General features: G+C 44.1%; 1 protein-coding gene across 1 annotated transcript; it reads left to right on the top strand.

Annotated features, from left to right (window-relative positions):
- Positions 1-2,962: 2,962 nt before the first annotated feature.
- On the top strand, positions 2,963-117,574 carry LOC128331674 (collagen alpha-6(VI) chain-like). The gene is given in 36 exon segments (XM_053265380.1): positions 2,963-3,598; positions 6,205-6,747; positions 8,824-9,489; positions 13,400-13,960; positions 18,114-18,671; positions 22,061-22,636; positions 27,963-28,529; positions 29,099-29,442; positions 29,541-29,619; positions 34,298-34,443; positions 34,791-34,883; positions 37,360-37,413; positions 38,316-38,387; positions 38,508-38,534; positions 41,121-41,165; positions 41,283-41,336; positions 43,023-43,085; positions 44,189-44,254; positions 45,840-45,893; positions 56,601-56,636; positions 57,071-57,154; positions 61,325-61,387; positions 62,238-62,300; positions 63,106-63,168; positions 64,269-64,319; positions 68,641-68,676; positions 72,221-72,283; positions 75,198-75,260; positions 77,546-77,581; positions 78,086-78,122; positions 92,368-92,379; positions 93,505-93,998; positions 100,080-100,176; positions 106,030-106,707; positions 114,112-114,208; positions 116,052-117,574. Coding segments are annotated over 36 exon segments (6,612 nt in total). The 5' UTR covers positions 2,963-3,531; the 3' UTR covers positions 116,056-117,574.
- Positions 117,575-121,896: the final 4,322 nt, after the last annotated feature.

The following is a 121,896-nucleotide window of genomic DNA, read 5'->3' as shown; positions in this document are numbered from 1 at the left end:
TCGAACCAGGTTCGAACCAAGAGGGGGTGGTTCGGTTTTGGTTTTGCTCGAACCTCCAACTGGTTTGGTTCGAATTCAAACTGGTTTGAACTGGTACAGACATCCAAAAATTGGTAGGATGGTATCTGACACCCAGGGGTACCTGCCACCCAAACCCCAAAGCAATCGGACACTCGTACGATTTTTTTTATGAATTTTTGAAAATTATTTATATATTTTTCTCATAGGGTATAATGGGACTCGAACCATCCCATTATTACTTATTGTGTAACACCCATGGGTGCCAACAACCATGCAAACCCAGAAGCAATTGGACATTCCTATGATTTTTTATGAATATTTGAAATATTTTTAATTATTTTTCTCATAGGGTATAATGGGACCTGAACCAGCCCATATCCACTATTGTGGAGCACCTAGGGGCACAAAAGTGGGGTGGGTGGTAGACAACCAGGGGTTCCTACTATCCACAAAGTTCCAAGGCAATCAGACACTCCTCTGATTATTGGTGAATTTTAAAATTATTTTGGAATTCCTCATAGAGAATAATGAGGATTGCAGCAAATGTATAGCTTCACGTTGGGGAGAAAGGGGTGTCCTAGAGTGGAGTGTGGTGGGTGGTAGCTCCCAAGGTGGGCAAGGAAGCTATCAGAATTATTTGAGAGGAATTGGGCAAAAGGCTGATTTTTAAGTGATTTTTGAAGTTTATGCAACTTTAAGGTTTTTCTCCATAAAGAAGCATGGAGGTGTCAGCAAATGTATAGCTTCTCGTCGGGGGCAAAGGGGTGTCCAAGAGCAGAGTGTGGTGGGTGGTAGTGCCCAAGGGGGGGGGGCAGGTAGCTATCAGAATTATTTGAAAGGAATTGGGCAAAGGGCTGGTTTTTAAGTGATTTTTGAAGTTTATGTGTCTTTAAGGTTAGCAGATGAGAGTGGATTCATGGTTTGTCATTGAAAATCTTATATTCTACCAAAGAATCTACACTCAGAACACTTCAGAACAACAAAACCCAGTACCCCATGGGTTAGCAACCCATGGAGGTGGTTGGCACCCTCGCTCTGGGCCACCCCAGTACCCCCCAAGTGCAGTTATGGGGCTGCTGAAACCTCCATTCTTCCCTATGGAGAAAAAACTTAAAGCCACTTGTGGGGTGCTGGGGTGGCCCAGAGTGAGTGGTGGTCTAGTGCAAAGAGGGTGCCAACCACCTCTTATTTCAATGGTGCACTGTCATGCTGCCTGCTGATTTCAGTTCAGCTGCAACATGGAATCAGGACAGAATCATTCTGAGAGCATGTACAGAGGGACAATTCAGATTAACATGCCAGTCCCATGATTAAGGGATGCCCCTAAAGCACATCAGGACTTTCTCCAGTGATGTCAGAGCAGGTGTGCTCTCAGTGCAACCGTGTCCTGATTGTGTGTTGCGGTTGGTGTCTCATCCAAACCGGCTCAATGCTTGCTGAGCAAAAGTAAGTGTGTTGTCAAGTTGATTTTGACTCCTGGCAACCACAGAGCCCTGTGGTTTTCTTTTGTAGAATACAGGAGGGGTGTACCATTGCCTCCTCCTGTGCAGTGTGAGATGATGCCTTCCAACATCTTCCTATATCGCTGCTGCCCAATGGGAAACATACCAGCGGGGATTCGAACCGGAAACCTTCTGCTTGTTAGTCAAGCATTTCCCTGCTGTGCCACTTAAGGTGGTATTGAGAAAAAGTACTTAGAGGCATCTTGCACACCTGCTTTGTACCTCTGTATGTTCATTGCAGCATGGCAAGATGTTTAAGATCCTAGGGGGGAGAATCTCCCTCCCTTCCACACATGATGTGTACAAATACACACTTTATATTTCAAATAACAATTTAAAATTGCTTTCTTATTCTGCTTGGCTGAAGATGCCCAGATTTTCTTCAATTAGAGCAACGAAGAAGAATGTTAAGTATTAATGAGACTGAACCATTTGTGTATCCTATGGTGCAGGCAGAAGTTAGCTTTCAGAGTGAATTGAAAACATACATCTAGACCTGAGGAGAAGGTATGTTAACCTGATGTTTTCTACAATACCAGTATTTATACAGAAATGCATTTGGATTGTCTTATTTAGTATTAGATAGACAGACAGATAGATAACACTCTGATGGTAGCATACATTTTAAATATTTTGTTCTTTGAAATGGAGGGTCCTGATGCCAGTTCACCATGAAAAACATCATCTCAACAGAAAAAGTGACCGATCTATGTCCAATGAACACAACCCAGTCAGTCTGGGTTCAAGGCAAGTTCAGCAGTTGCTTAGCGCACAGTACAACCACTTTGGCATCATAGGGTGAATAAAAACAAACTTCTGGATTAAGCCCTGCACATGCAAAAGGACACCGCTGGTTGAAGTAGGGGAGGAGCCTACATCTAGCACTTGGAGCTACGTATGCAGGAGCTACGAATGCACTTTCTCTTCCCCACAACAGATTATTAGTGATGTCGAAGCTGATGGCTCCAAGCCTCCAACAATCTGTCGAGTGCTATTGAAATTACTTGCCCACTACCTGCATGCAAGAATCCTTGGATCCAAGTGAAGGCCTTTGTTCAGCAGATACCAATAAACTGATTTTTAGAAATAAGATGACTTTCCAATATTTGGCAAATAATATCATCTCTATTTTTGATACGTCTCCCGACATGTAGTGCCTGGTTCATGCTAGTCCGGTTCTATGCAGTTGTATACCCATGTACAGAATTGTACTGGGTAATTTGGCTGTGTGAACCAACTGTAAACTAGCTGTATCCATTCAGGTGTGAAGCTTTACCAACTGACAGCAGAGCACTGCTTTGAGGGATATAGCTTTTGAGACTCTTTTCTCAAGTGTTCCATATTCCGTCTGTAACAGGTCATCTATTCTTTCAAACATTCTGAGAAAGAATTGTGAAATTCCGCAGAGGCGCTCTTACCCCTGGACTTTGGGGCCAAAGTCCAGGGCCTCCACACCCCCTGGGGCCCCTAAATCCTCTTTAGTCTGTCGTGGGTGGTGTGGTTTGTGCCCTCAAGAACCTATATATTTAAAAAAATGATGCTTAACTCAAGCAGGGGGGCCCACCAAAGGCCTTTAGGTCCGGGCTCCAAAATTACCTAGGTGCACCTCTGATTTCATGGAACTGTGAATTTCCATGCCTCACCCCGACCTTCTTTATTGGCTGTTCTTTGAGGAGATGTTCTTTGAGTAACAATGCAAAAATGTTACTTTGTGAGATTTGTTTTACTACATTTTACTGGGAGAGGAGATGCAGCTCTCATAATATCTAATTCCAGCCTTATAGAAGCCATATCCTGTACTGAAGACATAGAGAGGGCCCTACATGAAAGGGAGAGGAAATGGTTGCTTCAGGCAGCCGATTCAATGGAGGCAGCTTTCATATTTCCACACTCCATCTTTGTGTAGTACTGAAATACAACATGAACTGCAATAGTCATGTGCAATCTACTAAATTAAAATTTCCATTTTTTTGTCCACAGCGGAAGCTTCAAAAGAATTGTTCAGAATATGAAGATGTTGTTGACCTTTATCTTCATAATGATTGATACTCAAATTTCTATGGCCCAGAAACCAGGTATAGCAGCGCTCTTTTATTTTGTTGATGTTTAAATGAAAAAGTTTACCCATATGAAAAAGTAGAATGTCATGGGCACTAAACCTAGAGGAAGTTGTATCTAAGCAATAGAGTGAAATACTCTGCAACATCACCATATATGATCATCATAAGACTAAGCAGAACCCTAAGCTTATGTTCCTTGATTGAGCAGAGGGGGAAGGGCTGGATGGGAGGTATACAGAAGAATATGAGCTATGCGATGGTGTTGGAAAACAGGGCTCTGTTATGCCCTGTGAAGATCCCTTTATATGCAGGCAGAGTATCCCATGAAAAAATGGCTGGCCCATCCATGAGGTGGATGGAGAAAGTCACCTTGGCCATGGATTAGTGTATTGGAACAAGGGCTACTGTCATCTGCCTCTGTTGTCTGTTGCTCTCATTTCTCCTTTTTTCTAAAAAGAAAGATGGAAAAAGAAAGATGGAGCAGAAGAGAGAGGGGTGGGTAGGTGGGAGATCCTGGGAGATGTTCTATGCCTCTCCTCTCTTCCACACTTCCACTCCCCTCCCCTCTTTCTTTTTAAATGGAGAAGGAGTGGTGGTGGTAGTGGTGATGATGATGATGGCTCTCTGCATGTTGGCGCATCTCTGGGCAAGGAGGATATTTAGTGTGTCAAGATGCCACATGCTGCTGCATAAGTGGGCACCTTGCCTCACACATGGACAGTGTTAGAATTTTCTGCATAAGCATTGTCTCTGCTCTTGTCTAGGGGCATGCTTGTCTGTATATGTTTGTGTCTATGTTTGGGTTTGGGGGTGGAGACTAAGCACCTCCCTCCTGCTAGCTTCTTACTTGCTATCCTGAATTCAAATTGAGAGGTTCTCCCTCTCTCTACATAAGAGACTGCTAGTCTGTTTATTGTTTTATTAGCCTATGTTTTAGTTAGTAATAGATATCAAACTCTTGTTTCTCGGTTAAAGTTGGTTCCTGTACAACTACTTATAGAGGATAAGAAATTTCTCTGCAACAGGTATATCCTGGGCCAGTTTGCGTGGAAAAAGACCAACATTCATGAGTATCGAGAACAATATACATCAGTATGGAAGGAGAATGACCAAAGCTCTTTGCAGACATCCCAACAGGGTACAGAGGAATATGTGAAGGGGTGGGTTGGGAGAAAATGGTCACAGGAGTGCTGGCCTTACTCCTGACCTCCATGGATTCATCAGATTTTGTTCACAGGGTTCTATGCATGAATGTGTAGACTCTGAATTGTAACCTGCAAAAATGAAGCGTACAGATGACATGTTGAGAGCCTATACATGCTGGGGTGTACAGATGTAGACCCTTATACTCAAGTTTTAATCCATTTATGGAGGCTGAGGGCTGGACCAGCTGGCACAATCTTGTTCCATAAGAAACATAGGAAGCTGCCTTATTTAGAGAGATCATTAGTCTAGCTCAGTATTGTCTACACTGACCAGCAGTGGTTCTCCAAGCTTTCAGGCAGGAATTTCCCCCAGCTCTACTTGGAGATGCTTCCAGGGATTTAATCTGGGACCTTCTGCATGCAAAGCAGATGCTCCACCACTGAGCTATACCCCATCACATTCTCTTCCATACATTCAGTTCTATCCTGTTTGAATGTCTGCCCATTGCTGAAGACAACTAAAAACATAGAAGTGAGGAGGATGTACAGTAAATGCTGAAAGAAACTGAGGCTATTCTCACAATCATTGACAACCGGGCTAAGGGAGCCCAGCCCGGTTTCCAGCAATCCTCAGAACAACTGGGCTCACAGGTGAGCCCAGTGGCTAGCCCGCCTAATTCCCACTCCCCTTAAACAAGGTTAGCGGAGTGAGCGCTCCGCTAATGGCAACTCATGAGGAGACCCCCGAAAAGGAGGCTAAAACAAGCCTCCCAGTGCTGGGAGGATCCCCAGAATGCCCCACACACCTGCACAAGGCATTCTGGGTCTTCTGGGAGCCAGGCAGCCCCCAATCCCTGCCACCCCAACCGGCTCCATGACGGAGCCGGTAATTGTTTGGGTGGCTGATCTGGCCGCCCAAGGCGGGCTCCGTGCTCGTCTGCGGGGAGAGCAGGTCAAGCTCTCCACACTAGTCAGCTCTCCACACTACTCATGTGGAGAGCCTTAAGGTATGTTTACACCAGCTAGCATGGTGTAGTGGTTAGAGTGCTGGACTAGGACTGGAGAGACCCGAGTTCAAATCCCCATTCAGCCATGATACTTGCTGGGTGACTCTGGGCCAGTCACTTCTCTCTCAGTCTCACCTACTTCACAGGGTTGTTGTGAGGAAAAACTTAACTAAGTACACAGTTCTGGGCTCCTTGGAGGAAGAGCGGAATATAAATGTGATGATGATGATGATGTTTTGTTTTCCAGATGGCCTAGATACTTGTTATACATTTATACATTTTCTGCCCCCCCGCCATATACACAGACTACTTATATAAAGCAATTCTGTTCGTCGCTTGGATTGTCATGTTTAGTTCTATTTTGTTCTTATGTCCTGAGATAGCTGACATTACTGTTCAAATATCTGATGACTTTTTAGTAGGAGCAATGCTTCAGAATTGCTTAATTGTATCTTTTCTTTTCTTTTAGCTTCTGAGTCTGCTGATATTGTCTTCTTGGTGGCTGGCAGTAATACATCTTCCCGCCATGTCAAAACATTCATTAGCAAAGCAATAAATAGTTTACCACTAGAGTCTAATGAGTATCGTGTTGCACTTGCCCAGTACAATGATCAGGTATACAATGAATTTCACTTGGATACCTATAAAGGAAAGAATCCCATGCTGAACCATATCAAAACCAAAATCGTGTTCAGAGGTGGACCCTTGAAAACCGGCAATGCTCTCCGCAAGATTCATGAGACCTTTTACTGGAAACATACTGCTGGAAAAGGCAGATCCAAGATTTTGGTTGTGATAACATCACAACCATCTGAGGATGATGTAGAAGAACCTGCTAAAATGTTGCAGAAGGATGGAGTGAAGGTCATTGCATTGGGGATGGAGGCTGCTTCTTATGAGGAACTAATTCTGATGGCCACACAACCATTTTATTTCTTTTTTCCTAGAATAGGAGAACTCAGTCTATTTTCTCAGAACATCTCCAAGGTCATTGTTGATGCTGTCCATGCGGGTAATAATAATACCACAGCTCTAACAAATACTGCAAATGTGAATAATGTAAAAGTATTAGAAGGTAATAAACTATATACTGTATTTTATTGTATCATAAAGTACATATTTATAAGGATGATGTTAGAAACAAAAATATACAACAGAGCTATCACAAAGATTGCTGGAGCCTCAGCATGCACTCTTGCAAAGCCTTTGAATCTGAATTAGCTTTTGGCTATGGTCTGCTATATAGGCCCAACATGGAAAAACTTGATTATACATTGAGTACTTCTACTGGGTCCCCACGAGGCTGCAAGCATGCCAGTAGCCAGCCACATGTGCTTCTGCAGATGATTATATGAAAAATGCTGTTGATCTGAATCAGGCCAGTTTCTTGGGCCCTATCCAGCACCAGCACAGCATCCCTCCAGTGGCTGTTGCTGGTGTCTACCTTATATTCCCTTTTAGACTGGGAGCCCTTTTGTAGCATTAGCTAAGTAAAAGCTGGGTGCAAGAGAGCAACAAAACATCAATCACTTTTATTTTATTTTATTTATTTACATTTTATATGTAAATGTAAGGTTGCAGGTAAACATTTTTTATATAAATGTAAAATAATAAATTCTGGCATCCCAGGTCCTTGGGAAGGACTCGATGTCTGGATAAAACAAACCAGTCAATAACACCTGTCTGACTGTGTAAACAAGAAATAATAATAATAGATATCGTCGCAGAATATAGGCTGTTCCCAGTAAAGCTGCTTTTTGTAATTGGCTGATGGTGATTTCTGTGGCCCCTATGGTGTTGAAGTGCTCTTCAAGGTCTTTTGGAACTGCACCCAGGGCGCCAATTACCACTAACAACAGCAACAACATTGACAATAAAATTCTGGCATCCCAGGTCCTTGGGAAGGACTCGATGTCTGGATAAAACAAACCAGTCAATAACACCTGTCTGACTCTGTAAAATAATAATAAATAATAATATATCCCGCTCTTCCTCCAAGGAGCCCAGAGCGGTGTACTACATGCTTAAGTTTCTCCTCACAACAACCCTGTGAAGTAGGTTAGGCTGAGAGAGAAGTGACTGGCCCAGTCTCACCCAGCAAATCTCATGGCTGAATGGGGATTTGAACTCGGGTCTCCCCAGTCCTAGTCCAGCACTCTAACCACTACATCCGCTAGCTCCTGTGACTCTTCAGAGTAGAGAGGTGTGATCCATGCTTCCCATTCCTCCGTTTGTGCAAACGTGGGGTTTTCTATTTACTCTGAAAAATAAGATAACATACCTAGCTTCATTTGTTACAGTAGATGTTCAACTCTTAAATATATATTTTGTACTCCCCCATCCTACCCCCCCCGCCGCCATTTTCTGCTGTAATAGAATGGCTTTCAGCTAATCTATGCCTCAAGAAGTGTGAAGCACAAGATAGTGGCACTAGCTTGACACTACCTCCGCAGCATTGCAGATTCCAAGTTTACGGTTGCTTATTCAGTTCATTTTATTATACATAGCAGTGCTGCCTTACAATATAAAAACCACCTTGAAAAATGAACCTTGCATGCAGAAGGTTCCAAGTTCCCTCCCTGGCATCTCCAAGATAGGGCTGAATGCCATGCCTGCAACCCTGGAGAAGCTGCTGCTCGTCTGTGTAGACAATATTGAACTAGATCAGGCCTGCTCAACTTCGGCCCTCCTGCAGATGTTGGCCTACAACTCCCATAATCCCTGGCTATTGGCCCCTGTGGCTGGGGCTTATGGGAGTTGTAGTCCAAAAACAGCTGGGGGGCCTAAGTTAAGCAGGCCTGAACTAGATAGACCAATTGCCTGATGCTCTGACTTGGTATAAGGCAACTTCCTATATGTTCCGATATGAAGCCATAGATAATTAAAATCAATTCAACACCTCTGCAAATCAATTTCTTATCAGGGTTGCCCAAAGAAACAATCCTAGCCTGCAAGATGGATGCTCCCTTCTCTGGTCTAGATCAAAGGTGCAGTGGAGAACAGATCTCTTGGGATGTGTGTGTGTGTGTGTGTGTGTGTGTGTGTGTATGGCTGTGCACCTCTGGCTCATCAAATGCAGCTGGGTTAGCCGAGTCATAGCCACATTTTAATTTCATGTTCTCTTTCCTCTCCATTATAGCTTGTGATGATGATGCAGTTGCTGACGTGGTGTTCATAGTGGATGAGGGTGCTTCACAAACACAGTTTGAGAAGATTCAAGCCTTTTTAGAAAACCTGGTGTCTTCTCTTGATGTGAGGGAGAAATGCATCAGGGTTGGCTTAGTGACATACAGCTCTGAGCCCCAGACGATATATTTACTGAGAACGGAAACCAACAAGACTCATATTCTGCAGAACATACAAAGCCTTTCTCCCAAAGCAGGAAAGGCCAATGCTGGTTCAGCCATTAATTTAACAAGGAAGAAACTCTTCACGGAAAGTGCAGGAAGCAGGAAAGCTCAAGGGGTGGAACAAATAGCCATTCTTGTCACCCACCAGTCATCAGAAGACAGTGTGAGTCTTCCAGCTACTGGTCTCAGGAGGGCTGGTGTGACTGTGTTTGCCACTGGCATAGAAGGGGCTAATGCCACCCAGCTGATCCAGATTGCTTCCTACCCACCACATCAATATGTTACTACCCTGAAAACATTCTCCCATTTACCACATAAAGCTCTGGTTTTCCATAAGAAGATTGTGAATCAAATACAGCACAAGCTCTATGGGGAAACAAAAAGAACAGAACTTCTCAAGAGAGGTAATATCTCCGCAAATGTTGTTTTGTACTTCTCCCTGGATGATCTGTGGAGGTTCAGTTCCTTAGCAAAACCAAGAAGAAAATCTCCAAAGGAACCCTAGGAGACCAATTTTATCCTTAAAAAATGACCCAACAATAGAGGAGAAACAGGAAATGAGTGAACAAAGAAAATGTATTATTCCTTGAAAGATCTGGGAAAGGAAAATACTCCTGGGGGGAAAGGCATGAGGGGAAAAAATTTTGGGAGCACTTTGCCCCACGTTAGATTTCTGAAACAAAAATTATGGAATATTTCACATTAATGTTCCCATCCTAAACAAAAATGGAATGAGCCCATGGGGAACTGCTGTTTACATATATTGCTGCATAGATAGATAGATAGATAGATAGACAGACAGATAGTATAAGGGCACTGAGATACACACTTCCACACTTCAAAGCTGAGACCCCAAGGCTGGGAGACTTGTTGGAGCCTTCTGGTGGGAGTTTCCTTTAGAGTCATCAATCATGGCGTGAAGCTGTGCAAAAATGTGATTAATGGAACGAGTGCTCCATTAACCTCATTTAAGGGGAGGGGTTCCTAGGTGGGCTAGCCGCCATGGAACCACTGGGCTTGATCACTAGAAATGGGGTTGGACTCCCTTAGCCCGGTTTTTAGTGATCGTCAGAATAGCCTCACTGTGTCTTTTATAAGCTTGTAATGGACTAACATACCCCAACTTCTTGAAAGTAGCTTCACAAATTGCTAAAATGAACCTTAGACATTTTTCCATCCTCCAACTCGAAAAGTACATCTCTTATATACACTTTCTTTAAAATAAGGCTTTGCAAATCAGATCACCGCAAAGTACTTGTAAAAGCTCTCTTGGCCTTGAAATGCTTATCTGAAAAAACTAAGGGTAAATCTATGCATTTCATTCTGTTGTCCTGTTTGAAATCAGATTGATGGATATATAAACCTAAATTAATAGCAAACTGAGGCTTTTTCTTCTGCTTGAGATATACTTTAGTCACATATTTTCTGCTTAAATGTAGTTCACAGAAAGAATCAAACTGGGCTGCTTGCTGCTGTGTTAGGTGTAAAAAAAAAACAACTAGTTGAATTTGCTTCTGAGTTTTCACGCTTATGATTAGAGTGCATGTGCCTAAAAGTCAACATAAATATGTATATGTTTTAAACACATATCGGGGCTATTCTCACAATCTCAGAAAATCGGGCTAGCCTCCGCTAGCCTGATTTTCTGCGATCGTGAGAACCACCGGGCTCGGCTATGAGCCTGGTGGTTCTAGAGTGGGTAACCCGCTCAAGAACCTCTGCCCTAAAATCAGGTTTGCGAAGCGAGTGCTCCGCAAACCTGTTTTTGAAGATCGTGAGTAACCTCGGCATGGCTCTGCACCGTGCCTACTCATGAGGAGACCCCTGTAGGGGAGGCAAAAAGCTGCCTCCTGGATCCGGGGGGCTGCCCATGATAACCGCTGGGATCCCGTGGATCCCGGTAGGGATGTGCAAAACATTTCGGGCACAGATCGATCTGTGCCTGAAATGAGCAATTTCGGGTGATTCGGGGCCGAACCGAATCACCCCCGATGCCCCCCAATATTTTTCGGGGCCGAGCCGAATCACCCGAATTTCGGGGCTGAAAAGTTTGAGTGATTCGGCTCATGACCGATTTTTTGGGAATTTTTTGAAGTTTTAGTGACTTTGGGGCAGTTCAGGGGCATAGCATGGGATCTGGGCAAAAAGAGTGGGGTGGGGTGGTAGTGCCTAATGGGTGCAGGCTACCACCCCAATTTCAGGGGGATTGGGCAAAGGGCTGATTTTTGTGGAATTTCTGAAGGTTTCGTGTCTTTGGGGCAGATTGGGGCAGAAAGTGGGGCCCGGGGCAGAAGAGTGGGGTTGGGTGGTATTTCCCAATGGGTGTAGGCTACCACCCCAATTTCAGGGGGATTGGACAAAGGGCTGATTTTTTGGGGAATTTTTGAAGTTTTAGTGACTTTGGGGCAGTTTGGGGGCAGAAAGTGGATCTGCCCCCAAAAACTGGGGTGGGGTGGTAGTGCCTAATGGGTGGAGGCTACCACCCCAATTTCAGGGGGATTGGGCAGAGGGATGATTTTTTGGGAATTTTTGAAGTTTTGGTGTCTGGGGCAGATTGGGGGCAGAAAGTGGATCTGCCCCAAAAGAGTGGGGTGGGCTGGTAGATAGTGCCTAATGGGTGGAGGCTACTACCCATCCCCAATTTCAGAGTGATTGGGCAGAGGGCTGAATTTTGGTGAATTTCTGAGGTTTTTCTTCATAAGGTGCAGTGTGCTAAATTGATCCATTCATCATATTCTCAGTAAATGAGAGTGTGAAAAAGTGCAAGTGGGGTCATGAGAGTTGTTTAATTGAAAAAAATCTCATTTGCTATCGTAGAATGAGAATTCACACCTCAGAAAATAAGGGAATAACATCCCTTCAGAAAAACTTCTGAGGGGACAGGTGAAATTGGGGACGGGTGGTAGCCTCCACCCATTAGGCACTATCTACCAGCCCACCCCACTCTTCTGGGGCAGATCCACTTTCTGCCCCCAATCTGCCCCAAAGACACCAAAACTTCAAAAATTCCCAAAAAATCATCCCTCTGCCCAATCCCCCTGAAATTGGGGTGGTAGCCTCCACCCAATAGGCGCTATCACCCCACCCTACTCTTTTGGGGCAGATCCACTTTCTGCCCCCAAACTGCCCCAAAAACTTCAAAAATTCCCAAAAAATCAGCCCTTTGTCCAATCCCCCTGAAATTGGGGTGGTAGCCTCCACCCATTAGGCACTACCATCCCACCCCACTATTCTGCCCCAGGCCCCACTTTATGCCCCAATCTGCCCCAAAGACATGAAAACTTCAGAAATTCCCCCAAAATCAGCCCTTTGCCCAATCCCCCTGAAATTGGGGTGGTAGCCTGCACCCATTATGCACTACCACCCCACCCTACTCTTTTTGCCCAGATCCCATGCTATGCCCCCTAACTGCCCCAAAGTCACTAAAACTTCAAAAATTCCCCAAAAATTAGCCCTTTGCCCAATCCCCCTGAAATTGGGGTGGTAGCTTCTACCCATTGGGCGCTACCACCCCACCCCAATATTTTGCCCCTGGGCCCCTTCCCCCCCTAATCGATTCAGATTCAGATTCGGATTAAATCCGAATCCGAACCTAATCAAGGGTGATTCGGGTGGCCCATATTCAGGCACAAAACAGAACAGGGGTGATTTGGTTCGGGTCCCAAACCAAATCACCAGAAATCTGAATTGCACACCCCTAGATCCCGGCGGTGCCGCAGCACCAAACCCAATGCCAAGGCTGGCTCTTAGCCAAGGGTCCCAGGATAGTGTGTCAATGCAAGTTGCTTGCAGCTTGTGCTGACACAGAGATGGGTGCCTAGAACACTTGGAGGAATCCCCCAGTGCACTGTGCTTGGCACATGGTGCACTGTGGGATACTGGAGGCCGGGATAACAAGTCCCAGACCAATATGTGCTGCTGCATGCTGCATGGAGCAGTGCTGATCGCATGGGAGTGCTCCGCACTCTCACCAGTCTAAGAGCGCTCATCTGGGGGAAAGGTAAGGTTTGCAAAGACTTCCCCCTGCCTACCCACCTGAGAACATGTTTTCTTTATGAGAACAGCATCTATGTATCTGTCTAATTTCTTTTGGATGTGAAAATACAACTCTTCCAACCACAACCAATGCATAATATGTCTTTCTTCCTTTAACTGCTTATAGAGTTGCAGCCTACTTGCCTCAAAGCTTTGTGGTGCTTATATCAGGATCTACTATGCTTAAAAAAAGATGATGATGATGATTGATGATTGACTGATGAATAAGTGCATTATTTGAATAAAGTATCATCCTATGTAAAATTCTGTTCCTCACAGGATGTGTAGATACAGAAGAAGCAGATATTTATTTCCTCATTGATGGTTCATCAAGCCTTGATTATTTTGATTTTGTGGACCTGAAATTGTTTTTGAAAGAAGTGGTTAAATTTTTTACAATAGGACCAAATAAAGTTCGCTTTGGAGTTGTGCAGTACTCACAGATCAGTGAGCTGGAATTTGGGCTTGGGGAATATGCTAAAACAAGTGATATACTGAAAGCCATTGATAATATTCGGCAAATTGGTGGGAGCCCTTACACAGGAGCAGCTTTGACATTCATCCAGCCTTTGTTAAGAAGGCCACAGGATCGGCATTCCAGAAGGGTGCCCTGCCACCTGCTAGTGCTAACAGACAGAGAGTCAGAAGACCGCGTGATGGAACCTGCCAAGAAGCTGAGGAATGAGATGGTCAACATTTATGCTATTGGTTTAAGACATGCTAATGAGTCACAAATGTATGAGATTGCAGAGTCAAAGAACAGAGTTTACTTGGTGAATGATTTTGCCTCTCTGAAACAAATCAAGAATGAAGTTGTTCGAGAGATCTGTGCTGTGGAAGGTAAGAGGAATATCAGAATAATAATGGGAACCATTTGAACTCTATAAATGTTATTACCACTGAAACAACTTGTGTAAAACCATGATGGCAGTGATGTTTTGCCTAAATCAATGAGAGGAAAGAACAATGCCTGGTGTTTACAAAGTAAACCAGTTATTCCGAAAACAGTTTTGATAGTCATTGAGGCTATTCACACACACACACGTGCAAAACGGGGCTAAGGGAGCCCAATCCCAGCGGCTACACGGCAGCAACCCAGCTAAGTAGCCTCCCTCTAAAATGAGGTTTATTTTATTTTATTTTATTTTATTTTATTTGTTTAGTTTTAGTTTAGTTTAGTTTAGTTTAGTTTAGTTATATACTTCCCTTCCAAGGGCTCAGGGCAGTTTACATCAGAACATAAACAGTTATAATCAATTAACAATTAAAATCAAAACTAAATTAAACAATTAAAATCATTTAAACATTAAAATCATTAATGTTAAAATCATTTAAAACCAACATTAAAAATTTAAAACCATAAATCTAATTAAAAGCCTGGGTGAATAAATGTGTTAATGGAGCGAGCGCTCCCTTAACCTCATTTTTTGATTGTATGTCAGCCACGGCTGCTTGCAGCTGTGCCTGTCACACTCGGGGAGAGGGGGGTCCCAATAATGCACTGTGCACTCACACACTCGTGGAGCTCTGGGGGCAGGGCAATGCGTGGCGTCATGTCCCGGCAGCACCCCAACCCCCAGAGCTGCTGAGGGATCAGCTGCTCATCTGAAAGGAAGGAAATGAGATCATCTGTGGGGGAGGTAGGTTGAACGTGTCTTCCCTGCAGACCACCCCAGAGCTCTTCTCACTGATTGTGAGAAGAGCTCCATTGCTGAGCACTGCTCCTTACCTTCACTTGCTTAAAAAGGAATATAGGCGCTCAATGCAGATATCTCACCACAACCTAAACAAAAAACAAAAAAAAACTTTACAGACAGAAGTATTTGATATGGAGGTTTCCTGTTGATTTGGAGTGCTAAAAATGAAAAGCAAAAATGTTTAGTTGCAGCATTCAACTTCATGTATGTTTAGCAGGGTTGAGTTTGGGTCACTGACCATAATAAAGATTCATTCATTCATTTAGCAGGGTTCTGTTAGATCAGGATTAAACTGACCTAATTTCCCCCCTTGAACATTTTCAAGACAAAAGTGGTGCTTTGGGGAGAAGCCCCTCTGAAAAAGCCTTACTTCTACCACTTTTTGTGGGTCTGTGTTTGTAACTCTTTGTGGCCACTATTTCTTCTTTTTACTGCGGCTTTGATGCCATTTTTAAAACATCATCCCTCATCAAGTGATCCCCAAAATAATAGATCATGATGATGTCACAGTACCACATAGCCAATCAGATGTGGTTATATGCAGGGGTGTAGGATGCACGCTGGTGGCTTAGGTATTAGCTCTTGCTGGCAGCTCCCTTCCCTTTGTAGATTTTCACACATTTGCAAGCATGTACAGCCATGCCCCCATGTGTGGTATCATAGAAGGGGATGTGGCTGCCAGTCTCAAGAGGGTGTGCTGCCCTTTCACTGCTCTTTCTCGGGATTTTCTCTGGATTGTGGTCAGTGTCTGTAATATTAATAGGTCCACTGGCTCATTGGGTGAGAACCATTGGTTATGGTTCATTGGGCAAGAATTAAGGAAGTGATCTCTATAAAAAACATTTGTTGTTTGCTAGGATGGACACTCAGACTAAGTGGTGGGCACCCAAGGTGGGCAGCAGGGGTGTATCTAGGGTGGGGCAGGCAGGGCACATGCCCCGGGAGCCACTTGAAGGGGGCGCTATTTTCTAAAATTAAATTTTATTTTTAAAATGGCCACCGAAAACAAAATGGCAAGCAAGCATGTTCAAATGGCCTCTATGAGGCCCTAGGCCATGCCAGGCCTCGCAGAAGCTATTTGAGCAGGTGCGGTGGCCATTTTGTTGTCAGTGGCCTTTTAAAAATTGTTTTTAAAAAATGGCCACCACACATGCTCAAATGGTCCCTGCGAGGCCCTAGAGGCTGGGGGGAGGGGGAACCTTTGCAAACCCCCCATGGCCTTTAGGAAGCCCCCCAAAGGGGCTACAGATATAAAATAATTTTAAAATTTAATATAATATAATTCACTGTACACATATTCAGTTTGGCACTATGTACAGAGAATCAGGGCTTGTGACTACTGAGCTGAAGCTTATGAGCTAGGATTATATTCATTTGCTCTTACTTTGCTTCTTGTGATAAGTGAGTTAAATGTGATGTCTTGCTAATATGGCTATTAATGGTGAATTTGTCTTTGAATCAGTGTGAAATACTTAGTATTAAGGCCCACTGGGAGTTCCTTTCTTTCTTTCTTTCTTTCTCTCATTTTAACTGTCTTTCTGAAAGACTAGAATATATTCCAAGCAGTGACACAGGTTACTCTGCATATCCTTTAATTATTTTCAGAGTATCTGGGAAAAGTCAAATTCTCCATTTATTTTTAAAACCTATGTAATAGTGATGCTGCAATGCATAGTAGAGAATTAAATAGGCACTTCTGTTTCGTTTTCCAAGTATTCCTCCACAGAGTATTTAGGTATTTCATGAGCCCCAGCATACTGAGATTTGTAGTTTTCCAGCATTTTTTGGTCTGGCTACGTCCTCTGCTATATATTTTTTGAAATATTAAAAGATTAATGAGCTTGACTTATATTTTTCAGCTGATATTATGGTAAAGTTATCTGAAAAATGGGTGTCAGATGTTTGGACAGGGGGCGCAATTTGAGTGCTTGCCCTAGGTGCTATTTTCTCTAGATACGCCTCTGGCGGGCAGAGAGCGGCAACCAGCTATTCAGCAGGCATGGATTAGGGAGAGGGTGCCCCATCCCAATCAGTCTCTCTTCCCATGATGTCCTCTAAATTACAGGAGATGGTCATAGCAGCAGCAAGCTTAATTGAAAAGCCTGTGATTTTTTTATTATTTATGTATGCATTTTTAAAATGTCTGAATGCATTTGTTCTCCACTTTTGTAGCTGGTCTCTTCTTTACCTGTGGCTAATATAGATTTGTTTACTTTTACAAGTATAGCCTCTGCTTCCTCCAAGAATCCCAAAGTGGTACACATGGTTACATTTATCCTTCCAACAGCCCTATGAGGAAGGTTATGTTGAGAGATAAGTGACGGTCCCAGGGTCACCCAGTGAGTTTCATGGCTGAATGGGGATTTGAACTTGGATTTCACCCGCACACTAACCACTGTACCACTCTGGCGCAGAGTTCTTTCTTCTTTTATTTATTATTAGTAGTATTCATTTTTGAAATAATCAGGCTGACATAGCTGCCCTGGTGACTTCAGAATGCATTTACTCTTGACAGAAGCAGGCTTTTGTAGGTGGTCTGTGCTTTACTTGTGGCTTGAACAGTTCTTTTCGTGTGTGTGTGCATGCGCTTGTGTCTTGATTCTGCCAAATTAGATAGAAATCTACACAGTCCTGTAGTCCTGTTAAGCACTATAAAGTGACTGATGTTTTCCACATTTTCTCTGTATTTTGTCTATTTTCCATGTTTTCTCTGTGTATCTGCTGATGAGCAATTGAGTTTTGCGTGCATGTGTTTGTATTTTGACCCCACGCATTAGCTACAAATCTACACTTTGCCAGTTATTGCTAATGCACCTGCCCAGAGGTGCACTTAGGCAATTTTGGAGCCTGGACCTAAAGGCCTTAGCCCCAACTCCCACCACCCCCTCACCGTCCCACTACCATCACAAGATAAGCTGCAATTCACTATTTTTTAAAATGGGCAAGTGGGCAATTTTTAATTTTTTTAACCTTTCCCCCCAAATACCCATAGGATCATATGGGGGTTTTAAAGGGAAAGGTTAAACATTTGTTTAAAATCACCCACTTACCCATTTCTTTTTTGGTTTGTGTAGTAGGTAGCACCCATCATGTCCTACCACCCAACCCACTTTGATGTCCCTATGACCTACCTATGGGGAACAATGGGATGATTCATGAACTCTATTCTTTTTACTTTATTCAGTCTCATATTTTTGATGTGACTGTGGTGGTGATTTCTAAAAATTTCTGCTTTGTAAGTGTCCAATATACAATGTAAAAAATACTACCACTATATTTTGTTCTTCTTCTAACAGCCTGCAAAGAAAAGAAAGCTGACATTTTATTTCTGGTGGACAGCTCTGGTAGCATAGGCCCTGAGAACTTCATCAAAATGAAGAACTTCATGAGAGAACTGGTTGACAAATTTGACATTGGTTTTGACCGAATGCACATTGGCCTCATCCAGTTCAGTGGCAGAAACAAAGAAGAATTCCGTCTTAATCAGTACTCACGAAAAAGAGACATAATTGATGCGATTGGGAGAATGTCTCTCATGGGACAGAACACTCTCACTGGGGGAGCACTGCTGTTCACATCTGATTATTTCAAGCCTGCCAAAGGTGCACGTCCCTATGCCAAGAAGATTCTTGTCCTGATCACTGATGGTGAAGCACAGGATGATGTGAAAAACCCTGCAGAAGCTTTACGCGAGGAAAGCATCATTATCTATTCGGTGGGGATGTTCAATGCAAATAAAACACAGCTGATTGAGATAAGTGGGAAGCCTGAGATGGTGTATTATGTGGAGAGCTTCAATATTCTGAAGCACTTGGAAAGTGAAATTCTTTTTGGAATATGTAGTCCTTATGATGGTGAGTATATAGCCATTTTCAACACATTCAGGAATCTGCATGTATGTTGGCAATGGCTTCAGAGTGCAATCTTTCTTGGTACAAAATTTCATAAGAATTGGAACTAAGGACAGCTCTGGGGGAGAGGGGGGAAAGAGGACAAGTACCACCTCAGAGAAGTAGTTTGCCTGTCCTGGAGGCGTTTCAGACAACAGGTTTACAGCAAGGCTTTACTGTGAATTCAGGGGCAGGGCCACCGTTGACCAAATGGGTTCAAAGAACCCGGGCCACCAATGAAAAAGGCCACTGAAGCCTGCATGGGGGTGTGGCTCGGGCTCTGGAGAGCCCCAAGCGAGCTCTCTCCTGCCCATGCCTGGGCTTCAGAGCTCCAAGCAAGCATTCCCCCAGTCATTTCAGGCAGTGTTTGCTTCCTGACAGTGTTTATTTCCCAGGCAGCAAACGCTGCCTGAAATGATGGGGGGAGAGCTCACTCAGGGCTCTCTCGAGCCCAGATATGGGTGGCGGGGGGGGGCTCTTTCAGGGTTCTCTGGAGCCTGAGCCATGTCCCATGTGTGTGATGTCACATGCATGGGGCATCACTAGAGGGACCACTGGGCAGGGCCAGACACAGACCGCCATTTGGTTGGCTCCATGCCTGTGGGAGTTCAGGGCATAATGGATACTCTGACACAAAAAGAGGGGTTTTTTTTTAACCCCGGATACAAATCAGGCTAGGTTCCAAGATGTAGGGGGAAACCTGAATTGTGTGTAAAGTGCTCTCTGAAATATTGCATAGACTTTGGGATAAATCTGGCCGATAAAAAGCTCCTACTTGCCCCCATTTCTGTTTTGGAAATCTATGTGGGGAAAACCTTTAAACCCATAAATGCACTTTGCCCTTTCTGTTTCTCCCCTAACTTTTTTCTGGTGCCACCACTGACTGGAACAGAAAAAACATATTTATACTCTATTGCAATTCACATTTGGTTAATGTCTTTCTATTCTGCTAGTCCACCAGAAGACATTACCCACATTGCTGGACACAACAGCGCACAGTTTGTAACCAGTTGCTTACAAACCATTGGTTGCTTAACACTGACTCTGAAAAAGTTAAAGGTCTTAATTGCTAATTTGTATTTGTTACTAGTTGCTAGTGTACATATTTTCCAGTGATGGAAAAGGAGTTTTACATCTCATGTCAGGATGCTACTTGAGAAAAGTGTAACGAAATCCAGATTTCTGCTGCTTGTACAAAAGCTTTTGCAAATATTTGTGGAACAGAACTATTTCCTTCCCCTCACAGTTCTCTGGAACCAGCTTATTACAATTGCTGATAAAACTGTCTCATTAAACAAATGTACAGGGCATAGAGGATCTGGCTTATACCAAAAAGTTGTGTCTCCTGTCAGGGAATGTCAAGAAAACTTTTGGAGACTTAAATAATACAGCTGCCCATTGACATACATTAGAACAGTAAGCCAGCTTGATAAGGCCCAGCTGTTAGAGGTAGTCATGAAGTAAGTCTTCAAACGTAGGGAAAAGATTTAGCACAGAATTAACCTTGTATTGTGAAGCTTATTAAAGGCTATGTCTCATATTTAAATTTTGTTTCAAAAGCATTGTCCTCTTACAAGCTATTTATGTGGCAAAAATTGCATCAGAAGGACTTCAGAGTTCAAAGTTCAGATGAGGGTGGATCCCAATCCAGATCAGATGCCCTGTGTGTGCTTCTAGGGTTTGTTCTCTTCCCCATTTCCCTCAAGGCTCTAAGTCACAAAGGATGGGTTCTGGTAAGCCTCCCTTCTAGTGCCTCAGGGGATGTATTTATACCCCAGTTTTCAGCCAGAAGAGACTCCCAAAGTGGCTTACAATTTAAATAATAATTAAAAGATGCAGTATATGAGGAGGTGTCTATGGGAGTCCCACTGCAGATGGTCTCAGGGGCTGGCTGATGTTAAATATGCTTGTCTTAGGAACATAGGAAACTGCCAGATACTGAGTTATGCCATTGGTCTATCTAGCTCAGTATTGTCTACACAGACTGGCAGCAGCTTCTCCAAGGCTGCAGGCAGGAATCTCTCTCAGCCTTGTCTTGGAGATGCCAGAGAGGGAACTTGGAACCTAGATGCTCTTCCCAGAGCAGCTCCATCCCCTAAGGGGAATATCTTACAGTGCTCACATGCAGTGTCCCATTCAAATGCAACCAGGGCAGACCCTGCTTAGCTAAGGGGGCAAGTCATGCTTGCTACCACAAGACCAGCTCTCCTCTCCTCTCCTGTCCTCAGAAGCAGCCCCTCCATTGCTTTGTGGTCCTCAAGTCTCCACTATTGTTCCTATCTCCCTTCCCCACTTCCCACCTGAATTGAAACTGTGACCTATTTAACAGTGTAAACTACCAGCTGGAACATCCAGGATGCAGGGTAGGCAAAAAACAAAAACAACACAACACAACACAAAATACCTTCCACTGGTCAATTCAAGAAGGGAACAACTACAACAACAACAGTGACAAAACTGCTACTTGTCCCATAAGCTGTCTAGCTAATTTTGTCCTGTCATAAGCCATGTGTGTGGCTCTGTAGCTGTGCCACAAACAGAGGCCCAAGGGAGGGTACACATGGCCTAAATACTAGGGGTGCATTAAGTGAAATAGGTATGATTCGGATCTTGCCTTGGTGTTTTGAGCCCCTGCCCCCGGACGCCATTTAAATTGGTATTTGGAGGGGCAGGCTGATTCAATTGGGGCAATTGGGGGCAGTTGCTTTGTTTAGGAGCAGAGGCTTCAGTATCCTCCCACCCACCTCCAGAATGCATGCAGGAAAAGGTAGTGTGTGCGCGTTGGTTTAATGCCTGCAGTCCTGGGAAAGGTGCAAAGTTTATTGGGAATGGTAGACTTTAGGAGGCTTTGGCTATTGCAGAAGCCTCTGAAATGTTCCCAGGAAACCGTTAGTCTTTAAAACAATTCAAGGTTTTTTGTTGGAAGATCCATTTGAACTTCCTGGATCCATTTGAACTCCCTAGATCCATTTGAAACAGAAGCTGCATAGAACAGCAGCTGCTCCCTCTCCCCTAGCCTGGTAAGAGAAGTACAAGGAAGAGATGGGGTGGAGATGGGGAAACTTCAGAGGCTTAACCAGTACTGAATGGATTTAGACTGGTTTGGCCCTGATTCTACCAGACCCAGGTGATGGTTCAGTTCAGGCTGGATCTGGTTGATCTGATTAAGAACTGGTTCAGCCTCCACAGCTTCACACAGCCCTCTTGCATAATGTGGGTGTGCTCCCCCCCCCCAGCTGGCCACTCTGTATGAGGCAAAGTGGGCCACAGTTGTCTGTTTAAAGACCCAATTTAAGGATTTAGTACAAGATTTTGTGCTGACACACAGTAGTTATCTATTCTTCTTATTTCAGAATGTAGGAGGATAGAACGTTTGGATATTGTTTTTGTCATTGATGGTTCTGGAAGCATAGATCCCCAAGAATATAATCTTATGAAAGACTTCATGATTGACTTGGTGAAGAAATCTGATGTTAGCCATGACCGAGTTCAGTTTGGAGCTGTCAAATACTCTGCTGAGCCAGAAACATTTTTCTATTTGAATGACTACAGTACAAAATCAGCGATCATTAATGCTATCCAGAATGATAAGCCTATTGGGGATACAACGTATACAGCTAAAGCACTTCAGCACTCAGAAGGCCTGTTCACCGAGGTGCATGGCAGCCGCAAGCACCAGAGTGTCCCCCAAGTCCTTTTAGTGATAACTGATGGGGACTCCCATGATGCAGCGCAACTTGAAGATGTGTCAAAGAGACTCCGGGCCCACGGCATTGTTATTTACGCCATTGGGATAGAAAGAGCCAAGCCTGATGAGCTCTTAACCATGGCAGGATCAGAAGATAAATACTTCTATGTCAATACATTTGAAGGATTAAAAAGCCTGCATCCAAAAATATCTGATAGCATTTGCAGTGTTTCAAAGCCAGGTAGGTGACTATTTTATATTTCAGCAAAAGCTGAAAATATTTTCACCAAAAGATAAAATCCTAAAAACCAGATCTTCTACTTTTATTATTAAAGGCCAATTTACAAACAGATTAAGACAAAGTACAAAGTCCACTTAATCCAATTTAATAAATTCCTCCACTACACAACTAGTGTGCCTCATTTAATAAAAAGCCAAACTACAGAACAGCTCTCCATTTACTTCTACACGTATGGTGGCAAACTTATTTTATAAGATAACATTAATCCTTCAACACATGTACAGTCGGAGTACAGTGTACACATGGTTGTTATTCTATACGCATGTACACTGATCCGTACCCATGCATTGATGCATACACGTGTATTCTAGCTGGGTGACTCTGGGCCAGTCCCTTCTCTCTCAGCCTAACCTACTTCACAGGGTTGTTGTGAAAGAGAAACTCAAGTATGTAGTACACCGCTCTGGGCTCCTTGGAGGGAGAGCAGGATATAAATGTAATAATAATAATAATAATAATAATAATAATAATAATAATAATAATATTCACTAGGGCTGTGCGTCACATCAGACCTATAGGAGCATTTTTCTATGGATATGGTTCCAGAGAAAAATTCCGCTGATATCAGAAGCTGAATAGAAAACCATACCGAATCGTATTGGTATAGTATCAAATAGATTGGAGGTGGGGTGGGGTTTACTTTATAGGAAGAGCTGGCTTCTATGAAGAAAGTGGCTGTCTTCCAGCAGCCACAGCAGCTGCATTTCAAAATGCTGCCTTTCCCTCCACGATACCACCCTAGAATGCACCAGGGTAGGGAGCAACATCATGACACTGTTCTTTTCCTAGTGCATTACTGGGGGTGGGGGGATGGCCACATCCTCTAACTACAGGGCATGGACATTTCTTTCCCAGTAATGCACCAGAAAAGGATGTGACTTAATGACTGTCAGGCAGTGGTACAATTCAGAAGATTCTGAGGAGGAACTGCCTGACCCACAGTCCCCTGATACATGCAGGACGCTGAGGAGGAAGCCCCACGGATGGAGAGCTTTGTGGAACAGCAGGTGTATCGCTTCACGTCAGGGGGAAAGGGGTGGCCTAGAGCAGTGTGGGGTTGGTGGTAGTGCAAGATAGGGGCAAGGTAGTGCAAGATAGGGGCATTATACTTTTCCTCATGAGATATAATGGAGCTTTCAGCAGCCCCATAAGTGCACTTGGGGGGTGCTGGGGTGGCCCAGAACGAGTAGTGGTGTAGTGCACATAGGGTGCCAGCCACCCCCATGGGTTGCTAACCCATGGCGTACAGGGTCCTGTTGTTACTGAGGTGTTCTGAGTGTGGATTCTATGATAGCAAATGAGATTTTCAATGAGACACCATGAATCCACTCTCATTTGCTATCATAGAATCCACACTCAGAACACCTCAGAAACAACAGAACCAAGTACCCCATGGGTTAGAAACCCATGGGGGTGGTTGGCACCTTATGTGCACTACACCACCACTCGCTCTGGGCCACCCCAGCACCCCCCAAGTGCACTTATGGGGCTGCTGAAAGCTCCATTATACCTTATGAGGAAAAACCTTAAAGACGCATAAACTTCAACAATTCACCAAAAATCAGCCCTCTGCCCAAATCCTTTGAAAAAATTCAGGTAGCTTCCTTGCCCCTACCTGGCACTACCACCAACCCCACACTGCTCTAGGCCACCCCTTTCCCCCTGACGTGAAGCGATACACCCTTCATTATACCTAATGGGGGGGAAACCTCAAAGACATGTAAACTTCAACAATTCACCAAAAATCAGCCCTTTGCCCAATCACTCTGCATTTGGGGTGGTAGCCTCCACCCATTAGGCACTACCACCCCACCCTTTTGGCCCAGATCCCATGTTATGCCCCCAATCTGCCCCAAAGACACTAAAACTTCAAAAATTCACCAAAAATCAGCCCTTTGCACAATACCCCTGAAATTTGGGTGGTAGCCTCCACCCATTAGGCACTACCAACCCACTACTTTGCCCCTGGGACCCAAAATTCGAGTAGATGTCACATCAGACCTTTTTGCATTGAAGTAAATGGGAGGCAAAAAGGTGGGAAATTCAAATAGACGTCATTGCTCAAAATGGAGGGGGAAGAAGAAGGCATTTATTGGCCACAAAATGGAGGGCCAAAACAACAGATATTTCAGAGCCGAAATGGGGGTGATTTGTTTCGGCTCCAAAAAAATTTTGAGGGCTAAAAGGGTGATTCGGTTCAGATCCGAATCACCCGAAATTGGCTGTTTCAGGTACAGATTGTTCTGTACCCAAAACATTTCACACATCCCTAGTGCCAACCACCCCCATGGGTTGCTAACCCATGGGGTACTGGGTTTTGTTGTTTCTGAAGTGTTCTGAGTGTAGATTCTTTGGTAGCATAAAAGATTTTCAATGACAAACCATGAATCCACTCTCATCTGCTAACCTTAAAGACACATAAACTTCAAAAATCACTTAAAAATCAGCCTTTTGCTCAATTCCTTTCAAATAATTCTGATAGCTTCCTGTCCTCCCTTGGGCACTACCACCCACCACACACTGCTCTTGGACACCCCTTTGCCCCCAACGTGAAGCTATACATTTGCTGACACCTCCCTGCTTCTTTATGGAGAAAAACCTTAAAGTCGCGTAAACTTCAAAAATCACTTAAAAATCAGCCATTTGCCCAATTCCTTTCAAATAATTCTGATAGCTTCCTTGCCCACCTTGGGAACTACCACCCACCACAATCCACTCTACGACACCCCTTTCTCCCCAACATGAAGCTATACATTTGCTCATTATTCTCTATGAGGAATTCCAAAATAATTTTAAAATTCACCAATAATCAGAGGAGTGTCTGATTGCCTTGGAACTTTGTGGATAGTAGGAACCCCTGGTTGTCTACCACCCACCCCACTTTTGTGCCCCTAGTTGCTCCACAATAGGGGATATGGGCTGTTTCGTGTCCCATTATACCCTATGAGAAAAATAATTAAAAATATTTCAAATATTCATAAAAATCATAGGGGTGTCTAATTGCTTCGGGGTTTGCATGGTTGTTGGCACCCATGGGTGCTCCACAATAGGGAATAATGGGCTGGTTCGAGTCCCATTATACCCTATGAGAAAAAATAATAATTTTCAAAAATTGTCTGATTGCTTTGGGGTTTGGGTGGCAGGTACCCCTGGGTGCCAGCTACCATCCTACCAATTTTTGGGTGTCTGAACTGGTTTGAACTGGTTCGAATTGGTTCAAACTGGTTTGAATTTGAACCGAACCAGGGGGAGGTTTGAACAAAACCAAAACCGAACCACCCCCTCCTAGTTTGAACCTTGTTCAAATTCGAACCAAACCGGGCAAACTGGTTTTGTGCACATCCCTAATTATGATTTATGGACTGATAATTCAAATGTGGTAATTTCCATTGACTTTGTCCTACGCACACTTGCTTTCACTTTGCTGCTAGTAAAAACCTCAGATCCCACACATTCCAGCTGTTGCTTTGATTTATTGCGGGAGTGTGCACCCTTGACAATGACATTTCTTGCTGCCCTGGTGCATTCTAGGGTGGTACAGTGGAGGGAAAGGCAGCATCTTCAAATGCCACTGCTGCTGCTGCTGCTGCCAGAAAGCAGCCCTTTTCTGTGCAGAAGCTGGCTATTTGCTTAAGGTAAGCCCCACTTCCACCCTCCCATTCCAATGCATCGAAGCAACAATGATTATCAGCTTGATGCTGTTGGAGCTAGGACTCTGGGAGCATCAGCTCTCAGCTGCAATGTCTCATAGTGACCACTGGGGCGGAGTTAGGGTCATGGATAAAAGTTCAGGGCTTCTTCCTTCTTTGTTCTTCCAGTGTTCATCTCCATTTTGTCTCTCTAGAGGTAGCTGTTTGTTTTGGTCTATCTCTTCAGCCATGAGCTACAGCTGAAATAAGCTGCAGGTCTTTCCACATTTATTTGTAAACATTTCTTTAAAAAATCCTTGTAGTTCTTCAATTCTAATGAACTGTCTCAATGCCTCTTGCTTTTCTGCTTTCTCACCAAACTGGTTTTGCTGTTATTTGGGGACTGTTCAGTTCAGTTCAAAGTTTATTATGGTTTATGACCAGCACAACAAGGGAAAAAATACAATTAAATAAAAATATAAATAACAATTAAAAAGATAACAAGTCAACAGTCTAACCCACCAACAATATTATAACTAAAAGGTTATAGGGCAGCACTAGAATTATTAATTAAAAATTGGGGACTGAACTGCCATTCTCCCCCTACAGATGCAACCCTTGTTGAAGATGTGACACCATTGGCATTGATTCTTACGATCAACAATTTCTATTGCCCGCTAGGGATCTAAGGGGTAGAGGTAGAGAGTGTAAGATTGCCCCCTTGTACTCTCTTACTTCTGTCTCTGCTCAGTGTCTTTTAACTGGCAAACTGATACTCTTAGGAGGACACTCCATTCCTGTTGTTCTCTCTGTTCTTTCTTCTTCCTTTCACCATAAGGTAGTTAGCACAGCATGCAGGCTTTCTATCTAAGTTTGTAGCGTCTTCAAATAAATCTTTACTTGTTTTAGCCCTAAGCAGTTGTCTCCGGATCTTCTCCTTGAGCTCATCAAACTGGGTTTCTCTTCTAAATAACGAGTTGGTTCAAACTCTCCCTTACAGTCCTGACCATCTTCTGCATTGATAGCATGATGCAAGAATGACCAGAATTAGGAATGGACTGATAATTTGGCCCATACACAGTCTTACTATTCATATGTTACATTCAGTGTGTATACTGTAGTACACATGGCCCATACTCTACATTTTCAAGTGGTTAAATTCCCATGTTGACTTCACTCATAACATACATGAACATACAGCCACCTCTAGATATGTGCAATGTAATAAGTCAATAGCTCTGTTGATAACTGATGATTTTAAAGGTTGAAACATTTGCATGTAATCTGATTTTGGAGCCTTAGGTTCAATCGATACAAGTGCCTTAGTGAATCATCACTCTTCTTTCTTGTCTAATCATAACATATGCAAAAAGAATGAGCAAGAAGCTCCTAGGAGGAATCCTGCAGAGCAATAATCCTGCACCTCCTTAGGGATTTTTTTTTTCCAGAATTATGACTATGTAACAAAAATACCTTGGAAAATCAACTATAAAAGAAATAGAACTATAAAGGCTAGTATGTAATACTATTTTATTCTCCAATATCCATTCTTTTTCTTCATCTCCTCTGATCGTTTGTTGATATGCCCTAGTCCACAGCTATAATCAGTTCCATTTTCTTTCTTCTTTCCTGTGCAGAATGTGGAATTCCAGCAGATCTTGTATTCCTGGTTGATGGGTCTAACAGTATTAGTGACAGTGACTTCACTAAGATGAAGAATTTTTTGCAAGATGTAGTTCATCCATTCAATACTGGTCACAATGTGCAAGTTGGCATTGCTCAGTACAGTGACAGGTACCGGGAAGAATTTAGCCTGGATGTTTTCCCACACAAGTCAGAACTTGAAGCTCAAATCGGACTCATCAGACAGATGGAAGGACTGCAGACTTACATTGGTGCAGCTCTTGAGAGAGTAAAGCACTACTTTACACCTGAAGGTGGCAGTAGAATAAATGAAAAAATCCAGCAGATTTTGCTTGTGATCACAGATGGCCGATCACACGACAAAGTTGCTAAAGCAGCAGAAGATCTGAGAAAGAAAGGTGTTGACATATATGCCATAGGAGTTGGGAAAATTGATCATTTGCAGCTTAGTCAGATAGCTGGCTCCTCAGACAGGAAATACACAGTTGATAATTTCAGTGAACTGAAAGTAATTAAAAAAAGACTAGTTGGTGATATCTGTGAGGAAGAAGGTCAAACAAGTAAGTATTTTCCCTTCAAGTATTCGAGTAGGTCAGTGTTCCCTAATCCTTGGGGTTTGGGGAAATAGAGGGTATATGCTCATCCATTCTCAGATACATTTATATGCTGGCATTGTCCCATAAATTATCTTTATAACGGCAGAACGCCCACAGTGAGTAATCCCCAATGTTTTAATGAGGGGAAATTATGTATTGACTTTGGGTTTGTTCCATTACTTCTTCCCCCCACCCTGCTGACTATTACATTATCTGTAAATGAAGCATGACACATTGGTAACAACTTGTCAACCCATCCAGACGACTCTCAAGAAAGTGTGAAGCCTTGCCAAATATCTGGTAATCTGATTTAGAATAATGAAATAGTCAACCAACCAATCTTGCGTTGAAGTCTTGTGATACTGGTTGTCTCTTGATCCTCCTTTTACAATTTGTAGACTTCCTGGTGATTATCAGTCTCAATTATATCCTTTACCTCCTTTTAAATTATTTTTACTTTTGCCCCCTTCAAGTCCCTCCCCATTGGTTTTGTGTAGTAATTGGTGCCATTTTTGTCTTCCTTAAAAATACAGCATGCTTCCTGGATATTGTTGTGGGAATAGATATATCCTCACAAAGTCAAGGTGATCTTATATTCCATGGGCAGCCCCGGCTGGAAGCCGAGCTTCCTAAAATTATAAATGCCCTCACATCCCTAAATAGTGTGAGTTGCAATGCAGGCTCACAGTCTCAAACCAGTGTGGCGTTCCAAGTAAAAAACACAGATCCACCCATGACATCAAAATTCCAAATTGACAGCGAAAAACTTCTGAACAGTCTTATGGGCACTACCATCAAGAATGTCTCCCATCTTAATGCAAACTTCTTGGATTCACTTTGGGAAACATTTCAAATCAAGTCTGCTAATCGAAGAAAGGTATGTTCTTCTCTATGCTTTGTTATCTGGCACTCAAACTTAACATGTATGGTAGAATTCTAATATATCCACCAACTATAGTTTTGCCTTTTGTCTAGGTGATACTCATATTTTCGGATGGCTTGGATGATAATGTCGAGGTCCTGGAACATAAATCAGAAGAACTTAAGATAAAGGGTACCTTTTAGAGAACAACAGCTGGAACAAAATATTTTGACTGTTACAAAACCAATACCAACGTTTCTTATCCAAACACTTCTCAATGGTCAATGAAATAAGATATACTTTTGTAATCAAGAGTTAGACCATGGAGAAACTGTGAGAGGGAATGAAGGGGAGCAATGATGAGAATAAATGTTGAGAGAGGCATAGGATTTGTGTGAAACATGGCATTTGGCAAGAATATCTTGAAGCTCTGGGGAAAAGACTGCTTCATTAGAAATTTGCAGTAAGGCTCTCCTGTCCTATATGCCTAGCATGCCCAACCTACATTAGCTACATATATGGGGCAGCCATCCATGGATTTGTCCTTTTCACATTTAAAGAGAGAGAGAGAGTATTTATATGAAAAGGAATGCATGGGGTAGGGAAGCAAAATCTGTCCCCTCCCTGGCTTACCTCAGTGTGCTCACTGCTTCAATTATTTTTTCCAAACCTAGCTCTGGTACTGACAGGGCTCAGAGAAACTTGCTTAAAGCAGTAAAATGCAGCAATGTCAGATGGGATGGGAAAGAGTTCTATTCTCCTTTGTGCACTCCTGTTCATGCAAATAGTAGGTCTCCCACCTGTTCTTTATATTGGAACACGGCATGCATGTACAGTAGATAAAATACTTGTGGTTTTCTTTCTTTCTTTACTTACTACATTTATCTACTACCTCTCAGCCAAGACATACAATTTAAAAATACTAAAACAATAACAAGAAACTTGCAAAATATAAAACAGGGTTCTCTGAGGCCAACGCTTGTCCCTTAAGAGACTCATGGTATGAGCTTGCTGGTCTGTGCCTTTTCTTCTTCTGGACAATTCCAAGAATAATAGAATTATTCCATTATTCAACAATTCCAAGAATAATAGAATAATGGAATCGGATACTTTACCACTTCAGTTACTGTAGCCATAAGCAGTGGTGCTCTTTCCCCTGGACTTTGGGGCTGAAGTCCAGGGCCTCCACACCCCCTCGGAGCCCCAAATCCTCTTTAGACTGTACCAGGTGGTGTGGTCATTGATGGCCTACACTGCACTGGGTGGCTGAGTGTGATTATGACCTGTGCTAGTTCTTTAGAGACAGAGCAGGGAGTGGGGAAAAAATTTGGGATGGGAATATATGTGTTGAAATGTTTCTGCTACCGCATATTTGCATAGATTTACCTCATGTGTTAAAAACACTGTGTTTGTCATGGTGTGTGTGTGTAGGGGGATGATGTTTAACTTGCAATGGGAGGGGGGGTCTCCAGCAGGGGGTGGGCTCCAGAGGCCTTTAGTATTACCTAAGTGCACCTCATAAACACCTTTGTACATAAACATATTTTCAACTTGATATTATATATGCTCACTGGCAAGAGAACATCTCCTACAATAAAGCTATATTCCCCCCCCCCAATATATATATATATATATATATATATATATATATATATATATATATATATACACACACACACACACACACACACACACACACACACACACACACACTGAAACATGCAAAATATGTCAGTAATGGAGTCAGAAATGATGTCCAAAACTTCCGATTCTGTTGCCAACATATGTTGTTACGTTTCAGATATCTAATATCAACTTAATTTTGCTTACGGCTACAGTCATTGAAAAAGTAGTAATACGCCTGATTCTATTACCCTTGGAATTTCCCTTCTCTCTCCCATCGGACACATAGATCTTAGCTACAAGGCGTTTTATGAATAATGAGAAAACAACAGGGAGAGGGGCTGGGATCTGTTTTTTCATTACTTGTAAAGAGCAATGTACATACATGCTGCTTAATTCTATCTATCTATCTATCTATCTATCTATCTATCTATCTATCTATCTATCTATCTATCTATCATTAATTAAATGTCCCTAGTAAAGTGGGGGAAGGGCTGCCCCAACAGTTTTCTTGGGTCAGTGTTTGTGCATTTTGGAGCTGATGGTATGAGCTCCCTGGTCTGGGCCTTTTCTTCTTCTTTTCCCTCAGAACACACAGACATTAACTACATGGCAGGTTTGCTGGGACAGGGACAGGGGTGTGCATGAACTGTTCAATGCCAGAACAGCTCGCTTCACATTGGGCCGGTTCAGTGGTGCAATCATGAACCGAACCGAGGGTGGTTTGGCATTAAATGAGTGGCTGGGGGGCAGCAAGAGAGGTATTTAAGGGGTCTTACCCAACTAGCATGTCACCTTAAGTGACACAGTGGGGAAATGCTTGACTAACAAGCAGAAAGTTGCTGGTTCAAATCCCCGCTGGTACTATATCGGGCAGCAGTGATATAGGAAAATGCTGAAAAGCATAATCTCATAGTGCGTGGGAGGAGGCAATGGTAAACCCCTCCTGTATTCTACCAAAGAAAACCACAGGGCTCTTTGGGAGCCAGGAGTCAAAATCGACTCGACAGCACACTTTATCTTTACCCAACCAGCATGGCTGCTGCTGCCACCGTCCCCCGCCCCCCGGTGCAGCCCATAGCATAAGCACATGCTGTGATGCCCCTTTTAGCAAACCACCTGTGTGGCAGCAGGGAAGTTCCGTGACATCCCTTTAAATACCTCTCTCACTACCTCCCGTTTCAGCTTCCCAGGACCCCCACCCCTTTACTTGTAAAGGGAAATCCTACTGGATTCCCCTTTACAAGTATCAGCCTCTTGAACTGCTGAACCAGTTCAGTAAAACAGGCCAGACCGACCAGTCAGTTTGACTTAACCAGTTTGGAAACACGCAGTTTGGTTTGAATTCAATTCGAATTAAAACCGAACAGTGATTTTTGGTTCGTGCACACCCCTACAGGGACTTGTTTTTCAATTATTTGTAAAGTGCCATGGCACTGTATAAGTTATAGTAATTATTGGCTGACTTCCAGACTAGCAGTGCACTAGCACAATGAGAGAAACTGTCTGCTGTGAAGAAGTTGAGGATATATGTCAAGTTGAGGTGTTCTGTGATGTTGTGCAACTGTTAGTGAAATATTTTCTCTGGGGCACACACAAAATTGCACAAGGCATTGTACCATGTGCCCACATCTTCTACTAGCACTAGAGCCTTTCTTTGAGCAACGTCATTGCACAGCAGCCTCATGCTAGTGCAACATCATTATGCTAGCACAACACTAGTCTGGATGTTGGGCATTGCCCCCACACCCACAAGCACAGCGCCAATAAACACACTGGAAAACTACCTTGGGAGAAAGGGCCACAGTTTTATTATCAGTTTAAAGAACTGGATTTTGATTATGAAAATCCACCCTCAGGAGTGCAGGCCTAGCCTGAGCTGGGGTTGGACAATGAGTCCTTCGCCAGCCTTAAGGGGCAACACACCCTGGCTTGGAGAGATGCTGATACCTCCCTCCTCCTCATTGCCACCCCCAAAGGTCAGGGCCCTTTCAAAGACTTCACGCCCACAATCTGCATAGCCTTTGAAGTTGTGAAGTCCTCAAAGCAGGTATGAGTGTGAAATGTAGCCCTTGAGCTGTAAGGCCTCAAAGGACAGACTGCACACTTCTCTATTTAAACTAGCCCAAGGATGTTCACCAGTGTAACTCCCAGCTACCGCTGAACGCCACCCACACTGCCCCGCTTGTTGTGACCTAACTAAGCTAACTAGAAAGGAGCTAGAGAACAGAGTAGGCAAACAACAACAACACCTCAAACAAGACCAATCAGATGAGGTGCAAAAAATTCCTGCTCGGCCTCCAAAATGACAGCCAGCAAAAGCCTGTTCTCAGGTGTGGAGGGAGGCCAGTGGCAGCCCAGGTTTTGCCACTGCCATGGCCCCCCTAGCCTCACCCCCTGCATCTGATATCAGATGCAGGGAGCATTTAGCCACGCCCCCGTGTCTGATGTCAGACGCAGGGTATGTGTCTGGGGCATGAGGCATGGCCCCTGAGGAGTGGCAGCTCAGGTTCTTTGAACCCATCCCCTCAATGGTAGCTCTGCCCCTGCCTGTTCTGTACCCCAGGGTGGGAGGGAGGGAGAGAGAGCTCGCCTAGCCAAGACTGAGCCTGGGAGGACATGGGCTGGCTGCAATGGTCCAACAAGCCCCTCCCACTCCCCAACAGAGCCAATTCAATTCAGCCCCCATGCCTGGAAATTTGGGGGGTGGAACAAAGAACCCCCTCCCCCAGCACGAGGCCGTTGGATGGCCGCATTGTTGTCATTAAGTACTTCTAAGAAGATGGGGCAGGGCTCCCCTCAAAACTGTCTCAGGCAAGTACTTGTCTATTCATCAGCTGATGGTACAAGTTGCCTGGCCTGGGCTCTCTCCTTCTGCCAGTTGCCCTAGCACGTCTAGCTTTGCTCTCGGAGAATAAGAGCGAAAATGGTGAGGGACTTCTAGAATTCTGTCTCCTCCACACCTCTTTTCCCACCTTTCTTTTCATTGCTCTGAGCTCCAGCCTCTTGTGCCAGCCAGAACAAGCATTTATCCTAAAGTGTAGTATGATCGTATTGTTATAAAATACCCTCACAGAACTAGCCTTCACTGTTGCATTGTGAACTGCTTGTGCAACATTTCCTTTAAAAGTCTTGGTTGCCTATGAATTTTTACCTGGTCATCTAAACCCTAAATTAAAATATGCCTAAGATATTGCCTTGACTACTTACTCCATGTTACTGTATATATTTAAAACATGTTGAACAGGATTGGATGCACTGATAACTGTTGTTCTGGAAGGAGCTTCAAATTTTCATGAGCTTCAATACCTTGAATTTGGGAAAGGATTTGAATATAGGACACAGCTGAACATTGGCATGAGAAATATTGCCAGTCGATTGTTCAAGTACATGGTGAGTAACATATTGAAGAACCAATGTATACAACTACTTTAAAGGCTCCAATTGGGAGTAAGTTTCTCAGGCTTAAATTCTGTTGAAATCACTGGGACAAGTCACATGCAACTTACTGGTTTCAATGGGACTTATGCATGCATGACTATCCTTTTTAAAATTGTGGCCAAGATGCTGGAGATCTAATGATAGTGACAATTGTTCTTCATGAAGAATAATAGTAAAATCATGTAATTCCAATGTGATTGATGTAGTCCTATGGGAGTAGAGTATACAACCCTGACTGATAGTACTGAGAGCAGAATAAGACTTCTAAGTGTTACTGTGTTCATCCTCCTCTTTCCAAGACCAACATAGCTGAACGAACATGTTGCTGTGTGTTTTGCAAATGCATTGGTGACGAGGGAAAAGCTGGAGAACAAGGAAGTCATGGGAGGAAGGTAAGGATGAACTGGTATCCTGTGCTTTGATTTAATCAATAATGCATTAGCTAAAATAACATGGCTGTGTTATCATGATTATGGTGAGCATGGTTAATGAGTTAACCACAGTTGCTGAACCCCATGCACTTCCATGGACATGAGAATGTGGGATTTCTAGGCAATCCCGGTCAAATACAGGTTAAACAGGATCTGAACCTGATAATCAATTCCGGTTAAATGCTGTATAACCACAGAAATTTGACCAAGATTGCCCAGAAATCCCACCTCCTTACACCACACTCCATGGGAGCACAAAGAGCCTGGCAATTAGAGTTAACCCTTTAACCATGTTGGCCATCATCATGAGAACATGGCCCACACTAGAATATCAGAAGCTGAATGGTGGATTTTATGTTCCTTTGTGGTATTGGCAATAGCTGTGCATACTTAGTGGTAATTTGCATAGTAATATCTCCATGTGATAATATATCTATTTTATTGCTATTCAGTGTAAACCACTTTGGGTCAACATTTAGAAAGTGCTGTAGAAACATCTATCTGGCATCTGCCTCCACTGATCCCATAAAAGGACCAACATCCAAATTCTATGCATTCATCTTTTGGAGTTGCTATTGACAAAACTGATGTTGTATTCGTCTGGCTGATTGTGCAACATTTTCAATGAGTGCCGCACCCATGCTTAAAGTAGCCTGTTGAGTGATAGACAGAGCTAACCGGGCTCTGCAGGAAGAGCGGGCTTAGCTGCAGGGAGCTTGCCTTGGGCAGCCAGATTGGCCACTCACACAATTACTGGCTCCGTCATAGAGCCAGTAGGGGCGGCGGGGATCGGGGGCTGCCTGCCCTTGGAAGTCGCAGGATGCCCCATGCAAGTGCATGGGGCATTCTGGGGAGTCCCCTGAGACCAGGATGCTTACTGCAGCCTCCTGGTTGGGGGGTCTCCTTGTGAGTTGCTGTGGCGCGAAGCTGCGCCACGGCAACTCACAATCGGAAGAATGGGGTTAGCAGAGCACTCACTCCACTAACCTCATTTAAGGGGAGGGGTATTTTAGGAGGTTTGCTGCTGGCAACCGCAGAGCTCCCTTTGCAGCACATGAACAGGAGGAACTGGGAGAGGCTCCCTTAGCCCAGTTTCTCCTCGTTGTGAGAATAGCCTCTGTGGAATCCTCAGGAAGATAGTCTTGAGAAGCACAGATGGCTGCAGAGAGAAGGGGAGATGGTCAAAAATTGCCCACCCTCCCTCACACAATGGAAAGCCCTGACACATTGGCAGAAGTTGAGCCCTCTGTGACACCACTGCATGTCAGTTTAAATTTTCTAAAAATGCTCAGTAGGCAAGGGCCCATCTCTAACCATTACAAGATATGTAGCATATAATGTTTATCTACTTGCAATGTTCACAAGTATGCACAAGGATACTGCATCTGCTTCCACCATGATGTTGCATAAATTGTGATGGTAGAACTGGGTATTATGACATTTTATTAAATTACATCCCACATTGTCCTGATACATAGAAGTGCCCAGAGAGTACTGAGGCCCTTTCAAAATAACTAAAATCCTGTCGATCAAGAAAGAGAGATCTGTATCCAGCCCTCTGCTCCTTCTCTGGAAATGTGTTTCCTTCCTTCCTTCCTTCCTTCCATTATTAAAAAGATTTTTTAAAAAAAACTAGTTATATATACCAACATAAAAATCAAAGTCATCAGAGGTTAAAAATCCTAGCAAGATAAAAAGGCTTCACCAAAAGGACCACTCTCATCACCTCAGACAGTGGGAACACCTGGAGAAACACCTGCAGAGATTACCTCTGTGTATTGAGAGGTCCCTTTCCCATGCCCTTTCCCATTCAGATGGGGCTATACATGTGGAAGCCTGCACATGGTGCCCCTAACTGAACCAAGGAAACTGTATTGAAGAGGATCCTATACTCTTGCTTTTACTTGTCATATTTTAGCCTAAATAGTTACCTGGATAAGAAATAAAGAAACACTGAGTATAAAATAAGCAAGTGAAGCTAAATTTCTCATTGTGTATTCTATTTTTCTTTTGATGATGAGAAAATACAGCATCAATACTCAGCATGAGGAGAAATAAATATTAAAGAACAAAGGGATGTGCAACTATGTGATTTTCAACATTTAGAAACAGGTGAAAGAAGAACTAGGAAAAGTGTGGTAACCTCGGTCAAGCCAGGACATTATAGTTGCCCTAAAGTAACCCCACTGCATGTGAATAGAGGGTGTTGTTATGATTCTTGGGAGGTGATACCAAGCTTCATGTCACACCAGCATCAAATCAGATGTGGGGAATTAACATAGAACCAAATAAAAATGAGATGACTTGTGGTGTGGACACATTAGTATGAGAACATACTGTTTCTTCTAGGCAGAGAACATCAGGGTGAGCCCTGATAGTTGCACATGTTCTGACAACAATATTTGAGTTTAATATTTCATCTTGATCTTAATTTCAGGGTCTTCCAGGTGTTAAAGGAAGTCCAGGACATTTAGGAGAAGAAGGGGAACCGGTAAGCTATTAAGTCACAGCCATATGTTTCTGGACTACAAGATAATCTTCCATAACTATAATGGCTGGGATCCAAAGAACCATCCCACTACTTCTATGTGCTCAAAAGTGTTTGGGACTTGTCTTGCCAAAGCAGCAGGGCATCTCATGCCCACATGGCAAATAGCTTTGGAAACTGAGCAGAGTTTCCAAAATGGTTTGTAAATGGCAAGGAGGTGGTGGTGTCTGCTATTCCAGGAAAAAGAAATTCCACTGAATGTAAGTCAGTCATCCATGCATGCGCAGGTGCCATTTGTGTGGTCAGCAACACCATGTTGACCCCGCAAATGTCGGCCACACATGCACAGACGCCATGTGTGTGTGCCACCCATGTGGTGGCATGGTTCCGGCTTTCGCGCATCCATGGAAGCAGAACTGCACTGCCGCAGCATGGGCAGCTTGCTAAAACCAGCATCACAGCATGCACTTGGGCTATGGGCTGTGCCGGTGGGGGGGAGTGACAGTGCCAGCAGCCATGCTGGGCAGGTACGACCCTTTACCTACCTCTCTCATTGCCCCTGCCCCCCCCCCCCGGCTGCCCGTTCACTGTCAAACTGGTCCGCTCAAGCCAGGCTTGGTTTGGTTCAATCATGGACCGAACCTCCCCCAGTTTGGTTCGCAATTGAGCACGGTTCGAGGTGAACTGCTTTTATTTATTTATTTATTTATTATTTATTTATTTATTTAACATATTTTATACCACCCAAAACTTACATCTCTGGGAGGTTTACAACAAAGGTTTGGTGCTGAATGGTTAATACATACACTGTCAGGCATGAGGCGAGGTTTGAGCCAGGGACTTTCCAGCTCACAGCCATTACTGCAAATGAGCTCATTTTCATGATCTTGCATTCTCATTATCAGGGTCCAAGAGGGTTGCCAGGACCAGATGGAGAAAATGGCTACAAAGGATGTCAGGGTAGCAGAGGTCCTAAGGTAAGCATCTGCTACAAACCCACTACTTTTTGAATGAGAGAAAAATGTTTTCTGTCACCATCTTCTGTAGAAAGCTCATTACATGAATACACTTACATTGTCTTTCCTCATCTTTTTCAGGGGCAGAGAGGAATAATTGGCCGCAAGGTAGAAATTCCTTTGGTTACGTATTACTTATTTATTAAAATCATTATTAAAAACAACAGGGCAATGATAAATAACATAACAAAAAAAATGTTTTAAATGTTCATGCAGACAAGGAACTTTTTATGCCAGCAGGTGTTTTTGGACTGAGGGAAGTTGGGTCATTAGTAGTTTTTCTTGCTACAGGGTTTTATCCTAAGTGGCCCATATGTTGAGTGGAGGGCCCTTGCATTCATTCCAGGGCGAGAAATATTTTCTGATTTCCTTTTCTCCCTGCCATTCTGCTCTCTGATGCAGATTGCCTCTGATTAGTAGCTTTTTCACAATCTCAGTATTTAAAATAGTCATAAGCTATATTAGGAAACAGCAGAGTGTGCAAAAGCTCCAATTCAGAGAATACATCACTAGTTCCATGTGTGCTATGGTATTATCCAGACAATATTCAAAAAACAAGAATGAGAGAGAAAACATTTCTGCTAAAATACTTACATAGCTTCTAGTAGTCAAGACAAGACTTTATTTCCATCTATGACCATCATAACAGCAAAATAAACAAGAAACAATTAAGACAATCTACTCCTACAAGGTAATAGTGGATCTCTATACAATTACCTAAAACACCTAAAACACAATACAGTGAGTAGAAAAAGCTAAAAATTAAGACTATGAACAAAAACTGTATAAAACTATATAAAAAACTAGAGTCAGAATGATACTGAGTATAAAGGTGACAAGATGTCATTATGTGCCTGATACAGAACAGTGTTAAATCTCATACCATTTTGTATTCTATACTATGTATGACAAAATCATATCCAACCAGTGGACGCAACATACATACATACAGATGTTAAAATGTTTAGGTCTTATTAAACTCTAAATGAATTTTGCTAGCTATTAGGCAAAACTTGGCCATATTATAGGATCTAAAGTCATTTTGATCTTTCAAAAGGAAATTAAGATAAAAAGAATCAGTACAGCCTGGATATGAGCTAATATATGGGGAGATAAGCTTATGCCGAATGTCACGGTAGTACTGACAGTACAAAAGTGCATGAGCTATCATTTCAATCACACCAGAGCCACAGGGGCAGATACGCTCTCCATATGGAATTTTCCAATATCTTCCTTCCAGCACAGCTGTGTGCAAGGCATTGCAACGGGCCAATGTCAGAGCCTTGTGGTACTTTGGGACTAGCTTCTAGTATGGCACATGTGAAGACAAAACATAGAGAAAGTATAAGACCTCAAAATATAATCGATTACAAAGGGCTTTATAAATAAAATCAAAAAGCATAGTCCTATTTCATGATCTCAGCACAGCTGTACTTCCAAGTTGTCCAAGAGTTAGGCTGAGATGTCAGAAGACAATCTGAGTCTCTATTTGGATTTACACTTAGAAAACTTCTCTTGATAACTTGGAGAAATACGTCACCATATTTTCATTATGTTATTCAAATAAATCATCAACTTTTCATCATAACTTGGAGAAATATGGCAGTATTCCAATAATAAACCCTTTTCTTTTTAATTGAGACTGTCTTGTTTACATTGTTCTTTGATCTGTTGTCACTCCAGCTCAGATATATAATTAACCCCTTTTATGCAGATATAAATTCCTTCCTTCATTAATCCTTATATTTGAGGAATGAAGAACAACTAGATAAATAGTATATTTGAAAATATCAGATTAATGAAATCACTTTTGGATTTAATGTAAAAACAAAATACAGATAAGGAGGTCATCAGTTTCTAGGCCAGAACTGAATCAATGACTAAAGGAAAGAAGGAGTGGTTTTATTCTTGTATCCATAACATCCCCATGATACACTCCTGTTCTGGAGGAGTGGATTTTTGGGAGGACACAAACTGCTGAAGTGCTGAAGAGGTGGTGTTGAAGTTTGTTTGTATGAAGTTCCTTCCACTCACACTGCTTAGGATACAACCTGATGTTTTAAGGATTTTGTAGGGATTTTGAACAAAATTTAATGAGTGGTCTAAAAATGATTTTATGTTGTTGCTTTTAGAGAGTCAAACAGACAGCTATAAATAAAGTCAGTGGCAATAAAGTCAAGTTTGGTGCCAAGCTTGTTTTTTTAATTCCAATGGGACTTCATCAAGTAAATTTAGTTAGGATGCCAGCCAATACATCTAAAGTAACCACACCAACTGCGTTAAGCACAAGGGCAGAAGTTGTTGACCTTACCTGGAATAATATGGTAATAACTCTGAGAAAGTGTTATTTACTTAACCACTTTAAGTAAATATATATGGGGCTATGTCAATGCTACTTAATAACTTTAAGTATACATGGGGCTTTAGTCCTGCTAACACCAATAAGAATCCAGCAAGTGAGGTTCTAAAGTTTTTAATTGGTTAAGTAGTGGGCTCCACTGTACTATGTTTCCTTTAAGTAAATGAAAAGCAAAAAATAAATTAAAAAATGAGATAGAAACAGAACAGGAAAATACTGAACAAAAATTTAGCCATCTTTAAACATTTAGTTAATTTTTGCATTAGGAAGCAACTATGGCAACATGTTCTTGATACTGAGATGAATCAGGAAGATAATTTGTGTTTTTCATGCAGGGAAATAATGGGGAAAATGGAATGGATGGCGTTCATGGAGAGCCGGTAATTTCTTTCCCTTTTTTCTCTGTTTTAGATTATTGTTGGAATTAGTAAAATTATGTTTTTTTAAAAAATAGAATAAGATCACATTCAGTACTTAGAATTCACATTATCTTTAAGGGTTCTCCTGGGCTTACAGGAATTAAAGGAGAAAAGGGTGACCCGGGCTACCAGGTAAGATGTTATTTTTCTGTGCTTATGGGAAAGCACTTGGGAGATTATCAACACAGGAGGAGGAGGGATCCTGTGGGCAGGGGCCTAACGAGGGAGAGGCAGACAGGGCACGCGCCCTGGGCGCCTTTGCAGGGGGGCGCAAAGTACCTGCCATGCCCCCCCCCACCCCAACTGTGGTCGGAGAGGCACCCCGCTGCCCCCCTCCCAGAGAACACGTGCCGTTTATTTCAGGCAGTGTTTGCTGCCTAAAAGCATCTATTCCCCTTTCTCTCCCTCCAGAGCAGCAAAGGCTGGCTGAAATAAATGGCAAGTGCTTATAGCATGCATTTGCAACTCCATGATAAGAGGGCCAGAAGGCTGTTTATAATAATAAACAAGAGATCCTTGATTACTGCTATGCAACAGGCAAATGATAATTCCATTAGTTCCTTCAGGGTCTAGGGAAATGGGACTTAGCTTTGTATGCAATAGATATTCCGTACACAAATGCTGCAAACCACAATTTCCAACAGAGGAACCCTTTCAGTTGCTAAACTTAAATGCTTAAATACCACAGAGTGCAAAGTCCTTTTGCATTGGAAACTGTCATTGTCATTGTGTTTTAATCAGGGTTGAGTAAAATGGATTTTTTAAAATTAAAAATCTGATTATTTAAAATTTAAATCTGATTTTTTTAAAAAAGAATTGATTTTTTGATTTAAATTTGATTTCATTTTTAAAATTCGTTTAAAAAAAGAACCTAGGTCAAAGATATCATCATGCATAATAAATATATAAATATGTTAAATAAATGTTATATAAATATGTTAAGAGCAGTATATGAGGATAAGAGATAATAGTCCTGATCAATCCTATTCTTCAGGTGGTGTATATGCAGCACACATACACAGTCAAGCCCTTCCTTGCTGCCCCCAAAGTGCAGTGACAAAGATGGTCAACAAATTGACTGAGGATTTGGGATTATGGAGTAGACCTGAGTGAGGAGAAGTTATAAATTATTATAAATGTAAGAGATGGAGGTGGGGAATAGAAAGGGAAAACAAAAGTGAACAAATTAGTCATGCAATCCTGAGGAAATGGTTTTGGAGTGTATCCTCCACTGTAGAATGGAAACACATAACATGGCAGCAGGCTGTGAAAGAGACCCTTATTTGGGAACCTTTTAATGACGTTTTTGTGGGTAAGACAGGCATGTGTATGAAATGCAAACAGTGCAACAAAGAAATGCAAGGTCCAGTTGCCCGAATGATACAGCATTATGCGAAGTGTGTACCTATTACAGTGTGTACCTATTTTCTAAAAAGAAACCCACATCTATCTCTGAATATGCATTAAGGTTATATTAGATTATTAATTTGTTAATTAAAAGATTAACGAGCTTGACTTGCATTTTTGAGCTGATATTATGGTAAAGTTATCTGAAAGATGGGCTTCAGATGTTTGAACAGGGGCGCAATTTCAGTGCTTGCCCTAGGCGCTATTTCCCCTAGATGCGTCTCTGCCTGTGGGCTATTTCTGGTTTCATAACCATAGAAATGCGACATCTGCTCTGGATCTAGATCACAAGCAAAAGAGGAACCAGAATAATCTGAACCCAAATATGCCAGACATTTTGAGTTAAAAATAAAAATTACTGTTTTATGACTTATTGTTCTAAACTTCTTACACACATTTAATTCGTTAAAGGGCAGCTCAGGATCATATGGACTTCCTGGAGAGCGTGGTGAGAAAGGCCTACGAGGAGATGTGGTAAGTTTTTCCAGGTGCAAGATGAAGAATGATGATTCTGTGCTTACCATACTTGTTTTGCATTCTGCTGTTCCTCATTTGCTCATTGGGCAAATGACCTTCACTGATTATGTCCTGTTGTTTTCAAGTTGTGCAGTACAATAATGTATCTGTGGTATTTTCATTCTTTTAAAAAATGGTGTCAGTGTTAACATTGGTTTTGAATGTTTTGATTATCTAGAGCCCTATTCTGCCTCTGACCTGAATTACCTGGGTTGTGTCCAAAGGTTCCTTTCCTGGAGGAAGGGAACCTTATGATATAATACATAATTGTATGGTTTGAAGTATACCCTGTATAATGACTTGGTCAAAGACCATTAGGATATACACAGAGGGTTGGATGGATCCAGAGGAGCTCTTCTGGATCCAGCCCCCTTGTATGAAACTGCTGATTGTGATCATTTGAATTTTAAGGATTTTGATGGATCTGTATGAAATCAGTGATGTACTAAAGGGCTTATATGGAGACTACTTATGCTCGTCCAGTCCATCAATGGACGGCTCCCATATGAGTTTACTTGTAGCTTAAGATCTTCATCAGAGTCCCTAATTTGGATTCTCTCAGCATTTAAAATATGATGTATGGATACCTGGAACAGGGTAGCCCCCCATACGCCTTTTCAGCAGTAGGCCTAAGAATTTGGAATTTGCTCCTGTAGGAAGTTTGCTTTAACCTTCCTTTGTTTTCTTTTCAATGCCAAGTTAGGGCAGTTTTGTTTCAAAGAGCTTTTAGGGCTCTCTGAAGTTGAGTGGTCTATTCTGTTGACAAAATTGTTGCTTGTGTGTTTGTCTGGGTCTGTTATTGATGTCTATTAAGTAGGCTATTTAATGTATTGTATTGCTTTTAACGCTGCTTTTGTTAGCTGACCTATGGGGCCTAGACCCAAAAGGAAAGTTGTAAGTATTTAAAATAAATAATAAGAAATTGTGTAGTGATCTGTAAATCACTTGTACAAGTAGCGTTTCCATGTACAAGCAGTGTTTATGATCATTAACCAATGAAATCTTTTGTAGTTAAAGAATATGAGCCTATTAGTATTTAAAAGTTGTTTTTTCTCATCTAGGGTAATCCTGGGCTGGATAATCACACTGTAGGACCAAAAGGATTACAAGGGGAAAGGGGGACAGAGGTAATCTTTTATTTTATATTGAGTGATAGTCAATGAAAATAAACATCCATAGAAATATATTATAAGCTGTAGAATCCAAGGGAAAGGGTTGTGGTATGCAAGGACCATATTGAATGGTTGTACCTAAGCCTAGGGACTAATGATAGATTGGTGTACAGATCACACCGTTGCTCAACCGAGTCCCTAACTGAGTTGACAGACTTGGTTGCAGGGTTGCAACTGGAGTCCAGATTGTTGGTGGTGGAACTGAGTGTTCACTGTGTTCACTGTGGGACTGAGTTGTCAGGAGTGGTTTAGGAGTTCGTAGTGGCCATGACAACTATGGGCCTATCCCAGGTGGTCTCTGGACTACATGTTGCTGGCCACATACTCGATTTGGTATTTTACTTTGATCAGGGTGGTGTTCTGTGGGTGGGTACTCTTGTATATATCAGATGGTTTATAAACATGATAAGTAATTATATATATACACACACACACACACACACACCCTAATTTCAAAACTTTAAGCCCAGCCATTCTCGAAATGAAAAGGGTTGGGCCAAAGGGGGACATGTTGCACTTTTTAAAAATAAAGGCAGATGTCAGTATCTTTCACATGGGGTGGAATGATGGTCCAAGGGGGTGGGGCAGCTTTAGTTCCAGAAGTTTTTGTAATTTTCTACCATGAAACAAGCCACTTATAGGACTTTTTTAAAGTTAAAAAAACCCCCATTAAAATCAATCAATTGATTGATCTTCTTCAAAATAAATATACAGAGTCCTGCTAACCTGTCCTACATCTGTGCCAAATTTCAGGACTCTAGGCCACACCATTCTGGAAATGTAAAGAGTTGGGGAAAGGAGGGGGGATGTTGCACTTTTTAATGAAGGCAATGGGCAAATTCCTCCACATGGGGGTGGAATGATGGCCTAAGTGGGGGCTTCAGTTACAGAAGTTTTGTAATTTTCTGCCTTGAAATAAGCCACTTATAGGACTTTTTTGGGATGATTTCAAAAAATCATTAAAAATCAACAAGTTGACCAATCCGCTTCAAAATCAATACACAGAATCCTGATAACTTGTACTACATCTGTGCCAAGTTCCATAACTCTAGGCCAATCCATTCCAGAAATATAAAAGGGGACCTCTTTTGCCTTGGGGAAAATAGTAGGTCCCTCTAGGAGCGTGGGCACATGGACCTGGACACCCAGTACTGTGCCTAACAGTGCCCTCATCCTGGTTCAGCCTGAATGCACTTGGTACCAAAACAATTTTACACCCAGATCCTAAATAAACTTTACTTGGGAGTAAGTCCCATAGATTTCAGTGGCACTTCCTTTCAAGTAACGGTGCTCTGTTTGTATATGATTAGTATTATATAATTGTTTTGCTATATACATTTTGAAAATGTTGGCTCAGTTATATGAGACTGCAGGATAGTTGCTATAAATGATTGTGCTAATACATTTTCTACTGTTCTAAAAGATGGTCTGCATTTTAATTAGTCAGCATCTGGTATGAATAACAAAATGGGCTGTGAACTTTAGGAAATATTAGTAGGGGAGAAGTGCCACAAAATTATATAAAATTTCTTGTTTTCAGGGTGAAAGGGGATCAAGAGGTCCAAGAGGACCAGATGGCCCCAAAGGAACTAGGGTAAGAACCAAAGAAGAAGATGCTAAACATTGTTTTCCCATGTGAAAGAGCTTTATGATGGTTATCTAACACAGACAACAACTGAGGAGATTTGGAACAAACAAAATGAAAGACTTCTTTGCACAATGAATAATTGATGCATGGAATTCACTGCCACAAGATATGGTGCAGGCCACTAGCCTTTACAGATGACTTTGAAATATAAAGTCCATGGAAATATAAAGTTCATGGAAATATAACTTCATGGAAGCCTTATAAGTACATGGAGGACTAGAAACTGCAACAAGTCATGAAGACTTTATGCTGTCTTTAAGTGCCTTGTCAGTTAAAAATAAGGACGGAGGCACTGTCTGTGCTCATGTGCCCCAGCAGCAGCTGAATCGTAGGGCTTCCTTCTACACAGCTGCTGGATGAGGTAGGACAAAAAGCCCTCCAACCCAGCTACTGCTTAGCACATGTTCACCAACAGTACCTCCAACCTTGCTTTTAACTGATAGGTGAATGGAAAATGGGAGCAATCACAGCTCCCGAACTAGGGTAGGAAGTGTCTCCTACCCAGTGGAGGCTCTTCACTTAGGGCAGGGTGGGCAACGCCCACCCCCCAAAAGCAGAGGCGTAACTATAGGGGGGGCGGGGGGCACGTGCCCCGGGCGCCACCCTGGTTGGTCACATGGGGGGGCGCCAAAAAGTGCCCCGCCGATCCCCTGGCTTTCCCTTTTTTGGGGTTTTTTAAAGCGCAGCAGTCGAGTGAGCAGTCCGACCCCTCCGGTCCACGTGGTGCCCCCTCCCCCAGTCCCGGCGCCACACGCCCGCCCCCCCCATTGCTCGGCTCTGGCATGCGGGCGCCTAAAGTTTGTTCACTCAAACAATCTTCCTCATCACAGCATGAACAGGAACAGCAAGTACTCCGCACTCCCAGTCCCTGCCCCGCCACCAGTCGCGCATGCGTGGTGCTGGTGTCTGACTCCTCCTCCCAACTCACCGCCTGCAGCACGTGCATTGGCGACGAGGCAGGGAGTCGGACTCAGAGTCGGAGCAGCGACGGGAGTGTTTCTGCTGCTGAGGCCACTGAGCACAAGCACTAGGGGGAGTTAACGGCCGGCCGCTGCCACATAACACAAGCAAAAGCACCAGGACAAGGTGTGTGTGATGATTGATGTGTGAACTTGGTCGGGCGGGGCAGGCTTGGCATTGCACCTGGCTGGCCCTTATACTTCTATTACTAGATGGCCAATTGATTTCCATGTTTTTTTACCGGGTGGTGGTGAGGGCATAGATGGCTCGGTGGTAGTAGGGCACCTGCTTTACATGCAGATCATGCCAGGTCCCAGGTCCACTTCCTCCTCCCCACCTAAAGCCCGAGGCTGGTGTGGACAACTACGGAGATAGATGGAGCAAACGGCTGCGCCTGACTGGGTATAAAGCGGCTCTCTAGGGTCCCTTTAAAACCGGAAGAGGAATTTGATGAGGCCGCTGGGCTGAACAGAGTGTTTTCACCTCCTCCCACCGTTGAGGAGGGCGGTCTTAATACATTTCTGCCCGCCCTCATCACCCACCAGCTAGTGGCCCCCAGACTGCGCAGCACTAGACCGACCGAGAATAAGTTCTCTCACATGGCCATGGCAGCAGCCCCGCGCTTCCTGCCTCTCTTGGGGCTAAGAAGCCTTTGCTGGCGCCCCAGTGGACTTGGAAGGGGGAGCGCGCCTAGAAAGTTCAGTGCGGCGGCACCTCCCAGGCGGCTGGAGCTGCGGGGCATCTACCCACCCCTGGCCACTCCCTCCACCTTGCAAGGCGAAGTGAATTATATCCGGTTGGAAGAGAACGTGCGCCTTTACGCCGGGCTTCCCTTCCGAGGTAGGGGCAGCAGCAGAAGGGACGCGGCGGCAGTGGGCTCCATCTAGGGTTGACGTTCATCAGGCAGCTTGTCTCCCCTGACCTTTTGGGTTTTCCCCTGTCATGGCGGCGGTGGGGGCGCGGTTTGGGGGGGGGCGCAATTTCAGTGCTTGCCCCGGGCGCCATTTTCCCTAGTTACGCCTCTGCCCAAAAGGCCAAAATGTCCAAAGAAACTAATAAAAATGGTCCAAAAGCAATAATAATTGTCAGCCATTCTGTCCTCTGCCACCATTTCAGGTCTGACTGACTTAGTCACTGCAACCCTGCACTTCCCTGCTTGCAGCTTGCTTGTTTCGTTTCGGATACAAAATGTTTTGTGCACAAAACAGACCATTTCGGCTGTTTTGTAGCCAAAACAAAACACCCAATGCTCAAAGCAGAAAATTTTGTAGCCAAAACAAAACATCCCTGTTTCGGATACAAAACATTTTGTTGTTTTGGCTGTTTTGGAACTCCATTTTGCAATCGCAGAAAGTCTTTCTCCTTCAGTCTCCATTTTGAGTTTTGACATCTGTTTGAATTTCCAGCCTTTTCAGCCCACAGATTGGCCTGCGAAAGCATGGGCTGATCTACTGGCAATTGCCTCCTTACTCCTTTTAAGCAAATTTAAGGGTAAATTTTACCCTCATTGGCTAGTGGGGCAGTGTGCGTTTACCCTCATTGGCCAGTGGGGAAGTGTGCATTTCATTGTTGTTGTTTCACACTGTTGTGTGTAGATCAATTGCATTTCCGGGGGGTGGGGATGTGGATGTGCATGACCTTTGGAAATATGCCTGATTTTTTCCAAAGCTCTGCTGTTGTTGATGTGTGATGTTGATGTTATTTGGGGTGGATTGGGGGCACAAAAGGGGCTTTAGGGGCAGAAGAGTGGTTCAGGTGGTAGTGCCCCAATGGGTGCCTTCTGCCACCCAGATTCCAAAGGAATTGGGGAAAGGGCTGATTTTTAAAGAATTTCTGAAGTTGAAATGTCTTTGGGGCAGATTTTGGGCAGAAAGGGGGCCTGAGGGGCAAAACAGTGGGTTGGGTGGCAGTGCCCCAAGGGGTGCCTGCCATAACCCAGATTCCAAAGGAATAGGGCAAAGGGCTGATTTCTTAGGAATTGTTGGAATTTTACGCTTCTTTAAGGCCCCCCCCCCCGGCCAGGGAATAATGGAGGTTTCAGCAGACCCATAACTCCACCTGGGGGGCACTGGGGCGGCTGGGAGTGAATGGTGGTGTAGTGCACATAGGGTGCTAACCACCCTCCATGGGTTGCTGTTGTTTCTGAGGTGTTCTGAGTATAGATTCTCCGGTAGCATATGAGATTTTCAATGACAAACCATGAATCCACTCTCATATGCTACCAGAGTATCTGAATCTACACTCAAAACATCTCAGAAACAACAGAACCCAGTACCCCATGGGTTAGCAACCCATGGGGGTGGTTGGCACCCTATGTGCTCTACACCACCACTCGCTCTGGGCCACCCTGGTGCCCCCCAAGTGCAGTTATGGGGCAGGAATTATGGAGGTCCATCATTCCCTATGGGGAAGAACTTTACATACACGCAAACTCCATTACATCTTTAAAAATCAGCCTTCTGCCCAATTCCTTTGAAAGAATTCTGGCAGCTTCCTTGCCCTCACTGGGCACTACCACCCACCCTACTCTGCTCTGGGACACCCCTTCCCCCCCAACATGAAGCTATACTTTTGCTAAAACCTCCATTCTTCCTTATGGGAAAAATCCTATACTTCAAAAATTCACCAAAAATCAGCCCTTTGCCCAATTCCTCTGAAATTTGGGTGGTAGTTTCCACCCATTTGGCACTACCCCCCCCCCACTAGTTTTCCCTGGGGCCATTTTTTAAAATCCAAAACGTTTCGGATTCGGATTTTGCAATTTCGAACAAAGAACAAAATTGGGGTGTTTCAGATTCGGGCCAAAAACGAAACAGAAACAAAACAAAACGCACAACCCTAGTCCTTGTTCTAGTCTTCTGAAGGAAGAGAGTGGCAATCGCCATTTTGTTCACTCTTGGACAGTGTGCTGTGTGAGTTGCCTTGCAGAGAGGAGACCATTTATTTTGTTTATTTAGCCTCAGATTATGTAAATTAAGTTTATGTAATTGTCAGATTATGTAAATTACATAATTGCTAGCAGCAATTACTAGCAATGTGCATTTGGGTGCCTTTAAGGAACTAATCGACACAAAACATGTAGGTAGCTCCTGCACCTCTCCTCAGGTCTGTACCTGAAGCGATCGCTTTGCCCTACCACATTAAAGGGCCACCCCTGCTAAATGCATGCTTTTATTTGTGCTTTTATTATCATGAACTTGCAATAATTACTAATTTCCTGCTAGGTCTGCCATGATTTAAAAAACATCATTTCACAAATTGGGAATCTAATCTTCCCATAGTTGCAGTCTGCAGATATTTCCTATCATCATTTGGACAGTTTTATTTAAAAAACAGGAGGGGTAGCTTAGAAGCTTTTTACATCCGCCTCCCTAGTTATGCACTCTGGGGCCCTGCCAAGCCACATCCCCCCCCCCCCCGCCTCCTCTGCATTCACTCAGCCCACCAATTTCTTCGTGCGGGACAGCAGAATAGGCATGGCCCCTCCCTCCCCTGGAAAGAGCAAGCTGCAAATGTGAGAAATAATTATAAGCCCCTCATGCTAGTACTATGTAGAAATAACAACTTGACTTAATTTGTGGAGGGTTTTGGTGGGTTGCTTGTTTGTTTTCAGCATTTTTAAGTACACCAAAGCTGCAGAGCCAGACAGATGGTTTTCTAGGCATTCAGGGTTACAAGTAAAAAGAGAGAGGGAAATGATCGATAAATATTTTAAAACTCTCTGTTAGGCATTTGGGAAATAATAAAAAGTGGCAGGTGGGCCAGGCTTCCAGAGAGGCCTCTGCATAGGCCTGGCTGAAGCCTGAAGCTCTCCAGGCAGGCCTTGGAGATCGGCAGGAGCAGACAGTCAAGAAAGGGTTAACTTTTCTCCCAACCCTATTGGTTCTCCTGGAGTCTTGTGCTCCTCCCCCGCTTGGAATTTGTATGGAACTGCAGAGCCCAGGTAGCTGGCTGTTGGACTGAGGGTCTCTCTCCAACCAGGAAGGAAAGTAAAACATTTGCTGTTTGAAAGAACACCCTTTGCTGTGTGTGTGTGTGATTTGTTTCCCTTGGTCAAGCTACCATGCTGCTCTCACCCCCATGAACCGTGTGTGTCTTGCACATGGGAGAGAAGTCCTATCCTCTGTGTGTGTGTGAGAGAGAGAATTCTTAACCTTTAAAAAACAACCAACAAAACATTTTCCAAGTATGCCAAAACATGTACTCATGGCATGTTTTTATAAGTGTCTGAAAACGGGTGTCCTTGAGTGCAGAGGCTTTTACAGGTATGTTCCTTGGAATGACATAGCCACCTCATGGAGCAGTGGGGAAGTCACTTGCCTAGGGAGCAAGGGGTTGCTGGTTAGAATCCCCACTGCTATGTTTCCCAGACTCCTATATCAGGCAGCAGTGATATAGGAAGATGCTGAAAGGCATCAACTCATACCGCGTGGGAGGAGGCAATGGTAATCCTCTCCTGTATTCTATCAAAGAAAACCACAGGGCTCTGTGGTCGCCAGGAGTCGACACCGACTCGATGGCATAACTTTACCTTTTACTTCCTATATGCCCACAGGAGTTAGTGTTGTTGTGTTTTGTTTTTTTGCTCCACCCCTGCGCCACCCACTTTGGCTCTGCCCTCCTGCCTGGTGCCCACCCATTCCCAGGAGTCCAGGGGCGTAACTAGGTTGGAGTGGGCCCTGAGACAAGATTCTTAAATGGGCCCCCCCCGCCGAGAAATTTTTTATATTATTCGATTTCTATACCGCCCTTCCAAAAATGGCTCAGGGCGGTTTACAAAGAGAAAAAGGTGCCTCTTTGCCCAGTTAGCAGGGGACTTTTATTCTCACATTTCTGTCCTCATTCAAAACATACAAAAAACAGATGTACAAAACTGAGCAAATGAGAAGGCACTAGAAACACTAATTATTAAAATGGGCCCCTTGCTGCAGATTAGCAAAGGAGACTTTCAACCATGCAGGGTGAGCCTATGTTTGTTTTCTCAGAATTCTGAACCAATTCAGTCAAGTTTGATTCCAGGAGGTTTTTCACACGAGGCTTTTAAAGCCCTTTAACACACATCTCCTCTGGAATGGAGGTGCTGCATTCACATGTTGGCCAGATTTACCCTAAGGGGAAAAAATATAAAAGCACAAGACATGCGTCACAGTTCTCACTCATGTCTCAGTTCTCACTCAGACCTGGGTTGCAAAACAACTTGAACAGAAGTGTATTTATGAATTAATTAATTAATTAATTAATTAATACATAAATAAATTTGTTCCAGAAGTTTTTGTAATTTCCTGCCATGAAACAAGCCACTTATAGGACTTTTTAGAGGGTTTTTTTTAAGCCAGCAAATTTTCCAATCAGTTTTAAATTAAATATTCAGAGACTTCTCAGTCTCTCCCCCCACCCATCAAAGCCCTATGGCAAGCAGATCCCTATATAGGGGGTGGGGGGAGTGTAACCACAAAAAGGAATTCATATTCTACCTGGCAAAGGCTGAGCTGTCTGGCCTGGGAAGAGGGTCTGCTGCAGAGAGCTGTAGTGGCCACTCTGACTGCCAGCCTTCTTCCTGGGGCTTGCCAGACTACTCGAATTCAGGCTTCACTGAGGCCTACACGGAGGCCTCCCTGGAAGCCCCGCCCACCCGCCGATCAGCTGAGAGGCGGGGAGAAAAGCAGCTTGCCTGCTGCTTTGATTGCCGACCAGGACGACAAGCAGGAGAGAGGGCAAACAGCGCAAGTGGCTGAAGGGTCTTGGGGCTGGGCAGGGGGCAATGGGGAGTCATGTGAGGTGTCTCTGGGGGGCCCCTCAAGGCAGTGGGGCCCCGAGACGACTGCCTCCCCCCTGCCTAATGGTAGTTACGCCCCTGCAGGAGTCAACAGCCGCCACTGCTCCTACCCTCTTCTTTATCGTGTGTCCTGCCCTAGCATGAATACCAATTGCTAGTGAGCAGTGATGGGAGAGGATTGTTTTCCTACATGTCCTGCTTTTGGACTTCTCCGAGACATTAGGGGTATGTATACAGGTTCGGTATCAAATTGGCTCAACATCGAACATGCCCAGTTTGAGGGCTTGATGTCAAGCCAGCCTTGAACTGAACCTGCCCCTCTTTGGCCTGATCTCGAACAACCCCCGGTTTGGGTTGGGGGGGGTTGATTTTTTTAAAAAATGTTTAAGTCTGAAAACTCATCACCTCCCGCTCCAGGGGCTTTTCTGTGGCCTTGGGGGGCAGGTCTCCAGACGTTTCCCTCCCCCCTGCCTGCCTCCAGTTTGTTACAAATATGCCTGGTTTGGGCAGTTTTTGGCCTGGTTCAGGCCTGTCCTCCATGGCAGTGGCCAATTTGGAGACCACCACGCATACCCAATGAGCCTCTGCATGGCCTGGGTGACCCAGCCACATAGAGGCCTACAGGTGAAACTCGGAAAATTAGAATATCGTGCAAAAGTCCATTAATTTCAGTAATGCAAATTAAAAGGTGAAACTGATATATGAGACAGATGCATTACATGCAAAGCGAGATAAGTCAAGCCTTAATTTGTTATAACTGTGATGATCATGGCGTACAGCTCATGAAAACCCCAAATCCACAATCTCAGAAAATTAGAATATTACATGGAACCAAGAAGACAAGGATTGAAGAATAGAACAATATTGGACCTCTGAAAAGTATAAGCATGCATAGTATAAGCATACAGTACTTGGTTTGGGCCCCTTTTGCAGCAATTACTGCCTCAATGCGGCGTGGCATGGATGCTATCAGCCTGTGGCACTGATGAGGTATTATGGAAGACCAGGATGCTTCATTAGTGGCCTTCAGCAATTCTGCATTGTTTGTTCTCATGTCTCTCATCCTTCTCTTGGCAATGCCCCATAGATTCTCTATGGGGTCAGGTCAGGCAAGTTTGCTGGCCAATCAAGCACAGTACACTGTATACTTTTCAGAGGTCCGATATTGTTCTATTCTTCAATCCTTGTCTTCTTGGTTCCATGTAATATTCTAATTTTCTGAGATTGTGGATTTGGGGTTTTCATGAGCTGTACGCCATGATCATCACAATTATAACAAATTAAGGCTTGACTTATCTCGCTTTGCATGTAATGCGTCTGTCTCATATATCAGTTTCACCTTTTAATTTGCATTACTGAAATTAATGGACTTTTGCACGACATTCTAATTTTCCGAGTTTCACCTGTATTGTGTATGTGTGGCAGCCTTCAAAATGGCCACTGACATGGAGGACAGGCCCGAGAACCGCCCGAACCACTAGCAGGGGGAGGGGGAACCTCCAGAGGCCCCCGTGGCTGCAGAGAAGCCCCCGGAGCGAGAGGTGGTGAGTTTTCAGACTTTAAAAAAGTGTAAATGTGTTTTCTCTTTAAGAATTGAACCCCCAAACCTGAACCGAACTGGGGGCTGTTCGTGGATGTCTGGGGGTGCATAATACTGAACATGCCTGGTCTGGTTTGAGCCAGTTCAGATTCGAACTGAACCAGGCAAACTGATTTTGTGCACACGCCTATGAGACATCTGGTGTTGTTTTTGTAATATTTGTATTACAATTGAGAGAGAGTTTTTGCTATGTGAAATAGTCATCTCCCACATTTTATCTTTTATTTTAAAAAAATAAGAAGTCACATAATATTATGAGTGAAATTCCTCTCAACTTTACTGAGGCAAAATTCCCACAGAGTCATCTTTGGCCTACAGAAAGATGCATCCTTAAAGCCTTCATAGATATACATGTTCTACCATTAGAGTGCTTGGCATTAGTAATGCACTTTGAAGCATGTGAAGCTGAATATGCCACCAGCCCTTTGGAACCACCTGGAAGTGTTTGCTTTCCACATACCCGTCTCCAGGCAGTACCACATATTTCTGATACAGGGGTCTCCTTTGTGGGAAGCAGAGATTGTAATCAGGGGCACACCTAGGTGATATGGCACCTGGACCAGCCCTTTGCCGAGCCCTCCCCCCGTGAGGCCCCCGAAACCTACTTTTGGGGACCTCCTGCGGCGAACCTACATGTGTTTTTTTTTTAAATCAGAGCTTCCGCATGGCTGAGGGGTGGTTGCCCGGGGGTGTGTGTGTGTTAGATGAGCAGTTGATCTCCTCTCCTGCCCCAGCGGCAATGGCAAGGGCAAGGGAGCAACCGCTGGGCACATCCTCTCGGCCCAGCAGCCATAGTGAAGTGCGAGGTGCGCCTGTGCAGTTCAGAGGAAGATTGTTGCAAGCCTGTGATGTCACCGTTCACTACAGCCGCTGGGCCGAGAGCACGTGCCCAGTGGTTGCTCCCCCGCTGCTGGCGCCACCACTGCCGGGGGGAGGAGAAGGTCGACTGCTCGGCCAACCCGCCGCCATCACCCCTCGGCCGCGTGGTGGCCTTGATGAAAAACAAAACAAAAAAACCACCACATAGCTTTGCCACGGTGGGCAGCCGTGGGGTATCTCTAGGAGCCCCCCCAGACATTTGGAGGGCCCCCCGGACCTTGGAGGCCATGGACTGGGGCCCCAAGGTCTGGGGGTTAGAGCGCCTCTGCCTGTAATACATCACTGATAGCTAGAACAGTGCCCAAGGCTCAGTGGGTGTGTGTGGAGAGTGCTGAGAGGTGTTGTCTTTTCCCACTCTTTCCCCTTAGCACTGTGCGCGATGACACCTACCAGTGTTCCCTGCAGACACCCACCACCATGGGTTGACCTATAATTGGCTGGACTTCTAAGAACACAAGCTGCCCAGCTCCTGGCAGCTGCCTCTCGCCTCCCCCTCCCCCTGCACTGGCCAGCTGGCCATTCCTCCTGCTGCCACCCACACGCCTGCCACCCACTTGCTGGCATTGCTGTCTCTTGCCGCCCACTCCACCACTCCACCTCCTGCCGGCTCTCCAGCCTCTTGGCTGGTGGGAAGGAGCAAAGTTCCAAAAGGGAGCTTCCTCTTTCCACCTAGCTGGGAACAGGCTGCAAATGGAAGGCATGCATGTGCACTTCTCCATTCAGGAGGACGTGCATGCGTATCCTCCATTCGCAACCAGTTCCAGGCTGGGTGGAAGGAGAAAGCTCTCCTTTCAGGGCTTTTCTGTTTCCTTCCATTCGGGAGCCTGTGGAGCCAGTGGGAAGTGGAGTGGGTGGCAGGCTTCTCCCTGCCTGGGAGGCTGCCTGGGTGGTGGCAGGGGCAGTGGTGGCAGGGCTGCCACGCTGGTAATAAGTAGGTGCACTGCAGACAGGGCTGCGTGCTGGGCGTACAATCTGTTGACAGGGCCACCGTGGATGGTGGAGTGGGGAACACAGGTCCACCCTCCCCTAGCTACGCCACTGCCTATCATCATGCCCCACATGACTTCTCAGTGTGTGCTGGGAAATACAGAGCTCTGCGTCCCATAAAGGAGCACTCCTCACCATGCATTGGAAACACACATTACTGAGCTTAGACAGGTGAGCGGGGAACGGATGCCTCTGCATTTTTCCCAAGGGGTGGTGCACATTCTTTGCCTTTGTACACTCCAAAGCATAGCTGTAGTTGGCACATCCACCATCTTTGTTGCTTGACATCTTGTTCTTCTAGGGAATATAATGTTAACATGACAAAACACTGTCTTTCTATTTGTCTGAAAAGCTATAGGAAAGCACATTAAGTCCTAATTATATGTTGATTAACATGAGCTCTAAATCTATGGTTATATATTTCTACCTCTTTGTAAATCTCTTGTCTTAGGGATCCCAAGGTCGAAGAGGCCATCAGGGCCCCCAGGTATGTATAATAATTTATTATGTTTATGATAATATATAGGAGTGATGTCATAGCATTATGAAAACATGATAAATTGCCTTATAAATCAATATAATTTTCATTACTTGACTACAATACTTCTGGTTAACAAAATTTATGCAAACAGACACATCCCAAAGTGTCCTGAAAAGCCATGTAATCTTTCAAAAAATCTATTTATTTTAGTATGACTGTAAAAACTATAATGTGAAAAGATATATAGATTTATAAGGAAGTTAAACACATCTTAGCACTATATTCTCAGCCTGAAATGGGACATCTGCAATTACTCTTAAAAAAATAAATAAATAAGGAGACTGGAGAGCTGATCACAAATCTTTGGCATCTCATCTAGTTTCACTCCAATTAATCTTTATTCTCCTTGAATACAATACTTGCATTTTCTGTTGCTACAGGGAAGAAAAGGATCCCATGGTCCCAGCGGTATTCATGGACAGCAGGGATTTACAGGTCCACAGGTCAACATTAAAATCGTTCAGGTTTATTTTTGAGGGTGTGTTGGATTAAGGGTGCCAAGGCAAATGTGAGCAGCTATGTTGAAAAACTGTACATCTCTCCTACCAAAGGCAGCATAATAGGGATGTGCGAACAGGTCTGATCCCGAACCTGTTCGAGGTCGAACCGAACCACCCACCCACTCCAGTTCAGTCCAACAGTTCAGGGGTTCACAATTTTAAAAAATTGATTGTTTTAACCTCTAGCCCCTTTGGGGGGCTTCCTAAAGGCCGCAGGGGGTCCACAAAGGTTCCCCCTCCCCCTGCTGGCCTCAGTAATCACTGCCGCAGCCCATTCAGCCTCACTTTCTGGCCCATTCGGGCCTCCGTATACCAGTGCACTGGCCATTTTCTCAGCCACCGTGCATGCGCAGATGGCCTCTGTGAGGCTTGGCATGGCCCAGGGCCTCGCAGAGGCCATTTGCGCATGTGCAGTGGCCATTTTTTAAAAATGGCTGCCACGCATGCACAAATGGTGGAGAAAATGGCCACTGTGCTGGTATATGGAGGCCCGAACGGGCCAGAAAGTGCAGCCGAACAGGCCACGGCGGTGATTACTGAGATCGGTGGGGGAGGGGGGACTTTTGTGGGGCCCCCGACAGCCTTTAGGAAGCCCCCCAAAGGGTCTAGAGATAAAAACCTTTATTTTTTAAAAAAATATAATATTCGTGAGCCTGCCCCCCCAACCAAACCAAACCGGGGGGGGGCGGTCAAAGGGGGCCAGACCAAACTGGTCTGGTCAGGTTCGAATGCAGTTCGCACTCAAACCAAACCGGGCCAGCCAGTTCCGTGCACACCCCTACAGCATAACAATATTATGAATAATTGATTCACACAGGTTTCCTAAGTGATTACCATTTGAATCATTGACTGATCATGTGATAAATTCATCAAAAGTTTGGTTTCTCCATAACTGTTTTTTCTTGCATATGCATGCGTTCAGACTGGCAGTGGAAATAATGCTACTCAGCAATGGATAGCATCCAAGTCTGTGGCATGCCATTGATGGAAGTTCCTTTGGTGAAGAAAAGGAGGGTTGAACCCATACAAGGATCCCTTCCACTCGTGGAAGTATGCCTTGTGTGACTGCAACTCTCTATCTGCACCAAAAATGTCTCTCTGGGCGCTTTCCAGTTAGCTGCTCAACAGCGGCAAAACGCTTCCATTCAGGCAAATTGCATTCAAAACATAAATAGCAAAGTGCTCAGCAGGGGGAGCAGTCTCGTGGAAATTAACAACCCGAAAAAAACCAGCAACTTTTTTACACCAGATATACGACGTTATAGCTCTATATCGCAGTGATTAAATTTGAAACAAGGCATTAGAAATATGAACGGCACCCTGCTCTCAGTGTAGGGACTGCAGTGTCACAACACAGGAAGTGTGGAAGCACACTTAGAGATACGTTGTGGCCCTGTTGCAGGGTGTAATCTGGAAAGTGCCTGGCTATTGAACTCCAAGTGCAAATACTTGGTCCTCATTTGAGCTAAATGTTAATCAAGACTTAATCTGTGTATATAGAAAGAATTTCTCAGTCCTGATTCATTTTGTGATGGAGAAATGATTCACGTTCTTTCTTTCTGCCACAAAGCCTCCAGTGTGAACCAGGCCTGCTACATGTTTTCATGGAGGCCTGGTTACATGACCCTGCCTTTTTTTTACCCCCAAGGGAAGAATCATGTCAACTGGGTTTGCCTTCCACATGATCAGCCATTCAGGTACAAGGCCATGTTCAGACTAGAAGCAATGTGCATAGTGAAGGGGAGTGGTTTGCACTGCTCCTTCACTATGCTATTTTGGCACTGGCTGAGCATATGAACTGTTCTCAAATGTAGGATGGCTTATGCAAATGACAACGAATACGAACTCCAGCAACTGTGTTCACATTTCAAACTGGCTGAACTATATCCCTGAAAAATACACTAAAATACTATTCCAGTGAGCATCATTTATTATTTTTGCTGGCTGCTCAAAACAGTTGATATCATCAGCTGCAACAGAAATTCAGACATAAACAAAGATACCTAGAAATTTGCATGATCATGATTGCACCATGACTGCACCATTTTAAGTATGCAGCACCTCATACAATTCAGGAATACCTGCATTTTCCATTTCCATTAATCTGTGGCAAAAATGGTGAAGTATGGGGAATCATCCAGTTTAGAAGCAAATCTGCATCAATAGATATTACTGGGTGGTTAGATCAGATAATGAGGAGTCCAATTTCTTGACTGAAATAACAGGGTCTCTTTTCACTATCTCAGTCACTGGAGCTAAATGACTGCCGGTGGGAGCTCGCAAACACTCATTAATACTCTGCTGATCAACCATAAAGAAATCCTGAAGAAGGAAAGGAACTTACACAACTGTAGGATCCACTTCTATGGAGTTTGTTTCAAACCAGGCAATTAGAGGTGTAAGTTGGAAGAGAAAAGGAGAATATCCTCAGTGCAGATGGTTCAGATTTCCTTCATAAACTGCCCAGAGACACAAGTTTGGAGCAGTGTACAATTATAACAGTACAATGGAGAGGAGAACTGGTCTTGTGGTAGCAAGCATGACTTGTCACCTTAGCTAAGCAGGGTCTGCCCTGGCTGCATCTGAATGGAAGTCTAGAAGTGTGCGGCACTGTAAGATATTCCCAGGGGCGTATCTAGGGTGGGGCAGGCAGGGCACGTGCCCCGGGCGCCACTTGAAGGGGGGCGCAATTTCTTAAAATTAAAAAATTAAGAAAAAAATGGCCACTAAAAACAAAATGGCCACTGGGCATGCTCAAATGGCCTCTGTGAGGCCCTAGGGCATGCCACGCCTCACAGCGGCCATTTTGTTTTCAGCAGCCATTTTTAAAAAAAAATATTTTAAAAATTGACCACTGCACATGCTCAAATGGTGGAGAAGGGGAAAACTTTGCAGACCCCCAACAGCCTTTAGGAAGTCCCCTGAAGGGGCTACAGGTAATTTATATATATATATATATATATATATATATATATATATATATATATATATATATATATATATATATATATATATAAAATAAGTCACTGTACACATATTCAGATTGGCACTATGTACAGAGAATCAGGGCTTGTGAATACTGAGCTGAAGTTTATGAGCTAAGATTGTATCCATTTGCTCTTACTTTGCTTCTTGTGATAAGTGAGTTAAATGTGATGTCTTAATAATATGGCTATTAATGGTGAGTTTGTCTTTGAATCAAGGTGAAATCCTTAGTGTTAAGGCCCACTGGGAGTTTCTTGCTCTTTCTCTCATTTTAACTGTCTTTCTGAAATACTAGAATATATTCCAAGCAGTGACACAGTTTACTCTGCATATTGTTTAATTATTTTCAGAGTATCTGGGAAAAGTCAAATTCTCCATTTATTTTTAAAACTTTTGTAATCGTGATGCTACAATGCATAGGAGAAAATTAGACAGGCACTTCTATTTAGTTTTTCCAAGTACACCTCCGCATAATATTTGGTTATTTCATGAGCCCGAGTATACTGAAATTTTTAGTTTTCCAGCATTTTCTTGGTCTGGCTACGTCCACTGCTAAATAGTATTTGAAATATTAAAAGATTAACAAGCTTGACTTGTATTTTTCAGCTGACATTAAGGTAAAGTTATCTGAAAGATGGGTGTCAGATGTTTGGACAGGGGGCGCAGTTTAAGTGCTTGCCCTAGGTGCTATTTTCCCTAGATACGCCTCTGGATATTCCCCTTAGGGGATGGAGCTGCTCTGGGAAGAGCAGAAGGTTTCAAGTTCCCTCCCCGGCATCTCCAAGATAGGGCTGAGAGAGATTCCTGCCTGCAACCTTGGAGAAGCTGCTGCTAGTCTGTGAACACAATACTGAACTAGATAGACCAATGGTCTGACTCAGTATATGACAGCTTCCAATGTTCCTATAATGAATGAATGAATGAATGAATGAATGAATGAATGAATGAATGAATGAATATTCAGCTGAAAAAATGGTTCTACACTTTGTAGTGCATCTGCTTCCACATTTCTACAGCAAATTTAAGATCTTCTCTAGGGCTAACTCACATTTAGAAATAATAAATAGAAATAAAAGGAACCAAAGGCAGTCTATGTTCATGTAATTTTTTTTGGACTTACTTTTCTGTTTTCTTCTTTTCTGCTTCTAGGGCGTAAGAGGAATTCGGGGATTAAATGGGATGAAAGGAAATCAAGGAAATAAAGGATTTCCAGTACGTAACAGTAACAGTAAAATGAGATGTTTGTTTATTTTTCAAAGATCTATCCTGCTTCATAGCCGAAGTTCTCAACGCAAATTCCAAAGTAAAACCCAACATATGAAGTAAAATACTAGGGCTGTGCTGGGGCTGAATTATCAGCCTGATCACAATAACAACCCAGACCATTCTTGTATCGTGCACATGATGCAGGAAATGGTCTGGATTGCCTGTGGCTGATAACTGGTATCAGCTTGATGCATAAGGATGGTCCTGGGAGGGGACTTAACTTTTTAATGAAGAGCTGGCTTCTCTGAAGAAATTGGCCACTTTCTGAGCAGCTGCAGCATTTCAAATTTCTGCCTTCCCTTTTCTGGTATTGCCCTACTGTGCACTAGGAAAAGAACACAGTGTCATGGTGTGAACATCTCCCCCCCACCACCCTGCAGTAAAGCACCAGGATAAGAACACATCATGATGTTGAGTCCTTTCCTGGTACACTACTGGGCGGGGAGTGGGGGTGGGCAGGCAGGCAGATGGCTGCACCCTATAGATCCAGGGAGCTTTCTGCCGGATCTGTAGCTGCTAAAAGAAGGGTGGGGTGGGAACTAGAAAAAGTTGGCAATTCAACCCTCCAACAATTATTCTTAAGTAACAGTAGTTCAGCATAGTATTCTGCATGGTGATGTTTCCATGCTCCAAGAAGTCTATGTGTTTCAGGAAGAACAAGAGTGCTGATGAATAAATGTGGTATAAATAGATACCAAAAAAAGGCTTTATGCCTCCTAATGCTGAAGTCAGCAGGAGGAATATAAATAAAATCCAGGATGCATCCTGTGCAACTTTTTTGTCTGTTTTATTTCAGGGTCATCCAGGAATAGCAGGTCCCACAGGTGTTCCTGGAAGATGGGGGACCATAGGGAATCAAGTATGTCTTGGCATGAAGCTCATTTTACATTGCCCTTTTGAAACAACTGTTGAAAACAGCTGTTCTCAGTATGTGAGGCAGAGCTGAAAGTACACGACTAAGCCAGAATTTGGGCCTTTTAACTACAGCCAGACTATTGGTTTTTGCATTCTGTCCTTCTCACCACTACTGGGCTCATCAGATTTTTAGGGAGCTGCCCTAATCAAAGAGATATCCTTGATAAGAATTTGTTGGGAGGGGAGTGAGGGGGGTTTACACAAGGCTATTTAGCCTCCTTCTCTAAAAGTGGAGTGGTGGCAATTTCAGGGAAATTATTTTGGGGTGGTTTTGAGGGCAGCTAATGCCTTTGTGGATCTGAGCTCTCCAACTGCCACTTCCTTCCTGGGGCAAATAGCTACCACAGAGGTAAAGAATCTGGACCATACCTTGGTTGGAGTTAAGAGTTAAAACCTCTACCTCCACACCATGGTCCTGATCTGATTGCCCCCCTCCAAGTGAATGTTATTTTCAAACACACACACACACACACACACACACACACACACACACACACACATGACTCGATTAATGTAGTATGTAGTTTATTCTTCAGTGAAAGGCCTCCTGTTTGTTCAGATGTGAAGGAAAACTGGGATAGTTCCTGTTTTTGCAATCGAAATTATTTGTTCTGCCCCACAGATCTGATTTCTTACTATGCTTGTTTCATCATATTGTCTCAGCCACAACAGATTGTGATTTATGCAACATCATTGATGATACTGGCATGACTTTCAACTGTAGTATAAATGGTATATTCATTTGACAGGGAGAACCTGGTGATCCTGGAATGAGGGGACAGGGAGGTCAACCTGGATACCGGGGAATGAGGGTTTGTATTTTATCCTCTTGTTTCAACTCCAGTTTTGCTATTGTTAATATTTTTGCACAGAGGAATTCAACTGGGTTGAAAGACTAGCTGCTTTGCTCTTCATATGATTCTAAATAAAACATAAAGCTTGCCCGGATGAATAAAGACATGAGACATGAATGTGGATTAAAATAAGGCCACAACTTTATTAACTGAAATAACAAAACAAGAGAGGATTGGCGCTCCACCCCCAAGTGCGGTCCCAAAGACTTGCTGCTTGCACGCGAGCATAACAGCATAACACCTAGGGTGAGATACCTTCACTCCAGGCAGCATTAGGCCTAAGGCCACCTGCTGCCCATCTTAGTCACCTAATGTGCAGGCACCTGCCATAGGATTTGCCATCCCCAAGCTGGAAATCCTTAGAGGGTGTTTATTCCTTTGGCAGTTTGGAGTAAGCCATCAACCAGCGCTCCCTGAACCAGAAAGCCTCTAGGGACTGACAGTGACTTCTCCTTACGCCAAACACATGCCTGAAAGGTGATCACCAGAAGTCAATTTATCCAAGAAACTACACTGTTCCTGCCGTTGTGACCAAGGGAGCCAACCTGACTAACTAACTAGGGCATATAGTGTGAAGTAGGAAAAAAAGAGCCTCGAACAAAGCCAAGCCATCAAAGGACAAAAAATTCCTACCCGGCCCCCAAAAGGGTAACCAGCAAAAGCCCACACAGTATAGCTAGGGATGGGTGGGAGGGGTCGCTTCTTTGGAAAGGGACAGGAGTTTGAGGTAGGCCGGGAGCAGCATTGGCAGCCTGAGCCCCACCACCAGACAGCCCTCCAGCCAATTGATGGGCTAGTCATGCTTCATGTTTTTTCAAAGGCCGGGGCAAAAAGCCCGCCCACCAGACACACTGGGGAGCAGCGGGCCAATATTGAGAAAGAGGGAGGAGAAATCTCTTTTGTGGTTCTCTATTTGAGTAGAAGGTTCATCAGAAGCCACTTTTGGTTGATGACTGGCTACAAAGAACAAAACAGAGGCATTAAAAAATCATGTGGGGGGAAAAAGCATATAGAAAGAAGAAATGAAACATTAATGAAAATCAAACTATTTGTTTCAGGGAGATGGTGGTGTTGCTGGATATGGTGGACCAGGAAAGAAAGGAGTAAAGGTAAGTGTAAAAAGAAATCTTAACTGGGGAAAAATGAACTTTAGTGGCCTTACAAATCATCATCTGTTGAAATGAATGCAAATAAAATATGATTCACTTTAAATATATGGACTAGATAAACTGCTTAAGTGTCACCTTCTAATCTGATTTCCTTTAATACTGAACTTGGGTGGTCCTATGGTTATCAGTTGGCAGTGAAGAAGGATCATTAGAAATAAGTCAAAGTCAAAGATCTTTATTGTGGTTCTTGACCAGATTACATCACTATAGTCCGATATTGCACTCAATATACTCAGTGCACTCAGTCTCAATAGTCATAGTTACATTTAGATAAAAGAAGTTTACCCAAACTAGGAACACAGCCTTACTCAATTGATAAGGGGAGCATTCACCATTACTTGACGAATCTTATATGCAATGGCACAAAATCTGGCAACAAAAGAGGTAACATATACTCTTATCAGCAAGAAGATAAGTTACTGTAGAGCAGGCCTGCTCAACTTCGGCCCTCCTGCAGATGTTGGCCTACACCTCCCATAATCCCTGGCCATTGGCCACTGTGGCTAGGGATTATGGGAGTTGTAGTCCAAAAACAGCTGGGGGGCCTAAGTTGAGCAGGCCTGCTGTAGAGAATAGTGGATTTAAGCCTAGCCTTTGTCTCAAGGCAAGTCCACATGGGGGAGAGGAAAATGCTGATTCATTTCCTCCATGTTTGCTCAACAAAGGCTATTCCTTTAAAACTTAGCTGTTTCTTGGTAATCGCTGCCACCATGCCCACTTTTAACAGAGTTTAATCCCTCCCTGGTGTGGGTGAAATACCAGGGAAATTCTCCTTTGTTTACCAATGGGAAAATACAAAAACCTTCCACATGCAGTTTACACATGAAGAGCAAACTTGGTCGGTTGCTGAACAATTAAGACTGAGGCATGTTTGCACCAGAGTAAAACTCCTTTTTCCTGAGTTTAAAATCTACTCAGAGGCAGGTGAAATATAAGGAACAAAAAGAGAAAAACTTGATTCAAAATTCTACAGACTGCTTCAGTCTAAGGCTCTCTCAGCTTCTAGTTACAGGTAAAAAGAAATACTCAGTACTTTACAAGATTACTTCCAAAGAACACCCCAGCTGGTATTTGGAGTGGCATGCTTTAAAAGTCGTGGTTACTCAGTTGCAAGGATAATTTAAAAAGCTCCCCCAGTTGCAAAGAACCTTTGAAAGCACCTTTACAGGGTACAGAGCTTTCTACAGCCCCCTGGTTAGATAAAAAGGGCTCAGATTAGAGTTTCTTATCAGGTTATGTTACAAAATAAAACACAATAGACCAGGTGTAAGGATTTGCAACGCACAAAAGGAAAGTGAATAGTCTGATGCAGGCTAGCTATTACACTATTCCCTGTCTGTCTTTCCGAAGCCAAAAGCCATTGGCTTCCTTTCTCCATGAACTCACCCCAAACTCCAGGAGACAATTCAAGGTTCCTGTAATCCTGTCTCAAGGATCTGCAGATGTCCTTCCATGAGAGAAGTCTCCATGTTGACTGTTGGGCAAGAGGCAGCAAGACTTCACTGCTGGTGTTCACAAAGCCTGCTCCCCATCTTCTCTCATTGCCTTTTGGATCCTTCTGAGAAAAAAAGACCCCCTTCACTTCCTGCCACCAGGCCCTCTAGGTCACTGTGTGCTGAGTGGCTGATCCCCAGAGATCATTGCCTGACAGACAGGACAGGGTTCACTTCTGGTTCACTCTTTAGGGTAAGGGAGGGGCTGATTGCAACAGTTACATAAAAATCCATTGATCTTCTCTGCAAACCCCCTAAAAGGGGTAAAATCCCCTGCTAACTGAGCAAAGAGGCATCTTTTTAAAGTGGTGGTTCTCTTCATTTAGCAGAGGGACACATCCCCAGTACAGCATCCCTCCATGGCTGTTGCTGGTGTCTTTCTTATGTTTCGTTTTTAGATTGTGAGCCCTTTGGGGACAGCAAGCCATTTTATTTGTTTCCTTATATCTAAGTAAACTGCTTTGAGTACTTTTGTTGAAAAGTGGTATATAAATATCTGTCGTATTTGAATTTGTAAAATCAGTTTACTTTGTGGAATGCTATAAAAATTACAATAAAGTAAAATTATGAGCCAAATTTTCAACTTCATCTGATTCACAAGTCTACTTGCGCAGGTGATAGGGTATATTTAATATCTCCCCTCCAACCACACTGATGGAAAAACATTATAAATAAACTAAGGTGAAGGCTCTGCAATGTGTTGGACATGTCAGATTATAAAAATAACTTGCCTCAGCTAAAGTCGAGGTAACCCACCAGTTCACTAGAAATAAGGTAGTGTTTTCCGCATATTCAGGGGAGTTCTCAGGTATGCAGAAGTGTATCCTTGCACATTTTGCAACTTAATGGAATGTTCTAGTCCTTTGCCTAGGGAAGTACTGAAGTCAGAACTGGAAGTTAACAGAGGATGCATGGTTTCTGACACAATCTCCTCCTCCTCCCGCCTTTTCCATAATGTGTTTTGCCCATTAGTAATGGGGAAACCAGAATGGTCTGATAAGAACGTATATGCCCCCAGGACCTACAGGATGTTGAGAGCTGTTGAGCCATGAAAAGTTGAAGATGTCAGTTGGAAAAGGTGGTGGAGGGTGGGCGGGAAATGGGTTGATGGGGAATTAGCTTGCTTAAGCGCTTAGCAGGTTTTTAGGGTTGGGAGAATCCATGCCATTATGCTGAGAGAGAGAGAAACCCTCTTCTTCTTATGCTCTACTGCCAGGTTTCTGGGGAAGGGAAGAAAAAGGCATTTTTTTATCTTTCCAACCTGATATTACAATAAATCCTTCATGTGTGGGGCTGGCAGCTAGCCCTCAATGTGTACACTAGGGAAGGTTTCAGAATGGTGATGGTGGGGAAAGTGTCTTCTTCATCTTTGCTTCTTCCTGAAATACTTTTAAATAGTGATTGCAACACTAGGTCCTGGCTGTTGCTGCCAGCAGTTCCAATGACTAGCTCACTCTGAAAGGGAGAGATGAATCAGTTGCTGGAACTAGCAGAGTGCTAGCTGTGAAAGCAAAGGCACTATGATAAGAATTTAAAAGCTCTTGACTTTGATCCCACTGGATACCATGGCATTGGACAGAGCATACGCGGGCGGCACCCGGAAGGCGAGAGGGAAGATGGGTGGAGTCAGTAATTACCTCTGATTTGAGGAGGCAGGGCTGGCAAGGATGGGTCTATGTCAGGAGGGAGTTAATATGGAAAAAAACAACAGGGGTGGCAGTGAAGGTGATGTGATGTGGTGGACACTCACTGTCCAATGGTATACTTGCTGCCTGAGGCCATCACCTCACCTTGCTTTATTGGGAAACTGTCACTGAGCCTAGATCAATTTAATTTCTGCATATGTTTATGTTAGGCCTTCAAGAGAGCCCTAAAAACCTATTTGTTTGGTCCGGCCTTTAAATGTTCTTAAATGTCTTTAACTGGTTTTAAATGGTTTTAAAATTTCTTTTTATATTGTTTTAAGCTGTTTTAAAAGGTTACTTTGTTGTAGTAGTTGTACACTGCCCAGAGCCCTTGGATAAGGTGGTATAGAAATGTAATACAGGTTGAGTATCCCTTATCCAAACTGCTTGGGACCAGAAGTGTTCCGGATTTCAGACTTTTCCGGATTTTGGAATATTTGCATACTGTAATGAGATATCTTGGGAATGGGATCCAAGTCTAAACACGAAATATTACTGTACACTGTATTTTTTTTAAGGTTTTATTGAAAGTATAAAAATGAATAAGCATTGAATTTATGATAACTACAGGTAGCTGTAAATGTAATGAGAACTAATTATAAGAAAATTTTCAACACAATAATGTTTCCGGATTTTGGAGCATTCCGGATTTCGGATGTCTGGATTAGGGATACTCAACCTGTAAATAAAAAAAAATATGTTTGCATGATCTCTGCATGCTGACTAAAGCCTGTGGATCCAAGTATCAAAAGACAATGTTACCTGTCCCTGAGTGATTGTGCAGGGAAGACCTGATCTGATTGCAAGAGTTCACAGCTTGGTCCAAGTAACCTGTAAAATAACATATTGGGTAGATCCTAACAAATGTCCAGAAAGTGAGATAAACCAGGAGGATAAATCTTGGCCCTGCTGTGAAGTAAGGGAGTAGTTAAAGGAGAGACTTCTAGATGAACTGAAGGAGAAAGAACTGACAGGCACTTTCTGCCTTGGAATAGTTGTTGCTGTATCTTTATGGAAAACACTGTTGTTAACACAGCGTCATACTCATAAATAAAATGTGTTCCTATTATTTGTGAGTTACAGGGGCAAAAAGGATTTCCTGGAGCTATAGGACAGAAGGTAGTGTACTTTTTAAAAAAAATAAAATTTAAAAGCCACATCTGTGTTCTCCCTCATTAGTTTCATTGTGATCTAATGTCCTTGTGACTGTATATGCAAAAACGTGGTGATAAAGTGTTGACAGTAGATGAATTGTTCCCTTATGATAGAAGAGTAATGATTTGGCTGACAGTTTACTAAGAAAGCACACAGAGATCTTGTGGCAGGAATAATTGGATGCTTTAATCCAGAAATCCTTATGTGCTACAAATAGTGTTGCCAAACCTCTAGGGTCTGTCCAAAGTCTCCTGGAATTGCCACCAGACTCCACGTTACTATTGAAAACAATCCGAGAGATGTAATGGCTAGATATTGTGAACAATATTGAAAAAAGTAATAGCCAACATGACATGCAGCGCTCCATCGACATTACCGGCCCACTGGGGCTGCTGCACTGGAAAGTGAGACCTGGTGGGGTTACACAACAGGGCACTTGTGCAACTCCTTAAAATAGCATGCATGCATTTGCACAGTGTGCAGTAGCATTGGCGGGTCAGTAACACCAGCATCGTGCTGTGTATTGTATCGGTCATTGGATTAAAAAATATCCAGGAATATCCTCGGTCAGAGTTAGCAGCCCTAGTTACTGCAGGACGCAAGCATATTGTTCTGCTTAAGGATCTCCTCAACCATATCCAGGCTGGCATGGCAGCTGGAGGCATGTGCTCACGAAGGGAGCTGCTGAACTTGCAAAAAGCTAGTGCCGACTGAGCCATGTAATCAGCAAGAGCTGTATCCCGTGCTGGCTTCTGAGGCCACCACTGCTCTAGAGCAGATGCCTGACTGAGCCTTCCCTCTTCCTGAGTCAGCCCATACAGAGGGATGCCCTGAGCAGTCAGGCATAGGAACATAGGAAGCTGCCTTATACTGTGTCAGACCTTTGGTTCATCTAGCTCAGTATTGTCTGCACAGACTAGCAGCGGCCTCTCCGGCCCTATCTCGGAGATGCCAGGGAGGGAACTTGGAACCTTCTGCATCCAAACATGCAGATGCTCTTCCAGAGTGGCCCCATCCCACAGTGCTGGAACTCGGTCTTGGTGCTGTGCCACCTCCACCCCTGGGGACTTGGGGGTGATGGAGGGGGTTCTAATGATGGGGCCAGATCTTCACTAGCAAGTAATCTTCCAGGGCTTCTCTGAGGGGGCAACTGCTTGGGCTGCTCTCAGTCTGAGAGATCTAGAGGCCAGCCCTATTCACAGACACCCACGGACAGCCACAGTCATGGCAGTTCAAATGGAGTTTATTTCAGTCGACTAATCATGGGACAATAATACTTGAATTGAACATAAATGCCAACAACAACAATCCATAGCAAGTCACATTCAAAATAAATTACTGGAAGGCACTCTACATGGGAAAACTTGTGAAGAGTTCTCAAAAACTGTACCCAGAGTATAGGATGTGGCTGCTGGGGAGGGCTGCTGAAAAAATCTGACATCCAGATTGAAACAGCTGCAGCTACATTCCAGTTTGTTTTTGAGTTCAATTCATGGTGCTACTTCATGCCTTTGGAGTGTGAAATGGATCTGAACATACAGTAGAAAGTTGCTGTATACCGAGTCAGACCATTGGTCCATCTAGCTTAACATTGTCTGTACTGACTGGTAGTGGCTCTCCAAGGTTACAGGCAGGAGTCTCTTTCAACCCTACCTGTAGATGCCAGGGATTGCACCTGGGAACTTCTGCATCCAAGCAGGGATGTGCGAGCTGGCTCAAGGTTGAGCCAGCTTGCATTTGAACCAGTGCGGCTTGAGGGTGAGCCCTTGAGGTGGGCCTAGTATGGCTCAAGGTTGAGCTGAACCCCCTGGACTGGGCCAGGGCCAGTTTGGGTTTTGTTTTCTTAAAAAGAAAAAAATGGCTGACTTACCACCATTGCAGGTCCTCGGGGGTTGCTGCCATGGCTGCAGAGGGGTCTCCAGTGGTTCTGCCCCCTGCTGGTCTCAAATGGACTGTTTTGTCCCATTTTTGGCCCCTTTGGGGCCTCTCTGTGCTGTTGGTTGCCATATTGGAGGCCGCTGAGCATGCACACTGGCCATCTGTGTGGCCAGGTCACGATCCTATGCATGTGCAGCAGCCTCCAAAATGGCCACCACCAGTGTCGAGAGGCCAACAGGCCCAAAATGGCCCATTTGAAACTAGGTGATGCTGGTGGGGGGAGGGGGAACTGATGGAGACTCCCCCACAGTAGCACCCTCCAAGGCCCCGCAATGGCAGCAAGTCCATCTTTTATTTTATTTTTTAAAAATTCACCTCTCTGAGCTGGGTGGACTCAAGCCAGGCTCGGCTCTAGTGTGCATATAACTGGACCAGACTCGGTTCGATTTGACTCGAACTGAACTGGGTTTTCCAGTTTGGTACACACCCCTACATCTAAGCACGCAGATGGATCCTCTTACACTGAGCTATGGCCCCATCCCCTATAGCTTAGAGGGCTCACATGTAGTCACCCATTCAAATTCAAATCAGAGTAGATCCTGCTTAGCAAAGGAGACAATTCATTATCACTATCAGGACACCAGCTCTCCTGCCCTGAAGGACTCCCTTCTCCCATATGAACCTACTTGTCTGTTTCATAAGAACAGCCCTGCTGGATCAGGCACAAGGCCTATCTAGTCCAGCATCCTGTTTCACACAGTGGCCCACCAGATGCCTCTGGGGAGCCCACAGGCAAGAAGTATGTGCATGCCCTCTCTCCTGCTGTTGCTCCCCTGCAACTGGTATTGAGAGGCCTCTGAGGCTGGAGATGGCCCACAGCCACCAGACTAGTTGCCATTGATAGACCTGTTCACCATGAATCTGTCTAAAACCCTTTTAAAGCCATCCAAGCTGGTGGCCATTACCACATCCCGTGACAATGAATTCCATGGATTAATTATGCGCTGTGTGGAAAAGTATTTCCTCTTGTCGGTCCTAAATTTCCCAAGTTTCATAGGGTGACCCCTGCTTCTAGTGTTGTGAGAGAGGGAGGGAAATTTCTCTCTGTCCACCCTCTCCACTCCATGCATAATTTTATACACTTCAATCATGTCTCCCCTTAGTCACCTCTTTTCCAAGGTAAAGAGCCCCAGATGCTTCAGCTGCCTTGCTTCAATTTCCCTTCACATTTGAAGTGTACCTGGGAAGTTCCAGAGACAGGCCTTTTCCATGGTGGCACCAAGCCTTGAAATTAACTCCTGGGCAGCGGGGAAATGCACTGTGCCCCATCTCTGTTGGCCTTCCAGTGGAAAGCCAAGATTATTTTATTTCAGAGGGCATTTGAGCTGCTGTTTTGAAATGTGATGCTGCTGCTGGTAGTGTTTGATTTATTGCTACTTTTGTGTGTCTCTTTTTTGACTTTATATTTGTAATATGTATTGTGGCATTTTTGCTTTTAACTCTTCTTGAGTAGTTTTTGTACAAAGGCAGAGGGATGCTTTGCTACAAATACTAATTATTTCAGTAAATACATGCCTTGAAGCTCTAATTTTCATTTTGCCTTAATATTTATTGTATTCGTTTATATTAGGGTAATGTCGGCAACACTGGAATTCCAGGAGAACAGGGACCAAACGGGATCAATGGACAAATGGCAAGCCAGACCTTTATACGTTGTGCTCAGCAGGGATTTTGTGTCTTATATGGGTTTGTAAAACTGTGTAATACTGCTAGTTAAGAGATTGTACCAGTTGCTGTTTTCATACTTAAATCCCCGTCTATAGCACAGCCATGATGAAGTACTTGGATTGAAGCTATTCATATCATAATGACCAGTGTGCTGTAGTGACTAGAATGTTGGCACTGGAGCAGAATGGCCTAGGTTTAACTCCCCACTAGCCATGAAGGGTGGGATACAGATGCAGTAAATACTGCTACTCCTAAATAATAACAATGATGATGATGATGATAACGACGACAACAACAACAACAATAATAATGGCCCACATGCTACGCAGTGTGATGTTCTATTATTCCCAATAGATGTAGCATTGCAACATATGATTGCACAATGCTTAGGTGAAGCAGAATAGCCCAGCATGTTTTTTAAAGAGCGCTAGCAGCTCTGTAGAGCTTCGTTATGCTCCATAGCGTGTAAGCCAATCAGTTTTTAAATGGTGAGGAAATCGTAGAATATCACATACTAGCCAGTGTGGGGTAGTGGTTAAAGTGCTGGACTAGGACCGGGGAGACCAGAGTTCAAATCCCCATTCAGCTATGATACTTGCTGTGTGATGCAACAAAATCAATGGGATATAACCTTGATTAAGGAAACAACCAACTATATCAGAAAGATCAAGGATCAATATTACTTCACAAATAACATGTTTAATATGAACAAAGATAATATACTATTGCTACCAAAATTTATAAAAGACTCAATACATCATAAATCAGATAACATATAATGGATTATATATCACTGTGTATTATATAATTACCATTTTCCTTTTGCTCTCCTTCATAACATATACTTTCTCAATTATATCTTCTCTTGGATTCCTATATAGGTGCAATGTGGTCAGCTTATACTGTACAAAGTCAATAGTATTCACATCCCCTCTTGGAATCAATCAATCTTTCTCTTCCCTGGTAGCTGATGATAATGATGAATCCTAAAATCTTAATCATATGGAGTACCCTGCAAATAATCTGCAGCGTGTTTGTGGCACAGACAGTAACACTGTATCCTAGAGTGACCTTACTATATTAGAGCCAGCGTGGTGTAGTGGTTAGAGTGCTGGACTAGGACTGTGGAGACCTGAGTTCAAATCCCTATTCAGCCATGAAACTAGCTGGGTGACTCTGGGCCAGTCACTTCTCTCTCAGCCTAACCTACTTCACAGGGTTGTTGTGAAAGAGAAACTCAAGTATGTAGAACACCGCTCTGGGCTCCTTGGAGGAAGAGCGGGATATAAATGTAAAAATAATAATTATAATATTCTGCTCCCTGATAACAAAGGGAGTGACCAGTTCCTCGCAGGCTTATTGGAAGGGTGAAAGCACTAATCTAATTTGCCAAAAATAGACTTTTAACTCACTGATAATGGCCCAAAGTCATTTTGAAAAATGTTTTCAATAGTACTGATACTTGTTAAACAGAAGCTTAGGGATGAATATGTCCTGCGTGGCCTCCTCAGTAGTGGCTCATGTGCTAATTGATCTAGAGGGGTAGAAAATGAGCCATAGCTATTCCACTACCAGCAGCTGCTTTCTCACTGCCTTCTGGCTTTGCCCTGACAGTAACTGAGCCCTGCTGACTGATCATTACTCCAGTAGGGGAGGGAAATCCCCAACCAGATGAACGACCAGAGTTGGGGATTTCTCTCTCCTACTGAGTGAATGAGCAGCCTGCAGGACTCGATTACAGCTGGGGTGGGGCCTGAAGGAAGTGAGGGTGCAGTCACTGGTTCCCAAGCAGCTGTGGCTTGTTTTCCGCCCCTCCAGCTTGTTATCTGAGCCACTGCTTCCTCAATAAAGAAGATGTTCTGTGGATGTAAGCCTGTTCTGCACTTTTTATGACTGGTGCTCACTTTGTGGTTTTCTTACTGCTACAACATGTGATGTTTTCAAATGCCAGATGGCCAATGGCTAAACAACATTAAAGTTTTATTTATGTCCTAAAAATGATTTGTTTAATAACTCTGCTGCTGTTCTTCCTTTGTTGTTGTTTTTTTAAAACCAGTTTATATGAGCTATTAAGTATTTCACGGAAACATTCTGTCTCCAGCCTTTTGTGGATTAGGCTGTGATAGTAATGGACTGAGATAAAGACCACAAAAATACTTTACAACTTAAAAATTCCTGCAGAAATTGTTGGTGATTATGATAACACCACAACTACTAAAGCCTAACTGTGCTTACCTATATTAAGTAAAACATGGGCCACGGCCAGTGTTCCCTTTAAGGTGTGCACATGTGCGTATGCTCACAAGTTGTTGGATGTCTGCTCAGTCAATTTTAGATCCTGCTCAGGTTGAATCAGGAAGGCCCCACTCTGATTAATGTGAGCACACACTGCCTTGATACTGCCACCCAGAACGAAACTCATTCTGCACACAGATGAAAAAATCAGAGAGAACATCGGCCACGACTAAATTGTTTTACTTTAGACATGCCAAAGGGCTCCCTGCTTTGATCTGCACCAGATCACATACAGCTTTTATTTTTTTAAATTTTATTTTTTTAAAAACCTCTCTCTTTCAAAAGAGGTTTGCCATGTGGCTACGGTTAGAGAGAAACAAGTCCACAGTCCCCTTGGATGTATAGAACTGGTTGTATAACAATTCTTTAGATCTTAGCCATAATGGATCACAGTAAATATACTTTTTCATGCAGTACTTGTAATACTATTAGAACAATTACTATTAGGAATGCCTCCAGAGCACTTGTTGGCTATTTTATATCTTACCATCTGGTTAATTCACTTTTCCTGTAGTGTAAAAAATAAAAATAAAAATTGACAAAATGTTTTTATAGGGGAAAACCCCTAACACCATTGTTTTTAGGCTCCTGCAGGTGCTCCTGGCTTGAAGGGTTCACCAGGAGATCGTGGTCCTCCAGGACGCAGGGTATGACTCTTACATTTGCTTTGTGCAGCCTTATTTGCATGGAATACTCATTCATTGTAAACAGGGGAAGTGCCAGGGTTGGCCAAGTTGGCCAAAGGTCCATGACCAACTCCTGATGCCCCAGGGACATGCCCATTTGTGGATGGGGGAAAGCAATGGCAGCACAAGAGACTTGTGGCGATGTTGCTTCCTCTGCCTCCCACTTGGCAATGGGACTTTCTCCTTGGGCCTGATGCAAGGATGCAGGAGCCTCTGGAAGAAAAGCCCATTTGGCAAGGGGAGGATGAAGAGGATCTTCCACTGAGGGACTCAGCATCAGGTTCCCCACTTATCGGGAGAAATACGGTAAGGAAGAAGAAAGATTGCTGTCCCTTTCTCCACTCACTGAAGAGGAGGGCGAGAGTTGCTGCTGTAGATTTTGCTATTGATACATTTCAAAAGAAATAATGTCCTGCAATTTTTTTTAAGAATGAGAGCCCAGGGATTGAGAACCCTTGTGCCTGGTGAATCCACCATATCTGAAAGATGCACATTAACTAATAAACGGGTTAATGTTGCATGTAGTTGGGCCTGTCAATAGCGAAATGTTTATTCCACATTTATTTTATGCATGTGCACAGCGATGCCTTTGTGCATACATTGTACAATTCCTCTCGTGGTTTGTGTCTGTGAATGATTCCATATGCCATCTAAATAGATTGTGCTGCTGGATTGCTATTAAAGAAAATAGTTATGAATGTCAATTGAAATAGGGAGAGGCTATTCACACATGCATGCAAAACCAGGCTAAGGGAGACTAGCCTGGTTTTGCATGCACGTGTGAACTGCCAGGATCAGGTCTGATCTAGGGAGCACCATGGTGGCAAACCCACTTGTGGAGCCTCCCTCCAAAACGATGTTAGGAGAGGGAGAGCTCTCCGAACGCCATTTTTTGGATTTTCTGTCAGCTGCGGCTAGCAGACTTGGGGAGGGGGATCCCCATTATGCACTAGGGGTGTGCATGGTCTGTAGTCCCCCCCGGTCCGGCACGGGGGGGACTGTCGCTTTAAGTGGGGGGGTGGTACTTCCCCCCCGCCGCTCTTCCCCCCCGGTGCTGGTCGTTGTAAACATCTTCTTGGGGCGGCAGAGTTCCTCCCTGCCGCCCCTGCCCCCGTCGTTGTTTGTTAAGGCTTAAAAGAGACAAGCGCTAGTGGCGCGCATGCGCCCTGCGCGGCGTGCACTCATCTCTTTTAAACAACGTTGTTGTTTAAAACGTCTCTTTTAAACGTTGTTAAACAAACAACGACGGGGGCAGGGGCGGCAGGGAGGAACTCTGCCACCCCAAGAAGATGTTTACAACGACCAGCGCCGGAGGGGGAAGAGCAGGGGGGGCGGGCAAGTACCACCCCCCCCCCCCGCTTAAAGCGACAGTCCCCCACCCATCCGAACATCCGGACCGCCAGACCGGTCCGGAGGTCTGTAATAGTGTGCCGAATCGAACCATGCACACTACTATTATGCACTGTGTACTCACACAGTGCATTATTGGAACTCCGGGGGATAGGATGTGGGGTGATGGATCCCGATACCCTGACTGTCGGAGCAACCAGCAGCAGTTGGTGATTGTCTGGGTGGGTAATCTGCCCGCCCAGAGGCAAGGAGCTGCTCATCTGTGGGGGAATTAAGCTCTTTGAGCTTCCTCCCTTCAACCCTTCGGAGCCCTTTCTCTGCTTGTGAGAAAGGTCTTGGAGAATTTTTGTTTAATAAGGATGCACTGGTTTTACACCACTGTGTGGCTTTAAAGTGTATTGAGTTACAGTCCCCCGAACTGATCATTTCATAATTCTACAACATAAAATAATAGCTACTCACACACCCACATGACCACCGCTGCAGCGAGTGGCATGGTGATCTGGAGGCGGCATTGTTGAAATTCCTGAGGATGGATCACTCCTTCCCCCGACCTCTATGATTTCAATGGCTGTCAGCAGACCGGTTACCCATGTGACCCAGGCAATGAGGTAGGAGGGCGCCTGCGTCCTACCTCACTTTTAACCCAAGTACAAATCCTGGGCTACCCGGCAGAGGAGTGCCAGGATCAGGAGTGACCCCAGAGTTTCTCATGACCAGGCCTACCCAGGCTAGCACTGCCCTACTTGGGTAGGGCTGGTCGTGAGAACCTCAAGTTCTTCTACAGATTCCTCACTTAAGGTTTCCCTTTCAACTTTGTAATAATTGCAACTATACACAGGTAGCCACTTCTCTGTAGCTTATTCAAAGATAACCTGCTGTTTTTTCACTTCCAGGGTGTGAAAGGAGCAAATGGTGTCGCTTCCTTTTCAGTAAGTATCTCTTAAACACACCTTATTATAAGAAAACACCTTTTTCTGCACAGTGTCCACTGCGTATTAAGGTCATCAGGAGAGATGCCACCAGGGGAGTTATTCACACATGCTTTCATGCTGCAGGGTATATGAAGAGCAAATCTGCTTCAGGATTCAGGATTCAGCTTTCTCTTCAGCCACACCTGAACTGTGAAATGTACTCCCCACAGAAATTTGAGGCTTAACTTCATTAATGGCCATGAAGAGAATCCTAATAGTGTTTTGTTTTGCTTTGTTTAGCCTGGCCTTTAGTGGTTTTTAAATAGTTTTAAACTGTTCTAACTTCTTTTAATTGGTTTTTGACTGGTTGTTTGATTTTCTGTTTGTTCTTATTGTTTGTAATCCACGTAGGTCTATTGGATTGGTATTAAAATGTAATAAACAAATAAACGTGTATTCAGGAAGAGGTTCTAAAATGTCCAGGTTTTCTCATATTGTTTTCTTTCTTTTCTCACTCTGCAGCCATGTGAACTCATTGCCTATATCCGTGAGCACAGCTGTAAGTATTGATTCTAACATTAACAGCAGCCATCTTATTTGTTATTTCTCTTTGTAAACCGCCCTGAGCCATTTTTGGAAGGGTGGTATAGAAATTGAATTTTTTTATTATTATTATTATTATTATTATTATTATTATTATTATTATTATTATCTTGTTGATCCTGCTAACTGAACAAAGAGGCACCTTTAAAGTGGTGATTCTCTTCTATTTAGCTGGGGGGGAGCAACGGTCCCTTTTAGGGATATGCACAAATCAATTTTTTTGATTTGATTTGTGCCCCAAACAAATCACCCCTGATTTGTTTTGTATCCAAATCTATCCCCTCCAAATCACCCCAGATTTGATTTGTATTTGTTTTGATTTGATTTGGATTTGGACCAATTTGGACCACTTACCAAGGTCCTAGGGGCACCAAATTTGGGTTCTGGGTAGATCCCCATGGGTGCCACCTACCACCCAAATTTCAAGGCAGTGGGACACTTGGTTGATTTTTAATGAAGTTTTTTTTAGTTTTTACTGATTTTGGACATTTCCATCATAGGAAACAATGGGGATTCAAAGTTGCCATATCCTAACCCTAAAACAGATCTCCAGCTTTCTTTCTTTTTTTTTAAAGCTAAGTTCTAGTCCTTGCAGAAGTGGAGTTATGGAGCAAAATGTGCAGTCATTATTTTTCAAATGTTTGGATTTTTTGGTGTATAATAACTTCTCCTCAATGAATCCCTATAAGGATTCATTACACACCTTCATTTTTTCTGTTCAATTTGACTGTCACTGGACAGTGCCAGCTGTCAACTGCCATGTGCCAACTACCCCCCCCCACCACCACCTGCAAGTTGGTGGGGTACTTATTTTAATGTTTAGGAATATTGAAATGTTTAGATTCTTTGGTGTCTAATAACCTTTCCTCATAATACGCCTTCGTTTCTTCTGTTCATTTTGACCCCACTGTTTTGCATTTGGGGGTGGGGAATTAGTGGCATCCCATTTCCCAACTACCCCGCAACCCATAAGCCACTGGGTACTCAGTTTATATTTTAGGAATTTTTGAGGTGTCTAGACTCTTTGGTGTGTAATGAATCCTCATAGGGATTCATTATGAGGAAAGGTTATTAGACACCAAAGAGCTTAAACACTTGGAAAAAATCCTAGAACATAAACTGAGTAGTACCCCACTGCCTTGTGGGTGGGAGTGGGGTATAGTTGGCACATGGCAGTTGACAGTTGGCACTGTTGAAAAGACAGTCAAAATGAATAGAAGAAATGAATTTGTGTAATGAATCCTCATAGGGATTCATTGAGGGGAAGTTATTATACACCAAAGAATCCAAACCCTTGAAAAATAGTGACCACACATTTTGCTCCATAACTCAATTTCTACAAGGGCTAGAGCTTAGCTTTCTTTTTTTAAATGAAAGCTGGGAATCTGGGGGAATTAATAGGAGGGATCCGAATCTTGAATAGATTCTAATCAAATCCAGTACAATTTGATTTGTACCCAAATCTAGCTAATGGACCACGGGGGTGATTTGTTTTGTCTCCAAATCAGCTAGATTTGGGTACAAATTGATTTGTACCTGAAAAAAAATTGCACATCCCTAGTCCCTATCCAACCCCAGCATAGCATCCTCTTAGTGGTTGTTGCTGGTGTCTCTCTTGTGTTTCTTTTTCGTTTGTGAACAGGGAACTTTAGGGATAGGGAAGCATCAGTTTTTTTAAAAAGGTCAACTAGCTTGAGAACTTTTGTTGAAAAGGGGTATATAAACAGTAGCAGTAGAAGTAGTTCTGAGTGGACATTCAGTTATGTGTGAAACATGGGGGGCAATCATTCCACTGCCATGATGAATGTATCACGCACTACCTGATTAAGTTGATTTTATGGTCCAACCATTATGATTTCTAAGAGGGGCGTAAAGTTGTTAAGATGGTCTGATACCAAAGATTTATAGATCTGAATAGTTTCCAAATAGCGCTGAGGGATTCCTTAGCTCAAGGGTTCCCAACCTGTCCTATAGTACTCCAGATGTTACTGAATAAATTGTAGCTGGGGATGATGGGAACTGTAGTCCAACAACATCTGGAGTACCACAGGTAGGGAATCCCTGCCTTAACTGATCTATCTCTTCTGTCAGAACCTAGTTAACTCCTGGAATATGGAGTTATCTCAAGACTGTTGACATGATAGCACCTGAGCATCCTCTTTAACATCTGGAACATTCAACATTCTTCAGTCCTCCCCATGGTCCTAAGATGTTGAGGGTGATGAAATAGGAAAAACAACTAGGAACATTAATGGTAAAGCCAATCAAACACATCGATCATTTGAAGGCCTCTTCTATGGTGGTGATGGCAGCAGAAATTCTTTATCATGATTTCATCTGCACCGTCATGTTCAGTTGGGCTGTTCCTTGCGGTTAAAGCAGTTTGCATATACTGTATCTAAAAACATAGGCTTTTTGAGAAGGGTTAGGACCTTTTGGTAGCTTACTGTGACAGTTCTGTAGAGGTTTCTGCAAATAAAGTTGTTTACATCCTCTCCAAAGTTGATGAAATTATCATTTCAGAACTGGTAGCAAAGACATCCATGCCCTCCAAGGCAGATTTTATTGGATGATTTTCAGCTGCAACACCTTAAGATTGCATACAGAAAACTTAGCTCTGCTTCCCCTACAACCACTCAGCTCTTATTAAGCTTGCCTAGTATTAAAGAACTGGAAGAAATTGCTGGTCTGTTAGTGTGTGTGTGTATGTTTTGGAGGGGGCTGGCACACTGTCCCAGTTTTTGAAAGAGATAATGAGAATGCTGCTAAAAAGAACCTTAATTGATCCCTGTTGAGTTGGGAAAGTACAGCCTGGTTTCTATTACCCCCCTTTTTGGCCAGTGTTGTGAATCAGGCTTTGGCTGAGCAAGTACTGCTGGATGATCTGGACCCTTTTCAACTGGCTTTCAGCTGGGGTTACGAACTATGACTCCCTGGCCACCCTGATTGGTGACTTTTACTGGGAGAGAGAGAGAAGAATGCATTTGGAAACCATTGCATTTGAGGCTAGTAATTTCCTTACTGAGACTAATTCTAGTAGCCATGGAAGCAGGCTCTCTGGTAGAGTGAACCCAGTTTGACTAGCATTAAGCCAGCAGTATGAGTCACTTGGATCAGGTCCAGACAATGAAACATTACACCTAGCCAGGGCGGGAGACACAGAGTCAAGAAGCAAGGATTTTTCCAAGGTAAGAAATAAATTTTATTAAAAGACCCTGACATAATAACTGGGTATTGGGGATTGCTCACAGCACCCATACTAGAGGCTATTCTAAGAAAGAAGAGGGGGCAGTGGAGGCTGACTTATTTATTTATTTATTTAGCATATTTTTATACCGCCCAAAATGCAAGTTCTTAGTCAAGTCACATGGGGAAAATGAAGGTGAGAGAGTAGTGAGGAGGAGGGAGGGGAACAGACAGAGCAGTTTATACCTGTGGAAGTCATTTCTCTTGCTTGACCATTTTGAATCAATTTTGTTTATGCCTTATGCCATTTATTGCCTTAGCAGAAAAGCTTAGCAAGTAGTAAACAAAATAATGACAGCCAGGTGTAGCACGGCAAACAAAGAAACTGTTGGCTTGGGGTTTCAAAATAAATTTGGGAAATTCCCCAAAAGATTTAAATAATGCTTGAGCAAACTAACAGCAGATGCAAGAAGGAGGGTTTTTTGCATGGTGTAGTGGTTAGAGTGCTGGACTAGGATTGGGGAGACCCAAGTTCAAATCTCCATTTAGCCATGATATTTGCTGGGGGACTCTGGGCCAGTCACTTCTCTCTCAGCCTAACCTACTTCACAGGGTTATTGTGAGGAGGAACATAAGTATGTAGTACACTGCTCTGGGCTCCTTGGAGGAAGAGTGGGATATAAAATGTAAATAATAATAATATTATTATTTCTTGTTTACACAGTCAGACAGGTGTTATTGACTGGTTTGTTTTATCCAGACATCGAGTCCTTCCCAAGGACCTGGGATGGCTGAATTGTATTGTCAATGTTGTTGCTGTTATAGATATCATCGCAGAATATAGGCTGTTCCCAGTAAAGCTGCTTTTTGTAATTGGCTGGTGGTGATTTCTGTGGCCCCTATGGTGTTGAGGTGCTCTTCAAGGTCTTTTGGAACTGCACCCAGGGCACCAATTACCACTGGGATTATTTTGGTCTTCTTCTGCCACAGCCTTTCAATTTCAATTTGTAGAGCTTTGTATTTGGTGATTTTTTCTATTTCTTTTTCTTCTATTCTGCTATCCCCTGGTATTGCTATGTCGATTATTTTCACTTGTTTTTCTTTCTTCTCGACTACAGTGATATCTGGTGTATTGTGTGGCAGATGTTTTTCTGTTTGTAGTCGGAAGTCCCATAATATTTTTACATTTTCATTTTCTTCAACTTTTTCAATTTTATGGTCCCACCAATTCTTGGCTACAGGTAGCTTGTATTTTTTGCAGATGTTCCAGTGTATCATCCCTGCTACCTTGTCATGCCTTTGTTTGTATTCAATCTGTGCGATCTTACAACAGCTGATCAGGTGGTCCACTGTTTCATCTGCTTCTTTACAAAGGCGGCACTTGCTGTTTGTTGTGGATTTTTGACTTTTGCTCTTATTGCATTTGTTCTTAGTGCCTGTTCTTGTATAGCCAGTATTAAACCCTCTGTTTCTTTCTTCAAGTTGCCATTCTTAAGCCATTGCCAGGTCTTGGTGATGTCTGATTTTCCACTTATATTGTGTAAATATTGACCATGCAGGGGCTTATTTCTCCATTTTTCTGCTCGGTTCTTGACTTGTTCTTTCTTGTAGGCCTTTTTTGTTTCATTGGTGTTGAATAGTTTCGCGTTCTTGACCATTTGAAGTGCATCTTCTTCACTGTCCCTTATATATTCTTCAAGGCCTCTTTTCTCCTCCTCTACTGTTTGATGGACTTGCAGCATTCCTCTTCCACCTGAGCTGCGAGGGAGGTAGAGCCTATCTACATCACTGCGGGGGTGCAGAGCATGATTGATGGTCATGATTTTCCTGGTCTTACGATCTAGAGTCTCTAGCTCTGCCTGGGTCCAGTCTATTGTTTTCATTCTTCAACTTCTTGTCTTTCATATCTTTCAATTTACTAGCATCTGATCTAAGCCTGGAGATTTTATTTTCTAATCGAATCTTCCATTTAGGTGATGTACTGCTTTCTTTTTTTACAGGTCCACTGATCTTATATCCGAGCTCTTGTATTGTTATTGTTGCTGCACTGTACATTAGTTGGTTTGTTTCTTGCAAATTCTTGGTTGTTATTTCTGCAAGTGCAGCATTGACATCTTTTAATGCCTGAGCAAGTTGTTTTTTGGCAACTGTTTTTAGAGCGGGAAGTCGAACCCTGGTGGTTGTTTGGTTCATGTGCTCAGTTATTTTTTGCTTTAGTTCTTGTTGCTTTTCTGTTAAACGGCATTTGGGTTTTTGAGGTGAAGGCAAAGAGGAGGTTGCCTGGTTTTTATTTTGAAACAGTTCAGCAACAGTGGTATCCTCTATTTCCAACACCTCCTCCATCTGTGCCTGAGCAACTGCTTCAGATGGTGGTAATTCTTCTTCCATATCTTGAGCCTGTGTTGCTCTTTGCAGTTCTTCCAGCTCAACTCCTGTGAATACTTTATTTCTTATTATGAATCTTCTCTGGTCTGCTAGCCTTTGTTCTGTTATTTCTGTATCTGGATGCTTCTCTTTCCAAATTTGGTACATTCTTTTTAAATAACCTCTTCTAGTTGGACTAGACTTGTAATAGCAGATCATTATTTCCTTGTTGGCATTTTTCGTATATATTTTTCGGTTAAGCGACGTTTCTTCCTGTAGCTTTGCTGTCTCCAGCCCTGGTTGCTCAAGTGAAGATCCTGAGTCCTGTAGCCCACTTGCCTCCAGATGTCCAGGGACTATAGCACCTGGCGCGGTCCTTGTTGACCCGGGCGGCGACCGATCCGGTATAGATTTATTAAAGTTACGTCTCACCATATTGTTGATGGGAGAGGCACTCTTTGTCTGGCTCCTCTGGTGAGACCTGTCCAGTATGGTTGGACCTCTGGCATAGCTCTCACCTTCATCAGAGCACACAAGCCCCACAACCACGTCAAGGTAGTGCCTTGTTGTTGTTGTTGTTGTTGTTGTTGTTGTTGTTGTTGTTATTATTATTATTATTATTATTATTATTATTAAGCACCTCAACACCATAGGGGCCACAGAAACCACCATCAGCCAATTACAAAAAGCAGCTTTACTGGGAACAGCCTATATTCTGCGATGATATCTATAACAATTGACAATAAAATTCAGCCATCCCAGGTCTTTGGGAAGGACTCGATGTCTGGATAAAACAAACCAGTTAATAACACCTGTCTGACTGTGTAAACAAGAAATAATAAATAAATTTATTTTTTTATTTTATTTATTTTTGCATTTTTATACCGCCTTTCGTTAAAAGATAGCCCCAAGGCGGTTTACAAAAGTTAAAAACATACAATAAAAACACAATTAAAACATCATGCTAAAAGTATAAAAACATATAAAAACAGGCATAAAACAATACAACAGATAAAAACACCCAGAAGCAGCAGTAAAAACGATTATGTAAAAGCCTGGGTAAAAAGCCAAGTCTTTACAAGCTTTCTAAAAGCCGTGATGGAGTCCGAGGAACGAATGGCCACTGGGAGAGCATTCCAGAGTCTGGGGGCAGCAACAGAGAATAAAGTAGAAGCAATGCAAATATGTTTAAAAATAGACTATTGTAAGGCACATTTAGCTTAAAGTTCCAAATTACAGTATGTGTAAATTCCCAGGCGGGCTAGAGAGGTACTTAGAGAGAAGTACCTAGAGAGGGGCAAGATTTTGGAAATGAGAGAAAGGGATAGGTTCAGCCTTGAAGAAGCTGGGCAAGAGGCTATATCACCTGCCCTGAAGAGGGGGACACTAAGGTGGTCTGCTGGAGTTTCTGGTTGCAGTCTGCTGGGGTTCAGAGTGAGAGGCACAAGGGAACACTGAGGCTGTAGCACTGGGTCATGGAGTTAGGGATACTTATATCCCAAAATGTGCCTTGAAGGCACTTCTTGTCTTTTGTCCTTCTCTGCTGAACAGGAGAGCCCAGACAACCTTTTTTTTTTTGGAATGCATTGTGTTTTAGTCCTTCCTGGGTAGGAATGTGTGTGAATCATCTATGGCATTCATGGCTGATTGTGAGGACAATTGGAGTATGCAGGTGTGTTTAAAGAATATCCTGTGCTGGGAAGGACTCTCCCAATAATTCTATCAACAGTTTCGATGGGCACCTCTTTTACATCACTAACTCATCCCATTCCCTATTGTAATGGAGGCTGCAGTTGCACTTGTCTTATCTGTCTTTTCTGCCTTCCCTTCCTGGCCTGATTACTTTGTTAACAACAGGTGTTATCTCTCTTGTAAGAAGAGGGGAATTTAGATTTCATTCCCAGGCTGAAATGATCTTGAATGCCAAACATTTGCAGTAGCTAGTCCTGGAGTCTGCTTAGTCAGGCTCCCTCACAGAAAGAGGGAGTATGGATCTAATCAAGTGAAAGGGTGCTCTGGCAACAGCTATTCCTAGAACTTCGCAGCAAATCCCAAGCTAATTGCAATATAATGTTTGCCATGTGTGTTCATTTATAAGAATCATTGCAAAACATTGGCATGTTATTCGCTCTCAGGGCCATCAAGCAGCAGGGGCAGTGCTTGGCAGGGAGGCCGATCTGGACAGTGAGACAGATCCAAGGCAGTAAAAAAACACTTTGCTGTTTGGATCAGGGAGGGGGCGTTGCAGTCATCTATCCCATTTCCAGGTGCCCCATCAGGCAACCTCAGAATTTCTAGTGTCTGTCCTTGAGGGAGGGCCTCCGAGATAGGCTGGGGATTCTGCTGGTGTACTGATCACTCCACTGCACCACTTCAGTCTCCCTACCTGAGCCAGTGGGGGTGGTCTCGGAGGTGGCCTTGGGTCCCCTCAGACTTATTGTCTTGGGGGATTTCAATGTCATAAGAACATAAGAACAGCCCTGCTGGATCAGGCCCAAGGCCCATCTAGTCCAGCATCCTGTTTCGCACAGTGGCCCACCAGATGCCGCTGGAAGCCACAGACAGGAGTTGAGGGTGTGCCCTCTCTCCTGCCATTACTCCCCTGCAACTGGTTCTCAGAGGCATCCTGCCTTTGAAGCTGGAGGTGGCCCACAGCCCTCCGACTAGTAGCCATTGATAGACCTTTCCTCCATGAAGTCATCCAAACCCCTCTTAAAGCCATCCAGGTTGTTTGCTGTCACCACTTCCTGTGGCAGAGAGTTCCACAAGTGGATCACGCGTTGTGTGAAAAAGTGCTTCCGTTTGTTGGTCCTAGACCTCCTGGCAATCAATTTCATGGAGTGACCCCTAGTTCTAGTGTTGTGTGAGAGGGAAGAGAATCTCTCTCTCTCCACTTTCTCCACACCATGCATGATTTTATAGACCTCTATCATGTCTCCCCTCAGTCATCTTTTTTCTAAACTAAAAAGCCCCAGGTGTTGTAGTCTTGCCTCATAAGAAAGGTGCTCTAGGCCCCTGATCATCTTGGTTGCCCTCTTCGTACTTTCTCCAGTTCTAAAACGTCCTTTTTAAGATGTGGTGACCAGAATTGTACGCAGTACTCCAAGTGTGGTCGCACCATAGTTTTGTATAAGGGCATTATAATATTAGCCGTTTTATTTTCTATCCCCTTCCTAATGATCCCTAGCATGGAATTTGCCTTTTTCACAGCTGCCGCACATTGAGCCGACACTTTCAACGAGCTGTCCACCACGACCCCAAGATCCCTCTCCTGGTCCGTCACTGACAGCTCAGATCCCATCAGCATGTACTTGAAGTTGGGGTTTTTCGTCCCAATGTGCATCACTTTACACTTGCTAACATTGAACCGCATTTGCCATTTTGTCGCCCACTCCCCCAGTTTGGAGAGATCCTTTTGGAGCTGCTCACAATCCGTTTTGGATTTCACTACCCGGAAGAGTTTGGTATCATCTGCAAATTTGGCCACATCGCTGCTTACCCCGCTTCTAGATCATTTATGAATAAATTAAAAGGCACCGGTCCCAGTACAGATCCCTGGGGGACCCCACTTCTTACTTCCCTCCATTGTGAAAACTCTCCATTTATACCTAGCCTCTGTTACCTGTCTTACAACCAGTTAGCAATCCACACATGTACTTGTCCTCTTATCCCATGACTGCTAAGTTTCCTCAGGAGTCTTTGATGAGGAACTTTGTCAAAAGCTTTTTGGAAGTCCATGTATACTATGTCAACTGGATCACCTTGATCCACACACTCGTTGACAATATCAAAGAAGTCCAAAAGGTTGGTGAGGCAGGATTTACCTTTGCGGAAGCCATGCTGGCTCACTCCCAGCAGGGCCTGTTCTTCTAGGTGCTTTACAATTTTATCCTTGAGGATGCTTTCCATCAATTTGTCTGGAACGGACGTTAGGCTAACCGGCCTGTAATTTCCCGGATCGCCCCTGGATCCCTTTTTGAAAATCGGTGTTGCATTTGCTGCTCTCCAGTCCTCTGGTACAGAGCCCGATTTCAGGGTTAAGTTAAATATTTTAGCAAGGAGATCGGCAATTTCATATTTGAGTTCTTTATGGAGTTCTTTGAGGACTCTTGGATGGCTGCCATCCAGCCCTGGTGATTTGTTAACTTTCAGTTTTTCCAGACAGTTTAGAACATCATCCCTTGTCACTTCTATCTGACTCAGCTCTCTAGCCTCCATCCCTAAAAAGCCTGGTTCAGGAACAGGTATATGCTCAGTATCCTCTGCCATGAAGACAGTCGCAAAGAACTCATTCAGCTTCTCTGCAACCTCAATATCCTCCTTAATAATCCCTTTCACTCCCTCATTGTCTAATGGTCCAACCATGCCATGGCCCATGTCCATGCTGAGCCCCCCCAGTAGGTGCAGCTCAGGATTTCATGGCCTCTATGGCAACCATTGGCCTATCTCAGCTGGTATCGGGGCTCAACCCACACGGCACGACATACTCTGCATCTGGTTTTTGCTGACCAGGGAATAAATGATCTGGAGGTGGGGGAGTTTGCGATAACTCCCTTGTCATGAACAGATCATCATTTGGTGGGGTTTAGCTTGACTGCTCTGCCTGCCTTCTGCAAGGGTGGTGGATTGGTTAGAATTGTCCGCTCCCGGAGGCTTATGGATCCGCTCGGTTTCCAGACAGCCCTTGGGGAGTTTTCAGTGTCCAGAGCTGGTGACTCTGTCAAGGCCTTGGTGAATCTCTGGAATGGAGAGACAGCCTGGGCTGTTGACACGGTTGCTCCTAAATGCCCTCTCTGGCTTGGTGGAACCCATACTGCCTTGGTTTTCCTCAGAGCTTAGGGTGATGAAACAACTCGGGCAACAGCTGGAACAATGCTGGAGGAAGAGTTGTGATGAATCTGACCAAACACGGGCTAGAGTGCATTTTAGGGACTACTCCGTGGCAGTGGGGGCAGCAAAGAAATGCTTTTTCTCCGCCTCCATTGTATCTGCTCAGTGCAGACCAGCAGAGGAAAGACATTGCTCCACACATCCCCCCAGGTAATGGGGGAGGAATAATCTACAGCCCGTTGTGATCAGTTTGCGTGTAACTTTGCAGATAAAGTCACTCGCATCCATGCTGGTTTGGACTCCAGAGTTTTGGCAGTTCTGGCAGACGTGCCTCTGGTACCATCTGATACTATTGTGTTAGATTCTTTTCAGTTAGTGCAACCGGAGGATGTGGACAAGATCCTGGGCAGTGTGCAGCTGACATCATGAGCTCTTGACCCTTGCCCTTCATGGCTAATATAAGCTGTCAGGGAGGGTATTTATATTTATGTATTTATTTATTTATTTGATTTATATACCGCCCTTCCAAAAATGGTTCAGGGCGGTTTACAATTAAAACAAACTTGTAAAACAATGAAAAGCTAAAACAAATTAAAAACAATAACACAACAATTAACAATTTAAAAACATTTTAAAACAAGAATTAAACATTGTCCCCAGACCCCAGCTCAAGAAGACACGTAGACTTAATATGGATGAAAAGGGCCACAACTTTATTAACTATTACACAGGCATGGCAGACTGGAACACCAGGTGATTAATCACCCTTAGAGAACAGTGCGGGCCAATAGAAGCAGGTCAGAACTCTGAAATCCTACCCATCACCCTACTGGGCGAAACACCCTGGCTCAGGAATGGGCAGGTATGCCCCACTCAATTCCTTCAAAGCCAACCCCACCTTCTGTAAGAGAGGATCTGGATACTTCTAGGCATTCGTCCACCCCGGACCGCGCAGCCCAAAGGTTGGAGAAGTCCTGAAGCAGGTTTCATGGCAATCATTATCCCTGTGCCGCACAGGCCCCAAAGGAGTGATTAACCAATCACCCTTTTACATATCCAAGGGTGCTCACTGATATTCTAACCCTCGAATTACCACCCCGCCCACACTGTTACTGCCATTGTGGCCAACCTAACTCTAACTACGCACCCAGAACACAGAACGGAGTAGGCGAAAAAACCCCAAACAGTGGCCAATGCGTTGGGAACAAAAAATTCCTACTTGGCCCCTTCAGGCGACCAGTCGCTAGACCCACTCTGTACCGGGGAATTAAAACCCCTAAATCAAGTTAAAATTTAAAAATTTAAAAATTTAAAAACCCTGGTAAGCCAGGCCAAACAGATACGTTTTAAGGGCCCTCCTGAAGGCCAACAAGGAACTCAAATTACGGATTTCCGCAGGGAGCGCATTCCACAGCTCTGGACCAACCACAGAGAAGGCCCGCCTCCGAGTCGCCACCAGATGAGCCGGTGGCAACTGGAGACGAACCTCCTCAGATGACCTTAATGTGCGGTGGGGATCGCGCAGAAGAAGGCGCTCTCTAAGGTAACTTGGACCTAAGCCGTTCAGGGCTTTAAAGGTAATCACCAACACTTTGTATTTTGCCCGGAAACATATCGGCAGCCAGTGTAACTGTTTCAAAACAGGCGTAATATGGTCTCTCCGGGTTACCCCAGAGACCAACCTGGCTGCCACATTCTGAACTAATTGAAGCCATGCCAGGCCTTGCAGAGGACATTTGAGCATGCACAGCAGCCATTTTGTTTTCAGTGGCCATTTTTTCAAAAAAAAAATTTAAAAATGGCCACAGCACATGCTCAAATGGTCCCTGCGATGCTCTAGAGGCCAGTGGGGGAACCTTTGCAGACCCCGCCACGGCCTTTAGGAAACCCTCCAAAGGGGATACCGGTAATTTTTTTTTAAAAAAAATAATATAATATAAGTCACTGTACACATATTCAGATTGGCACTATGTACAGAGAATCGGGGCTTGTGAATACTGAGCTGAGGCTTATGAGCTAGGATTGTATTCATTGGCTCTTAGTTTGCTTCATGTGATAAGTGAGTTAAATGTGATGTCTTAATAATATGGCTATTAATGGTGAGTTTGTCTTTTGAATCAGTGTGAAATCCTTAGTATTAAGGTCCACTGGGAGTTTCTTGCTCTCTTTCTCTCTTTTTAACTGTCTTTCTGAAAGACTAGAATATATTCCAAGCAGTGACACAGTTTACTCTGCATATCCTTTAATTATTTTCAGAGTATCTGGGAAAAGTCAAATTCTCCATTTATGTTTAAAACTTATGTAATAGTGATGCTACAATGCATAGTAGAGAATTAGACAGGCACTTCTGTTTAGTTCTCCAAGTACACCTCCACATAGTATTTGGGTATTGCATGAGCCCCAGGATACTGAAATTTGTAGTTTTCCAGCATTTTTTGGTCTAGCTACATGCACTGCTAAATAGTTTTTGAAATATTAAAAGATTAACGAGCTTGACTTGTATTTTTCAGCTGATATCATGGTAAAGTTATCTGAAAGATGGGTGTCAGATGTTTGGACAGGGGGCACAATTTCAGTGCTTGCCCTAGGCGTTATTTTTCCTAGATACGCCTCTGCAGCCACTGAAAGGATGCTGTGCTGGGGTGGCTGACATTACTATTATCATTATTACTAATGTTGTGACATGCAGACCAAGCAAGTAGTGCACATGCTTGCAGGAGGAGATTTTTCCACTGATCTTCCCTGCCCCCAGAAGCATTCCCTCAAGGACCTACGTCCAGGTCACAGATAGGTAGTGCTTCAATGTGAAGGGGAGATGGGTGGACATCTCTCCCTCTCCTCACAAACATTGAAATTGTGTTCTTCTGGAATGCAAACTTCTTTTGAAGTGCAGGTGTTTCCTTAATCCGCATGTCAGCCCTTCTGTCAATGCACTACTGTATTCTCATTTACACCCACTGGAGTTATGCAGACCCAAGGACTACTGTAGAGTAATAGGCAAAGAATTAATCTTGATCATATTTTTAAGAGATATTTGAACACATACTACATCATCATCGTCATCATAATTAATTAATAAATATATTGTTTTCTGTCTTTTGTTTAGCTTGTGACCAAGGTAAGAACCTAATTATACTACACATTAACCAAATGGGCTTATCTATTTGACAAGGTGGCTGAGGACAGCTTGCGGAGTCTGCACAATACTAATCCCATGTAGCAGCTTCTCCATGCAGGCTCTATTTTACTTGTCATGTGGAATAGTCAGTGTGGTGTTGTGGTTAGAGTGTTGGACTGGGAAGACCCATGTTCAAATCCCCACTCAGCCCTGAAACCCACTGGCTGGATCTGGGCCAGTCACTCCTCTCTCAGTATAATCTACCTCACAGGGTGGTTGTGAGGAGAAACATAACCATGTACACTGCTGTGGGCTCCTTGGAGGAAGAGCAAGATATAAATGTAAAAATAAATTAATAGTGTGGAGATTTGTCTGCACACAGTGTCACCAAACATTACTGGTGACTGTTTGTGGTGATGTGGACAGTGACATGGCATAACGTGAGCGCTGATCCATTTGATGAGCTTGCCATGGTTTGTTGTGTGGAGCAACCAGCACGCTGTCTTGTCTCCATGGCATTCCAAATGCAATCTGGAATACATAAAATGGATCCTGAAAGTAAAGGTAGGTTAAGTATCTTCCACATGAGCAGCTGCCCATACATTTTCAGATATTTCTGTCATTGTAAAGAAAGCATGGATCAGTTTTTTCTGATATTTCATTCTCATGTGTTCATCCCCCTTTTTCCTCTTAGTGAACAAAGGGGGAAGGAGAGGTAGGAGTGAGAAAAACACTCACAGATTTAAAAACAAAACATGGAGGTAGTACATCATTTATATCCCGCTCTTCCTCCAAGGAGCCCAGAGCGATATACTACATACTTAAGTTTCTTCTCACAACAACCCTGTGAAGTAGGTTAGGCTGAGAGAGAAGCGACTGGCCCAGAGTCACCCAGCAAGAGCCAGTGTGGTGTAGTGGTCAGAGTGCTGGACTAGGACCGGGGAGACCCGAGTTCAAATCCCCATTCAGCCATGATACTTGCTGGGTGACTCTGGGCCAGTCGCTTGTCTCTCAGCCTAACCTACTTGTTGTTATGAGGAGAAACTTGGTTGTTATGAGGGTTGTTATGAGGAGTTGTTATGAGGAGAAACTTAAGTATGTAGTACTTAAGTAGTCTGGGCTCCTTGGAGGAAGAACGGGATATAAAATGTAATAAATAAATAAATAATTTTTCTAAAACAAATGGCCCTTAATAGGTATAGTGTTTCTTTCAGGAATTCCCAGATGTGAAGCAGGGCATGATACAGCTATAGTAAAGGTCCTGTTTAAATATGAAAATTAAGTACATAATGCATCATTTTTGCACTGAGATCATTAGAACTTAAAGGTGCTCATTTTTGGCTTGAGCATTCCTGTTTTCTTTAATCCAGGCTATGCAAAGACAGCTATGCTCTGCAAAGACAGCTATGCTATGCAAAGACAGCTATATTTTCCCATGCATTTTAATGTTGCTTTAAGTCTGCTGATCATTCCATTGTTTAGCAATGGGATTGCCGTGCTTGACTGTGGTTTATTGGTAGTTTGTTTTTCATGTGTTTTTAATAAGTTTAGTGTGCTCATATTTAGGAATATTTCCTAACCACTCTGGATTCAATTGTGGAAGAGTCATCAGAAATGAACAGAAAGAAATTAAAAATAAAATGATAACATCTTATAATGACTTCACCATGTAACGGACTTGACTGTCTGGCCTGAGTAATATAATCATGTCAAAAATTATTAACATCATCATTATCATTATCATGTCATGCCAGCAAAAAAGGGATCAAATATGTACTGAAACCTAAATCATCTGCCTTTTGAAATCTTGTTTAACAAGCAACCTGCTCTTTATTTCCAGGAACAATGGAATGTCCAATATATCCCACTGAATTAGTGTTTGCCTTGGATACATCCAAAGATACCACTCTTCAGATATTTGAACAAATGAGAGAAATCATTGTAGCAATTGTGAATACAACTAAAATCAGAGAGAGCAATTGCCCAGTGGGAGCCAGAGTGGCTGTTGTATCCTACAGCTCTGATACCCACCATCTAATCCGCTTCTCAGATTTCTACAGCAAGGATCGGTTGCTCCAGAAACTGAATGCTCTTTTTTACCAGAGATCCTCAGAGAGCCGGGACATTGGTGAATCTATGAGATTTGTTGCTAGGAATATCTTCAAGAGAACTCTCCAAGGTGCTAATGTTAGGAAAATTGCTGTGTTTTTCAGCAATGGCCAGTCTGTCAATTCAGTTTCCATCTACACAGCGGTCCTAGAGCTCAGTGCATTAGATATTTTTCCTGCCGTAATTGCTTTTAAAAACATCCCTGAGATAAACCATGCTTTTATGGTGAGTAACTACCATATCTTTCTTCTTTGTATGCAACTGAATCATCTCAAAGGTATAAGAGTACATTGGGTCTGATATCATATTCTTGAAGTCAATTGAGTAACTTTACAGATTGATAAAAACAACTGAGTTCTATGTCACTTTAAATACTGTAAAAAACTGTAGCATGAGCTTTCGTGTCCTAAAGCCTACTTCATCAGCCTCAAAGAAAGTGGCAAAATGAAGGGACATTTTGCCAGAACACTAAGAAGCCCAGCAGAGGAGAGGAAGAGGCCATCTGCTTCCCCCTTCAGTGCTGCTCAGGGTGGGAGACTGAGTGTGTGCTGTTGGCTCCATCTGCGTCTACCTGCCTGCTTCTGCTTCCCCTGTGAGATTGCAGCCTGCTGCCTCTGGGTAACATCTGTAGGTAGTGTGTGCAGCACTGGGGTCAGAGGTGGGTGACTCAGCAGTTCCTGGGGTCAGCTGCCCAGCTCTGGGCCTTTATAGGAACGATGCCTGTGGTGGTGGCAAGCCCACCACTGGAAGGGTCGCCCCTTTGGGGGAGCCACTTCAGGGGATAATGAGGGTGTGGGCCAGGCTATTTGGCTCAGGATCCCTCATGATGTGTGAAGGTTGGTGGGTATTTTAATTCAGCTTCTGTTCGCAATCTTGGGTGAGTTGAGCTTTAATGTGACTGGGTCTGTCTGGAGATGCGGAGACAGGGGGTGTATCCATTGATTATGGGGCAGCTAGTCCAATGGTGGTGGGGAATAGAAGAAGTAACATTGACAGGTCAGTAGGCCATTGTAGGGGAAGGGAAATCAGAAACGTAATTGCTGTTTCCCCTTCTGGCTGTCCTGACAGCTCTTTGACCTTGAAAAGCAATGCCAACTACCCACAGAGCCTCATCTTTGTAATGCCAGGTCAGTCCAGAATAAACCTGAAATCATCTATGATTTGATTCTGGATGAAGGGGTCAATCTGGTATGTATTCCAGATACTTGGTTGGGGGTGGCAGGTGGCCCAGTCTGGTCCCAGCTTCTCCCTCCGGGGTACTCTGTTGAGGAGCAGGGGAGGGGACGTGGGCGGGGAGGTGGAGTGGCTGTGGTCTATAAGAACAATATCTCCCTTGCCAGGATCCCTGTTGAAGTGTCTGACTATATTGAATGTGTGCTCTTAAGTTTGGGGACCAGGGATAGACTGAGACTTCTGTTGGTGTACCGATTGCCGCACTGGAGTCCCTAACTGAGCTGACAGACTTGGTCTTGGGCTTGGCATTGGAGTCCCCCAGGCTTGTGGTGCTGAGGGACTTCAATGTTCACTTTGGGACCAATTTGTCTGGGGCGGCTCAGAAGTTCATAGCAGCCATGACAACTATGGGCCTATCCCAAGTGGTCTCGGGACTGACACATATTGTTGGTCACACGCTTGATCTGGGCTTTCACTCTGAACAGGCTGGTGTTCCGTGGGTCACTCCTATGATTTCCCCATTGTCATGGACAGACCATCATCTGGTTAAGGTTGTACTCATGACCTTGTCCCACTTCCTCAGGGGCAGGGGGCCCATGAGAATGGTCCACCCGAGAAGGTTATTGGATCCAATAGGATTCCAAGAAGCCTTGGAGGTATTTAGTGTTGGCTCTGCTGGTGATCATGTTGGCACTCTGGTGGAGAATTTGAATAACCAACTCACCAGGGCAGTGGACATGATCGCTCCTAAGTGTCCTCTCCTACCCACTTCAAAACTGGCCCCTTGGTATATGGGAGATCTATGGGGGCTGAAGCAGTGAGGTAGATGACTAGAACGCAAGTGGAGAAAGACTTGACTAGAATCCGGCAGATTACTACATAGAGCGCATTTGAAGATCTATGCTCAGGTGATATGTGTGGCAATGAAGCAATTTTTTCCCTACAATATCCTGTCTGCAAGTTCATGTCTGGCGAAGTTGTTCAGGGTTGTGAAGGAGCTAATGTGCGCCCCTTCCCCCTTAAATCAGTACTTGGAACCAGCAATTACATGTTGTGATGTTTTAATGAGTTTTTTGTGGACAAAATCTCCCGTATTCGGGCCGACTTTCAAACTCCACAATTGTTACAGAGTTTGATGCCGAGGTTCTCAGCAGCTCCTCTTATGTGATCACCCTGGATCAGTTTCAGTTTGTGACTCTTGAGGATGTGGACAAGTTGCTCAGAATGGTACGGCCTATCACCTGTGCTCTTGATCCTTGCCCGGCATGGCTTTTTTTGCGTCCTTGCCGCCCAAACCGCCAGTTCGGGAAGAGACTTTAAAGAGAGTGGAGCTCTGCATGTGAGCACCTCTCTCCTTCTGTTAATTGAGCAGCGGATCAAGCGGAGGACGTGTTCCGGGGGCAAGGAGGTATCGGCAGCTGGGTGGGCGGGCGGTTGGTCAGCGGCGGAAGCTGCGGGGGCAAATGGCTGGGCCGATTTGGCCCTTAATGAGGGAGGGAGGAGGAATGGCAGCGGGGGGACAGGAGAGGGCCAAAATTAACTAGTCAACTATAAAATTTACCTTTGCTATAATAATAATAATTCAAAACATAGATTTAAACCTTACAAACACAATTTTAATCTACCCAACCTGCTAATATTACTAAATTTCAAACCCTGCTGTAAAATCCATAGTAGGAAAATAGTTCTTTAGATACAACAAGAATGGTTTCCAATCTTCTTTAAAGCATTCTAAATTTTGATCTCTTATCAATATTGTAAGTTTTGCCATCTCCGCATATTCCAAAATTTTTATCAGCCAATCTTCTTTTGAAGGGAATTCATTGCTCTTCCATTTCTGTGCATATATTATTCTGGCAGCCGTGGAAGCGTACATAAAAAAATGTTAAATCAGTTGTAGAAAATACTCCTTGTGTTATTCCCAGCAGGAAGGATTCTGGTTTCTTAGGAAATGTCCTTTTAAATATTTTCTTTAACTCATTATATATCATATCCCAATAGGCCTTAGCCTTCCTACAAGTCCACCACATATGGAAAAAGGTACCTTCAGAGTGCCCACATTTCCAACATTTGTTTGAAACATTTTTATACATTAATGCCATTTTTTTTTGGTGTCAAATACCATCTATACATCATTTTATAATAATTTTCTTTTAAGGCATAACATGCTGTAAATTTTAAATCAGTTTTCCATAATTTTTCCCAGGCTGCCATTTCTATACTACACCCCACATCTTGAGCCCACTTTACCATAGTCGTTTTAACCATCTCTTGTCTCATCCAAAAGCAAAAGCTTGTACATTTTAGAAACTAACTTTTCATCATTTTCACATAGCTCCTTCTCAAATCTCGACATCTGATCTTCAAATCCAACTTTAAGATCCTTCTTATACATTTCATTTAGCTGGTGGTACTGAAACCAATCTCTAACCAAGTTTTGAACTTCAGTTAAACTCTTTAACTTACAATCCTTTTCTTGAAAATATAACAATTCCCTATAAGTACCCCATTGCAATTACATATTTACTTCTTTACATGTTAAAGCTTCAGTCGGAGATACCCATAACGGAGTTTTAGGTTCCAGCCAATTTTTATATTTTAACCATACCCTCATTAAACTCCTTCTCACATAATGATTCAGAAAGTCTTTATGTATTTTACTTTTTTCATACCACAAATATGAATGCCATCCAAACCTTCTATCAAATCCCTCCAAATCAAGTATTCTAGGATTTCTTAATGTTATCCATTCTTTTAACCACGTCCAACAAACAGCATCAAAATACAACCCTAAGTCTGGTAGGGTAAGACCACCTCTTTCCTTTGCATCTGTTAAATTCTTAAAATTAATTCTTGGTCTTTTCCCTTGCCAAACAAACTTAGTTATATCCTTCTGCCATTGCTTAAAACAAGTTAAAGTGTTAATTATAGGAATAGTCTAGTAAAAGCCTGTGGTTATTTTCCAAATATAATCAGTTCCACACCACAGCTCATATATCTTATCACTGGCAGTTGAGTTTTCTCACGGTAGTGTGAAATGCCTCTTTGCTATAATTGGCTGGCTTAATGATGGACAAATTCAATGGCAAACAGCAAAACAGCAGAACGCCTCTTCCATAAACTTTTTCAAACAGCAGTAAAAGGGGAAAAAATAGTAATTCCCACTAATAAGCTCTTTTCCCAGGTTTTAAAACTTTTAAACATCAATTCAGCTCTTGAATTCCCTATTTAGCAAGAAGATTGAGTTCCCCTCCTTAATTTATAGTCAAAGAAAACTTACAGCCGTGTCTTGAGTTTTGTAAAGCAAAAGCAGGAAGAATTCCAGCAAGTTGTCCATAATCACTTGAAAGGTGAGCTTCTTGAACTTTAAGTAATTAATTAAATCCAAACCGTAGAGATTGGATGCCAAACCGGCTTCAGTCAAAAAGATTTCCGATGAAGGAGTAAGCTTGATTGGACCCAGCCCCCACCGCTCAACCTAAGACAGAACTGCGTTCTCCAACACAGCTCTAAATTAAGGAGCCGACTTAAGGGGGAACAGTGGGCTATCTTGAAGTCCAGACCCTTTAATCCAGGGTGGCATGGGGGGGGGGTTGAAGCCTCAAAACCCCCTTAATTTCTCCTCCTCGGTCTCCCCTGTCGAGAAGCGTGCAGCCGCGTTGGCAGTCCAACCGGAAGTCCCAAATCTATTTTTCCATGTTAACATCATCAAGAGAAAGCATAACCTCCCTATATGCCTGCCTGGAGGCAGGCATGGGCTGGTTCAGGGATAACAAACTGAGGCTGAATCCAGATAAGATGGAGGTACTTATTGTGCAGGATTGGAACTCAGGAGACGATTTTGATCTGCCAGTTTTGGATGTAGTCACGCTCCCCCAGAAGGAACAGGTGTGCAATCTGGGGGTGCTTCTGGATCTGAACCTCTCCCTGATGTCCCAGGTTGAGGTGGTGGCCAGAGGTGCTTTTTATCAGCTTCAGCTGATATGCCAGCTGTGTCCATTTCTTGAGACGAACGACCTCAACAAGGTGGTACATATGCTGGTAACCTCTAGGCTGGATTACTGAAATCCACTCTATGTGGGGCTGCCTTTGTACATAGTCTGGAAACAACAGTTGGTTCAGAATGCAGCAGCCCGGTTGGTCTCTGGGTCATCTAGGAGAGACCATATTACTCCTGTGTTGAAAGAACTACACTGGCTGCCGATATGCAGGGGCGTAGCTATAACTGAGCGAAAGGGTTTAAATAACACAGGCCCTCAACTCCTGAGGGCCCTCCAGACCCACCCATCCCTATTTTCTTCATTATCTCCCTCACTCTGGGGGGCCGCCAGAGAGAGGGATGAACACGGGCCCCCTCTCCACTAGCTACGCCCCTGCCGATATGTTTCCAGGCAAAATACAAGGTGCTGGTTATTACCTATAAAGCCCTAAACAGCTTAGGCCCAGGGTATTTAAGAGAATGTCTTCTTCACCATGAGCCCCACTGCCTATTAAGATAATCTGGAGAGGTTCGTCTGCAGTTGCCGTCAACTCGTTTGGCGACTACTCGGGAATGGGCCTTCTCCATTGCTGCCCCTGGACTTTGGAATGTGCTCACTGTTGAAATAAGAGCCACCCCATCTCTGGCAGCTTTTAAAAAGGCACTGAAGACATGTTTATTTACTCCAGCTTTTAATTAGATTTATGGTTTTAAATTTTTAAAGTTGGTTTTAAATGATTTTAATGTCTAAATTATTTTAGTTGTTTAGTTTAGTTTTGCTTTTCATTTTTAATTGATTTTAATTGTTTTTGTTTTGATGTAAAGCGCCTGAGCCATTTTTGGAAGGGTGGTATATAAATCAAATAAATAAATAAAGTATTTAATTCGGATATATTAAGATTGTTGTTTCCTGAACTGCCTGCTAAGCACTCTGGTACTTACGTGGATCATTCTTAGCTTCCTCGTTCTCTGGAGGTCTTGAACTACCCCACTAGAAATTAAGATTATTTGGACAATTCAAGTATTTATTTAAAAATTACTCTGAGTATTGTATTTTAAATATATGTACACCATGTAGAGAATACCAAGATCTTTAAGGCACTGTCCTTCTGTTCCCTACTAAACAGGCACTATATTTTTAATCTTTATTTCAGATGGATGATTCTGGACAGTTTCAAGTCATTAACATTCCTGGCAAGGTTGACTACAAGCCATTGTTACACAGACTGCAGCAATGCACCCTTTGTTATGGTATGAAGTATAACCTATTTACAATCTGTAGTTCCATGGTAGGAGGTGGGTTTAACTGTTTCCACTCATGCCATTTCATGATGTAAAATTGATTGCTTCCCCAAGGTGCTGTGCGGCTATTCATGAAACTTAGGGGAAACACAGCTGAAAGTGCAGAAATAAGAGAGAAAGCCGAGAAAGACCTATGGGGTGGGAAAAGAGAGAAAAAGAATAAAAGAACTGAGAAATGTGGAATACAGAGAGAGATGTGGTAGGGCAATGAGAAAAGAGAAAATGCTATGAGATGCAGAGAGAAAAGCGGCTACAGAGTTATTCATCTATTTCTTTCTTTATTTGATGACAAATGTTATCATATAACATATGTATGACTAGTGACTGTTAAGCCCGTTACATTAACGGGCGCTAGAAGAGTTGTGAACAGGGGAGCCAGCTGCGCACCTGCGCCGGCTCAGTCCTCTCTCTGACTCGCTGGAGAGAGGACATCCATAGCAGTTCCTAGGCCGGTCAGGAGCACGTGGCTAGGCCTAATAGGAGCGGCTGTGCTGCGGGCTGTAGCGGCAGCGGAGGGCTCTTAAGCCCCCCCCCACCGAGAATCAAGGGTGGCCCCCTGATTAGAGGCCATGGGTGTGGCCTCCTTCAGCGGCGCCGCGGACGCGGCATAATCGAGCGGCTGCTCCCGGGGACTGTAGTGGCGGCAGAGGGCTATTAAGCCCTGCCGCCGGGGATCCAGGGCGGCGAACGGCCTCCCCACCACCGGAGAGGCTGCTCCGGGCGGCGCCACAGATGCGGCCCAATCCGAGCGGCTGCTCTTAGGGGCTGTAGCGGCGGCAGAGGGCTCTTAAGCCCTGCCGCCAGGGATCCGAGCGGCCTCCTCACCAGCGGAGCGGCGCGCACGCCACACATGCGCAGAACACCTGCAAGAGACACGGATGCAGGTACCTTAGGGTTTTATTATATAGGATAGGATAACAAATGTGAAATAGAAGTTTGCCATGCTTGTGAGAACAATGAAGAATGGCGAGAACAATTAAGAAATAAACAGGGGCGTATCTAGGGGTAGGGCAGGCAGGGCACGTGCCCCGGGCGCCATTTGAAGGGGGGCACCATTTTGTAAAACTTTTTTTAAAAAAAATGGCTGTCAAAAACAAAATGGCCACCGTGCATGTTCAAATGGCCTCTGTGAGGCTCTAGGTCATGCCAGGCTTTGCAGAGGCCATTTGAGCATGCGCGGTGGCCATTTTGTTTTCAGTGGCCTTTTTTTTTTTTTTAAAGATTATTTTTTAAAACGGCCACTGCACATGCTCAAATGGTCCCTGCGAGGCCCTAGAGGCCAGCAGGGTGAGGGGGAATCTTTGCAAACCCCCCCAGCCTTTAGGAAGCCCCCCAAAGGGGCTACGGGTAAAAATAATAATAAAAATATAATATAAGACACTGTACACATATTCAGATTGGCACTATGTACAGAGAATCAGGGCTTGTGAATACTGAGCTGACGCTTAAGAGCTAGGATTGTATTCATTTGCTCTTACTTTGCTTCTTGTGATAAGTGAGTTAAATGTGATGTCTTGCTAATATGGCTATTAATGGTGAGTTTGTCTTTGAATCAGTGTGAAACCCTTAATATTAAGGCCCACAGGGAGTTTCTTGCTCTCTTTCTTTCATTTTAACTGTCTTTCTGTAAGACTAGAATATATTCCAAGCAGTGACACAGTTTACTCTGCATATCCTTGAATTATTTACAGAGTATCTGGGAAAAGTCAAATTCTCCATTGATTTTTAAAACCTATGTAATGGTGATGCTACAATGCATAGTAGAGAATTAGACAGGCACTTCTGTTTAGTTTTCCAAGTACATCTCCACATAGTATTTGGGTATTTCATGAGGCCCCACATACTGAAATTTGTAGTTTTCCAGCATTTTTTGGTCTGGCTAAGTCCACTGCTAAATAGTTTTTGAAATATTAAAAGATTAATGAACTTGACTTGTATTTTTCAGCTGATATTATGGTAAAGTTGTCTGAAAGATGGGTGTCAGATGCTTGGACAGGGGGCGCAATTTCAGTGTTTGCCCTAGGCGCTATTTTCCCTAGATACGCCTCTGGAAATAAAGGGGGTGGTATATAAAATGGTTTGCATGGAATGCATGCAATTTTATATTGGGGAGACAGGCAGACCCTTGATAAAAAGATACAAGGAGTATTTGACACACATACAGCATACAGATCAGATAAAGCCATGGGCAGTGCATGTTAAAGAGAAACATCAAGGTAAAGTAGTGAATAGAAAGATATCTATTTTGGCTGTGAAGGTAGATGTGAGAGTATGGAAGATAAGGGAAGCCATGTATATAGAACAGCTTTGTCCCACTATAAATGTGAAAGAAGAAATGAGGGAAGCGATGAAATTCATTGGTTATTGAAGCAAAGGTGTGTATTTTCACTTTCTCCTTCCTTATTATGTTATTTGCAGCAGGATTGCTTGGTATTGGCACTGTAATAGGATTTGTTGTTTGCTGCCAGTTTGCTGAATCATGATACTTATCCATTGTATTTAAGAGCATGCTTCAACCAGTAGTGTATAGCAATGAAGCTGATGTGTTACATCAGAATGTATGCTAACTCTGGACATATGTTTTATGTTTTTTATGCATTAAAAGAGGTCTTTGAGAAAACTTGTGGATTTTGGAATAAGCGTAGTGCCCCCACAACCCCAGTTGAAAGGATGACTTTCACACTAAGCATTGGATGAAAAGGGCCACAACTTCATTACATGTTTCAAATTAGCAAACTGGATATTGAAACTCCACCCCTTATAGTGCGGGCCTAACCAAGGCAGGGGGTCAGACTTGATGTCCTTCCCCAAACCTCCTACAGGCAACACACCTTGGCTCAAAGGTAGAAACAGTGCAAGCTTGCTTCCCTTCATCCTTGCCAACCCAGAAGGTCAGTGCAACTTCTAGGGCTTCACCCACCCCTCAAGCTGCACAGCCTTTGAGGTTTGTGAAGCCTTGAAGTAGGTGTAATGGCCAGTAATAGCCCCTGAGCTGTGAAGCCTCTAAGGACCGATGGACCACTCACTTTTTCAGACCATCCAAGGGTGCTCACCGATACAACCCATCTAATCATCCACCCAGCCTGCACTGCACCTGCCAAGTTGCAACCAAACCACTAAATAACTAAGACAGAAGACAGAATGGAGTAGGCAAAAAATCTCCCCAGCCTAGCCAATCAGTTAGGGAGCCAAACATTCCTACTTGGCCTCTGAAAGGACAACCAGCAATGCCTATTCTGTTTCCCAGGGAGGGAGGGTGGGAAAGCCCAAGCAGCAGCCAACTGAGAGGGGAGGCGAGTGACAGCCTGACGGTCCATCAGCGCCTGCCCCTCCCCTCCTGTTCTCAAACCAGGGTTGCCTGTCGTGTGGCTGCTTAAGCAGGTGTGGGGCAAATGCCCCCCCACACACACACGAGGTTGTGGGCTGTCCCATTTCATTGCTATTATGCCATCTTGTTTGTTTGTGTATTTGTTGTATTTGTACATCACCCCAAACTTTCAGCTTTGGGTGGCTTACATCAACATCAGATGGGGTCTTGACTTGTGGGGTACTATGGGATTCAGAGAGACAAGAATGAGTGCGGAGAGAAAAAGGAGGTTAAACTAAGAATGGACTGAAAAGAAATCATTGAGAATTAAGTGAGGTCATCCAGAGATTTGGAATGAAGTATTATCAGCACGGTTATGACACCCAGCTCTGTTTCCCCTTTTCATCAGAGTCAAGTGAAGTGGTGGAAGGGCTGAACTGGCGCCTGTAGTCAGTAATGAACTGGTTGATGGCCAGGAAACTCAGTAGATTGTATAAGAGTCAATAAAGCTCAGTCCAGAGGTGTTCTGTTGGCTGATAGTATGACCTGGGAGGTGAAGTTCAACCTGTCCTGCTCTCTCCCTTAAAGACCAGGTCCACAGTTTGAGAGGGTTACTGGATTCAGACATCATTCTGGACACCCACGAGATGCTGGTAGCACAAATGTTTTCCACTAGCCTAGGCTGGTGAGTGGACAGTAACTGGACAGTGGTAGCTTAGCCATGGCCTAGTAACATCCAGGCTTGACCAATGCAATGCCTTGTAAATAGGGCTGCCTGTGAAAACCTCTTGTAAACCTTAGCACTGAGAGCAAAACACAGCACTGGCATAGTGTATGGAATGTATCTCTCCTCTGCTAAAACAGCTTCACAATTCCTATGCATTTCTGAGTTTAATTGAAGGTGCTGATGTGAAACTTGAAAAACTATACAGCTTGGTATCAGGGCATCTATCTCAAGGACCACCTCCAGGCTCATAAGAACTTGCCTACATCTTAAGATTGTCTGCTGAAGCTCTTTTTTGGACATCTCCACCTGATGAGATCCAGTGGGTGAAATCTGAGGTCTGGGTCTCTTTGCTGGTGGCATCTGGTGAGGCACCTTGACTGGCTGGTGGCACTTGGTGAGGCAATGCCCTCCCTAGTTCTGTACAGTACACCTGACAACTATGCTCATGCCTTTTTCAGGCCCAAGCAAAAATGTTCTGGCATACCCAAGCTTTTGCCTCAGTTTGTGTAAGGACATTGAGCTTGTTCAGATTGCCTGGCATCATCACTTTGTTCTTTTAGATGCCCGGTGAAGACCTTTCTGTTTCACTCAAGCTCTTTAAAATTGATTTTTAAAAAAGCTTTTACATGTCAGTATTCTATTTTGTATTTTCTAATGTAATTTGTTTGTGTTGTTATGTTTTAATTGGGGGTGTTTACCATTGTGTTGTTATGAGCTGCCCAGAGAACAATTTGTAGTGGAGTGGCTAACAAAGTAGTATTCTTATTGTTCTCCATGCTTCCTTGCAATTAGGGATGTGAGTGTGCACACATCCTGCCTCCCTCCCAGCATGCTGTGGTACCCTCAACTAATTTGTGTATTATATTAGTTTAAAGTAGTATTTAAATTGCCATGGAAGGCTAGTTCAGAGGAAACCCTCCACACAAATAATAATGCTGTGACAGGAGGGAAGCGAGACATGTGCACTTATAACATGCTCATGTTGCTAATTGGATTGCAGGGGGTTGGTCAGAAAGTATCATCCGAACCATTCCTCTGTGTTTTATTGCTCTTGCTTTTATTCTCTAATTGTCATTGTTGTTTTGTACAGACAAAGCTGATGAGAACATTTTTTCTAGTGCTGTGATGTTTTAGTTTTCATATGGTTTATTTTAACATCTATTTGATGACTTCACATTTTTTGTGAGCTGCCAAGAGAACATTTGTTGGAGAGGTAGGGTATACATTTATACAGCCTGTAAAAGAGCCCCTTAAAATATCTTAATCTAATCCCCCAAATGCTAGGTTCTTCCAACAATCTCCAATGCACTAGAGACCACAGTGTTGTACAATAAGGAAATCCTACAGAAAAACTGGGACTTGAGCACAGCAGTAAGTCTGACCAAGCACTGGGGAAGGCAACCTCTCCCCCACCCACCAATGCAGATTATGAATCATTTTGGCTTTGGGGGGAACACTTTTCTTTACTCAAAGATCTTCTAAACATTTCGTGCAAGATAAAATCATCTTGGGATGGGGCCATAGCTCAGTGGTGGAGCATCTGCTTTACATGCAGAAGGTTCCAGGTTCAATTCCTGGCAGCATCTCCAGGTACGGCCAGAAACCTTGGAGAGCCACTGCCAGTCAGTGTAGACAACTGCACAACACAGTGTGGACAGTGAGCTAGATGGACCAAGGGTCTGTCTCAGTATAAGGCAGCTTCTTGTGTTCTATTGAGCATCATTGTGCTGTTTATAAACAGTTAACTAAAATATTTGTTCGCTTGCAGATAAATGTGACCCAAGTGCTACTTGTGAACGAACCAGGAGAACCCATCCCCTGTGGAGATATGTGGATGCTGCTTTCATTTTGGATAGCTCACAGAAAATGAACCACTTTGAATTTGAGAAGCTGAAGGGTTTCCTAAGCAGAGCACTTGACCATTTTGATGTTTCGTCGGAGCCTGCAACTTCTTCTGTAGGTGACCGGGTGGCTGTGGTGAGCCACACCATTCCAACTGCATTCAATCCCCAAACACAGAAACCTCAAATTAAAGCAGAGTTTGGCTTGCTGACTTATGGCAGCACAAAGTTAATGAAAAAGCATATCCAAGAATCTGTTCAGCAACTGCATGGAACCGCTGCTGTTGGCCTTGCCATTCAGTGGATAATCAAAAACATGTTCTCAGAAGCTCCCAGCCTGAGGAAACATAAGATTATTATTGTTATATCTGCTGGGGAGACGAGTCAGTGGGATAAAGAAGTGCTCAAGAAAGTGTCCCTGAGAGCCAAGTGCCAAGGATATGCCCTGTGGGTACTTTCTTTAGGGCCCAAATATAACAGCACAGAACTTGAGGAGCTGGCAAGCCTTCCCTTGGAGCAACACTTGATTCAACTTGGCAGAATCCATAAGCCTGAACTGGAATATGCAGCTATGTTCCTGAAAACATTTCTACACCTCCTTCGGAGTAAGTTATTGCAAAGTAGTATTTGGGGCCTCCTCAGATGTTTTTAATACACATCTAGAATGGCCTTTGTACAGATGCAAACATTTTTTATCACGTCTCTAGCCAATACCTCATTCCTGCATAATGGATGGGGTGGGTGTAGTTTTATTTATTTAGCAGATTGTTATATTGCCCCATATACAAATATCAGGGCAGTTTACAAATTTAAAAGCACAAACAACAATTTAAAACATTAGATCAACTGAAACAGTTTCAAAACAAATATCAATACGGCTTAAAACTTATGAACTAAAAGCCTGATTTAAAAAGGTGCGTCTTCAGGAGTTTCTTAAAAGCATTCAGAGATGGGAAGGCTCTAATGTTGTTTGGGAGTGCATTCCAAAGCCCTGAGGCAATCCTAGAGGAGGCCCGCTTTTGGGTCACCACAAAACAAGCCAGTGGCAACCACATCTGACCTCCCCCAATGATCTTAATAGGCGGCAGGGTTAATGAAGAAGAAGGCACTTCCTTAAAAGTGGTTTTTGTGAACTACCTAGAGCAGGGCTGCTCAACTTAGGCCCCCCCAGCTGTTTTTGGACTACAACTCCCATAATCCCCAGCCACAGTAGCCAATAGCCAGAGATTATGGAAGTTGTAGACCAACATCTGGCAGGAGGATCGAATCTGAGTAGGCCTGGCCAGGCGCAGAGCCTAACCGCCAGTGGCCCGTGTACGGCTGCAGTAGTGGCCCTGCTGACCCCGCTCCCGTGTCTGACATCAGACGTGGGGAACATGGTCTGGCTCCTGAATGGAGCCTTGAGACCGTTTGGGAGTTAGAGTTTGGGAGTTAGAGTTAGCGCTAAACTAAGGCTGGCACTCCGAACAAAGCACCAGCCTTTTAACTCCTGAAGGGGCTGGTGCTGCGTTCGCAGTGCCAGCCTTAGTTTAGCTCCCGAAGGGGCCGAATGGCGCCTGCTCAGGAACTAAACCAGCACCCCCGCGTCTGATGTCAGACGCGGAGGGCGTGTTGGGGCCTCAAGGTGCGGCCCGTGATTGGGTGCGACCTGGGTTCTTTGAACCCGTTGGCCCAATGGTGGCTCGCCTGGCTTAGAGACTTTGAAGTCAGGCAGTATATAAATAAAATAAAAAATAAATACCTTTTGGATCCAAGCTATTCAGGGCTTTACAGGTAAACACCAGCACTTTTTATTTTGCCTGGAGACATATTGGCAGCCAGGGTAGTTCTTTTAGGATGAGAGTAATGTGGTCTCTTCTGGTAACCCTGGAGACCAACCTGGCACATTCTGCACCACAGCATTGTCTGGCTGCGGCAGTCACTGTATATGTGTTCTTGCTTGTTTTCCCAAGCAGAGAAGATGTCCACTAAAGCACAGCATTCAAAGAGATAATAATACAAGTGGTAAAGCAGTGAAATATGTTGTAGGGGAAGGGACCTTGCCGAGATTTGCCACTTCAAAAAGGTTTAAATAAAAATACTTTGGATATTCTATTCAAACCAGACTGTATCCCCTCTGGCTCCAGTACTGGTAGTGCTTACTGGTATCGCTTCTTGTCCATGGCATATGGTGGTGATGTCTCTGTCTCTGACCTTGAAGATCTGAGGCCTTGCTGCTGCCTTCAGGACACAAATAATGGCTTCCTTGTCACCCTTCAACTTCACAGTACTTACTGGAGGGAAACTGAGTTGCCATAGTTCCCTGCTGTGTTGGATGCACTGAACAATGCATTGTGGTTTCCAAGCTCGGGAACCTTGCTATGGCCTTCAGACTGTGAATGGGGCTGTGTTGGCCATCTCTGCCCCTTTTGGAAAGTAATGTGAACTGCAGAAGCTTAGAAAGGACCCATTTATGGCCTGAAGGCTGCAACAGATTTGCAACTTCAGACAGAGGCGTAACTATAAGGGGGGCAGGGGGGGGCACGTGCCCCGGGCGCCATCTTTTCTGGTCACGTGGGGGGCGCCGCCATGACAAAAATTTCTTTTAATTTTTTTTAAAAATTTTGTTAATACAAATGTTTCCTGCTCAGTGCAGCAGCGCTGCAGCAGTCAAGGGAGCGCGTTGGTGCCCCCTCCCCCACGAGCGGTCCCTTCCGCGCCACCCATGCCCCCCCATTGCTTTGCTGGTGCCTGGCGGCCAGTCAGTGGCCTGGCTTGGCAGCGGCGGCGGGCGCTTGTGAGGAAAAACCTAAGTATAATGTAATATGTTGGGGGCGGGGGGGCACGGGGGGGCACCATTTCAGTGCTTGCCCCGGGCGCCGTTTTCCCTAGTTACGCCTCTGACTTCAGAGCAATGTTATTGTCATATCAGATGTGCCAGGGCATTGGGTCTAAACTGTTTTCCCACCCCCTTCTTCTTTCTTATTATTGAAAGACATTATGAGATTTACAACTTGGTCATTCTGCCCCAGTAACTACTACTCCCCTCCCCATACCTCCCCAGCCTGCCCAAAGCCAGCCCTCCCTGCCCAAAACCTGCCTTCTGCCCCCATGCTGGCGTGAGGGAAGTGAGAAAAAGAGAAGACACATAGAGGAAAGGAAAGGAAACACACACACTTCTTTGAATCCAGGGTCTAGAGTCACTTCTCAGATGTCAGATGATGGAAAATATTTTTTTGCATTTTTCCTGATCACAGTACTGCTGCATATTCAAAGTGATCACAGTACTGCTGCATATTCAGCCTAGTGAGAAGACAGCACTAAGAGAGGAGTTGTGCCTTTTGCTCTCCAGATTAACCATTTGTCCAACCACTGATGAGGTGTGCCTTCAACAAAATAATCTAAAATGAAACAAACATCAAGAACAGCTGCAGTCTGCAAAATCTACATGACTTAATTTAAAAAGGATTTTGATCCATGGGGGTGGGGGGAATTACAGTATGTCTCAACAGCAAATACCATCAAGCTAGTTACTTTTTAAAACCAGCCAAGAGTCATGTGGCATTTTATTGACAGTGGTTTTTTTGTGGCATAAGCTTTTGCAGATTTGAGCTCACTTCATCAGTTCCATATGGTAAAGTGGGCTCTAGTCTGCAAATGCCACATTAAGTCTGTTAGTCCTTAATGAAGTACAAGACTCTTGGTTTCTTTTGCTACTAACATGGCTGCCCCTCTGAAATTTGTCACTGCTTACTTGTGAGACTTTGCAACTAAAATTTGAGACCATCTCTGCATATGGTCTTCTCTATATGTGTGTTGGGAGGTGCGTAACGATTAGGTCACTGGCCTCAGCCCCTCCATTTGCCTAAGTGTATACATTTGTTGGAATGTGTGCCCAGTTGTTTATGACCATACATGGGGGATCCTAAAATATCCTGGCTGACATCCAGAATAAATTATAAATTATAAGTTTATTCAGTCATTGACCAGCAAATCCAGAATAAATTATTAAATAGTACAGGAGACCCTTGTTATTCATGGATTCCGCATCTGTGGTTTTGCATCTCCAAGGTCGAGTCACAGGGACCCAGTTTCTTTTCCACAGGGTGAAAATAGGGCTATTTTCACCTGTCCAAGGTTCCTGAATGGCTGGAAATTACTTTTGATTGCCATTTTGTAGCACAGAGCCATGTTATGGTTCTTTTCTCCCCCTTCCAAAACAGCACATTCTGGTAAAAACTAATCTGTCTACTTTCCTTTTACCATAATCTTAACTGATGATTACCATCCTCACAAGTTAGCCCACTTCAGCCTTGTTCACATGTCTGCCATCTTGAAATGGGGTTGATGACATTATCACAAACTACACTGTTGAGGTGTCCTTCTGTATCACTCTCTACAACGATACCCAATTTAATCCAGGCAGTCCACAAGTTAGCCCACTTGTGCCTGAACCATTCACACGTCTGCCATCTTGACTCAGAATGGATGACATCATAACAAACTATGCCCTTGAGCCATCCCTATGTGTCCCCACAGCTTTGGCAAATTTGGTTCAAATTGGTTAGATGGTCCACAAGTAGGCCACTTGCACCTCAATAATTCACACTTATGCCATCCTGAATCGGGGTGAATGATATATCATTACAAACTACACAACTGAGATGTCCCTATGTGTCACTCACTACAACTGTACCAAATTTGGTTAGACAGTTCACAAATTAGACCACTTGCACCTCAAATGTTTACATGTCCACCATCTTGAATTGGGGTGAATGACATCATCACAAACTCCACCAAGAGACATGAGTTTTGGGTCTCTACCTACCCCACCAAATTTGGGTCAAATCAATTAGATGGTCCATAAGTTAGCTCACTTGTGCCTCAAACGTTTACACATCTGCCATCTTGAACTGGGGTGGATGACATCATCACAAACTATGCCATTGAGCCACCCCTATGTGTCCCTGTAGCTGTAGCAAATGTGGTTTAAATCAGTTAGGCAGTTCACAAGTTAGTCCACTTGCACCTCAAACATTTACATGTCCACCATTTTTAACTGGGGTGGATGACCTTATCACAAACTATGCCGTTGAGGTGTCCCTATGTATCCCTACTACTGTACCCAGTTTGTTTCATATTGGTCCAGGCATTGCAAACTTGAACAGAAGGACACACAGACACCCTCTCCCTCTCCCCCCGCCCTCTCAATTCTGGGTGATCTCATAAGCTTACTTTCCTTGAGGAAAGTAGTCTAAAAAAGGTTGAAAATCAGAAGATTGGGGTGGGGGAGCTGGAGAGCAAGGTATTATGCTTATTTCTGCTCCCCCCCCCCACTTCTTGTGATTTTCAGTACACTTAGGGGCTATTCACATGATTAGCAAAAATTGGGCTAGGAGAGCCTAGCCCGATTTTTGCTAATCGTGAGAACCACAGGGCTTGGCTGTGAGCTGGTGGTTCTTGAGTGGGTAACTCGCTCCTGTAGCCCTCCCCATAGCCCGGGTTTGCGGCGCAAGCGCTCCACAAACCCGGGCTATCTGGTTGTGAGTAGCTGCGGAGCGGCTCCAAGCCACGGCTACTCGTGAGTAGACCCCTGGAGGGGAGGCGAAAAGCTGCCTCCCAGCTCCAGGGGTCTCCCCAGTATGCCCTGTGCGCTCGTGCAGGGCATACTGGGGCTTCAGGGGGCCACGCGGCCCCCAAGCTCCCCAGCCCCTGCCGCCTCTGTCACAGAGCTGGCAATCATGTGGGTGGCCGGTCCAGCTGCCCAGAGCTCCCTGCCCGCTTGTGTGCGAGGTGAGCGGGTTTAGCCCACTCTCCCCACGCACAGGAAGAAACTGGGTCTCACTGGGTCTCATGTACTTAGGGACCTAATCCCCCAAACCCCATAGGTTTAAGGTCTCTTTATTCACAGTTTTGTTACCTGCAGAAATAGGCAGGAACACAACTTTTGCAAATAAAGTGGGCCTCTTATACTTCTCAGGGATTACACTATTTCAACAGGACATCCTCTTGTAAATTTAGTCAGGATGTTAGCCCCTATTTTTCTAGGGTACTATTCATGTGTTTCTCCTCTTCACAAATAGGCCGCTCAGTATAGGGCTTGTATGATGATCCAGGGGGAGCTGAGGTGAAGCCCTGCATTGAGTTCCCCCATGGTGTCTTTGCGGGCACATGCACACTACTTTCCCATGGTGCCCTGCTGCTGGGAAATGTACAAGAGGAGTAGATGCACACGTCCACTTCCCCTTTACTTTTCAGGATGGCTGAGTGCCCTTATGGAGGTGTGTATGTATGGGAGGGAGGGAAGTGGATAGATGCTCTTCATTCAAAGAGCCCCTGGTGGCGCAGTGGTAAAACTGCCGCCCTGTAACCAGAAGGTTGCAAGATCGATCCTGACCAGGGGCTCAGGGTTGACTCAGCCTTCCATCCTTCCGAGGTCGGTGAAATGAGTACCCAGAAATGTTGGGGGCAATATGCTAAATCATTGTTAACCGCTTAGAGAGCTTCCAGCTATAGAGCGGTATATAAATGTAAGTGCTATTGCTAAGTGCTATTCAACATCACCACAACAGGCATGGTACTGAAGGAGGAGCATCTAAAGGAGGAGCAAATAACATTTATTATTATCTGCTGCTACTGGTGCCCATTAAAACTTCCCATGGGTCCCTGGCTTACCAGGTGGTGATGAGCAAAAGCAGTGGCAGCCACACACACTCCTCCCAGTGGCAGTATCATTTTAAATGTTCCATGTCTTATTTCCTTGCATTGGGGGTGGGGCATGGAACGTTTTAAATGGTGTCACTGCTGAGAAGAGTGTTCATTGCTGCTGCCCACCATCACTCAGTAAGCCAGGGCTGAACAAGGAGGGCAGCAGTGGACATAGTAAAGGTAAAGTGTGCCATCAAGTTGACTTCAACTTCTGGTGCCCACAGGGCCCTGTGGTTGTCTTTGGTAGAATACAGGAAGGGTTTACCATTGCCTCCTCCCGTGCAGTATGAGATGATGCCTTTCAGCATCTTCCTATATTGCTGCTCCCCAACATAGGTGTTTCCCATAGTCTGGGAAACATACCAGCAGGGATTCCCATAGTCCCAGCAGAGATTCCCATAGTCTGGGAAACATACCAGCAGAGATTCAAACCAACAGCCTCCTGCTATCTAGGCAGGTAATTGGTTTAGTCTCCACATAAATTCGAACCAGCAACCTCTGGCTTCGTAGTCAAGCATTTCCCCGTTGCACCATTAAGTAGATGTATTAGGGGTCAGCATAGGTCAGCCTTTCAGTATATGACCAATGTGGGTCACATTGAAAATGGACTACCCCTGATGCTACCCATGAAGTCTATGCAAACATTCCGATATATGGATACAAGGTGTGTGGGCACGGACATGTCTGCTCTCGTGAATCTAATCCCTCAATCTCCATAGTCAGTCAGTGTCTACGTATGGCTATTGTTGAAATGTACAAGAATAAAACAGACGTCCTGTCTGTCTGACCTTCACAATGCTTTGTGAGTTCAATGCATTTCCTGCACTGGATATAGACTAGGAAGAACAAGGTAATGAGTGCCATTTCAGACGTTAATATTTGTTATGGTTATTTACTAGTAATCAGAGATGTATGTGATCTTGAAGTATAATGAGATATGGATGGAAAACAGGGCCGGGGGAGAAACTGCTCTCCCAAAATGGCACTCATGCACAGCAGATGTTTTTCACTGAACAAATGCTGAGACAGGTCAAAATTAAGTATTTCATTGTTCTCAATGTCTTTTACAGAGGCATTCTCCCTTCCCCCTCCCAATGGGGAAACTTTGTTTGTAGAGGTCCTCAAAAAATTGGTGAAAGGAGGGGGTCTATCTCTGCAGCTGTTGAAAATGCCTGGAAACAAGGGCAGATGTTTTGACTCAGCCCTAATGTTGTAAAATTAAGATGCAAGGCAAGATGTCTAAAGAGACAGGAAAGTACTGGAACACCTATTTCCAAATCTTTAAAATCTTAATTATTGCCCTATCTTGCTGTCAATAACAGATGAAGTCAACACCTATCCACCAGCTGAACTCAGAACAAAATGTAACAAGATCAGCTCTCAGAAATCCAGATACAGCTCAAGGAGTCTTAGTCTTATGTAAGTCCAGCCCTATATGTTCATAAAGATGATTATTAACCAGTAAAGTGTGTGTGTGTGTGTGTGTGTGTGTGTGTGTGTGTGTGTGTGTGTGTGTGTAAAGGAAAGGCATCACTGCACTTCCTGCATGTCAGTGAAGACTGGGCTTCTCAGTCTTAGGAGCATAGGGTTGGTTTTCACCTTACAATAATATTTTACAACAGGAGTTAAAGGGAACTATCCTCTTATATGAGAGAAAGCCACTGGGAGGATCAGGGCTAAACTCTTCCCTGTTGGCTTATTTCATGAGAGGCAGAAGGGAAACCAGAGACCTCCGGTCATCTCCCTCAACCTCTATCCCATCCTGCAGCTTTCCTGGGGATGTTCTTTACTGGATGCAGCAGCGTCGACTTTGTTGTGCCTAGGAAGTGTAAGCGTAAGCCAAATAACTCTCTGAAATGCTCGGGGTCATCTGGCTTTCTGGGGTGCTCCCACTCTCCCCTTCCCCCGCCTTATTCTTCCTTCCACCTTTACTTTGCTTTTAGGCATCAGTATCATCTCTACTGTCATTTTGCCCCTGGCAAAAGAGAGAGGAAACAGCTGCTGCAGTGGTGATAGGGAGGATAAGGGGAAAGCAGATGCCACCACAAGCTAGGGGATTAGTCCTCCAAGCGTGACAGAAATAACAGACATGAGGAAGCAAGTTTAAATGTTGTTACAATTTCAGCAATAGCTATAAATAGAAATTTGCACCAGGATTTGCTTTGGAATCAGTCTTATGCTCTTATGTATGTTCGCCTCCCAGCTGTATCTTAAATTAAAGATCTCTCTTGCTAACCAAACCAAACACATATGGGGCACCATTCAGAATAAGGAAGCACTGGTGCAGCATACTGAGTTCCAGGTTACACCAGCACGCACAGGGGAAGAGAGGGACGATTTTAAAGTTCTGCCCTGTGAAGCCCCCCAAATTGCCCCGAGGGCTGCATGATCATCAGGGACATATTTCTGAGTGGGTTTTACAAAGAAAGGGAGAGTGCTGAAAATCATATTTCCCTTCACATGGGTGCTGGTGCAGTTTTGGTCCGTAACTCAGCACATGACACCTGCACTTCCTTAGTATGACTGTCTGCCATGCAGTCCCATATTTGAGTCACTGGCTGCTCTTCTGACTAATGAAGCACTTGCAGAGGGATGCTGCAGTAGCTACTTGCACTAAGTCTAGAGCTTAGTGCTGTGATACCACTAGCATGCTTGTGCAATGGTGGCATGTCCCATTTGTTTTAAACTGAACATTTGCACAATTGGACAAATCCTCGGGGGTTTTAGTCCAGCAGTGCAATCTTGTGCTAGCACAACATTGCTCATTACACAAGCACTTCGTTAGTCAAGATGTCAACCGCTGCCTTTTTTTCTAACAGAGCTTTGGTGCCTTTAATGACTTAATCACCAGCTGAACTTCAATGGGGCAGCATTTTTTTCAGCATGGAGAAGCTGTGATGGGGAAAACCCTGTTGTATTTATGTGTGCAATGCAGCTGTGAAAAGCACAAGAGGCATTCTAGGGGGAAAAGTTATCACTTCCATCATTGAGTAAAATGTGAATCTTGTAGAAGCGGATGATGAGATGTTTGCTGATCAGACCAACTGCATGGAAAAAGATGTACAGCCTCATACTTCAGCCATATGGGGTTCACCCCCTCTCATTTCCCCCCACATTCCAGCATAACAAATAACAGCTATTCTATATGAGCGCCACTGTTTACTAATTTGAAATGTGGGAAGGGGCTGTATGGGTCTGTAGTAATTCATCTGTACACTTTCACTTGAAACTTCACCTAGAACTTGCTTTGAATATTTTTCAGATGAATGAAAATTGTAGTTTTGGCAAAAAGAACATTTTATTCATCGATGGACAGCAGAAATCAATAATGCTTTGGGTTTTTTGCTTTTTTTTAAAAAAACTGCATCCATTCTTCTCTCATTGTTGTCAAAGATGTACAGCATATTGCTCAATTCCTGGGAACTATGCAGGAAAGCAGGGTAAGCTGTGTCAAATCCATGGAATGATTCATATTTTTAAAGATATGTGCGCACACATCATTTTTCAAAGATTTACCAAGGGAATATCTTATGAGGAATGCCCTAAAGTTCCAATACACTCATCTTTTAAAAATTTTTAAACATTGCTTAGGCTACCATAGTCTGTTCTGCAAGATGAAAGTTTATTATGTTGTGACACTCTGCTCCCTGTATTCAAAAACAATATACTTCATATCCTGGTGGAAACTGACAGAAAGATACTACAGAAAGTACACTGTTATCCTGGTGAATATTCTTTAGAAAATTCTATGAAAGAGGATGCTGACCAGTTAAAGACATGTTGAAGCTATTCTCACGACCAGCAAAAACAGGGCTTGAGGTCTGAAGGTGGGGTTAGTACTCCCGTGTGAAACCTCGGCAAGCTCTCAAACAGGGCTCTGTCAAAAGAGGGTCACCCAGTTCTCAGCCCCTCCTCTAAAACCAGGTTCAGCAAGCAGGGGAGGTTGCCTACCCCCTCCCAGTGCTCGTGTGGAGCCACGGGACGCTGTGGGACACTGCTTGAGGCTCCCTCCCTGGGGATACCATAAAGCCTGGATAACAGAGTGGGCTGCAAAGCAAGCAGAAGTTTGCTTGGGGAAAGCCTGTCAAGCAAACAGCACTGAACTTCCTTAAAGTGGCAGGCACTTTGCAAATGAGCCCAAGGGAAAATATGAACATAGGAAGCTGCCTTCCACTGAGTCAGACCATTGGTTCATCCAGCTTAGTACTGTCTGCTCTACACAGACTGGCAGTGGCTTCCCGAGGCTCTCAGGCAGGATCCCACTCGGCCCGACCTGGAGATGCCAGGCAGGGAGCTCACCTGTGGCATCGCAACCCCACAACGCTTTCGCTCGCTCTCACCGCCCCCTGCAATGCTCTCGCTCGCTCTCACCGCCCCCACAACTCTCTCACCCGCTCTCTCCCCTCGCAAGTCTCTTGCTTGCGCTCTCTGTCATCCGTCTTTCTACCTCTGTCTTGCAGTCCTTGCTTCCCCCTGCCACTGCCAGGGACTGTCACCTGCTTGCCTGACAGCCTCCGAGCTCCCTGCCGCTTCACGGCGCAGCTCAACCAGCTGTCTGCCGCCCGCAGCCCCCAGAGGCAACTGTGCAGCTCCCAAAGCTGCCCCCAGCCTCCGAGCTCCCTGCTGCTTCACAGCGCCCCTGATCCAATTGTCAAACTGCTTTCCAGCTGCCCCGCAGGGCGCATGGCCCATCTTGAAGAATTAATGATATAGAATATCCCGCTGTTCCTCCAAGGAGTCCAGAGCAGTGTACTACATACTCAAATTCCTCCTCACAACAACCCTGTGAAGTAGGTCAGGCTGAGAGTGAAGTGAGTGGCCCAGAGTCACCCAGCAAGTATCATGGCTGAATGGGGATTTTTGTGCTCCTTCCTGTCCCCTGCAAGTCACTGGACAAGAGCAGGAGTGTCCCTGTCCTTGCTTGCAGCTGCCCTTGCGCTTGCCTGCAGTTAGGGTGCTGGACTAGGACTGGGGAGACCCGAGTTCAAATCCCCATTCAGCCATGAGACTTGCTGGGTGACTCTGGGCCAGTCACTTCACTCTCAGCCTGACCTACTTCACAGGGTTGTTGTGAGGAGGAACTTGAGTGTGTAGTACACCGCTCTGGGCTCTGCTAGTTCCTCCTTCCATCTGCTGCCTCAGAGAAGATGCTCCCACCCCCTGCCGACCGCCAAGGCAAGGGCAACAGCACCCTTGCCATTTCCAGGTAGAAACTGCACAGGTGACGGGGCTGCTACTCTCCCCTTCCTGGTGCCAGTGAGGGGTGGGGAGGGAGTGCATGCTTGTCCACTATGGTAAGGAGAAGCCTGCAGCAGGGTGGTAGCATTAAAGGAGGGAGCAGCTGCCATGGGGAAAATGGCTTCCATTAGCGGGGACCCACCAGTGCTCCCCTCCCAGAGGTAGCAGGGCCAGTGCACACAGCAAAGAGTGTTCCTTGCCAGCGCTCCCCTACTTCCCAAGCAGACGGCGGCTGCTCTGGGTGGGTCCGACAACGTCTCAAACAGGCAGGGAGCAGGTGGGATGTCCCACCAAGCTTCCTGCAGGCAGGGGAGCCCCTTCCTGAAGCGCAACAGGCCCCGCCATGCATCCCACCTCCAGGGACTCCCAGAGGTTCAGCCCGCTGTCGCGCTCGCTTCCAGGCTGGGCCATGGCAGTGGCAACAGAACTGGCCACTGCTGACCAGGGCCATTCTGTGGCACCCCACTGGAGGATGAGGCTCTCCTTCCTGGGTGTGCTCCTGCCCCCACAGCTCGCAGCTGCATGAGAGGGAGCCCTTCGCACCCTGCAAGGGGATGCGGAAATGTGCTCCATATGGGGAGCGTGTGGGGCCCTTGAACATGTGAGGCCATAGCATATGGCCAGTGGATGGGGTGGGTGGAGAGATGTTCAGCATCACCCACCTGCCGCGAAGCCAAACTCCTGATCTTTGCAATTATTCTAGCCACCATGTGTGCAGCGGGGGGGGGGGGGGGCGGGCTGGAGCAGGCTCCCATGGCGGCAGGGGTGGAACAAGAGTGACTGTTCGACTGACAGACTGTCAACGCAAGGGTCACAGAGGTGGAGGGTTAGCCCAGCAGCCGCTCCCGCTCTGCCTGCCACTGCCCCAGTGGCGGGGGGGGGGGGGGGGGAGTGGTGCGCACATGGTCACTGGGGTACTTGCACAGTGTTTCAGCCTCATGGCGGCAATGGCAATGGTGGCAAGGGCGCTTGCGGTGGCAGTAGGGGGCTCAGCGGCGGGTAGAGCAGCTCATAAGCTCACTCGCCTGGTAACGTGAGTGGCCTCTGTGCACGCGCAGAGGACCAAAATGGGTTGCAGATTGACTTCCCTGTTATTTTGGAGGCTGGCAGGGAGTGGCAGTGGCAGATTGATGGGAGGGCAGAGTCGTCACTTGACTATGGTGGCAGTGGAGGGCAAAGGGGGTTCTTACCTTCTGCACACATTATACAGTGGGATGGGCAGTACCACAGAGGCCACAGCTATGGGGAGGGGAGGGGACAGGGCAGGTTACCCCTTCTGCCTTTCCAAACCATGCTGTTGTACGGTGGGATGGGGTGATGGGGGCTGCCACAGCAAGAGTGAAGGGGGTGGTGGCACATGTGGCAAGGAGGGCTGGTGCACACGCCCCATTGCCTGCTTGTCTTCGCGTCCACTGAGATCAGGGGGGGCAACTGGACAGGGGTGGTAGGAGACACATCTCATCGCACTTGCCAACAGCTTAGTGCCTGAGCTAGTTGTGGGGCATCTGGCAGCTGCTCTCACCGGCATCTGGCAGCTGCTCCAGGGGGCATCTGCTGTTCCCTCCTGGATCTGGGGTGTGTGTTGGGGTTTGTGTGTGTTCATGTTGGCTGTTCCTTTGATGGCTGCTCTCTTCTCTCTCCTGCCTTGTTGTGAGCAGGGAGTTTTGGGCATGGGGACAGAGTTCAGTGCCTTTGACAGTGCTGCAGTTGCCAGGAAAGGGTTAACTGAGGCTACCAATCAGGGAGCAGCAAAGTGGGACTGCAGCTTGGAGCCCTCTGAGTGGTCTCCTTGGGTCATGTGCTTGCTCTGTCCACTCACGGAGCCGCTGTTGCCATGGGCGGGGCTGGAGGACCAACAATGCTAGCTGTGGCTGGAGAACCTTAAAAAGTTAATCGTCTGTTGCTCACACTCCCTGCTGGGTCTGCAGCATGTACCCGTCTGTTTGCTATGAGGTAAAAATAGGGTTCTATCTGCTTTCAGGAGGTAATCCTATTTTCTGCTCGTCTGAATAGCTTCTTTGTAAACATTTTGGCCATTCTACTATAGGGGCCTTTCCACTGGAATAGCCTATGTCATCATCTCTAGTATTCCACATATGAAATATTTGGCTGTGCATTAGTGATACATACGTGGGACATCTTTATCCAAACTGATTATATGTTTGGCATTCTGAAGGACTCTGGTGTTTTCTTTTTTTAATGTAAAGGTATATTGTGTAATCCAGCAACACTCAATAAAGTTTCTCACACCATTGTTTTCTACATTTTTTATTTCTTATTTCTGCTCAATGAGCACACCTTGTGTGTTCTCTGTAATGTCTAGCCCCAGTCTGTACCCACCACATTCCATAACACAGCAGCAACAAATGCACTATTTTGAAAATAATGTTTTCCAAGATACAAAATACTGGGACCAATGGATGCCATATGCATGAGTTCAAGCGGGGGTGGGGGTGGGGGGTGGGGAAGGATCCACACTAAATTAGTTGTGACTAAGCAGCACTGAAATAAATGAGATAAGACTAACTTCAGACTCATTGATTTCATTGGGACTTAAGTCATGATTAACTTAATCTGGATCTCATGAAAACTGGGGCTTTTTACGCACAGCAGGTTTTACCGTGAGTTTACGAGGAGGCTTTACGGCAAACTCGAAGTTGTCCCCCAAAACTGAAACAAATAGTGGATTTTTTTTGCCCTGGATATAAGTCAAGTTACACTCTAATGCACAATGAAACACCTGAATTGTATGTGAACTGCTCCCCCGTATGTGAGATGCGATTTAAAGGGCTTCAAAAGCCCCATGTGAAAAGCTTCCTGGTGCCTACGGGGACTGGTGGGGCAGATCATGAGCAGGTAATGGTAGGTGGGGTAACAATAGCTGGGGCTAAGGGTAGTAGAGCTGATAATATGTGAGTCCATTTAATGACATATGGACATTTGTCATTTAATATGTGAGTCCAATCCTGATATAATTTAAAAAGAAGTGGAGGCAATCACCAGCCCGTGGTTTTCTTCAGTCTATAGAATTGTTTAATTGTCTCAGCCAAAATCTCCATCATTCGCACCAGTGCTGGGAATTCAGTTAAATATATTTCTGGCACATTATCTCAAAGAAATATGGTTCCACTTGGGAGACCAATAAGCGTATCGTTTGGGCTGAAAAAGGGAGTTACTCCTAACAGCTGTTGCTGTTTATAATACTTAATGTTTAATATTTTAAACATGGTGTATTTATAAGTTTACAGTGAGTAGGGTTCAGACTAGGTTAGTCGGTAGGATTCAGACTAAGTACCATTTTAATCATTGAGAGAAGTTAGTCTTGACTAATTTAAGTTGTGCAGCCCTCAGGGATGTATTCCTGGCAATGAAAAGGGCTTTTGAAGGGAAGGATAAATGAAAAAAAAGCATCCTCATCTCTCTTCCCACATGCCATGCTGTGAGGCAAGCCTTGATTTCAGCTAGTTTACGAGAGGGTGAAGCTCCTACTTCACTCTCCTAAGCATGTGTATCACATGGGCCATAACTGGTATTTGTATGTTTAATGATGAAATTTTAAAAATTGGTTGTACTCATGTGTGAATTTCCAGGCTTTACTGTAAAGGGGGAAATAATAGTTCATAAAAAGAGCAAGTATCCATGTGGTGTTTCTTGGAAGGGGAGGCAAAGAAGAACAGGAAAGGGAAAGGAAAGGAAAGGTTGTGCCATCAAGTCGGTGTCGACTCCTGGAAACCACAGAGCCATGTGGTTTTCTTGGTAGAATACAGGAGTGGTATACCATTGCCTTCTCCCATGCAGTATGAGATGATGCCTTTCAGCACCTTCCTATATCGCTGCTGCTTAGTATAGGAGTTTCCCATATTCTGCAA

Source organism: Hemicordylus capensis, chromosome 6, assembly GCF_027244095.1.
Source record: "Hemicordylus capensis ecotype Gifberg chromosome 6, rHemCap1.1.pri, whole genome shotgun sequence".
NCBI classification, from domain to species: domain Eukaryota; kingdom Metazoa; phylum Chordata; class Lepidosauria; order Squamata; family Cordylidae; genus Hemicordylus; species Hemicordylus capensis.
The sequence above is the reverse complement of the archived record's forward strand: the minus strand, read 5'-3'. Positions and strand labels throughout refer to the sequence as shown.